Source organism: Humulus lupulus, chromosome 5 (genome assembly GCF_963169125.1).
Source record: "Humulus lupulus chromosome 5, drHumLupu1.1, whole genome shotgun sequence".
NCBI lineage: Eukaryota > Viridiplantae > Streptophyta > Magnoliopsida > Rosales > Cannabaceae > Humulus > Humulus lupulus.
Window position 1 is genome coordinate 145837831 of NC_084797.1, and position 144179 is coordinate 145982009.

Sequence of the window (144179 nt, forward strand, 5' to 3'; positions counted from 1 at the left end):
GATGAGTTAAAGCCCGCACACTTACACTAACCCACCAAAAACCACCTAAGCTAGCTCAAGTGACTAAAACATTGAGATGGATACAAACTGAATAATAAATGATTCACAAAAGATCCAATAGGCAAAAGAAGACCTTTTTCATTCTCACAAAGATTATTGTCGAAATTCCTTAAAGCAGTGGTAAACGGACTGTGGGGTGCTAGATCAGTCTGCAGATACAGATATAATTGCCTAAGTAACTTTAACTTATAAAGTACACAACCCAAATTGAAAGAGTTATATGCTCTCTGCACACAAATGAAGCTATTGATATCTACTTTGCTTTTACAATGTGTAGGAAAGCTGTCGAATGCACATTGAACACAGCCGATATGGTTAAACATGTTACAAAAGTTGATGACCACATATGCTTTTCAACTTATTAAAGTTAATTAGTGTTTTCTTTTCATCAATAGTGCATCTGTACAAGGCATTGACAACCAGCTAAGAACACAGTTCAGAGGTACAGCAGGATAGAGAGAGAGAGAGAGAGAGAACCATTTGCTTAAATTTTGCTGCAGAAATGAAAGAATAGCATCATCAAAACTTACCTTGGATGAAGTTGGATTGATACCAGCATCAGTATCTGCAACATAACATTGTTTAATTTAACCAAGAATATGAGAACACTTACCATTCTCTCCATAACCAACTGTTACTTTCAAGACCGAGCCACCCACCCCCTCCGTGAGACCGAGCCACCCACCCCCTCTATGAGACCGAGCCACCCACCCCCTCCACGAGACCGAGCCACCCACGACGCTGAGCCCGTCGTTTTCACAAGACCCACGAACCCCTGTCATTTGCGCCGTTTGCCGATGATAGGGAAGGTCGGGCTCCATAAAGACAGGTGAGAGAGAAAGAGGGAAGGAGAAAGGTGTGGTGGGAGAAAGAGATCCGAGAGAGAGGAGATGTGCCTCTTCTCAGGATTTTTCTTCCGTGAAGGGGAGTGAGAGACCGAGAGAGATAGGTCTACGTGAAATGGGTCAAAGGGAAATGGGAAATGGGTCAAAGTGAAATTGGCGCTATTTTATTTTATTTGCCGCCTCAAAATTTGATAATATACCATAACTCTTTTTAAATAGTATTATAATGATGTGTTATGGTAATGGGTGTTTGGTGTAGTGCGAAAATTAAGTTGGTTGTAGTCCTTGTTGATCCCTCCGCCATGGCGGTCGAGCAGCTACAAATGTACACACCGCCCATAAGGCTCTCCAACTCACGGCTGGTTCAGCTTTCCCTTTCCCTTACTTGCACCACATAGCACCTGTGAGCCAATGCCCAACAAGAAAACTTAAATCACAAACACAAATGAACAACAATATATAAATATTAGACTCAGATCATTCAATTCAAACAATAGCAAGACATAAGAAATGAGCTAGATAGTAATAATATGCTCAATCCAACACATAATTCAATCTCAACATTCAATACAGTTAGTTAAGTGCAAACGACACTTCTATTTATTTTAGTGATGTTAAGGCTCGGTGCCCTTAGGCCGAGTCCTCTAGTCATATAGCTGACCCTGGCACGCTTAGGCTGGACTGTGTTCCATACGCTTACCCCAGCTATGAATTGTGACCCTGAATCGCTCCCTACTCCAATCCCAGCTTCAATCCACAAATTTTCAAGCTTCTTCCTTCCCAAAGATCAAAACCAACCAAGGCACCAAGAAGAGAAGAGAGAAACAAGAGAGAGAGAGAGAGAGAATGAGAGAGAGGGAGAGAAAGAGTAACTGAGAGAATGCCTTTTACTTATGCTTGTTTCTCAGGATTACCTAAGTCTATCCTAAGCTTAGAGAGTGACCAAAATGCCCCTAGACTTATCCTTAGCCCTTTAATGCCTCCAAGGGCAAACCCGTCATTTACCACATTTCCCGCTAATCCTCAAGTAGTCCTATAAATTCTCAATTAATCCCGACGTGCCCAAATAATCACAAAATAACTACCCGTTACCCGATAAATCCCAAATATGAACTAAGTTCTCGAAATACCCCTAGGCTCACCCCGAGCCGGGTATTTAACCCCATTGTGACTATTCCGCTAATTCGCTCACTAAAATCGGCTTGAGCCAATAATCGCAATTATACCCTCAATGGGTCAAAATTACTAATATGCCCTCATTAACAGGAATGAGCCCACATGCATATTTAATACATATAAACATGCACATATATTCATATTACCATATAAATCATGATGCACGTAGTCACACATTTATTCAATTAATTCCACATATATAAATCCAATTATGCCCATTTAGCACACTAATCAAGGCACTAAGCCTTATAAGTAGATCGGGACGTTACACTTAAAGCATACATAAATCGCTTTAAAGAAGAAGTCGCGAGGACCAAGTGGATCAATGATGGCCAATAGTTGATGGCCTTAAAATTTGGTATCTGACCAAGTTCTCCACTACGGGATGGCCTGCAAAGGTGCAGATGCCACATGCTCGATGACTTTATTCGTCGAGCCCAAGAATATATCCATTAGGAGAATGCACAAATTGGAGCTTTCAAAGGACCAATTTCCTTTTCAGCTCCTACACTCCATGCTGCCACAGTTCTAGGTCCCCAATTCTCGCCATACACTCTAGTGCAAATGAGTGTAATGAGTGCCCCACAGTATAGTCCAGCTATCTCACAAGCTGGCCATAGTACCACGCCTGTCGGATACGAAACAACTCCCACTAGATTCAGTGCTTTTCAGCTTGCTTTTTGTGTTGGAATAGTTTTTCCTGCCCAGTTAGTTGCACCTAGCGAGGGCCCGAGTAGATGTAAACCCATTAGAAAAGGCAAGGGAAGTAAGAAACCAAAGAGAATTGGCGCTCCCGAGGAGAAATACACTCCTTAATATTCTGAGTACACAAACCTGGTTGATACTCGAGAAAATATTTTCACAGCCACAGAACAGCTAGTTCACCACATGAGGGCCTAGCCCATTCAGAGAGAAAGGGAATGAAGAAATTCAATGGTGTTATGCAGGTTTCACAATGATGTTGGACATCATACCAACGCGTGTAAGAAACTTCGCGATGAGATAGAGAATCTCATCAAACTAGGGCATCTCCACCAACATGCTAGGGCTGGAGCATGACCCGCTCAGGCTCCTGCCGAAGTTCAGCCCCCACCTCAAAAGGTGGCACATCCGCAAGCTCAAAGCCAAGTGCTAGTAGCTCTGCAGGAAATGGCCCACGAACCTCCTTTGATCAACAGACGAGTAGGGACCATTTATGGAGGATCCCACCTAGGGGCACATGGAGAGGCTCGAAGAACAGGTATGCGCGGGCCCTCAATGATGACGATGAAGTGCTAGCACTGGCCCAAATCCCGGCACAAATTCCCTGGAAGATAGACCGAATAATAACTTTTTCCAAGGATGATGCTCGAAGAGTACATTTCCACCACCACAATCTGTTAGTAATCGAGAGCGAGATTTCCAACAAGATGGTTGCTAGGAACTTGGTGGATAATGGGAGTTCAGTGAACATCCTGTTGAAGACAGCCATCGAGAAGATCGGGTTGATGACAAGTGATATGTCCCCGTGCACCTCAACATTTTATGGGTTCTCGGGCGAAGGCTTAATTCCCATGAGACAGATCAAACTGCCAGTGACACTTGGAGAAGTACGTCATCGAGCCTCTAAATATTGAACCTTCGTGGGGGTGGACTATTTGTCCACTTATAATGCCATGTTGGGCCATTTGTGCCCTGGTGGAGTTTGGAGAATCCACCTCTATTCGCCATTTGTGCATGAAGTTCCCCATAAAGGCGAGGATAGGTGTAGTCCGCGGGGACCAGAAAGAGGCCCGCCAATGCTACAATGTGTCACTCAAGCACCTAGTAATGACGATTGAAGCAGCAATTGCCGAGCAGCCTCCTCTTAAGGAGATGGAGGTCCAAGCTATTCTCGAAGAACGAGAGCCCAATGATTTGGACCCCACGGTTGGAGAAGATAGGGCTATCAAGCCCATGGAAGAAGTTGAAGAAGTCATCCTCGATGAAGCAAACCCAGACAAGAAGACAAAGGTTGGGAAGAACCTCAAAGATGGGTTCAAGAAGCTTTGGTAAGTTTTTTCGTGAGAACCAGGACGTCTTCGTCTGGTATCATGCAGACATGATGGGAATCGATCCCAACATCATCTGCCATGCCTTAAACATAGATCCCAATGTTGCCCTGATGCAATAAAAAATGATAATGGACCCAACAAGGGCAGAGGAATTGAAGGCGAATGTTGATAAGCTCCCCAGGAACGGGTTCATTCGTGAGGCCCAATACCCTAAGTGTTTGGAAAACCCAATTTTGGTCCCAAAGCCTAACGAGACCTGGAGTACTTGAATTGATTTTACTGACCTCAACAAGGCCAGCCCAAATGATTATTTTCCCTTATCGAAGATCGACTAAATGGTGGATGCCACCTCCGGGTATGAGCTCCTCATGTTCATGGATGCATATTCACGATACAACCAGATCTCCACGCATGTCGCTGAGCAACAGCACACCAACTTGCAAACAGACAAAGGCGTCTATTTCTATAAAGTAATGCATTTTGGTTTGAAGAATGATGGGGCCACGTACCAAAGGTTAGTGTAATGTACCAAATTACCTAATAAGGCTTAGGGCCGTAATTAGGGGGCCAAGATGACAAATTATGGAAATGACATGTTTATGTGTTTTTTATGCGTGTAATGATGTGATTATGTGAGTTATATTATTTATGACTTGATATGCATGTTTAGGTGTATTTATTAAACATGTGAGCATGTTTCTTATTAGAAGGGCAATTTTTGTAATTTGGCCCGTTATGGGTATATTTGGCATACATATGATATATGTGTGGGACCACATTATTATGTAGATATATTTGGGTTACTTGGCACGAGGTGACCCTAGGGAGCAAGCTAGTGGGAAAGTCACAACGAGATCAATATTTGCCTCGGTGTGAGTTAAGGGGTATATTGGGTATTTAGTACATTACCGGGTTATTGGGTAATGGGAATGAATATTTGATGATATATTGGGAGTTAGTGAGATCAGAAGGAAAATCTGGGAATTTTGACTATTTTACCCTCAGGGGCGTTTTTGGGACCTCGAGCATTAGGATTTACTTGTGGTTACTTAAGCTCGAAGTAACTTGTCAAAAAGAAAAATACGTTCAAAATAATTTTTCTCTCTCTCCCTTTATCCCTTTTTACTGTTCGTTGCATTTTTGAAGGAAACTCGAGTTTTAAGGCTCGGATTCAAGCAAGGATCGAGTCATAGCGATTCTAGGAAAGATTAGAAGCTTATTAACTAGAGGATTTAGCAAGAAACATCATAATCAAAGGTAATTTACGCTTTGAATTTCTGAGTTTCTGTTTCCTAAAGTTTCTTAAGTTTTGAGGTTGGAATCTATATTTTGATGAGTTTTTAAGTTATTTGAAGGTCGGGCTTTGATGGTTTTGGCTGGGTTCCAATTCAGGCCGCGACCCAAGCTTGACAAAGAAGAGGACCTGGCTGATGGGAAATTAGGGCCGCAGCGCCTGATAGGCGCATCGCAGCGCGAGACGCAGGCAAAATGGGGTAAGGGCCTCTGTTTGGAGGCGGGCCGTAGCTCAGGGGTGTGGGGCTATGGTGCTTAAGGGAAAAGTTGGCCTTACGGAGGTTTTGGGTGGGGGAACTCAAACCTAAGGGCGCGGGGTTGATTCTACTACCCAATTTAGTAGGATTCAACGTCTCGGAGGCCAACCCTTGGTCTGGAATCCTTTATTTAGTCATTATTGGTGGGATTTTATACTTGGTTGTGACTAGGTTATTGCTAGGAGCTCGGGATCAGGATTGTGGTCGAGGGTCGTTCTTATTTTTCATTATACTCGGACCTGAGGTAAGAAAACTGCACCCATTATGTGACATAGACGATTAGGGCTTGGCCCGGATGTTGAATATGGTTTTGATTGGGATTGGCCCCTGTAAATGCGCATGATTATGATTATGCATGTGATTATAGATGAAGCATGTTGAGTGCTCCATATATGGATGTTGGTTATATGATGAATGCGTGTTAGTATTATTTACTTGAGAAAATCATTGACTTATTAGTGAAGGACGGCAATAGCACTGAGCGTTGGTCGTAAAGCATTGACTTATTAGTTAGGGACGACAATAGAGTTGAGTGAAGGGCGGCTATAGCGCGCTGAGCACTAGTCGATATGATTTGATCTAATCAGAAGTACATTACACGCTTGTTCGACCCAATGGTCGTAGAAAACTGAAGTGCAAAGTACACTAAACCAACTTTAAGGCTGGTTATATAAAGGATAGGGAAATGGGCCCCATGGTGACTTATTAGTCCCAGATCCTAGGGCACTGAGACCCCAGTGTGACTTACTAGTCATGTGCTTGAGCAATGGGTCCTCATATGATTCAGTTAATAATTTATTTACGGCATTTTGGCCCATATGACACTGTAGTCATTTATATGATTAGTATGCATGCATGAGTAAGGTTATTGCTGCTGGGTGTGCTAGATATACATCTGAATCTGTATACATTGTTCATGCACCTGCATTAAGTTTTCTTGCTGGGCCTTGGCTCATAGGTGCTACGTGGTGCAGGTAAAGGGAAAGGAAAGCTGGACCAACCATGAGTTGGAGAGCTTAGGTGGTGATGTGTACATATGAGGCTGCTTGACCACCACGACCAAGGTTTCTTGGAGGAACTAGGGTTAAACCCTATTGTGGCCGCTTAGGTCAGCAGGTTATAACTTTTGGATTATAACAGACTTTTTGGAACTATAAACAACTTTGTAAATGTTATTATGGGATCCCATATACAATTTAATGTTTTAATGAAAAATCCATTTCTTTTAATCGAAATTTTTAACCCTGGACAAGTAATCACACTTAGATGCACGTTTATGGCTTAATTACTCGCTTAGTGAGTTAAGCACTATTTAAAATACACAGTGTAATAGTCTTAGTTAACCAGGGCATTACAACTTGGTATCAGAGCATGCCAAGGCTAAGGGTTCCTGTAGATAGGTTGGGCATGTACACTCGCAACTAAAGACAAGCTCGACTCAGGGTTCGGTAACTATTTATTATGTTATGTGCTAAACTGCTTAAATAGGATATAAATGCTTTATCTACATGTCTTATTGGGTAGCATGAGATATACAAATAGGGCTTGGCCCTTGATTACTGCATGATTTATATAGAATTTTCTTATTGGCAATGATATTGGTTGTAAATGCTAAAGAACTTCTTATTAGCGTTGTTATATGGACATGTAAGTCAAGACACACTCATTAGCGCGGTCATAGATACATGTATGCCGGAAAATGCTTATTAGCATTGTTAATTATTATGAATATCAAGATGTGCTTATTAGCACCAGACATGAACATGAATCAACCTGCTTATTAGCATGACTGTTGAATGTGAATGGTTATATCCGTGATCTTGGACCGTGAGGCGACAAGAGGTTTAGTTATCATTACCCAACTGGCCAAATTGATTATTACAGCAAGGTATAAGCTTGGAAGTATGCTTCCAAGGCAGATTGAATCATCAATTGGCAAGAAAGGTTAGGGCCAAGATGACAGACAGGGTCAGGATAATGACCAGGGTCAAACTCCTCAGCCAGCTCCTGAGAACTGGCAGTAGTTGCTTGCTGGCTTGCAAGCCAGGGTATTGAGGCAGGAAGAAGAAATCCTACTGGTGAGACAACAACAGGTTCCTATAGGGAACATCTTGCCAGAGGCACCACCTATGATGGTGCCAACAGTTGAGCAGCCGCCAGAGGTTGGGAATAAATGGGAACCTCTTTATAAAAGATTTAGGAAATAACACCCTCCAGTCTTTGAGGGTAGTGCAGATTCGGCCAAGGCCGAACAGTGGATGAGTATGGTTACCACCATCCTAGATTTTATGAGGGTGTCTGGTAACGAGAGGATGGCATGTGCCACGTATATGTTTCGGGAGGATGCCCGAATTTGGTGGGAAGTGATATCCCAAACTAGAAATGTTAATGCCCTTGATTGGGAAGAGTTTCAAACTTTGTTTCATGAGAAGTATTATAATGATGCCATTAGGGCGGCAAAGGCTAAAGAGTTCAATAGGTTACTTCAGGAAAACTCATCAGTGACTGAATATGCCCTGAAATTTGATAGATTGGCAAAGTTTTTCGGGCAACTAGTGGCCACTGATGGGACCAAAAGGGAGAGGTTTCTCTAGGGGCTACAACCTATGATAGCCCGGGATGTTCGTATTACCACTGTGCCAGGAGTGACTACCTATGCACAGGTTTTTGAGACGGCGCTCACAGCTGAGAGCACAGAGAACAAAATCTGGCATGATAACACAACAAGAAGAGATACTAGAAGGGCAGGACCCCCATTTATGAGTTCAGGTAGGGGCGGGGTCCCCAGTGATCAGAAAAGGAAGGCTCCTGATGCCTTTCCAGCTCCAAGCCCTGATAGGATACCTCGTGGTATTTCAACAGGCCGCCAGGGCAGCAGTGAGGGCTGGAGGACTTTTCCATAGTGCACCAAATGCAAAGGCCTGCTTTTTATGCGGGGTAGTGGGACACCTAAAGAAAGTTTCCCCGAAGGAAAGAAAGGAAGAACCACGAAAGGCGGGCAACTTGACTCTAGTTCAAGTGTCTGCGTTGACTCAAGCAGAAGCTGAGGCTTATCCCTCAGTAGTCATAGGTTAGCATTTTAGTGCAGGAACCCCTCATACTGTTTTGATTTATTCTGGTGCTACACATTCTTTTGTTGCTAGTAGAGTTATTGATAGATTGTGCAGACCATGTGATTATTATGCTGTGGGGTTTGGGAAGTTATTACCCACTGGAGAGTTAGTAGTATCCATGAGATGGGTCAGATCATTGCCAGTGAGTGTGGAGGGCTGAGAGTTGACAGTTGATTTGATAGAGTTGGTTATGATCGACTTTGACATGATTCTGGGCATGGATTGGTTGGTGAAGTATGGGGCAACCATAGATTGCAGTAGGAAAATGGTAACCTTTGAGCCTGAAGGTGAGGATCCTTTGGTAGTTGTGGCACTGTGCATAGAACCCATGTACCGATGATATATGTATAGATGGCTAGAGATCTATTGCAAGGTGGTTGCATAGGATTCTTAGCTAGTGTGGCAGATACCACTCAGGTCGTGGCAATGGGACAAGAGGAGACCAGATTAGTCTGTGAGTTTCTGGATGTATTTCCAAAGGATTTACCAAGGTTGCCACCACACAGAGAGATTGAAGTGGCACCATGGACGGAGCTAGTGTCTAGGGTGTTAGAGAATATATATTATTGCTTAATGGAATTATGGAAAAACCAAATACAACTCTATGCAAAATACAATGGACAAGATAATATTGATTAAATAAGTATTACAACTCAATTGCTCAAAATACAAGTAAGTAAAAAGATGTAGAAGAAGAAGATTACAAACTCAATACTATAACAATACAAGTAAATAAGAAGAACAAAAGAATGAAAACACAAACTCTCACACAACCAAAGTGTAGAGTAGTGGGGATCACCAACTTGAACAAGGTTCAAGACCTTTGTCCAAAAGCTTTTTTCCCCTATTCTCTAAGCACTAAGGGATCTCTCTAGGAAATAGCTCTCTGGAATTATCAAGCCTCAAGGTGTATTTTTTCAGCTAAGTGCTTTGTGGATGAAAATGGTGTGTCATACAAGTGAGCATTAGGCTCCTATTTATAGAGTTTGAGATACCCCTTTGAATTTCAAATTCCACCAACCCCCATGGTTGTTACCAATGATGAATTGGATGTTTTATGGAATTAAAATAGAGATTTGGGAGTTACTTGGCTGTTGGAAACGTTCAAAATTGGATAAAACTGAAATTCAAAGAAGATGTCAGCCACCAGGGCCGCGGCGCATGTTCCAGGCGCCGCGGCGCTCAGTCAAGTTCAGCCACTAGGGCCGCTGCACTTGTTCTAGGCACCGCGACGCTCAGTCAAGTTCAGCAACAAATTTTTTCCAAAACGTTCCAATTTATTCCCACTTGATTTTGTAACTTCCATACACAATATGGGAGTTAAAATCACATCTCTATCAGCCATTTCTCATATGGCTTTATGAAATCCAATCTCAAATGTGTAACATATATTATACACATTATTGGGTAATATTTGGGAGTTACAAATTTGTAACTCCAAAATATGTGACATTTGGACACACACATGTGTCCAATTTTGTGACTCTCAATAATATGTTACAAGGTGTGGAAAATCACATTTTGTCACATTATTTAATCTAATATTATATTATATGAAATAATATAACATAGGGTACCTTAGAGAATGGCCCCAATAGAATTGAAGGAACTAAAGGTACATCTGCAAGAGCTTTTAGACTTGGGTTTTATTAGACCCAAATTCTCACCATGGGGTGCACCGATCCTATTTGTAAAGAAGAAAGATGGTTCTCTGAGGATGTGTATTGACTACAAGGAACTGAACAAGTTAACAATAAAGAACAAGTATCCTCTGCCAAGGATAGATGATCTGTTTGACCAGTTGCAGGGTAAGATGGTATTCTCAAAGATAGATCTTCGATTTGATTATCACTAGCTGAGGATCAAGGAGGGAGATATACCGAAGACTTCCTTTCGTACCAGATATGGGCATTATGAGTTCTTAGTTATGTCTTTTGGGTTGACTAATGCCCCAGCTGCTTTTATGGATCCGATGAACAAAGTGTTCAAGGTTTACCTGGACCAGTATTTTATTGTTTTCATCGACGATATTCTGGTTTATTCTCAGTCAGAGTTAGAACATGAGCAACACCTAAGGTTGGTCGTAAAGCATTGACTTATTCGTCGAGGAACACAATAAAACAGAGCGTTGTTCGTAAAGCATTGACTTATGAGTCAAGGGCAGAAATAGCGCGTTGAGCGCTGGTCGATATGATTTGATATAATCAGGAGCGCATTACATGCTTGCTCGACCCAATGGTCATAGAAAACTGAAGTGCCAAGTACACTAGACCAGCTTCAAGGCTGGTTATATTGAGGATAGGGCAATGGGCCCCATGGTGACTTATTAGTCCCAGATCCTAGGGCACTGAGACCCCAGTGTGACTTATTGGTCATGTGCATGAGAAATGGGTCCCGATATGATTCAGTTAATGATTCATTTAGGAAATTCGGTCCCATATGACACTGTAGTCATTTATATGATAGGTATGCATGCATGAGTAGGGTTATTACTATTGGGTGTTCTAGATATACATCTAAATCTGTATACATTGTTCATGCACTTGCATTAAGTTTTCTTGCTGGGCCTTGCCTCACAAGTGCAGGTAAAGGGAAAGGAACGTTGGACCATCCATGAGTTGGAGAGCTTAGGTGGCGATGTGTACATATGCAACCGCTTGACCACCACGGCCAAGGTTTCTCGGAGGAACTATGATTAAACCCTATCTTTGCCGCTTAGTTCGGCGGATTGTAACATTTGGATTATAACGACCTTTTTGGAACTGTAAACAACTTTGTAAATGTTATTATGGGATCCCATGTACAGTTTAATGTTTTTAATGAAATATCCATTCCTTTTAACTGAAAATTTTAACCTTGGACCAGTAATCACACTTAGATGCACGTTTATGGCCTAATTACTCGCTTAGTGAGTTAAGCACTATTTAAAATACACAGTGTAACAGTCTTGGCTAACCAGGGTATTACAACTAGTGAACAAAATGTTTAATAACCAACTTGGTCAGAACATGAAAGTATACTTGGATGACATGCTGGTAAAATCTAGGACAACCCCGAACCACATGAAGGATTTAGCGGAAGCATTCTCACTCCTTTGCAAGTTTGGGATGAAGTTGAATCCCTAAAAGTGCACATATGGGGTAGCCTTCGTGAGATTATTGGGGTTTATTGTGAGCGCCCGAGGAATTGAGCAAACCTCAAGAAGATCAAAGTCTTGATCGAGACCTCAAGGAAGCACAAAGTTGTGCAAGGCATGACTGGTCGTATAGCAGCTCTCAGCTGCTCTGTATCCAAGGCTTCCAACAAGTGAATCCCATTCTTCAACACCATTCGAGGATTGTGAATAGGATTTCCAATAGCTCAAAGTGCACATGGAGAATCCTCCAATATTGGCCAAGCCCATAGACAGAGAACCCCTTCTCCTCTACATGCCTGTCACAAAAAATGTCACTAGTGCAACCCTGGGGCGCGAGGATGGTTGCACCAAACATCCCATCTATTATTTGAGTAAGAGACTCCTTGGAGCAGAGTCCAGATACCCACTCATAGAGTAGTTGACATTCTATTTGATGATACCTTCTCGGAAGCTCAGGCTGTACTTACAAGCACATCCCATCAAAGTCCTCACCAACCAGCCTTTTAAGGCAAGTCCTCCAAAAGCTGGAATCTTCCAGGAGACTCCTTAAATTCACAATTGAACTTAGTCAGTTTGATATCACTTACTATTCGAGGACTACCATAATGGGACAAGCACTAGCGGACTTTATCGTGGAATGAATGGGAACTCACGAAAGTTTTGAAGAGGCCCAACTTGTTGGGTTCATATGGAAGCTATTTGTGGACGTGTTCTCCAACGAGAACGAGGCTGGAGCAGATTTGATTTGGTGTCCCTCGAGTGGCATAGGAGTCACAGTGCCCTAAGATTCAGATTTCACTCCTCAAGCAACGAAGCTGAGTATGAGGCCTTGATGGTCGGACTGTGAGTTGTCCTAGAGGATGGCCTATGGAATTCAGATAGATGAGCCTATACAAGCGCCCTATAGTAAACCTAGTGTCACAAGGCTTGTAGGAACAAAACCCAAATCACCTAAGGGTGGATAGCTAAAGTTACTTCTCGAGGTCCAAGTGCCCGCGAAGCAAACTAAGTACCCGAGCTAAAAAATGGTAAATGGTCTATGACTCAAGTTTTCTAGACTCAGGCACAAGTCTTAAGTCGTTTGAACTTAAGCAAACAAGACTCAAGTCTCCTAGACTCAAACACAAGTCTCAAGTTCCCTAAACTTGGACACAAAAGACCTAAGTCTCTTAGACTGGGCACACAAAGTAAAGAACTCAAAGTTACTTCCCAAGGACCAAGCACTCGCAAAGCAACACTAAGTTCCTAATAGCCAAAAATATTGTGGGCTTTTAGGACACGAGTCACCAAGACTCAGCCACAAGTCCCTAGTGTCATGAACTCGGGCACACAAGGCTTGAGTCTCCTAGACTTAGGCCCACACATGGAGGACAAAAAAAGGCGAAATGGATCAATTTTTTCATGATGCTACATTATGTTACAAATTTGAGAATAACCTTATGTATTTTTAAGTCCAATTTACATTATTACTAAACGCTTAAAACGTGTTTAAGTGAAAAGCAAAAAAGAAAATAACGCAGAAAAGCCATTCAACAAATTATGTACAATTGTACTTGGGGGCTCGGACATTTAATTTGTTTGTGCCCCAACAAAAGATGGCTCGTAGGCCTAATTACTAAAATATAAAATAAAAAAAGACAGCCTAACCTCTCCGAGAGGAATCTCTTCGATAATATAAATGATCGGGTAGTCCTCCGTGTTGGGATTTATGCCCTTAAAGTGTATTTATGTATGAACGATTACTGTTAATTAAATAAAGTTAATATTTTGCACTCATATTTGTATTTAATTATACATGTCATTTATCATGAAGATCCAATATTATTGATGTGGTCTTGAATTAAGTATATGTATAATGATATATATATACAAGAGGATTTAATTCAAGATAATAATATAAAAATTGTCTGTAATCGCTAAATAAAGTGGGAGATTTATTTTATAAAGATTGTGAGTACAGTCTATCTTATGTTTAAGATAGAGTAATTTATCGAGACTGTTAAGTGTAGTGACGCAAATAGATAGATGTACCGTATACAATATAGATTGTATTGGACTGGGACACGATGAAAGAAAGAACTTTTGATAATCTACGTTAAAGTATAGAAGTTCAACATTCTTTAATTGATGGTCATTTGAGAATTGACCTCAATCCTGAAGTGAGTAGTGAACTCCTATTTGTGCTTTTATGACTGTTGACGTATCCGGTAAGGTTCAATATTCCTACGACCGAATTCCTCATATCTTAGAGTCATATAACTACAAGTGGGTGTAAACATACTTCACAGATATTGAATCTACTCCTTACTTAAATGAAAGCATATTATTTGTTCCTTTTAATGTTGATTTAGGGGTTGAACATTGAGCACTCAATTTCTGTTAGAGAACCGAAATTTCATTCTATAATTGAATTTCTAGAATAATGTTCATTAGAGAATCAATGAAACTAATTGATAAAGACATAATTAGAGATATTAACAGACATTAAGACCTAGCTTTAATTATGAATAACTAGTAGAGGGTCATAACTCATCCAATGACTAAATCAAGAACGACTTTATAGTTATATCTTCTAATAATATAAGACTATAGTTTTTAGAGTTCAACTATGAATTTCTAGTAGAATAATTCATAGTTAATAAATTAATTAATGGAACTAAGAGATAGTGAAATTAATTAAATTATTGGAGCTTAGAACTATGGGTCCATATTGTCCCCGTGCTAGCTCAATAACATAGAGATAGGATTTTGGTATTAAAATGAATTAATTAAAAATAATAAAATATTATTTTTAATCTCACAAAATAATATTATTTATGAAATAATATTTAATGGCAAATAAAATTATATTGATAATTTTGTGAAATTAATTTTATCATATTTAATTTTGTGGTATAATTGTATACTGCATAAAATAAATAACATTTTATAGAGATAATATATAACAGGGCTCACAACCCTGCAATTTGTGCCAACCACAGTCCAAATGGGTTGTAGCCCACACAGAGGCCCAATAAGATTAGGGTTAGGTCTTCTTTTGATTGTTATATTAATATAACATAACATCATCAGAAAAAGACAACATATGCATTTTTAAACGTTATTTGCAAATAGAGAAAAATATAGCACTTTTTTCTGTCTGAATTGTGAGAAGAACACTCTCTCATGTATTGAGATTCAAAAGTATATTCTTGAGTATCCTACCAAATCCCCATTTTTTATCTGGTCACGGGTCGATCAATCCTTCATTAATGACCTGTCATATGCCTTCCATGTGTCCCATTCTTGTGCCACGTCACCACACTAATTTTTAGGGAAACATTTGCCCCCTAAAATTTATTATGATGTGACCGACATTAAATAAGCTTATTCGACCAGTATTCCCTGACCTGTCAAATCCATTGTACTTTTATTTCCATGAAAAATTAAATAATAGTGATTTTACAGGTTCCAAGAAGGAACTGATGGCTCTGTGCTTCCCAATGCTTCCAAAACCTCTTTCTTAATGGTGGCCTTTCACCTACTCTACGTAGTATAAATAACCTTTACCCTTATTCTCATTTTTTACTTTTGCATTCTCTTTCCTCAAGAACACCCAAAGTGTCTTCAAGCACTTTCCATGTAATGTCTCGAATTCCCTAATGTGGCTTAATATCTGGATTAGGGGGTCGGGAGGACCTTAATTGATTTATTATGCAATTATGTGATTAAATGCATGATTATATGATGATAATTGCATGCATGTGGGTTAACTTATCATTAGAAGGACATTTTCGTAATTTGGCCCGTTGAAGGCATATATGTATATTTATGTGCATATTTATGATTTATGGATGAGACCACATTATAATGTGGATTTTTTCGAGCTATTCGAAATGAGACGATCTTAGAATGTAAATTAGCGGTTTGGTCATAACGAGAATAATTTTCAGGCTCGGGGTAAGTCTAGGGGTAATTTGATGTTTAGTACATTACCAGGAATGAACGAGTATGATTTAGTTGTTACTTGAGAATATTGGGAATAACGGGAATAGTAGGACATTAATTATATTTAACGGGATAGTTGAGAAATGACACTTTTTTCCTTGGGTGGCTGTTAAGGAATTAAAAAACATAGGGACATTTTGGTCTTTTGACCAAGGGATATAATTTAAACTAGGATGGCTGGTTGTAGAAGGAATTATGTAACGACCCAAATTTACTAATAGGGCTTAGGGCCTTGATTAGCGTGCCTGGAGGGCAATAAATGATTTAATATGTTAATATGTGAATTTATGTGAATATGTGATAGAAATGCATGTTTAGTTGAATTAAATATGCATGTGGGCCCCGTTTGGATATTATGGGTATGTTTGTGATTTTAGCCGCTGAGGGCATAAATGTGATAAATATGGTATGTATGTGATATATATATGTGTAGCACGATCCGGGACAGTTCTAGAGAGTGGTTAGCCAGAAAGTCACAATGGGGTTGAGAATCCGACTCAGGGCGAGTTGAGGGGTATTTTGGGTATTAGATGTATTATGGGGTTATCGGGTTATGGAAATAAATATTTGGAGATATATTTGAGGTTAGAATTTCTAGGAGGGAATATTGGGGAAATTTACCATTTTGCCCTCGGGGACGTTTTTGGCACCCCGAGCCTTGAGGTAACCTTAAAGCTTAAGTTAAATAAAACAAAGCCTAGGAAGATTTTAGAAACTTAGAAGTCGACATTTAATTTTCCTTCTCACTTCCATTCTCTCTCACCTTTACTCTCTAAGACAACTCAAGGAAATAAGCTAGGAAAAGAAAACAGTCAAGAACTAAGAATTGGAGCAGAGCTTGGGAGACTCTAACCAGAAAAGCAGGGCTTGGAGCTTGAGGAAATAAAGTTGGGAATTTAGGGGATCAACTCTGAATCATAACTCAGCAAGGGTAAGCACTAACTTTGAGAATTATGGTTGATTTCTACTGTTTTCTTAGGAAATGCATGTGAGTAGAATTTGATCTTTTCATGGGTGTTTAGCTGAGTTTTTGGAGAAGATTTTTGATAAGTTTTGATGTTGAAACTGGGCTAGAACCTTTGTGATGATTACCTGGAATTGTTAGCTTGATTTTGGGTATAATTGGATTGATTTTTGAGGTAAAAACAGGGTGTTTTCTGGGTTCGAGGGGTAGGGTCGCAGCTTTGTTCTTGCTGAGCTGCAGCACCTTAGAACTTGGGGCGTCAGAAATTGGAGGCGCGCCGCGGCGTGTCACGGGCCGGCTATTTGGGGATTCCAACTAGACGGAACGTGCGGCACTTGCAGACTCTTCAAGCTAGCAAGTCAGCCTACAACACACACCTACAGGCAAACAAACTCAGCGGTTAGCCACATACACATCTCGGACATGCAACGGGCAATAACGAAGTATGAGCAAGCACAAAGCAAGTCATTCCTAGGAACGTCCACACAACACAAAGCACACAACAAGGCAAGTGGCACACAAAGGCCCAACGAAGGTAACAAACAAGTAACACATAAGCAACAAGGAAGTACACAGGGGCAAGTATGGATAAATGTTATTTCATTAATATATAGCCTTGATAGGGCAAGGGAGTACACAGCTTTGGCCCCTATCTGCTGATGGCCATGGTGCTTCCCTAAGTCACCAGGTCACCTCCCCCTAAGGAGCCTTCTAGGGAAATAAAGTCTTCCCAGGAACATATATGATTTTTGTCTGGGAGACATATGCAATATTACAAAACTGCCACTACCCTATCCCATGAGGTTGCTTGGTGCAAGACTTGACTAATGATCAAGCACCAAGGCATGCTCATTACAAAATGGCCCCATGTGGGTGTGCCAAAGGGGCAGCACGCCACACGGCGCGTGTGGGCTATCTTGAGGCAAGGCCTCGGGTTGAGCTGGGGGCCGCGACGCTTAAGGTACTTTTGGGTTCTAGAGGGGTTTTAGGCTCGGGAACTCAATAGTTTAGGCTCGAGATGGATTTTATCACCCGGATTGATAAAATTCAAAGCCCCAGAGATTATAATTATGGTTTGAGACTAATTAATGGATTAGAACTTGATGGAAGAATATTGTTAATGCATTGTGACTAGGGTTTCGGCGAGGCTCAAGTTAGGGGACTGTGCTCGGGATATCGGTGCTCGGAGAGCTCAGGACGCAGGTAAGAAAACCACTGTTCCCATAGAGCTTGTATGTAGGGCAGAGCCCCTTATGTTTGAATTGCGGGGTGTAGCCCTTGGATTGAATTTATTAATGTTTAGTATATATTTTATGATGCTATGAATGCAATTGTGTAAATGTTCGGCGAGAGCCGGGAACGGCGCAGGCCGAGGTCGGCAAGGGCCAGGAACGGCAAGGGGCCAGGAACGGTGTTAGGCACGTGGAGTGCTAGGCCAAGTGCGGCAAGGGGCCGGGAGCAGCGTTGAGCACGTGGAGGGCAAGTTGCCAGGGTGAGACCCTATGGGATACCCGAGATATCTTCACGATGTGGACCGTAAACCCAGGGCTTGGTAAAGCGCCTGGGATGGCGTGGCCGTATGTGTTTAGCCTATTGATGGCCTGTTTATATGATAGTGTTTGTTATGCATATGTTTTCTGCTTGTGAGGGTTTTCTTGCTGGGCTTCGGCTCACGGGTGCTCTGTGGTGCAGGTAAGGGCAAGGGGAAAATTGACCAACCATGAGTACGGAGAGCGTGAAGCGGCGCGTACATGTTTGGCCTGCCTGGCTGCCATAGCCAGTGGTTTGAGAGATGATTGTATAATAACCTAGATTTTGTCGTCTAGTCGACTTGGTTTGTACTTATATGTTGTAAATATTTCTAAACAGTATTTTGGGATCCCAAGTGTCAAACACTTTATGATTTTCAGTAAATGGAATTATTTTCAATGTTTATAACTCTGTTTATAGTTTAATTACACTTTTTGACCTAAAACCTTGATTAGTGAGTTGAATGCACATTTTAAACTCACTTAGTAACAACTCTAAGGAAGTAGGGCGTTACAAATTAAGTAGCCAAAACAGAGACTATTTTCCTTCTCTCTCTTGATCATCCCTTTTCTTCTTCTTGGCTTGAATTTTGAAGCTTACTTTGAGGATTCAAACTTGGGAATCAAAGCTTGAGGTATTAGGCTAATGATCAACTATTAAAGGGGATTCAAACCTGTGATTAAGGTAAGGTTTCAGCCATGTTTTCTAGTTTCTTGCTCTATTTTTAAGTTAGTTCTTGAGCTTGAGGTTTGATATTTGAAGTGGTTATTTGGTGTGGTTATTTCGTGTGGTTTTGAGTGGGTTAAAGCTTGGGTTTCGCTAATAAACTAGTATATGTATTATGGTATTGGTTGGTTATGATTTCTGGGTTGATTTGATGAAGGATTGGGCTGGTTTAAATTGAGAAATGGGCAGGGGAGCTGGGTTCGCTAGGTCTAGTCGCGACCTGGACCCAAGTCAGAGCCTCCCGTGGGCTCTGTGAAGCAGGTGCGCTGCAACTTGCTTGGCTAAGTCGCGACCCACCCCTGGTACCCTAGAAAGATTGATCTCTATCTTGGGGGTGCACAGTGACTCACTAGGCCAAGTCGCGACTCACCCCTTCCTTTTGTGCCAGAGAGGATTTTTTCAAGGTTTAGGCTCGGGGTTTCATTTCCTAAGGCTCGAGATCGAATCTACTGACCATTTTAGTATGATTCAAGGCTCCGGGAGTGAGATTTTAGATTATAAACCCTTTTATTATTTATTTATATTGATGGGATTTCATATTGGTTATGACTAGGTGACTGCTAAGGAACTTAAGGACTGATCGTTCTCAAAGGTCATTCTTTTATTATTTCTCGCTCAAACTAGAGGTATAAAAACTGCACCCAATATGTGACATGCATGGTTATTGATGAAGCATGTTGAGTGCTCTATATATTGACATTGATTGCATAGTAAATGCATAGCAGCTTTGCTTATCTGTGTATGGAAATGACTTATTAGTCAGTGAACAGCAATGGTGTTTAGTATTGATCCTGAAGCTGTGACTTATCTATCAAATTCAGCGGTGATACTGAGCACTGGTTGTATAGTATTGGCTTAAGAGTCAAGAACTGCATTAATGTGTTTAAAACATGCCAAAATGATTAGATCTAATCACCATGAGCATGAAATGCTTGACTGACCCTAAGTTCGATGAAATCTAAAAGCGCTTGTCTAGTCTAAAGGCTAGTTACATAGAGCAAGGGCCAAAAAGGCTCAGGTGACTGAATGTCACATGGCTTAGGGTGCAGAGCCCTAGAGATAGACTTATTAGTCATCTATTAAGAGATAGAATTATTTGTCATCTATCTAGAGTGTAACGCCCTACTACCTTAGAGCCGTTACTAAGTGAGTTTAAAATGTGCAATTAACTCGCTAAACGAGGTTTTTAGAACAAAAGTGTGACTAAGCAAAAGTTAAGGCTGTAATCTTTGAAAATACTCTATTTCATTGAAAATTTCAAGTGTCTTACATTTGGGATCCCAAAATAAGGTTTACAAAATATTTACAACTCAAAATCGGTTTACAGTTAATTAACTATCAAAATCACAGTTTATTACAGCCATTTCTCAAAATGCCCTCAACCAAAGCAGTCGAGCAGGCCAAACATGTATGTGCCGCTTCATGCTCTTTGTACTCATGGCTAGTTGACTTTTCTTTGCCCTTACCTGCAACACAGAGCACCCGTGAGCCGAAGCCCAGCAAGAAAACTCATAAAGCACATAACATATGCATATTATATAATCAACATATCAGATAATTCACAGATAAGCATATAGTCCATCAGACTAAACAAATACGGCCATGCCGTCCCAGAGGCGTTACCAAAGCTTGGGGTCTCGGCTCTCACCGTAAGGATATCCCATGTATCCATTGGGGTCTCACCCTATCAATAAGCACTTCATGTGCTAAGTGTTATACCCGGCCCCACTGCCGTTCTCGGCTCCTTGCTGTTCATTCTACTATAATCACATATAGCATAACTCAAACAAAATTCAAGCATATAATAATTCAATCAAGGCTACACCCTAACATGTAATACAATCTAGGGACGTGCCCTGCAACAACACTATGGGCCCATGCCCTGCTCTACGGGTACTACAGTTTTCTTACATGTATCCCGAGCTTCACAATTCACCAAAGTCACGAGCACGGTCCTCTAACCCGAGCCTCTCCGAAAACCTAGTCACAACACATAAAAAACACTCTTTAATACTAACCAATTAAAAACCACTTCCCGAGACCAATCCCGTACTCTCGGGACCTCCAATTTCCCAAAAAAATGTAACAGAAACATTCCCCGAGCCAAAACACCTCCAATCCAACCCAAACACAAACCTAAACCCCAAAATCAATTTAAAACCCCAAATGAACCATTTAACAACCTATAAATACTATCAACAAGGTCAAACACACAATCACACCCATAATCCACACTTTGGTTTCAAATTTCAGAAACTTAAACCATAACTTTTAAAACTTAAATCAAGACTTGAAAATTGTAAACCATGCTTCCAAATTCTTAAACCTCATCAGATACAAATATTCAAAGATGTTTAAAACTCTTACCTCAGTCAAGAATTCAACTTGGAGCTGCTTTCCCAATCAAATTCCAAGCTCAATCACAAACTCAAGCTGAACCTAACCTCAATTCATCCCAAGAATTCACCAAACAAAACACACAACTCAATTCTCAATTCCATGATATTCTTAACTGAATTCTACAACATATACACAGAATTTCCTTACCTCAATATGCTGAATAATCCTCTAAGTTTCCTAGCTTTAATCCCCTTCTTGATCCCAAGAGACTTGCCCTTCCTCCCTTCCTTCTTGCCCTTAGTTTTCCCTTTTCTCCTCTAGGTTTTCTTCCAATTTCAGCAAAATCAGAATATGACTAAGTATAAAACGTGAATCATCTTTTCCCTCAGCTGAAGGTTTCTATATTCTGCCAAAAGACCACTTTACCCCTCCATGTAATTCCTTTCCTAACTAAACCTCAAGGGCATTTTTGCCATTTCACCTTTCCTACAATTCTACCATTTTTGTCATCTAAAATTGTTACTCTCAATAGTTACCAATGGTCACTCAAGTTACTCAATTACCATTAACCATTAACTCACAAACTCAAATTATAAAATTCCCAAAATACCCCTAGGCTCCTCCCGAGCCGGGTATTTAATCCCGTTGTGACTTTTAAAGTAATTAGCTCCCGAGGACCGTCTCGGCACGCACATCACAATAATATCACCACTCACACATGGTATTAATCATATAACATAATTATTACATTTATGCCCTCAGCAGACTAAGATTAACAATTTACCCCTAACAAACAAACGGGGCCCACATGCATATTTATTCCACCTAAACATGCATTATAATCACATATTCATTTAAACTCATATATTAACATGTTAATTCATTTATTTCCCTCCAGGCACGCTAATCAAGGTCCTAAACCTTATTAGCAAATTGGGGTGTTACACAGAGATAGACTTATTAGTCATCTATTCAGAGTATGACTTAATAGTCACTTATCTGATTAGGGTGCGGAGCCCAAAGTGTGACATGCTATCTGATTAGGGCTGCAAGCCCCAGAATGATTACCATAATCATTTATTGATATTACATACATGCAGTAATAAGTTTTCTTGTTGAGCCTTGGCTCACTGGTGCTATGTGGGTCAAGTAAAGGGAAAGAAAAGCTCACCCACCTTGAGTGGAGAGCTGAGGTGGCGATGTGTACATATGCGGCCGCTTGACTACCACGGCCAAGGTGTTTCTCAGAGGAACTAGGGGTTAACCCTATTTTTGCCGCTTAGGTGGGCAGGTTGTAATTTTTACATTGTAATGACCATTTTGGATTGTAAATAACTTTGTAAACACTTTTATGGGCCCATGTACAATTTTATGTTTAAAATAAAATATATCCATTCCTTTTGAATCGAGATTTTTCACCTTAGCCTATTAATAACACCTAGATGCACGTTTATAACCAAATGACTCGTTTAGTGAGTTAAGCACTGTTTAAAGTCGATAGTAACGGTCTTGGAGTAACCAAGGCGTTACATTCCAACAATTCGAGACAATTTCCAGGCATTTCCAAGGAGTTTCCATACTATTTCTTCAGTAATCTTCACTTCAGATGAAGGATAGATGAGGGTATAACATATTATTTTGGGTCTAAAATTGAAGTAAAATTTCGAGTTTGGCATTTCAGAAAAATTTGGTTTTTCCACTTCTTTTGTAGGTGAATTCATTTTTGCTTTTAGATCTTTTTTCCTCCTCTGATTGTAGATTTCAATCTGTTTATCCTCGAGCAATATTAATTACCTTCTTAGTCTTGCGTGTTCTATTGGTCGTAAATTCTTACTTCCCCTTATTCTACTCTGATTTTCATGCATGATCTATGGGGAGGTGAGAGGCCAATAGACGAAGAACTCCTAGCTTTGTTGTTCGTAGACGCCGAGCAGCCTGTCTTGCCTATATCCCCGATTCCTGGACAACCAATTCCATCGACCTGTTACCCAAGATCAACTCCTTCTCCTAGGAGACCCAAAAACAGACCACAAAGATCCAAACCATCCATGGCCCGAGTAAAGCAGGTTGCCCAGAAAAAGAAAAAGACTCGTGATCCTCACATTGGTCGACATGCGGCCAATGCTGAGGGTCCATCAACCAAGTCCTAGGCTGAAACCACAGAGCAACCTTCTAAGTTGCTCCTTACCCATTCCCTTGTAAAATATGGCATATATAAAAATAATGTGCCCTAGTACATTGCCCCTCCAAGCGTCATATCAATTATGATGGTAGCGAAGTATCCCAAGAAGTACGGCCTTCTTGGGATTACTTTGTACAAAACTACACCTGACCAATAGGCAAACATTCTTGGTGGCACTTATAGTGCCTAGTCGGGTACCACATTGAGGCAGGGGCAATCTTGTCCCTACACGACTATTTATGAGGGATGGCGAACTACTTTCATATCGCCCATTTCCAAATTACCCCAAATGAATATAGAGTGTTATCCGCACTCTTTATCCTTTATCACCACAAACAGTGGCTTGAACCTACTCCCCACGAGATCAATTATCTATTTGATCTTAAGTAAAACCCCAACCAGAAAAATACGGGGTTCTTCCACTTCTACCACTAGGAGTCTAGTCGCACATTTCTAACTGATATGACCTAAAATCCAACGTAGGGAAATACTTCCAGGAGTATTTTCTAACGACTGACCTGGTCGTGGAAAACTTGTCCTTCACTTAGGGAGCTAAGCGCTTCTCTTAATGATCGTTTTCCATTTATTAGTTGCTTCTTTCTATTTGTGTCTTAGTCTGTTTCTACAATTTAGGCCCATGGTATCCACTAGATTCTACTCAAGCAATGATGGAAAGAGCCACCGCCTTGGCCTGCATGACCTCTATGGAGAAGAGTGTCAAGGAGCTGGTCAGAAAATAATTTAAGGCTGGTCGACCTTTTGGAGCCCCACTAATATGTGAGGGAGTCGACCGCCAGAAGTACCACTGGGAAGGCACTGGGGAGCGATCCCTCCAACAATCCTCAAGACATCTCCCAATCCCCAAGGAGTCTACCAATTGGGGTTTCCATTAGGGAACCTAACTCCATTCCCCAATCAGCACATATTCCCCCTTCCCACAAGAAGGGAAAAAAAGTTGCTCGTAAACGACTAGTCTGAGGACGAAAATGGTATAGACCTTTTAACTCTTTTAAACATGTTGCCTATTCCAAATAGTGTGTTCGATAGGGATGGAAACTATATTTCCTCGACCAGTAGCTTTAATTCATCATTCTTCGTGGTCGATAATGTTTGTAGCAGTGGTAGCTTATAAAATGTAGCGACCGGTAAATTTAGTTCGAGTATATAACTTTGAATTTTTCCATTTGTTTTTCCTTATTGTTGTGAATATTTGACTAACAGTTCCATCATTTTCCAGTCATGCAGGCTAACAACACCTTCAACCTCTACACCTCAAGTTACCATGTTGTTGGATAAAAAAGGTCGAGTAGAAAATAGGCTGAAGGCATAGGTGGGGCTCCCCCAAGCAAAAAGTCTCAACCAACAATGACCCCCTACCTAAGGAGATGACTCCCGTTCCTTCGAAGATGAAAACTCCTCCACCTTCTCCTCAGCCAGAGTCTTCCACCGAGCAGGTGGGAGAACCTTTGGTGAATGAAATGCTGATCAATGCCTCCAACTCTACAATCGACAAGTTGCAGAAGGTGGAAAAACATTGTCTCAGCAAACATGCATTTGCCTCTCTCCCCTCATTGAGAACTAACTAGATCATTGGTCGCGGTTTCAATGAGATTTCTGGCATAAGTTCTCTTAACTTTACTTTCTCTGCTTGATGCTTATTATTTTCCACCATACAGACATGATTTTCAAATTTATATGATGATTGTTGTCTATCCTCACTCTCAACAACGAGAGCACTGTGTCGAGGAGGACATCTCCAAATTTGCTGAGGGGCAGATATTTTTTTCCAGGGAGAAGCAAGTTGCAGAAGAGGCCAATAAAACCCTTGGTGAGGAGTTGAAGAGAGCGAAGGAGGATTTGGACAAAGCTCTTAAGTCAAGGGAAAAATACAAAAACTGCACTGTGTCCAAGGCGAACCATACTGAGGTGGTCAACATACAGGATGACCTGGTCGCAAGTCAAAATGAGGCCAATTAACTGGAAGAAAAGGTGAACTAACTTGAGGAGACTAATGCGAGCAACCTTGAGATATTCCAAGGTGCAACCTTTACTTGCTTTTATATGTTCTGGAAGCATAATGAAAATGATAATTTGGATTATCTTCCTGAACAGATAAAGGATACAAAAATTGCCAAATGCATTGTTCATTAGAACTTGTAATAAATTTTATAATATAGCAAAAAAAACACACTAAATAGCAAATACTTGTATAAAAAATACAATAATTGGCAAGAATAACTGGCTGCGCACAATTCCTTTTATTATATCGTAAAAAAAATGGACAAATTTTTTTGTCTGTACGAGTGATCAAATGATCTTACACTTATAAGCGACCATCCAATATTTGACCAGCCTTTGTCAAAACTTGTAAAAATAAATTGTAAATACAAGCCAATTCTATAAAAAGAAATGTTCATTGATAATACTTACGTTGGTGTTCCCCATTCCAATAATGAGAAATGAGATCATTTTTTAAACGAGAAATTTTGTATGTTCCTGGTCGGAAAACTTCTTCAACTTGATACAGACCTTCCCAATTCGGTCCAAGGACTCTAGCAGCCTGTTCGTGAGTATTGAGAAAAACCCTTCTAGGTACTAATTCACCAACAATAAACTTCCTTTCGCATACTTTAGAGTTGAAATATCGAGCGACCTTTTGTTGATGAGCTGCTACTCATAGTTGAGCCTTTTCTCGTTGATCTTCTATCAAGTCTAATGACTCCATCAACAACTAGTGATTGATATCTTGGTTGTATGTTAGCCTTCTATGTGAAGGTGGATTTAACTCAACTGGAAGCATGACTTCATACCCATATGCTAGAGAAAATGATCTATGGTCTGTTGTTGTTCGATGTGTTGTTCTATATGACCAGAGGACTTTGGGTAGTACTTCTAGCTAGGCTCCCTTTTCTTCCTCGAGTCTTTTCTTCAGGGTGTGTTTTATAGTTTTATTCATGACTTCAAGTGGTCCATTTGCTTACGGATGGGCTACAGAGGAGAAGCTTTTAGTAATGTCATGTCGCTCACAGAAATTAGTGAATAGGTCGCTGTCAAATTGTGTGCCATTATCAGACACTATCGTCTTTGGCAGTCCATATCGACACACTACATTCTTGATTACAAAATCTAGAACTTTCTTGGTAGTGATTGTTGTGAGTGGTTCAGCCTTAACCCATTTGGTGAAGTATTCGGCAGCTACTACTGCATATTATACACCCCATTTTCTTGTTGGCAAAGATTCGATCAAGTCTATTCCCCGTATAGCAAATGGCTAAGGACTTTGCATTTGTTTTAACTCATTTGGAGTTGCTTGAGGAATTTTTGAGAATCGTTTGCACTTATCACATTTTTCACACAAATTCTATAGCATCCTCATTCATAGTGGGCCAGAAGTACCCTTGTCGCAGGATTTTCTTTGATAGGCTCTGCCCCCCAGCATGGTCCTTGCAGAAACCTTGATGTACCTCTTGTATCAGTTCTTTAGCTTTTTCTTGGGGAATGCAATGTAGTAACGACATAGAATATCCCTTTTGATTCAAAATCCAATCTATCAGCATAAATCGAGCAGATTGCCTTTGTAGTTTCTTCGATTCATTCCTCTCAAGTGGTAATAATCCCTGCTCGAGGTACTTAATAATTGGAGTCATCCAAGTATTGGCTGTGTTTATGACAATGGTGGAGTCTTTTGCTTGAATGTGTAATGACCCAACTATTTTCTAAGACCTTGGACCATTAAATCTACTAGACATAGCTACTATTTTGATACAAACATAAGAAATAACATATCTTTATTGAAAACCCAAAATATTGTATCAAGTACAAGATAATATAAAAAAAATGTGATAGATAAGGTATGGGATCCCATTGTTTATAAAACATAAAACATAAACTTTAATTCGATTGTTCAAAAGCTAAGTGCAGAATTACAAAAGAAGCATAATTCAAAAGACTAAATAACGTCATCCTCGATCGAAACGCAGTCCATTCATTCCATTCATCCTTAACACACAAGCCAAGCTGCCAAGAATCCTTCCGCCTTTCCATAATCATTTTCCTGCATCAAGCTAAAAATAAAGGAGTGAGCCTAATGCCCAGTAAGGAAAATCTACTAAAAACATACATCATAAATCATAAACATAAGACTATAAAAACATATATCATATAGGACTACAAAATTAATGGCCATTAACTCATTAACATGGCATGTGATAAACCATCTAGGTCCTCAGTCTACTAATCGAGGTAAGTTAGATCACATGGTAGTATATGATAACCCATATAGGTCCTCTACTAGTCGAGGTAGGGTAAATTATTACTCTAAACCATGAAAATGATAAATAATATTGGGGTTTGCTATCTAAGCAACTATAAGCCCCAAGCGACATGAAAACATTGGGGTTTGCTAGCTAAGCAACTATAAGCCCCAAGAAACATAAAAACATTGGGGTTTGCAAGCTAAACAACTATAAGCCCCAAAGACTACAAGACATATTCATACATAAATATACATATCGTAACATAAAACATATAAGCACATAAAATCTATCCTATTTTCCTTACGAAAAGCGGGTATATTTGGGAACAAGAACAGGATTAGAACACTCCTACCAACCAACAGTAAAAATGGTGAGTATCTCTAAAGAATAAAGATGAAATGAGAACTAAACCATCAAGAAGAAACTTACCAAGAAGAACCTTAAGTTTCAAGAAACTTAAATAACTAATCAAGAATCATAAACAAGAGTTAGGATCTGATTAAAAGAAAACTAAAGAAAACTGTAGAATCATAAAGAACTGAACTTAGGGATAAGAATACCTTGATTGATCTTATGGATTGATCTAAACCTCAATACCGAAATTTCACTATATCTCCTTTCCCAGGTGTTTAGAAAAACTTAGAATGATAAAGTTTTTAACCCAAAATCCAAGTGTTTCTCTATATAGTAACACTAGCAACTTGGAGGGTCTGAAGACTGCTTGAAGAATGAAGAAAATGGCTAAGTACTAGGTCCTATTTATAAAGTCCAAGGAGTGAAACTAACCCCTTTTAATTTGAATAAATAAATGAATATAAAATGAAAAAGATTTGAATTTTCGTTCAACAAACGCCCAGAACTCGGTCAAATTCGTTCAAAGGCAAGTCCAAGTGGTTAAGGGTATTTTTAAATTTAAAAATCATCAACATTCATAAATATATCACCAGGGGCAATATATCACCTACCCTGGGCGATATATCGGCTCCATCATAATCCCAAGCCCCTTTTGTGTGAAGTCAACATGTTTTCTGTATCTTCCGTAGGCGATATATCGGCCCCTATAGCTGCGATATATCGGCATACGTTGATATATCAAACACATATTTGCACTTTTTTAGCATATTTTGAATTGGATAAACAACTTTGACTGAGTCTAAACGTGATCCTAACATTTTTTGGAAGGTTCTAGATCTTTCTTTTATTAAAACTATTCATCAAAATACTTTCCCTAATAAACTTGATTATGAAAAGTGTCACACTCTTAATGGTTCTATCTAAACCTTAGGTTATACTAAACAATATATCTAGGACCAACAATATTAATCAAACCTTATGTTATAATTAATATTCTTAAACTATAGGCTAAACTTATAAAATCCATAACTGTTGCTACGAGTTTCCAACTAATTCCAGGCTTGAACCAAAATCCCCAGAAACTATCATACTACAAACTAATACTAACTACTACTACTATCTAGCTAGCTAAGTAAATATTATGGGACACTACAGAATACTAGGAGTTGGCAAATGCTCGACCGATAATATATTCAGCGTATCAACATCTTTGGCCCTTGCAAGCTTGGCCAATGTGTCTCCATTTGAGTTATGGTCACGAGGTACTTATTGCAAAGTGTATTTTTCGTGTGCCAAAAAGTCTTTTGCTTTGTTAAGATAAGTGTCCATTTTTAAACCCCTGACCTGATATTCTCCTTGGATTTGATTAACGACCAGATGTGAGACATTGTATATCTCTAGTGATTTAACATTTACGTCCTTGGCTAGTCTTAATCCTGCAAGTATTGCTTCATATTAAGCTTCATTGTTAGGGGTAGTAAATCCAAATCTAAGTGCATAGTGAAATCAATCTCCCTCTGGAGTAATAAGAATTAATCCTGCCCCGGAGTTGTACTCGTTAGAAGACTCGTCAATGAACAACTTCCAAGATGGGATTTCCACTTGCACTTGTGCTTCTGGTGCCTACTCGCTTGCCGGGAGGCCAGTGAATTTTTCTACAAAGTCTACCAATGCTTGGCCATTTATTTCTACTCGTAGTAAATAAGAAATGTCGAACTACCCTAATTCTATAACCCACTTTAATAATTGACTAGCAGCTTCTGGTTTTTGCAAAACTGGCAATAATGGCTAGTTAGTAAGTACCGTTATCGGGTGAGCCTGAAAATAGGGTCGGAACTTTTGTGATGCCAAAACAAGGCAGTAGGCTAACTTCTCAATAATGGATGGGTATCGTGATTCTGCTTCGACCAGCCATTTACTTATATAATATACTGGTTTTTGGACGTTATCTTCTACTTTTACCAAGACAACACTAGCAGCATATTCTGTTATTACTAAATAGATGTATAAGGTTTCTCCTTCAACTGGTTTGGATAGAACAGAGGGTTGAGCCATATTATGCTTAAGAGCTTGGAAAGGCTACTCACACTCTTCTGTCCATTCAAACTTCTTGTTTCCCCTGAGCAGATTAAAAAATGGAACACACTTGTCTGTAGATTTTAAGATAAATCTACTAAGAGGATTAAGCTTCATCTAATATTTTTTCAACATGTGAAAGCATTCGTGTAAGTCTTTGACATGCTCACCAGCTCTTTTTGACTTAACCAACATGTCGTCAACTTATACCTCCATGTTGTTACTAATCTGGTCTTTGGACATGTGATTTACTAGTCATTGGTAAGTCGCACCAGCATTTTTCAAACTGAAGGGAATTACTTTGTAGCAGTATAGCACGGTATCTGTTAAAAAGCTGGCGTGCTCCTTGTGTGGTGGGCGAATGCTTATCTGGTTGTTGCCGGGGTATGCATCCATAAAAGATAGTGTCTTATACCTTGATGTGGCATCAACCAGCTCGTCGATCCTTGGTAGTGGAAAATAATCTTTCACGCAAGTCCTCCACTTATCATTTGGTTTCATGACTAATACGGGATTGGAGACCGAAGATGGATAAAATACTACCCGGATGAACCCATTTTCCTTGAGCCTTTCTACTTCTTCCTTCAGTGCCTTAGACCTATCTTTGTCGAGGAACCTTCTTTTTTCCGGCACTAGTGGGTGGTTCTTGTCGATGTTTAGGACATGGGTAATAACTAATGGGTTGATCCCTACGATATCTTTATACAACCAAGCGAACGCTTCTTGATTCTTTCTCAAAAATTCCACTAGTTCTTTCTTAGTTGTTGTTTCTAAGTTTTCACCGTCTTTCACAACTCTGATTGATTTTTTTTTATATTTGGATCTCCTCAAAATCCTCCACAGATCCAACTTCCTCTTCAAAATCTCTAAAGCGAGGATCTATGTCTCTATCCTCACTTTGGGTAACACCCTATTTGGTGACTTATTCACAAAACTGGGCATTTATCTTGTTGACTCCTTGCAATCATTTTTTTTTATCCGTTAGAGCTGCTCATGCAATGAATCCACTCCCCCCACCATGCATCTTTGCCTTTATAATAGAGGAGTTATAGCATTCGCTAACTTCTCTTTGGTTTCTAAATATGCACCCAATTCCCGAGTCTGTTGGTAATTTCATGGCTAGGTGCCACATAGAGGTTATTACTCTTAACTCTACTAAGATGGGTCTTCCAATCACATCATTATAGGCAGAAGGGCAATCAACTACTATAAAAATAGTGAGTATTGTCTTGTTCGTAGATGGAGTTACTGGTGTGACTGGAAGCTTGATCGACCTTGTTGGCAAGAGTCCTTCACCAAATAAATCATAAATGGTTTGGTTGCAGAGTTCCAAGTCTTATACCGACAACTTCATTCGTTCCAAGGACAATTTGTATAGTATGTTTACTGAACTTCTTGATTCCAGCAACACTCTCTTCACCATCATGTTGGCTATTTGTACATCTATGACCAGAGGATTAGTGTAGGGGAACCTAACATGTTGTGCGTCTTGTTCTGAGAAGGATATACAATCTTCCCCTACTCAAGCTTTTTCGGGAGTTCGCTCCTCGACTATTAGCATTTCAATGTCTTGTTTATGGCACAGGGTCCTGGCATATATTTTCCTTGCCTTACCACTGTCACTAGTTCAAATAAGGGATATAGCACAATTAAGGGTTTTAAGCTCGAGAACTCAAATCTTAAGGCTCGGGAAGGATCCTACTACCCTGTTTAGTAGAATTTGAGGTCACGGAGGCTAGTATTCTATTCCAAAGGATTTTATTGATTTAGATCGTGATGGATATTTATCATTACATTGTGGCTAGGTTTTTCCGCTCAGGCTCGGGTTTAGGCATCGTGTTCGGGATCGCTTTGGGTTGTCAGCTCGAGACAGAAGGTAAGAAAACTGCCGGTGCCCCTAGAACTATATTGTGCTTGGTATTGTATGTATGAATTGCAACTATTACATCATATGTTTGTGTGTGTGATGGAATCAGTGAAGGCCGAAATTGGAAAGGGTCAGAGACGACATAGGCCGGGATTGGCAAGGGTCAGAGACGGCATAAGCTGAAATCGGTAAAGGTCGGAGACGGCATAGGTCGGGAACATCAAATTCTGGGATCAACATTAAGCATGTTAAATGCAAGCCGCCAGGGCGAGAGCCTCAAATGGTGTTGTACTCACCCGCTCGATTAGGATCGTTGACTTGGTGCCTAGTAACGCACCCGGATCGGCGAAGGTCAATGTTGTGCTTATGTGTTGTCGTGCTGCTATGCCTATTATGTTGATGTGCTATTATGTTGTTGTGCTTATCGTGTTGTTATGTTTTTGTGCTTGTTGTGTCGTTATGAATTTAGATAGGAACTTGTAGATTATTTGACATGTCTAATTGATTATGCATTTGTTAAAGTAAATTATTTTATGTTGTGCCGTGAGGTTTTCTTGCTGGGTCTCAGCTTATGGGTGCTCTGTGGTGTAGGTAAGGGAAAGGAAAGGGTCGATCAAACATGAGTTGGAGGGCATGAAGCGGTGCATACATGTTTGGCCTACCTGGCCGCCACGACTGGGGTTGTTTGAGGAACACATTGTAAACATTCAATTTTGTCGCTTAGTACGACTGTGCCACATCTTTGGATTATAAATGTATTTCAACACAATATTTTTGGGATCCAATGTAACATTTTTACAATTTTAATGAATTTCAAACACTTTTGACCTAATTTTCACTAAACGGGTCTTTATTTTGATTTAATCACATTTTTTAGCTTAATACCTCAATTAGCGAGCTAATGGCACCCTTTTCAAATCACTTGGTAACAGCTCTAGGGTAGTAGGGAATTACAACTTGGTATCAGAGCATGCCAATTTTTATGGTTCCTGGAGATTAACTGAACATGTACGCTCACTGCGAGAGACAAGCTCGACTCAGGGTTGGTTGGTATTAAATGCAATATTTGCTTAACTACTTACTTGAGTGGCCTTATCTGCTAGAATAGGGAGCATGATGGATATGTATGTGTTTTGTGGGATTGAGGTTTTATGAGTGATGCATGAGCATTTTGGATTTGTGTCCTAGTATGTGTATTATATGGATATTATGTTGTTTGGCCTTGCTATGGTATAGTGCTGGATAAGAGTATCAGGGCTGGTAGGCCAGGTTTTTAGCTGTAGATAGATTTGGAAGTTTTGTATCCAAGGCAGTCAACTAGATCAGGCAGTGTTAATGATGGCAGCTAAGGCTAGAATCATCCGCCGGCCCTGGGATTGGCGGCAGGTGATTGCTGGCATGCCAGCACGATTGCAAAGGCAAGAGGAAGAGATTAGGTGGTTGAGACAACAGGTTCTGTCAGGGAACGTTGTCCTGTGTGTGTTGGCAACAATGGCTAGTTCGAGTGATCGTCTCGATATGGTTAGAGCACGAGGCTAGCCCCTCGGAGGTGACCAGTTGGCTTTCTAGTTCTTGTTCCTTTTTATAAATTGAACTGATTGAGTTTGGTGCTACGTACCTCTTAGGAGAGACATTGATATGTGGCACATGCTATATGGTTGTCACGCCATGGGGCTTGAGATTTTAGCATCTACCTGGGAAAAATTGGTAATACTTGATTGAGCTGGTTCTATGAGGAATTCGAGGTGATCCTGAGTGTGGATTTGTCTGTCAAATAAGGGACAACCTGTTGGGGTTTTATGCCCTAATTAAAACCCAAATTCTTTGTAATCTCATTTTATTATCAATAAAAGAATAGAAATCATTTTTTGACTTGGTCAATCACTTTGCTCACATATTTTATTTTCATGATTATTTGTTTAATATAAACTTCTATTAAATCCCGAGCATATAGCTAATCTTATTTATAGTGACGTAATCACAGTGGAATATAAATATGATTATATGTTCAAAATAAGTTAGTCCTAAGATTAGTCAGTGCACCGGATTTACACTGACTTGCCAATCTACGATATGATCTACTTACACATTACAGTGTTATGTTCTTTCCAGAACATTAGCAAAGTAGATAAGATCGAATGTATTTGTTACATCGGACAGGACCGATATTGACAGTTGATAAGATAAGTAAACATACAGTTATTATCTATTCTAGTCATATCATATAGTTGACCATAGGTCAATTCAATCTCAATTCTGAGTGGTTAGTATTCTAACTGATTGTATTATTTGAGTTCTTTGACTTGTTCGTTACCAGCTTACCCTACGGACTAGCCCATACTTACATCTTGGGAACTCGGTAGTATAATTGAGTGGGAGTGTTAATCATAGATATGAACATCTATAGCTTCTGATGAAGAAGTGAAACGATGGTTTCCTTTTAGTTTGGTTCAAGGTGTTAAATGATAGAGATCTCATTTCAGTAATTAAATTAGTTTACTAAAATATCATTTACAAGGAACTAAGTGTTTTAAGGATAAAATACAATGAGGGGTAAAACGGTATTTTAGTCCTATCTCATTGTAGACCGTCTATAGAGGATTGAGTGACAATTATGGTTGTAACAATGAATAATTAATAGCGTATCTATATTTTTTATAGATCGTTCTATGAATTCAAGAGTGCAATTCCAAGTCTATAGTGGAGTCACGAGGAATTAATAAGTTAGTAAATTTATTTGTTAGATTTATGATAACTTATTGGAGCTTGATTTCATAGGCCCATGGTCCCCATTGTACCTTGGATAAAATCATCTAGATAGTCTCAATTAATTGATTTAATCATCAATTAGAATTATCAAAGTTGACCATGTCAATTTTGGATAGTTTCACAGAGTTGTGTAATTTTGAGAAGAAAAGAGAAATTATGGCAGATTTATTAATTAAGATAAATTGGTATCTAAATTAATAAATAAATTTAAATCAAGGTTCAAATTATAAATAATTAATTTGATAAATGATTTAAATAATTATTTAATTAATTAAATCAATAGAAAATAATACAAGCCTTGATTTTAAGTCCAATGGACTTATAATCAAATGGGAAATTTCACGGGCCTATAGCCCATGATAATTTCGACCTAGGGCTTCAAAATGGCTATTATTTTATTGATTTTTTAATTAAATTAAATAGCCTAATTGAGTCTATAAAAGGAGTGCTTAGAGAGAAGTCAAAAGAAGAAGTTTGATAAGTCTCAAGTCAGATTTTCTGATAGTTTTAGATTCTCTCTAAACACAAGTCCTTTTTTAAGCCTCTTTGTTATTTTCTCTTCTTCTCTCTATATCTATCTCAGGTGTTGAGAATTTCCCACACTAGTCTAGGTGGTTCTAAGGATACATTGGAAGATCGTGAAGAAAATAGAAGATCGGTTCAGTTTCTTGATAATACTCTGCGACAGAGAGGATGCAAGAGTTAGAGAAACTGAAGGAAGGACTCTTTAATTCCGCTGCGTATACTGTAAGTATTCTATTCTTTGTTTCTCTTTGAATTCAATTTTACAAACATGTTTTAGGCTATCTCGTATTAATTTGTTTAATATTAGATATACATGAAAATAAATAAAGATCTTGTATAAGCTTTTTCCAACACAACCATGGACTGTAAGATAATATGGTGATTTATGAGGTTAGAAGGAAAGGACCCAGTTGCAGTTATAGGGTGCCTAGATATTGAGGAAGATACCACTAACGTTATATCAGTTAGACCAGATGAAAACTAGATCAGCCAGTGAAGTTTCAGACGGGTTATGAGGATTCGGGGGGATTGCTGTCTCGACAAGGGAATGAGTGTGTATTTCTAGTCGAGGGTCAAGGAAAGAGATATTTCAAGAATTCCTTCTTGTACCAAGTAGGATGTAACATATTATCAGTGAATACTCTTAAACTGACCAATGCTCCTGCAGCCCAGGTAAGTTCGGCAAGCAAGGTTACAAGTAATATTCCACAAGGGAAAAGTTCCCATTTCTCCAGAGGATACTCAAGGTCACATTATGGGAAGTAATGGGATCATGAATGAGGTAATTAAGATGGAAATCGCAAGGAGATTGCTAAAGGAATGCCTTAGGGGCGAAAAGCACAGTGAAACTAGTGGGACGCATCGGCTATTACTTGAAGCATCTTCGAGGACATCCATATATTGACTAAAGTGACGTAAGAACCTAAAGTTTATTTGAATGGATAGTTGCGTACCATATTTTTATAAATTAGAATAAAGATTAGTTAGCACGTCATGGTATTAGAGTATGCATGTGATGGACTGATACAGGAGGACGACATGATGGACACCGTCCTTACTTAAAGTATGGGATTATAATGCAGTACATTATGAGTTGGGGTGCACCCGCATGTAGAATGAAAGCGGAGGTTTTTCGTGCTTCATGGTGGAAATAAGAATAAGAACATAGATTCTCTGAATGGGACTTAGATGTTATACCTAGGATGTCGAGTTGACAGTAATGCCGATTAGTCACAGTTAGACTGGAGTAATGACCGGGACTAGTTTGGAACCTGTGATTCATAATTGGCAGATATATTTCTATAAATAAACAATGAAACACAGAAAGAAAATCTTGTAGGAATGGTTAAGATTCATACCACTTTAGTATAGATATGTTAAGATATGCAGATCAGATTAGTGATCCGAAGGATGCTGGCATATAGGGGAAGATGTGGGAAAAACCTAAGGACCCCTTACGATTATTGTATCCAGGAAGTTTGAATGGGTGTTAAGACTACAATTTGTATATCGAGAGGCGTACGACCTAATCGTTTAGTAAATGAGAGATGATAATCAGAAGCCAGAAGGGCTATTATGACTCCAATGTATCCTAAAGATAGTATGGGGGGATATAATTATGGGTCCTATGGGTGGATCATCTCAGACTGCAGACGAGGTGAGTGGATGCAAAAAGTTGTGATTTGACCTATTGGATTGACACACCATGGTTAGTGTGAGTGAGATATCAAAAGAGGGAGTGGGTACAAAAGGAGACTGTGTGTCTCCACTGGACACCAAAGTCGATAGTGTCAGATTGAGACCCATGGACTCCCAAGTTCTCAAAAAAGGGCCATAGAGTGACTCTGAGTAGGATATTGTGAGATAGGGAACGATTAGTGCTTATTTCGGAAAATGAACCTAGGGACAGGAAGTATCCTGGTTCAGAAATGGTTCAGAAGACTAGTGAAATTATTAAGGATTGTTAGGGCAGGAGTGTCTGCGTTATTAGAAGGACATGAGAGTTCGCAAATCCAACATACGGAATTCCATTGTTATTTACATAAAAACATTAAAGAAATCATAAACCTATAATTATTTGTTCAAATACTAAATGCGAAAAATAAATAAATTAAAAATATTCAAAAATATAAACTTCATTTTCAATCTTCCAGCAGTCCATCCCCAATACACATGCCAAAGCTGCCATGTATCCATCCCACCTTCCATGTTTATTTTCCTGCACCATCTAAAATAAAAGGAATGAGCCTAATGCCCAGGAAGGAAAATCTACTAAGAACATAACATAAATCATAAGACTAAAAACATATACAATAAAACATATAACGTAAAAACGTATATCATATAAACATAGGACTACAATATTAATGGCCATTAACTCATTACCGTAGTATGTGATAAAACCATCTAGGTCCTCAATCTACTAATCGAGGTTGGTTAGATCACAAAATAGTATCTGATAAACCATCTAGGTCCTCTGTCTACTAATCAAGGTAGGTTTAATCATAACTCTAATCTACGGAAATGATAAACGTCTTGGGATTCATTTGCTATCTAAGCAACTATATTTCCCAAGTGACTACAACATAAAACATATTCATATATACATATTCATCACATATACGTAACATAGAATATAAACATAACATAACACATATAATCTAGCATATTTTCCTAACCAAAAACTGGAATATTGGAGACAAGAACGCAATTGGTAAACTCTTAAAACCAACAATAAGAATGATAAGTTTCTAAAGAAATGGAGATGAAAAAGAAACTCTAAACCATCAAGATCGTAACTTTCCGCAAACCTTAAGTTTCAAGAAACTTAAACACCTTACCAAAAGCCATAATAACAATTTAGGATCTAGAAGAAAATGAAAGAAAATAAAAGAACTATAATGAATTGAACCTGAGGAAAAGAATACCTTGGATGGTCTAGAACTTCGATCTACACCTCAATACTGAAATATCACTCTATCTTACTTCCCAAGTATTTAAAAAAGCTTAGATTGGAAAGCTTACAATTCCAAAACCCTAGTGTTTTCTCTCTAGAATAAACATAGCAGCTTGGAGGCTCTTGAAGAATGCTTGAATGATGAATGAAATGGCTGAGTGAAAGGTCCTATTTATAGAGTTGAAGGAGAGAAACTAACCTCTTTTAAAAAGAATAAATAAATGAATATTAATTGAATAAATTTTGAATTTTCATTCAACAGATGCTCAAACTTGGTCGAAAACATTCAAGAGCAAGTCCAAGTTGTTGAGGGCTATTTTAAGCTCGAATTCCACAAAGTTTCAAAAAATGCCACCAAGGGCTGATATATCGCCCCCCATAGGCGATATATCACCTACCCCTATGCCCCGAGCCTTCGTGGTTTCACTCGTGCGAAGTCGATGTGTTTTCCGTATCAACCTTAGGCGACATATCGACCCCTATAGCTGTGATATATCGAAATACGCTGATATTTTAAACACATTTTTGCACACTTTCAGTACACGTGAAGTTTGTTAAAACAACCTTGACTGAGTAAAACGTGATCCTAACAGCTGCTGGAAGGTTCTAGAGCTTCTAGACCTATCTTTTATTAATTTATTCGTCCAAAATACTTAAATCCTTAATAAACATACATGTGACAAGTTTCACACTCTTAATTATTCTGTCTAAACCTTAGGTTATAATAAATATAATTTATAGGACCAGCTATATTAATCAAACTTTATATTAAAATTAATATTTCTAAACTATAGGTTAAATTTATAAAATCCATAGCTAATTCTATGAGTTTCTAACTAAATCTCGGCTTGAACCAATAATCATGAAAACTAAAATACTACTACTACTACTAACACTACTAATACTACTGTTGCTGCTGCTGCTGCTGACTGCTACTACTGCTACTACTATTGCTATTGCTGCTCCTGCTGCTATTACTGCTACTTCTGCTGCTCCTACTGCTGTAACTCCAACTCCTACTACTACTACTGCTACTACTGCTATTACTGCTCCTACTACTGCTCCTACTACTCCTACTACTGTTACTATTACTACTCCTACTCCTACTGCTACTACTACTACTAGTACTCATACTGCTCCTATTGCTACTCCTACTACACCTACTCCTGTTACTACTACTACTGCTGCTCCTACTACTCCTACTGTAGCTTCTGCGGCTGCAGTCTTACTCCTGATGCTCCTCCTACTACTGTTACTACAACTACTAATATCGCTGCTCCTACTGCTACACCTACAGCTCCAATTACTACTATTGCTAAAGCTCCTATTTCTGCTCTTACTACTCCTACTCCTGTTACTACTACTACTACTGTTGTTCCTACTACTCCTACTGCTGCATCTGCTACTACTAATGCTGCTGCTCTTCCTACTGCTCCTACTGCTGCTACCCTTATTACTACTACTGTTGTTGCTACTACAGCTACTGCCCCTACTGATGCTCCTACTACTACTATTACTACTAAGACTACTGCCACTACTACTATTGTTGTTGCTGCTGTTACTGCTGCTACAGTTCCTACTGCTGCTGCTCCTACTTCAGCTACTGCTGCTACTTCTGCTACTACTGCTGTTGCAACTGCTACTGCTGCTGCTAATCTTGCTACTACTACTGCTCTTACTACTACTAATACTGTTGTTACTGCTGCTGCTCATACTGCTGCGGCTGTAGTCCTGCTCCTGCTGCTCCTACTACTACTGCTACTACTACTACTAATATCGCTGCTTCTACTGCTACACCTACTACTCCAACTGCTGCTCCTCTTGCTACTGCTGTTGTTCCTACCCCTGCTCCTACTACTACTATTACTACTAAGACTACTGCCACTGTTGCTGGTGCTGCAGATGCTGCTACCACTACTGCTGATTCAGGACCTACTGCTACAACTACTCCTACTGCTCCTACTTCTGCAACTGCTACAACTACTACTGCTCCTACTACTACTGCAATTACTACTGCTACTCCAACTACTACTATTACAAGTAAGACTATTGCTACTACTGCTATTGCTGCAGATGTTGCTGCTACTGCTACTACTGATACTGTTGCTACAGATCCTACGGCAGCAACTGCTGCTGTTGCTGCTCCTACTTCTGCTACTGCTGCTACTACTGCTACTAGAGCTATTGCTACTGGTACTGCTGCTCCTTCTATTGTTGCTGCTACTACTACTAGACTACTCCTACTACTTCAACTTCTACTGCTGCGACTACTACTCCTGCTGCTGCTACAGATCCTACTGCTGAAACTACTGTTGCTCCTACTTCTCCTACTTCTGCTACTACTATTGTTGCTACTGCTACTGCTGCTCCTACTGCTTCTGCTACTACTGCTCTTGCTATAGCTACTACTATTGCTACTCCTCCTGCTACTACTGCTCCTGCTCCTACTGCTACTACTACTGTTGTTGCGGCTGTTGCTGCTGGTGCTGCTACAGTTATTGCTGCTTCTCCTCTTACTACTGCTACTACTACTAAAAATATTGCTCCTGCTACTACTCCTACTAATACTACTGCTACTACTCCTGCTCCTACTACTACTATTACAACTACTACTACTACTATTGTGGCTACTGCTGCTACTGCTATGAATACTGCTCCTACTGCTCCTGCTACTACTGATGCTTCTTCTACTGCTACTACCGCTACTACTTCTCCTAATTCTAATGCTGCTTCTGCTGCTGCTACTACTGGTACTACTGCTCCTACTACTACTGCTATTGTTGCTACTTCTACTGCTGCAACTATTGTAACTAATGCTACTGCTACTGCTACTGCTGCTACTACTACTGTTGCTATTGCTGTTGCTGCTCCAGCTGCTATTGCTAATGTTGCTGCTCCTACTCCTACTCTACTATAATTATTACAACGACTATTACTTTAACTGTTGTTGCTGTTGCTAATGCTACGACTATTTCTCCTACTCCTCCTACTACAACTACAGTTGTTGCTGCTGCTACTACTGCTACTACTGTTGCTGCTCTTGCTACCACTACTATTGGTGCTACTGGTCCTACTGCTACTGCTCCTACTGTTGTTGCAACTCCTACTTCTACTACGGCTGCAACAACTACTACTGCTATTACTGCTGCTCCTGCTACTTCTGCTATTGCTCCTACTACTACTACTGCAACTGCTGCTGCTGCATCTGCTGTTCCAACTGCTACTGCTGCTTCTACTGCTCCTACTGCTTCTACTACTACTGCTGCTGCTACTACGGCTGCTCTTGCTACTTCTGCTGTTGCTGCTGCTACTACTTTTGCTACTGTTGTTTCTGCTTCTGCTGTTCCTACTGCTCCTACTATTGTTGCAGCTGCTTCTGCTACTGTTTTTGCTATTCCTACTGCTCCTACTGCTGCTGCTGCTTCTGCTACTCCTACTGCTCCTACTATTGCTGCTACTGCTGTGCTGCTGTTCCTACAGCTCCTAGAGTAGCTACTCCTACACAACCTACTACTACTATTGGAACTACTGCTCCTACTACTACTTCTACTACTACTACTGCTGCTCCTGCTACTTCTGTTGTTGCTCCTACTGCTACTTTTTCTACTACTGATGTTGCTGCTTCTGCTATTCCTATTGCTCCTACTGCTATTGTTGTTGCTTTTGCTGTTACTGCTTCTGCTGTTCCTACTTCTCCTACTGCTACTGTTGTTGCTGCTACTCCTACTGCTCCTACTACTGCTGCTACTGCTGTGCTGCTGCTCCTATTACTCCAATAGCTGCTACTCCTACTGGAACTACTACTACTCCTACTGCTGCTACTACTACTATGGCTATTGCTGCTACTACTACAATGGCTACTACTGCTGCTCCAACTGCTCTTACTTCTGCTGCAGCTCCTACTGCTGCTGCTGCTACTACTGCGGCTACTTCTACGACTACTACTCCTACTGCTCCTACTACTGCTTCTACTGTTACTGCTACTGTTGCTACTACTACTGTTGCTGCTACTGCTGCTACTATTGCTACTGCTGTCGCTGCTACTGCTGCTTCCGCTACTGCTACTACTGCTGATGCTACTACTCCTACTATTATTGCTCATACTGGTATTTCTGTTGCTACTGCTACTGTTGCAGCTACTCCTGCTGCTACTACTGCTACTGCAGCTCCTTCGGCTGCTACTACTGCTACTACAGCTGCTACTGCTCCTCCGGCTGCTACTACTACTACTGCTGCTCCTGCTACTTCTACTACTACTCTTACTCTTGCTGCAGCTACTGCTGCTACTAATGCTCAAACTGCTGTTGCTGCTGCTGTTACTACTACTCCTACCACTCATACTACTTCTTCTATTGCTACTCCTGCTACTATAACTACTACTACTGCTGCTCCCACTACTACTATTACTACAACTATTGCTGCTACTGCTGCGACTACTGCTCATACTACAACTGATGTTGCTGCTGCTACTACTGCTCTTACTGCTCCTTCTTCTACTGCTGCTGCCGCTTCTGTTGCTGCCACTACTTCTCCTACTTTTCCTACAACTACGGCTGCTACTGCTGCTTCTGCTTCTACTACTACTGCTATTACTGCTACTTCTAATGTTACTGCTGCTGCTACAACTGTTGTTGTTGTTGCTGCTGCTGCTTTTGTTGCTGCTACTGCTACAGCTGCTGCTGCTGCTCCTACTCTATTCTACTACTACTATTACAACTTCTACTACTGCAACTGTTGCTACTACTGCTGCTACTGCTACGACTATTGCTCCTACTCCTCCTACTACTTCTGCTATTACTACTGCTGCTACTACTGCTACTTCAGCTGGTCCTACTGCTACTGCAGCTGCTGCTGCTGCTTCTGTTGTTACTGCTCCTACTTCTACTACTTCTGCTACAGCTGCAACTGATGCTCCTACTGCTACTACTGCTTCTCCTGCTAATTCTGTTGTTGCTCCTACTGCTACTACTACTACTGCTATTGTTGCTTCTGCTTTTCCTACATCTCCTACTGTTGTTGCTGCTTCTACTGTTCCTACTGCTCCTACTATTGCTGCTTCTTCAACTAATGTGCAGCACAGCTCCAACTGCTCCTACAGCTGCTACTCCTACTCCAACTACAACCACTACTAGTACTACTTCTCCTAGTGTTGCTACTACTACTGCTGCTGCTACTGCTCGTACTGCTCCTACTGCTCATACTTCTTCTATTGATGTACTGCTTCTCCTACTGCTCCTGCTGCTGATACTCCTAGTCCAACTACTACTACTACTGCTACTACTACTACTGCTACTACTGCTACTACTACTACTGCTACTGTTGCTACTACTACTACTGCAGCTACTGATGCTGTTGCTGCTCTTGCTGCAGCTCCTACATCTACTCCTCCTACTCCTACTCCTACTATTACTATTACTACTACTGCTTCCACTGCTACTGCGGCTACTTCTACGACTACTTTTCCTACTTCTACAATTGTTGTTGCTGCTTCTACTTCTACTTCTGATGCTGCTAGTTCTACGGCTCCTACTGCTACTACTGGTGTTGCTGATGCTACTGCTCCTACTACTGTTTCTACTACTGCTGCAGATGCTACTACTCCTACTGTTGTTTCTGGTGCTCCTACTACTATTGCTGCTAATGCTATTGCTCAAATTGTTGTTGCTCATACTAGTACTGCCGCTCCTACTGCTACTGCTGCTGCTACTATTGTTTATGTTGCTCCTACTGCTGTTGCTCCTGATGTTATTGCTCCTACTGTTGTTGCTCATGTTGGTACTGCTGCTGCTGCTCCTGCTGCTACTACTGTTGTTTCTACTGCTACTGCTCTTACTGCTTCTACTACTGTTGCTGCTGCTGCTAATGCTACTATTTCTCCTGCTACTGCAGCTATTGCTCCTACTGCTGCTACTCCTACCACTACTGCTACTACTGATCCTGCTACTACTACTGCTACTAATGTTGCTACTCCTGCTACAACTACTGCTTCTGCAGTTGTTGCTTCTGCTACTACAGCTGCTGCGGCTACTGCTACTACTGCTGCTACTACTGCTACTACTACTATTATTGCTACTCCTCCTACTACTGCTACTGCTCTTGCAATTACTACTACTACTGCTAATGCTGCTCCTACTTCTGCTCCTACTACTACTCCTTCTACTGCGTCTACTTCAGCTACTGCTACGACCACTGCTTATACTACTACTGCTGTTGCTGCTGCTGCTACTACTCTTACTACTGCTCATACTGCTCCTACTACTACTATTACTACTACTACTACTACTACTACTACTACTACTACTACTACTACTACCACTGCTACAGTTGCTGCTGCTGCAACTGCGGCTACTTCTACGACTACTTCTCCTACTGCTTCTGATACTTAGCTACTTCTGCTTCTACTGCTGCTGCTACTTTTACTGCTCCTACTTCTACTACTACTTCTACTGCTACTTCTGTTGATGCTGCTGCTGATGCTACTACCCCTACTGTTGTTTCTGGTGCTCCTACTACTCCTACTGCTATTTCTGGTGCTCCTACTGCTGATACTACTGCTCCTAATGCTGTTTCTGCTACTGCTGCTGATGCTACTACTCCTACTGCTGTTTATGGTGCTTCTACTGCTACTGCTACTTCTACTGCTGTTAATGCTATTGCTCCAATTTTTGTTGCTCATATTGGTACTATTGCTGCTATTGCTGCTTCTACTGCTTTTACTACTACTGCTCCTACAGCTATTTCTGCTGCTCTCACTGCTACTGCTGCCGATGTTGATGTTATTTCTCCTACTGTTGTTGCTCATAATGGCACTACTGCTGCAGCTCGTACTGCTACTACTGTTGCTTCTACTGCTATTGCTCCTCCGGCGGCTTCTACTACTACTGCTGCTGCTGCTGGTCCTGCTACTGCGTCTATTGTTGTTGCTGCTGTTGCTGCTCCTACTGCTACTGCTACTATTGATCCTGCTACTGCTACTGCTACTAATGTTGCTACTCCTGCAACAGTTACTGCTCATGCTGCTGCTGCTTCTACTACTGCTACTACTACTGATACTGCTCTTGTTGTTACTACTACTACTGCTAATGCTTCTCCTACTCCTGCTCCTACTACTACTATTACTACTACTACTCCTTCTACTGAGTCTACTACTGCTACTGCTACGACCACTGCTCATACTACTACTGTTGTTGCTGCTACTACTACTCCTACTATTGCTCCTACTGCTCCTACTACTACTATTACTACTACTGCTGCTACCACTGCTACAGCTGCTGCTGCTGCAACTGCGACTACTTCTACGACTACTTCTCATACTGCTCCTGATAATGTTACAGCTGCTTCTGCTGCTTCTGCTGCTGCTTCTATTGCTCCTACTTCTACTACTGCTGTTGCTGATGCTACAGCTCCTACTGTTGCTGCTACTGCTACTGCTGTTGATGCTGCTGCTGATGCTACTACTCCTATTGTTGTTTTTGGTGCTCCTACTACTCCTACTGTTGTTTCTGGTGCTCCTACTGCTGATGCTACTGCTCCTAATGCTGTTTCTACTACTACTGCTGATGGTACTACTGATGCTACTACTCCTACTGCTGTTTCTGGTGCTTCTACTGCTACTGATACTATTGTTAATGCTATTGCTCCAATTGTTGTTGCTCATACTGGTACTGCTGCTGTTGCTGCTTCTACTGCTTCTACTACTGCTACTGCTCCTACTGCTATTTCTGCTGCTCTTACTGCTACTGCTACCGCTGCTGATGCTATTGCTCCTACTGTTGCTCATAATGGTACTGCTGCTACTACTGCTACTACAACTACTACCACTACTACTACTACTACTGCTGCTGTTGCTGCAACTGTTGCTACTACTACTACTGCTCCTACTGCTCTTACTGCTACTGATGCTGTTGCTGCTCCTGCTACAGCTCCTACAGCTACTTCTCCTACTCTTACTCTAACTACTACTATTACTACTGCTACTGCTACTGCAACTGCGCCTACCTCTACGACTACTTCTCCTACTATTGCTGCTGCTGCTGCTTCTGCTTCTGCTTCTACTTCTGCTACTGCTGCTGCTTCTGCTGCTGCTGCACCAACTGCTATTGCAGTTACTGCTCCTGCTGTTTCTACTACTGCTACTGCTGCTGATGCTACTACTGATGCAACTACTCCTACTGCTGTTTCTGGTGCTTCTACTACTACTGCTACTGCTGTTAATGCTATTGCTCAAATTGTTGTTGCTCATACTGGTACTGCTGCTGCAATTGCTGCTTCTACTGCTGCTACTGCAATTTCTGCTGCTCTTACCGCTGATGCTACCTATGCTGATGCTATTGCTCCTATTGTTGTTTCTCATAATGGTACTTCTGCTGCAGCTCCACCTGCTACTACTGTTGTTTCTACTGCCACTTCTCCTCCGACAACTTCTACTACTACTACTGCTACTACTATTGCTACTGCAGCTATTGTTGCTACTGCTGCTACTATTGATCTTGCTACTGCTACTGCTACTACTGATGCCATCGTTGTTACTACTACTAATGTTCCTACTGCTCTTACTACTGCTACTGCTGCTGTTGCTGCTCCTGCTATAGCTCCTATAGCTACTCCTCTTACTCGTACTCCTACTACTACTATTCCTACTACTACTACTGCTACCACTGCTACTGCTTTTCCTACTGCACCTACTTCTACGACTACTACTCCTACTGATGCTACCGTCGCTGCTGCTGCTTCTGCGGCTATTGCTGCTACTGCTCCTACTACTATTTCTGCTACTCCTACTACTGCTGATGCTACTACTGATGCAACTACTCCTACTGCTGTTTCTGGTGCCCCTACTGCTACTGTTACTACTACTAATGCTATTGCTCCAATTGTTGTTGCTCATACTAGTACTGGTGCTGCTGCTCCGACTACTACTACTACTGCTAATGTTATTGCTCATACTGTTACTTCTGTTGCTTCTCCTGCTACTTCTACTATTGCTTCTACTACTACTGCTCCTCCGAAGGCTTCTACTACAACTGCTGCTACTGCTCCTCCGGCTGCTACTCTTATTACTACTTCTGCTACTACTGCTCCTGCTATTGCTGCTACTACTGCACCTGCTACAGGTACTAATGCTGCTACTCCAGCTACTACTACTGCTTCTACTGCTGCTGCTGCTGCTCCTTCTGCTGCTCCCGCTACCGCAACTATTGTTGCTGCTGCTACTGGTACGACTATTGCTCCTACACCTTTTACTACTTCTGCTGCTGCTTCTTCTGGTCCTACTGCTACTGCTACTACTGCTGCGGCTACTGCTCCTACTTCTACTACGACTGCAACTGATGCTCCTACTCCTACTACTGCTGCTCATGCTACTTCTCCTGTTGCTCCTACTGCTACTACAGCTACTGCTGCTACTCCTGCTACAGTTGCTTCTCCTGTACCTACTTCTCCTACTGTTGTTGCTGCTTCTTCTGCTTCTTCTATTCCTACTACTCCTACTACTACTATGCTGCAGCTCCAACTGCTCCTACTGCTGCTTCTCCTACTCCAACTACTACTACTACTGCTATTACTGCTCCTACTACTGCTGCTGCTGCTGCACCTTCTGTTGCTCCTGCTACTGCAACTATTGTTGCTGCTGCTACTGGTATGACTATTGCTCCTACACCTCTTACTACTTCTGCTACTGCTTCTGCTGCTGCTGCTTCTTCTGGTCCTATTGCTACTGCTGCTGCGGCTACTGCTCCTACTTCTACTACTTCTGCTACGACTGCAACTGATGCTCCTACTGCTGCTCATGCTACTTCTCCTGTTGCTCCTACTGCTACTACAACTACTACTGCTGCTCCTGCTACTGTTGCTTCTCCTGTACCTACTTCTCCTACTGCTGTTGCTGCTTCTTCTGCTTCTGCTATTCCTACTGCTCCTACTACTGCTGTGCTGCAGCTCCAATTGCTCCTACAGCTGCTACTCCTACTCCAACTACTACTACTACTGCTACTACTACTCCTAGTGCTGCTACTACTACTGCTGCTACTGCTGCTACTAGTACTACTGCTCCTACTGCTCTTACTGCTGTTACTGCTGTGCTACTGCTCCTAGTGCTCCTACAGCTGCTACTCCTACTCCAACTACTACTACTGCTGCTACTACTACTCCTAATGCTACTACTACTACTGTCGCTGCTACTGTTGCTGCTCCTACTGCTCTTACTGCTACTACTGCTGCAGTTGCTACTCCTGCTGCTGCTCCTATTGCTCCCACAGCTGCTACTCCTACCCCAACTACTACTACTGCTACTACTACTCCTACTGCTACTACTATTACTATTGTTGCTACTGTTGCTACTACTACTCCTACTGCTTTACTACTGCTACTGCTGCTGTTGTTGCTCCTGCTGCAGCTCCTACAGCTATTCCTCCTACTCCTACTACTAATATTACTACTACTACTACTGCTAACACTGTTACTACTGCTGCTACTATGGCTACTTTTACGACTACTTCTCCTACTGCTCCTACTGCTGTTTCTGCTACTTCTACTACTGCTGATGCTACTACTGATGCCACTACTCCTACTGCTGTTTCTGGTGCTCTTACTGCTACTGCTGCTAATGTTATTGCTCCAATTGTTGTTGCTCATGCTTGTACTACTGCTGCTCCGACTGCTGTTTCTGCTGCTCTTATTGCTACTGCTACTGCTGCTGATGTTATTGCCCCTACTGTTGTTGCTCATACTAGTACTGATGCGGCTACTCCTTCTGCTACTATTGTTGCTTCTACTGCTACTGCTCCTCCGGCGGCTTCTACTACTACTGCTGCTACTACTCCTCCAGCTGCTACTCTTATTACTACTACTACTACAGCTCCTACTATTGCTACTACTACTGCACCAGCTACTGTTACTAATGCTGCTACTCCTCCTACTACAGCTCCTACTGCTCTTAGTGCTGCTACTATTGCTGCTGCTTCTGCTGGTCCTACTGCTACTGTTGCTGCTACTGCTCCTACTTCTGCTACGGCTACAACTGATGCTCCTACTACTACTACTGCGGATCCTGCTACTTCTGCTGTTGCTCCTACTGCTAATGGTGCTACTGCTGCTGCTCCTGCTACTGCTGCTTCTTCTTTTCCTGCTTCTCCTACTTCTGCTGCTGCTACTTTTACTTCTGCCGTTCCTACTGCTCCTACTACTACTACTTCTGCTACTGCTGTGCAGCAGCTCCAAATACTACTACTGCTACTACTGCTCCTAGTGCTACTACTGCTCCTACTGCTCTTACTGCTGCTACTGCTTCTGCTTCTGCTGCTCCTGCTTCTGCTGCTTCTACTGCTACTATTGATGTTATTTCTCCTACTGCTGATTCTGCTACTGCTACAGCTACTGTTGCCGATGCTACTACTCCTACTGTTGTTTCTGGTGCTCCTACTGCTACTGCTGCTAATGTTATTGCTCCAATTGTTGTTGCTCATACTGGTACTGTCGCTGCTGCTGCTGCTGCTCTAATACTATCACTGCTGCTACAGCTCTTACTGCAGTTTCTACTGCTCCTACTGCTTCTGCTACTGCTGCTGGTGTTATTGGTCCTACTCTTGTTGCTCATACTGGAACTGCTGCTGCTACTACTGTTGATTCTACTGCTACTGCTCCTTCGGAGGCTTCTACTACTACTGCTGCTACTACTCCTCCGGCTGCTACTCTTATTAATACTACTGCTACTACAACTCATGCAATTGTGGCTACTACTGCACCTGCTACAAGTATTAATGGTGCTACTCTAGCTACTACTACTGCTCTTACTACTCCTACTAATGTTGTTGCTGCTGCTGCTCCTGCTACCACAACTGTTGTTGCTGCTGCTACTGCTACGACTATAGCTCTTACTCCTCCTACTACTTCTACTATTGTTGCTACTGCTTCTGCTGTGGCTACTACTGATGTTGCTTCTGCTGGTCCTACTGCTACTGCTGCTGCTGCTACTGCTCCTACTTCTACTATTTCTGCTATGGCTGCCACTGATGCTCATACTGCTACTATTGCTGCTCCTGCTACTTCTGCTGTTGCTCCTACTGCTACTACTACTACTGCTGCTACTCTTGTTACTGCTGCTTCTGCTATTCCTACTTCTCCTACTGCTTCTGCTGCTTCTACTATTCCTACTGCTCCTACTACTCCTGCTTCTGCAACTTCTGTGCTGCAGCTCCAACTGCTCCTACAACTGCTACTCCTACTCCAACTACTACTACTACAGCTACTACTGCTCCTAGTGCTGCTACTACTACTACTTCTGCTACTACTGCTACTACTACTACTGCTCCTACTGCTCTTACTGCTACTACTGCTGTGCTGCTGCTCCTACAGCTGCTACTCCTACCCCAACTATTATTACTACTGCTGCTACTGCTCCTAATGCTACTCTTATTACTACTGCTGCTACTGTTGCTACTACTACTGCTACTCCTACTGCTTATACTGCTGTTGTTGCTATTTCTACAGCTACTCCTCCTACTCCTACTCCTACTACTAATATTACTACTACTACTACTGCTAACACTACTACTACTGCTGCTACTGTGGCTACTTCTATGACTACTTCTCCTACTACTCCTACTACTACTGTAACTGCTTCTGCTTCTACTACTCCTACTGCTACTGCTGCTGCTTCTAATGGTACTGCTCCTACTCTTGTTTCTGCTACTGCTGATGCTACTACTCCTACAACTGTTTCTAGTGCTCCTACTGATACTGCTGCTAATGCTATTACTCCAATTGCTGGTGCTCATACTGGTACTACTGCTGCTGCTGCTCCTACTTCTACCACTGCTCATACTGCAGCTATTGTTGTACTGCTGCTCGTAGTGCTCCTACAGCTGCTACTCCTACTCCAACAACTACTACTACTTCTACTACTGCTCCTACTGCTACTACTACTGCTACTACTGCTGCTGCTGTTGCTACTACTACTACTGCTCCTACTGCTCTTACTACTGCTACTGCTACTACTGCTCCTACAGCTACTAATACTACTACTACTACTGCTACTACTGTTGCTACTACTACTAATACTCCTACTACTCTTACTGCTTCTACTGATGTGCTGCTGCTCCTACTACTCCTACAACTGCTACTCCTACTCCAACTACTATTACTACTGTTACTACTTCTCCAACTTCTACTACTACTACTACTGCTGCTACTGTTGCTACTACTACTACTGCTCCTACTACTCTTACTGCTGCTACTTCTGTTGTGGTTGCTCCCGCTGTAGCTCCTACAGCTACTCCTCCTACTCCTACTACTAATATTACTAATACTACTTCTGCTACGACTGCTACTGCGACTACTTCTACGACTACTTCTTCTACTTCTACTACTGCTGCTACTGCTTCTGCTTCTATCGTTGCAGCTTCTGCTGCTCCTACTGCTAATGCTGCGGATGCTACTACTCTTACTACTGTTTCTGCTACTGCTACGGCTACTGCTGCTGATGCTACTACTGCTACTGCAGTTTCTAGCGCTCCTACTGCTACTGCCTCTGTTGCTAATGATATTGCTCCAATTGTTGTTGCTCATATTGGTTCTGCTGCTGCTCCTACTGCTACTACTATTGCTACTGCAATTTTTGCTGCTCTTACTGCAACTGCTGCTGCTCCTACTGCTAGTGCTGCTGCTTCTACTGCTACTCCTCCTCCGGCGGCTTTTACTACTGCTGCTACTACTGCTCCTCTAGCTGCTACTCTTATTACTACTACTGCTACTACAGCTCCTGCTATTGCTGCTACTACTGCACCTGTTACTGGTACTAATGTTGTTACTCCAGCTACTACTACTGCTCCTACTTCTGCTACTATTGTTGCTGCTTCTACTGCTCTTACTGCTGCTGCTCTTGCTATTGCTGCTGCTGCTGCTCCTCCTCCTGCTGCAGCTACTTCTCTTATTGATGCTACTGCTACTACAACTAGTGTTGCTCCTACTGCTGCTCTTGCTGCTACTGGTATTGTTGCTCCTACTCCTACTCCTACTATTATTATTACTACTACTACTCCTACTACTCCGGCTGCTGCTGCTACTGCTACGACTACTGCTCCTACTACTACTAATGCTACTGCTGCTAATACTGCTACTACTGTTGTTGGTTCAGCTACAGCTACTACTACTGCTGCTCCTACTGCTGCTGCTACTACTGCTCCAGCAACTGCTACTAATGTTGCTACTCCCGCTACAACTACTGCTCCTGCTGCTTCTGCTACTATTGCTGCTGCTGCTACTACTACTATTGGTGCTACTCCTACTACTACTGTTGCTACTCTTGCTGCTACTACTACTACTGATAATGCTGCTCATACTCCAACTCCTACTACTACTATTACTACTACTTCTACTACTCCTGCTACTGCGTCTACTACTGCTACTGCTACGACTACTGCTCTAACTACTACTGTTGTTGCTTATTCTACTACTGCCACTACTGCTACTACTGCTCCTATTGCTTCTACTACTACTACTGCTGCTACTGCTGCTACTGTTGCTACTACTACTACTGCTCTTACTCCTGTTACTGTTGTGTTGTTGCTCCTACTTCTCCTACAGGTCTACTCCTACTCCAACTACTACTACTGCTACTACTGCTTCTACTGCTACTACTACTACTACTACTACTACTACTACTACTACTACTACTACTACTACTACTACTACTACTACTACTACTACTACTACTACTACTACTACTACTACTACTACTACTACTACTACTACAGCTGCTGCTACTATTGCTACTACTACTACTGCTCCTACTGCTCTTACAGCTGCTACTGCTCCTGTTACTGCTCTTGATACAGCTCCTACAGCTACTCCTCCAACTCCTACTCCTACTACTACTATTACTACTACTACTGCTACCACTGCTACTACTGCTGCTACTGCGGCTACTTCCACGATTACTTCTCCTACTGCTCATACTGCTATTGCTGCTGCTTCTTCTATTGCTACTGCTTCTGCTGAAGCTACTTCTCCTTCTACTGTTTCTGCGACTGCTACTGTAACTGCTGCTGATGCTACTACTCTTATTGTTGTTTCTGGTGCTCCTACTGCTAATGCTAATTCTCCAATTGTTGTTGCTCATACTGGTTATTCTGCTGCTGCTCCTACTGCTATTACTGCTCCTACTTCTATTTCTGTTGGCCCTACTGCTACTGATTCTATTGCACCTACTGTTGTTGCTCATACTGGTACTGCTGCTGATGCTCTTGCCGTTACTATGGATGCTTCTATTGCTACTGCTCCTCCGGCAGCTTCTACTACTACTGCTGCTACTGCTCCTCCGGCTGCTACTCTTACTACTACTTCTACTACAACAGCTCCTGTTATTGCTGCTACTACTGCACCTGCTACTGCTACTAATGCTGCTACTCCTACTACAACTACTGCTCTTACTACTGTTGCTTCTGCTACTACTACTACTACTCCTGCTACTTAGGCTGCTGCTGCTACTGTTACGACTGCTGCTCATACTACTATTGTTGTTGTTGCTGCTACTACTGCTACTATTACTCTTACTTCTGCTGCTGCTGCTTGTGCTGCTGCCACTACTTCTCCTACTACTACTCCTACTATTACGGCTGCTGCTGCAGCTTTTGCTTCAGCTACTACTGGTCCTACTGGTACTTCTACTTTTACTGCTGCTGCTACAACTGCTGTTGTTGGTGCTCCTGCTGCTACTGCTTCTGTTGCTCCAACTGCTACTGCAACTACTGCGGCTCCTACTCCTACTGCACTACTTTTATTACAACTACTACTACTGCAACTGTTGCTCCTACTGCTACTGCTACAACTATTGCTCATACTCCTCCTACTACTACTACTATTGCCGCTGCAGCTTCTACTATTGCTATTGTTGCTGCTACTTTTGCTGCTCCTATTGCTACTGTTGCTGCTGCTGGTGTTGCTGCTACTGCTGCTACTGCTCCTGCTGCTGCTACCCCTGCTGCTACTGCTCCTACTTCTACTACTTCTGCTACGGCTGCAACTGTTGCTCCTTCTACTACTGCTATTGCTCCTGCTGCTTCTAACGCTGCTACTACTACTACTTCACCTACTCTTGCTACTGCTACTACTAATGCTCATGCTGGTGTTGCTGCTGCTACTACTGATACTACTACTAATGCGGCTCCTTCTACGATTACTACTCCTACTGCTCCTACTACTGTTGTTTCTACTGCTACTACTGCTGCTACGGAAACTGTTGCTACTTCTACTACTCCTTCTTCTACTGCTGCTGCTGCTGATGCTACTGCTCCTACTGCTGTTTATGCTACTGCTGCTCTTACTCCTCCTTCTACTACTACTATTCCTGTTACTGCTACAACTATTGTACCAACAGCTACTACTACTGTTGATGCTACTGCTTCTACTGCTGCTACTACTGCTCCTACTGTTGTTTCTCCTACTTCTACTCTTCCTACTGCTCCAACTACAGCTTCTGCTGCGTCTTCTAGTCCTACAGCTTGTACTACTGTTGCTACTACTATCGATGTGCTGCTGCTTCTACTGCTCCTACACCTACTACTCCTACTCCAACGACTACTACTACTGGTACTACTACTCCTACTGCTGCTACTACTACTACTGCTGCTACTTCTGCTACTACTACTACTGCTCTCACTGCTGCCACTACTGTTATTGTTGCTGCTGCTGCCACTCCAACTGCTGCTCCAACTACTACTATTACTACAACTACTGCTGCTACTACTGCCACTACTGCTGCTGCTACTACTGCGGCTACTTCTACGACTACTACTCCTACTGCTCCTACTATTGCTGCTGCTTCCGGTGCTACTCCTACTTCAACTACTACTACTATTTGTACTACTGCTCAAACTTCTGCTACTACTACTACTGCTCCTACAGCTCTTACTGCTACCGCTACTGCTGCTCTTGCTGCAGCTGCTATAGCTCCTACTGCTGCTGCTCCTACTCCTGCTCCTACTACTACTATTACTACTACTACTACTACTGTTGTCGCTGCTACTTCTGCTTCTCCTACTGCTACTTCTTCTTTTGTTGCTCCTACTGCTGCTATTGTTGTTCCTACTGCTCCGACTGTTGTTGTTGCTGTTTCTGTTGTTCCTACTGCTCCTACTATAGCTGCTGCTGCTTTTGCTAGCCCTACAGCTCCTACTAATTCTGGTACCACTACTGATGTGTTGCTGCTCCTACTGCTGCTACTCTAACTCTAACTCCTACTACTACTAGTGCTACTACTCCTACTGCTGCTACTACTACTGCTACTTCTACTACTACTACTGCTGCTCCTACTACTCTCACTGTTGCCGCTACTACTGCTGCTCCTACTACTGCACCTACTACTACTATTACTACTACTACTACTGCTACTACTTCTACTGCTGCTGCTGCTACTGCGGCTACTTTTACAACTACTACTCCTACTGCACCAGCTGCTGCTTCTGGTGATACTTCTACCCCAACTATTGCTACTATTGGTACTACTGCAACTACTACTATTGCTCATACTGCTCCTACTGCTGCGGCTGCGGCTGCTGCAGCTCCTACTGCGTCTCCTACTCTTGCTCCTACTACTATTATTACTACTACAACCACTACTACTACTGCTGCTGCTCCTGCTACTGCTCCCCCGGAAGCAACTACTACTACTATTGCTCCTGCTACTACTACTAATACTCAAGCTGATGTTGCTGCTGCTGCTACTACTACTCCTACTGCTCTTACTACTTCTACTACAGCTACTCCTACTAGTACAACTACTACTAGCAGGAGGTGAACCTTGCGGGAGGTGACTGAATGGATCATGGTTGATACACTTGGAACGTTAAATCGACAGTTGTGCATGGCATAAGGTAGTTGAGTGTTGGGCATTAGTAAGAAGGTTAACGTTGAGACCCAAATGTGGTGAAAAATAGCGGACGGGCGATCAGTGTTTATAATCCTCGATTGAACGAGGGGAGATATAATTGGAGGCGGAACTCCTAACTAAGAGGCGTGCGGTAGTCAATGAATAAGGCCATCGATTGTAATGGAGTGGACAAGGCAACGACTGAGGTTTGCATAACGGTAGTAGGTATGATTAGCTGGTGAGTGTCACTGAGCTATGGAAATCCAAAGAGTGGACTTTGGTTGAAGCAGGGAAGAACCCTGCCAAGGCGGTACAAGTCAAGATACCAGGATCGAGTGAAGGATCCAATTAGAATTTGGTTTATGAATGAGAATTCTGAATGGATATCATTCCACCTCCTAGGGTACGTTGTACCTGGAGGGTTGAGCGGGTGACAGAATTTAGAGTTTTCTTTGGGACATTGACGTGTTAAGTGATGTGGTAGTGTATCATGGGAATAGACCACTTTAGACCTTAAGTAAGGTGTTTGGACATGAAAAGTTTTAACTCAGTTGATGGAGTTAATGTGGTTAGGTCAAGTGAACTGGTTTCAGGGTAGAACGTCAATGATACTGAATTGAGACCCTATAGTATGTTAAATTTTGGAAGGGATCTAGAGAACAAAGAGAACAGAGTGGGAATCTGGAACTATCAGTTGATTGTAAGTGGAATAGCAGTCTAAAAGTTTATCAGATATCTTAAAGAATTAAGCGTTGACTATGCGAATACTTAAGGTATTAAGGGAAGTGTAATCCCTGATAAGTTAGTTGTGGTGGCAAATGCTGACGTCTTGTTAAAGTAACACGACATAGGACATGGTAAGAGGCGAAGGATAGTGAATACTACGATTTGGCATTGGTTCAGAGAGAAAGCCAAAGAGGTTGTTGGAACTCTTAAGGCAGGAGTGTCTGCCTATTTGAAAGAATAAAAGAACTTGTAAATTGTTAAATTTTGGGAAAATAAAGTTCCGGAAGGAAAGATTTGTATCTCTACGTAATAACAGACGAGGATTTGTATGGTGTTCAGAGAAAGAAGGGAGAGTTCTGACTCTTGATTCAACATAAAATCCTGAAGTTGTACCAAGGGTTAGGCCAGTGGGGCCTACAAGTTGATCCCACCTGGTAGGGGTGATGACTTATGAGTATCTCTGGAAATGGGATTTAGGCAGCGAGGTAATCATTGTAATTTAAGCAGACTCTGAAGTTTCAGCAGGGTTGCGGTGTAAACAAGAAGCTAACAAAGGTATGGCTATTAAACAAAATCCTGTGGGGCAAGATTGTTACTCTTGAAAGAGTGTTGTTGAAAAGTAAAGTAAAGGCAGTGGACCTTGGAAATCATGGTCAGAGTTGCGGGTTTACTGACTGATGTGTTTGGGTAAATTTCGAGGACGGAATTTTTATGAGGAGGGGATAGTTGTAACGACCCAAAGTCGCTAATAAGGCTTAAGGGCCTTGATTAGTGTGCCAGGAGGGCATGTTGGGATTTATGTGTGATTTTTTTTATGAGTTAAATGCATGGTTATGATTTAAAGCGTGTTATATGACTATTTGACTATTTGAGATGCATGACTATGTGTATTAGTATGCATGTAGGCCCTGATTGTGTTAGAAGGGCATAATTGTAAATTTGGCCATTTTGGGCATAACTGTATTGATATCTGATGATTGTTGAGACCACAGTGGTATGTGGGTGTATCCGTGATTTGTGACTCGAGACGATCCCAGAGAGCAGGTTAGCAGAAAAGTCATGGCGGGAATTTATACCCAGCTTGGGGCGAGCCTGGGGGTATAAGCAGGAATTTAGAGAATAGACTGAGATTAATTTTGATGATGGGGAATACTTATTTGGAGATTTATCAGGTGTTGGAAAGCAACGGGAAAATATTAGAGACACTTGAGGATTAGCGGGAATTGGGTAAAATGACTAAAATGGCCCTACTTGGGCAAAAAGGGTTTAGAATTAATAGGGAGGGAATTTTGGTCAATTGGCTTTTAGAGATTGATTTATGAGGCTTTATATACTTAGTGGGATTGGTAGAGAGAGTGAATGGCTGTGGAAAAGAAAGAAAAAGGAAGAAAAAAGAAAAGAGAGAAAAAGAGAGGGGTTTTGTTTCAAAGGATTGGTTTGGGTTTCTAGCACCATTTCTCTTCAAATTTCTTGGTGCAAAGCTCAGTGGAGAGCTATGATAGGCTGAGCATCAATGATCTTGAGTTAGACTTGAAGATTTGGCAAGGATTAGCAAGAACACATCAACTTTTGAGGTAAGTTCTTAGAGTTTTCAGTTTTAAGGGTTTGGCTGGTTTGAGCTGTGTTTTGGGCTGAGATGATAGGAATTTTAGGGAATTTCTGGGCAAGATTTGAGGAAGAGCAAGCTAAGGAGGTCTAGGAAATGAATCAAGGTCGAAATTGCATCAACGGTATGAATTCTAAGCCTTTAACTTTGTTGTTTGACTGAATTTCTGGGTTTAGGGTTGATCATGGTGAATTTTGAGATTTGGGTTGAATGTGCTTGGGTTTTGAGGATTTGGGATGCTTGGGATGAGTGGAGAGTGTTTATAAGCTTGATTTTGAGTTTGGTAAAGATTTGGGGAAGTTTGGGTTGAGATTGGCTCAAAGAAATCGCAGAAAAGGAATTTGGGTTTTGCATGCCTGCAACTAGCGCTACAGCGCTAGTCTTTGGGCGCTGTAGCGCTAGGCCCTGTTTCTGGGGATGCTGATTCTGCTTGTAGCGCTATATTGCCCCCTTTTGAGCGCTGTAGCGCAACCCTGTTCCCAGAAAGGGGTTTTTGGGTTATTTTTGAGGGATTTTGACCTAGGGTTCGGGGTTCAATTCCTCCATCTTGTTTTGTGGATCTAGGACTTCCCGGGGGCTCGGGAATGGCCCCGAGGCTAGGTTTTCGAACTTGGGGTTCGGTGTTGACTTTGACCTATGGCTGTGTTTAGGTGTGCGCTAAGGCTCGAGTGGGATCGTGCTCAAGGAGTCAAGTGTTGAAAGCTATCAAATTGACAGGTAAGAAAACTATAGCACCCGTAGGACAGGGCATGGGCCCATGATGTGATTGCAGGGCTCGGCCCTACATTGCATCCTGAGATGATTGCAGGGCACGGCCCTATATTGCATTACATGTTAGGGTGCAGACTTAATTGAATTGATATATGTTTGAATGCTACTTGAGTTATACTATTTGCATTTATAGTAGAATGAACGGCAAGGGCCGAGAACGGCAACGGCCGAGAACGGCAGTGGGGCCGGAAGTAACACTTAGCACGTGAAGTGCTTGTAGTCAGGGTGGGACCCCATGGATACATGTGATATCCTTTCGTTGGAGACCGAGACCCCAGGCTTTGGTAAGGCCTCTGGGACGGCATGGCCGTGTTTGTTTAGTTTAATGGAATACTTGGTTATCTGTGGATTATCTGATATGTTAACTGTATAAATCACATATGTTATGTACTGTATGAGTTTTCTTGCTGGGCTTCGGCTCACGGGTGCTCTGTGTTGCAGGTAAGGGCAAAGATTGAGTCAACCAGCCATGAGTACGGAGAGTGTGAAGCGACGCGTACATGTTTGGCCTGCCCGACTACTTTGGTTGGGGGTATTTTCGAGAAATGGCTGTAATAACCTGTGATTTTAATAACGGACCAACTGTAAACTTATTTTAAGTTGTAAATGGTTTTCAAACCTTATTTTGGGATCCCAAATGTTTAATACTAGAAGTTTTCAATAAAACAACGCATTTTCAAAGATTACAGCCTTAACTTTTGCTTAGTCACACTTTTGTTTTAAAAACCTCGGTTAGCGAGTTCATTGCACCTTTTTTCGTTTTAAAACTCACTTAGTAACGGCTCTAAGGAAGTAGGGCATTACATACTGCTTCTTTTGTTTCTCCTACTGCTACTTTTGTTGTTCCTACTGCTCCGACTATTGTTGTTGCTGCTTCTATTGTTCCTACTGGTCCTACTGTAGCTGCTGCTGCTTTTGCTAGCCCTACAGCTCCTACTATTGTTGGTACCACTACTGATGTGTTGCTGCTCCTACTACTCCTACAGCTGCTACTCCAACTCCAACTCCAACTCCTACTACTACTGGTACTACTACTCCTACTGCTGCTACTACTACTACTGTTACTTCTACTACTACTACTGCTCTCACTACTTCCGCTACTGCTGCTGCTGGTGCAGCTCCTACTACTGCACCTACTACTACTATTACTACTACTACTACTGCTACTACTTCTACTGCTGCTGCTGCTGCTGCGGCTACTTTTACAACTACTACTCCTACTGCACCTACTACTGTTGCTGCTGCTTCTGGTGCTACTCCTACCCCAACTACTACTACTATTGGTACTACTGCTCCAACTTCTGTTACTACTACTACTACTCCTACTGCTCCTACTGCTACCGCTACTGTGGCTGCTGCAGCTCCTACTGTGTCTCCTACTCCTGCTCCTACTACTATTATTACTACTACTACTACTACTACTACTATTACTACTATTGCTGCTTCTACTGCTACTGCTCCCCCGGCTGCAACTACTACTACTACTGCTCCTGCTACTACTACTAATACTCAAGCTGCTATTGTTGTTGCTGCTACTACTACTCCTACTGCTCTTACTACTTCCACTACAGCTACTCCTGCTACTACAACAACTACTACTGCTACTACTACTACTATTGTTGTTGCCGCTGCTGCTGCTACTACTACTACTACTACTACAGCTACTGCTGCTACTACTGCTCCTACTCATGGTACTACTACTACTGCTGCTGCTGCTCCTACTGCTACTACTACTGATGTTGCTGCTACTGCTGCTCATGCTCATACTCCTACTGCTGCTACTAGTACGGTTGCTTCTACTGCTGCTATTGCTACTGCTACTGCTACTACTGATCCTACTACTACTAATGTTGTTGCTCCTGCTCTTACTGCTACTACTGCGGCTGCTACTGCTTCTGCTCCTGCTGTTGCTGTTCCTACTGCTCTTACTGTTGTTGTTGCTGCTTCTGCTGCTCCTAATACTGCTGCTACTGCTACTGCTATGCTGCTACTCCTACTACCCCTACAGCTGGTACTCCTACTCCAACTACTACTACTGCTGCTGCTGCAACTGCTGTTACGACTCCTACTCCTTCTACTACTGCTACTACTGCTGCTGCTATTGCTACTATTGCTCCTACTTTTGCTGCTTCTGCTGCTCACACTGCTACTGCTGCTGCTCCTACTGTTGTTGCTCATACTCGTACTGCTGCTATTGCTTCTACTGTTCCTCCGACTGCTACTACTTCTACTGCTCGAGCTACTATTACTACTGCTCCTACTCTTGCTGCTATTGCTCCTACTACTACTCATTCTGCTGCTACTGCTACTACTACTACTACTACTCCTACCGCTCCTACTACTTCTACTATTGCTACTCGTTCTACTTCAACTACTATTACTGCTACTACTATTACTGCTGATGCTTCTGCTGCTGCTACTGCAACTCCTACACCAACTACTACTACTGCTGCTAATATTGCTACTACTGCTCCTACTGCTGCTTCTACTAATCCTACTGCTGCTACTATTACTACTCCTACTGCTGCTACTACTGCTCCTGCTCCTCCTGCTCCCACACCTGCTACTACTACAACTGCTGATGCTGTTGTTTCTGCTCCTACTGCTCCTGCTGCTTCTACTACTACTGCTACTACTGCTCTCATTACTACTGCTGATGTTGCTTCTGCTGCTGCTACTGCTATTGCTTCTGTTGCTCCTACGACTGTTGTTGTTGTTGCTTCTCCTGCTGCTGCTGCTACTGCTTATGCTACTGCTGCTGCTATTCCTACTCTACTAAAATTATTACAGCTACTACTACTGCAAGTGTTGCTGTTGCTGCTACTATTGCTACGACTATTTGTCCTACTCCTCTTACTAATACTTATGCTGTTGTTGCTACTTCTACTACTACTACTACTACTACTTGCTAAGAAGAATGCCCATGTTGTGGCAATTCCACCCAGAAGGTAATGGGGTACTCCTATTCCACGTCCTCGGACAATGCTCAAGGCTCTAGGCTGAGTAGCAGGAGCAACTTTTAATGTATTATGAGACCAAACGATGGATTCAATAAGTTCCTGCTAATAACCACGCCGGCTGAAGAGAAACATTAGACTAAAAGCCCATACAAAATGGGCATCTAGGAAAAAAAGGACGTATGCGGATAAAGAAGAACCATAGGACTGAATTACCTGGGATGCCTGTGCCCATAAGAAATCGCAAAGCCACCCATTAATAGTAGTGGAACTCTGCGCAAATAATGATTTTGCCCTTGGGGCCATCAAAGGATAGGGTTATCCTTAAGGGGCATGTTGGTCTTTTACCGAAGGGGATAAACTCAGCTAAGTTGGAAGACCCTAGAAACTAAAAGAAACTGGTACAGCACTCTCTCTCACATTTCCTTCTCTCTCCCCCTCTAAGTTTCTCTCAAAGCTTAGAAGTGTAGAATTTGGGGCTCTCAACTTGGTGATGATCTGAATTGGACATAGGGTGTGACTAAAGATTGGAGGTATCTAGGAGTACCAATGGATAAGGGGAGGGAACTTGAATTCTGTTGGGATTCAAAGGTATGGATTAGAACTTTGAATTATTTAAGAGTTACTAGTGAGTTTTGGATTTTGATGTTTAGGAATATTATTAAAGCTATAGGTTGTTAATTATCATGTATCTGAGTTGCTGGATGTAGCGTCTCATAATTTTACTTAGCTAGATAGTAGTAGCAGTAGCTTATTATTTTAGTTTTCATGGTTAATGGTTCAAACCGGAATTCAGTTGGAAACTCAAGATATAGTTATGGATTTTATAGGTTTAGCCTATAGTTTAGAAATATTAATTTTAACATAATGTTTGATTAATATAGCTAGCCCTAGAAATGATATTTATTATAACCTAAGGTTTAGATAGAATAATTAAGAATGTGACAATTGCCACATGTATGATTATTAAGGATTTAAGGATTTTAGATGAATAAATTAATAAAGGATAAACTTAGGAAGCCTAGAACCTTCCCCCAGTTGTTAGGATTACGTTTTACTGAGTCAAAGTTGTTTAAACAAAATTCAAGTGTGCTGAAAGTGTGCAAATAAATGTTTGATATATCAACGTATGCCAATATATCGCAGCTATATGGGCCGATATATCACCTATGGGTGATACGGAAAACATGTCGACTTCGCACAAATGAAAGCACAGGGGCTCGGGATATAGGGGCAGGCGATATATCGCCTATAGAGGCGATATATCAGCTCCCTTTGGAATTATTGAAAATCCATGGAATCCGAGCTAGAAACAGCCCTTAATAACTTAGACTTGCTCTTGAACGTTTTTGATCGAGTTCTAGGCATCTGTTGAGAAGAAATTCAATTTTTATTCAATTATTTATTCATTTTAAAAGGAGTTAGTTTCACTCATTGATCTCTATAAAATAGGACCTTTCACTCAGCCATTTGCTTCATCATTCAAGCATTATTCAGAGCCTCCATGCTGCTAAGTTCGTTCTAGAGAGAAACATTAAGGTTTTTATAACACCCCAATTTGCTAATAAGGTTTAGGACCTTGATTAGCATGCCTGGAGGGCAATAAATGAATTAACATGTTAATATATGAGTTTAAATTAATATGTGATTAGAATGCATGTTTAGGTGGAATAAATATGCATGTGGGCCCCATTTGTATGTTAGGGGTAAAATGGTAATTTTAGCCCGCTGAGGGCATAAATGTGATAATTGTATTATATGATTAGTACCACGTGTGGGTGGTGATATTATCGTGATGCACGTGCCGAGGCGGTCCTAGGGAGCTAATTAGTTTAAAAGTCACAACGAGATTAAATACCCGGCTCGGGAGGAGCCTAGGGGTATTTTGGGAATTTTATAATTTGATTTTATGAGTTAATGGTTAATGGTAATTGAGTAACTTGAGTGACCATTGGTAACTATTGAGAGTAACAACTTTAGATGAGAAAATGGTAGAATTGTAGGAAAGGTGAAATGGCAAAAATGCTCTTGAGGTTTAGTTAGGAAAGGAATTACATGGAGGGGTAAAATGGCCTTTTGTCAGAGGTTTAGATAGATTTAGCTGGGGGAAAAGAGGATTCACGTTCTAACACTTGGTCACATTTTTCCCTTGCTGAAATTGGAGGAGAAACTAGAAGGAAAAGGAAAACCAAGGGCAAGAAGAAGAAAAGAGGGGAGCTGAAATTGGGAACTTAGGAGGAGAATCAAGAGGCTTGAGGCAACTAAAATCAAGTATAGGCTAAGCTTGTTCAGAGGTAAGAGTTTATCCCCTGTTTTACTAAGTTTCAAGTTTGATTTTAGAAAGTAAGCATGAAAATTGAAAGATTGTTGTGGCTGGTTTTGTATGGGAATTCAGCTTGGTAATCAAGAGGATTTGGTTTGAAGTTGGGTTTGGAGAGGGCTCAAAGTTGAATTCTTGATTAAGGTAAGAGTTTTAAACATCTTTGAGTTTTCATATCTGATGTGGTTTAAGAATTTGGAAGCATGGTTTAAGTTTTTCAAGCTTTGGTTTAAGTTTTTGGCCTACTGGTTTAAGTTTCTGAAGTTTGAAACCAAAGGGTGGATTTTGGGTGTGATTGTGTGTTTGACCTTGTTGCTGGTGTTTATAGGTTGTTAGATGGTTCATTTGAGGTTTCAAATTGGTTTTTGGGGTTTAGGTATGTGTTTGGGTTGGATTGGAGGTGTTTTGGTTCTGGGAAAATGTAGGGGAAAACCCAAAATTCTGGGTTCGCGAAGGGGTGCCGCGGCCCTGTTCTTTGGTGCCGCGGCGCAAGGCTGCATCAGGCAGCAGAGAAGTTTCTGGGCGCCACGACCCTCCTTGTTGGGTGCCGCGGCGCTAGGCTATTTCTGGGCAGGGAGATTTTGCAATTTTGGGCATTTGCCCCGGGGGCTCGGGGGATGTTTCCATTACATTGTTTTGGGAAATTGGAAGTCCCGAGAGTACGGGATTGGTTCCAGGAAATGGTTTTGGATTGATTAGTATTAAAGAGTGTTTTATATGTGTTGTGACTAGGTTTTTGGAGAGGGTCGGGTTAGAGGACCGTGTCATGACTTTGGTGCATTGTGAAGCTCGGGATACAGGTAAGAAAATTGTAGTACCCGTAGAACAGGGCATGGGCCCATAGTGTTGTTGCAGGGCATGGCCCTAGATTGTATTACTGTTAGGATGTAGCCTTGATTGAATTATTATATGCGTGAATGCTGTTTGAGTTATGCTATATATGATTATAGTAGAATGAACGGCAAAGGAGCCGGGAACGGCAAGGGGCCGAGAATAACACTTAGCACATGGAGTGCTTATTGTTAGGGTGAGACCCCAATGGATACATGGGATATCCTTACGGTGAGAACCGAGATCCCAGGCTTTGGTAACGCTTCTGGGACGGCATGGCCGTATTTGTTTAGTCTGATAGACTATCTGTTTATCTGTAGATTATCTGTTATGTTCATTATGTTGGGGTTTTATGCCTTAATTAAAACCCAAATTCTTTGTAATCTCATTTTATTATCAATAAAAGAATAGAAATCATTTTTTGACTTGGTCAATCACTTTGCTCACATGTTTTATTTTCATGATTATTTGTTTAATATAAACTTCTATTAAATCCCGAGCATATAAGCTAATCTTATTTATAGTGACGTAATCACAGTGGAACATAAATATGATTATATGTTCAAAATAAGTTAGTCCTAAGATTAGTCAGTGCACCGGATTTACACTGACTTGCCAATCTACGATATGATCTACTTACACATTACAGTGTTATGTTCTTTCCAGAACATTAGCAAAGTAGATAAGATCGGATGTATATGTTACATCGGACAGGACCGATATTGACAGTTGATAAGATAAGTAAACATGCCGTTATTATCTATTCTAGTCATATCATATAGTTGACCATAGGTCAATTCAATCTCAATTCTGAGTGGTTAGTATTCTAACTGATTGTATTATTTGAGTTCTTTGACTTGTTCATTATCAGCTTACCCTACGGACTAGCCCATACTTACGTCTTGGGAGCTCGGTAGTATAATTGAGTGGGAGTGTTAATCATAGATATGAACATCTATAGCTTCTAATGAAGAAGTGAAACGATGGTTTCCTTTTAGTTTGGATGAAGGTGTTAAATGATAGAGATCTCATTTCAGTAATTAAATTAGTTTACTGAAATATTATTTACAAGGAACTAAGTGTTTTAAGGATAAAATACAATGAGGGGTAAAACGGTATTTTAGTCATATCTCATTGTAGACCGTCTATAGAGGATTGAGTGACAATTATGGTTGTAACAATGGATAATTAATAGCGTATCTATATTTGTTATAGAGCGTTCTATGAATTCAAGAGTGCAATTCTGAGTCTATAGTGGAGTCACGAGAAATTAATAAGTTAGTAAATTTATTTGTTAGATTTATGATAACTTATTGGAGCTTGATTTCATAGGCTCATGGTCCCCATTGTACCTTGGATAAAATCATCTAGATAGTCTCAATTAATTGATTTAATTATCAATTAGAATTATCAAAGTTGACCAGGTCAATTTTGGATAGTTTCACAGAGTTGTGTAATTTTAAGAAGAAAAGAGAAATTATGGCAGATTTATTAATTAAGATAAATTGGTATCTAAATTAATAAATAAATTTAAATCAAGGTTCAAATTATAAATAATTAATTTGATAAAGGATTTAAAAAATTATTTAATTAATTAAATCAATAGAAAATAATACAGGTCTTGATTTTAAGTCCAATGGGCTTATAATCAAATGGGAAATTTCACGGGCCTATAGCCCATGATAATTTCGACCTAGGGCTTCAAAATGGCTGTTATTTTATTGATTTTTTAATTAAATTAAATGGCCTAATTGAGTCTATAAAAGGAGTGCTTAGAGAGAAGATTTCAGAGACGACAGATAAGTCACAAGTCAGATTTTCTGATAGTTTTATATTCTCTCTAAACACAAGTCCTTTTCTAAGCCACTTTGTTATTTTCTCTTCTTCTCTCTATATCTATCTCATGTATTGAGAATTTCCCACACTAGTCTAGGTGGTTCTAAGGATACATTGGAAGATCGTGAAGAAAATAGAAAATCGGTTCAGTTTCTTGATAATACTCTGCGACAGAAAGGATACAAGAGTTAGAGAAACTGAAGGAAGGACTCTTAATTCCGATGCGTGTACTGTAAGTATTATATTATTTTTTTCTCTTTGAATTCAATTTTAGAAACATGTTTTAGGCTATCTCGTATTAATTTGTTTAATATTAGATATACATGAAAATAAATAAAGATCCTGTATAAGCTAATCCAACAGATTATATATTATGCATATGCTATGTGATGTATGAGTTTCTTGCTGGGCTTCGGCTCACAGGTGCTCTGTGTTGCAGGTAAGGGCAAAGAAAAAGTCAACCAGCCATGAGTACGAGAGCATGAAGCGGCGCGTACATGTTTGGCCTGCCCGACTACTTTGGTTGGGGGCATTTTTGAGAAATGGTTGTATTAGACTGTGATTTTGATGGTTAATTATCTACAAACCCATTTTGAGTTGTAAATATTTTATAAACTGTATTTTGGGATCCCAAATGTTAGACACTTGAGATTTTCAATGAAATAGAGTGTTTTCAAAGATTACAGCTTTGACTTTTGCTTAGTCACACTTTTGTTCTAAAAAATCCTCGTTTAGCGAGTTAATTGCACATTTTAAACTCACTTAGTAACGGCTCTAAGGTAGTAGGGCGTTACAGTTTTGGGGTTAAAAGATTTCAAATCTAAGCTTTTCTAAATACTTGGGAAGTAAGATAGAGTGATATTTAAGTATTGAGGTGTAGATCGAAGTTCTAATCTATCCAATGTATTCTTTATCCTCAGGTTTAGTTCATTATAGTTCCTCTTATTCTTTTCATTTTCTTCCAAATCCTAACTTTTTATAATGGCTTTTGGTTAGGTATTTGAGTTTCTTGAAGCTTAAGGTTGTCAGAAAGTTCTTATCATGACGGTTTAGATCTTCTTTTCATCATCATTTCTTTAGAAAACTTATGGATCTTACTATTTGGTTTTAGGAGTTTTAAATCTCGCTCTTGTCTTCAATATCCCAGTTTTTTGGTAAGGAAAATAGGTTAGATTTTATGTGTTATGATCATGTTTATGTGCTATATGTGTATGTAAGTATGTATGTATATGTTTTATGTTGTAGTCTCTTGGGAAATGTAGTTGCTTAGATAGCAAATAAGCAAATCCCAATATTTTTATCATTATCGTAGACTATAGTTATGATTTAACCTACCTCGAATAGTAGCAAGAGGAATTAGATGGTTTATCATATACTATATTGTGTTTAAACCTACCTCAAATAGTAGCAAGAGGACGTAGATGGTGTCTATCACATACTACGGTAATGAGTTAATGGCCATTAATATTGCAGTCCTATGTTTTATGATTTACGTTTTTACGCCATAAGTTTTATGATTTATGTTTTTAGACTTATGATTTATGATATTTTTTTAGTATATTTTCCTTGCTGGGCATTAGGCTCATTGCTTTTTATTTTATATGGTGAAGGACAATAAGCTTGGAAGGCGAGATGGATTCATGGCAGCTTTGGCATGTGTATTGGGCGAGGACTGAATGAATGGACAGATGGGAAAGATCGAGGATGATGTTTTGTTTCAAGTCTTTTTAATTATGTATATATGTTCTATTTCCCCCATTTAGTATTTGAACAATTAATTAAAGATTTTGGTTTCTTTGTGATTTTATGTAAAACAATGGGATCCCATATTTCAGATTTTTATAATAAAGTTCTATTATTTTATGTATGTATTCCAACATAGTAGTCAAGCTTAGTAGTTTTTAATGGTTTGAGGTCTATAAGTTAGTTGGGTCATTACAATTGGTATCAGAGACAAGGTTCATATGCATGAAGTTCTCCTTGATACACACGCAAAAGCTTCGGATCTAACTGCCAATGTAAGTGTTTATGTATGAATATTATGTTTATGTTAATAGCTAACGTTTTAGTCATTATGTTTTCAGTCAAAATGAATGGAGCTTTGACTTATCATGATATCCAAGCCATTAAGGCATTGAAAAGTATAGATAGCTAATGGACACAATAGGAGTGCTAGAAACAATCACTCAAAGATTGGTCATATTTCACAAGGAGATAATTCACCTTCAAATCGCTAAGCAAATCATGAGGAGAGCCATGGAACAATATGTCCTAGTAATTAGGCTTTTTGAGGATTTTCCTTTCGTAGTTTCAAAATTGGAAGAATTATGGGAGACTATGGATGATGAAGATGATTTACCGATAGCCATGAGATATTATTTTCTTATACTTAGGTTTACCTATAGGTTTGAGTTTCAATTCACTAATGAATAAAAGCATAACATCCTAATGAATATTCCCCGAGGTAGTTTCGAGGCTCATGATAATGATGATTATGAAGAAATAAATGATGATATGTTAGATAAAGGGTCAGATGTACAAGATCCTAATTTTTAGATTTACCCTACTTATTATTAGTGAAGTTTCTTTATTTTGAATTTATGATTGTAATAAGTGAAAATCTTTTTCCAAATGAATAAAGTTGTTATTTTTGAATGGCATGTATGAGTTTGATTTTTTTACAATCATAATAAATTTAGAATAATTTCAATAAATAATGACTGAGTTCGGTGAGGGTGGATACAAATCAATAAATCGGTAACTATATTGAGAGTTTAGGGGGCCATAGTAGTGGGAATGATTTTACTGATCCCAGCCCTCCCTCAATATAGATAACTTTGGAACATCGACGAGTTTTGAGCCTGAGAATTAAGTCATATAGGATGGTTAGAAACAGACTTAGAAAATAATAAAGATGGCTTAATATTCTAAATATAGAAACACACTCTAAATTAAAAAGAAGGCTTACATAATGTTTCATAAGAAATCATAACTGATAGGTCTGAGTTATGTTTGCTTAGACTAAGTTTTGCCTTAGAAACTATTAGGGTAAGTTCTAACGTGTTTTCTTGACTGTTAGAACTTTGTTGAAGATGTTGCTATGAATGTTTGCACGCACGAACGACAATGCTCATAGCACCACCAACGAGACTCACGAAGCCCCTCCAGTCCGAAGAAGGGGAACGCGTGCTACTACTACTGCTAATAGGAATGCAGTGCCACTAGTTGACAACACCGCTGAGGTTATCCAGCTACGAAAACAAGTGGAAGAACTACTGCAACAACAACGACAACAGCCTCAGCCGCAGGCTCAGCCAGCAGCTCAAGCACCTCAGCAAGGGCAAAATGTAGGATATCCGTATGGGGGATGGCCGGTGGCAAACTATGCGTCTCATCCAGCTGAGTACATAGAGCCAATCTATGAGTGTTTCTATAAGCAGCACGCTCCAAACTTTGAAGGGACAACCGACCCCTTTGAGGCTGAAGAATGGTTCATAAATGTAGAACCGATTCTAGCACACATGAAACTCGACAATGCGGATCGCATATCCTGCGTTTCATCTTTACTAAAAAAGGATGCCAGAATCTGGTGAGATTTGATACAGCAAACTCATGATGTCACCACCATGACTTGGACTAGATTTTTGGAGCTGTTTGACAAAAAGTATTACAACTCGGCTGTCATCGCTACGAGGTAGAAGAATTCACCAGTCTGAAACAGGGCGATTTGTCGGTAGTTGAATATGCTAGGCAATTTGATCGTCTAGCTAAGTTTGAACCAGAGTTGGTCCCAACCGATTTCTTGAGGGTTACCAAGTTCACCAGGGGACTCAGACTCAAGATCGAGTTAGGTGTCAAGATGGAAAATCCTGGAACCACTTCTTACGCCGATGTTCTGGAAACGGCTATAGAGGTGGAAAGGCTCCAAGCAAATGTTAGTAAGGAGGAGGCTAGCAAGTCTGAACCCAAGTAGCAGAATCAGACTCAAAATGGTAGAAACCACAACAACAACTAGCATAACAATAATGGGAAGAAAAGAAAGCATTCTGATAATAAGCAAGTCAACGCTAACAAAAGAGCACGACCTAGCAACGGTAATAATAAGTCGAGTTATGTGGAATACCCTCAGTGCTCCAACTGCAAGAAAATACATCTTGGAGAGTGTCGTGCAAACACCAAGGGTTGTTTTAATTGTGGCGGGGAAGGTCATCGGAAAAAGGATTGTCCATAGTTCAAACAAGAAGAAAAGAAGGACAACAAGATGGTTCCAGCCAGAGTCTTTGCCTTGACCTAAGGAGAAGCCAAAACTAGTACCAAAGTGGTCACAGGTTAGCTTCCTATCCTCGATAATATACGTTCACTATTGTTTGATTTATAAGCAACACACTCACATATCTCGTTAGGAATGATATAAAAATTAGACAAACCTTGTGAAATATTTAGAACTAGGTTTGTTATGGAACTGCCTTCAGGCAAAGTAGTTCTATCATCATGAATAGTTAGAGGAGTGTTAATCAAAATTGAGAGCACAGAACTAGATGGAGACCTGATAGAGCTAGAGATCAAGGACTTCGACGTAATACTGGGTATGGACTGGCTTGCAAGGCATGGTGCAACCATCGACTGTAGACGCAGGCAAGTGACATTCGAAACTCCTGACGGTCAGAAACTATGTTTTATAGGAAAGGTTTCAGGACTACGGACATCGCTTATCTCATCTCTCAAAGCTCAGGAGATGATAGAGAAAGGATGTCACACATTCTTAGCAAGCATCATTGATGTGGCACAGGAAACACCATTAAAGGTTGGAGACATCCGCATTATAAAGGAATTTCCAGAGATATTTCCTGATGACTTACCAGGGTTAACCCTACTTGGGAAATTAACTTCACTATTGAACTAGTACCGGGAACCTAGCCTATCTCAAAGGCACCATACCGGATGGCACCTACCGAACTCAAGGAGTTGAAAACACAGTTACAAGAACTCTTAGACTTGGGTTTCATTGGGATAAGGTAGGAGAAAGGCACTTATAGAGTCCTCCTACAATAATAGCTACCAGGCAACGATCGGTATGGCGCCCTATGAGTTACTTTATGGAAGGAAGTGTCGGTCATTGTTATATTGGGATGAGGTAGGAGAAAAACAACTTCTTGGACCCAAGGCTGTTAGAGAGCCTCAAGACGGAGTGGGGTTGATTAGAAAGCGTTGCTCGCTGCTCAGAGTTGACAAAAGATTTATGCGGATGCCAAGTGGCAAGATGTGGAATTCAAAGTCGGAGATTAAGTATTTTTAATAATATCTCTTATGAAAGGAGTGAAGCATTTTGGGAAGAAAGGAAAACTTAGTTCCCGGTTTATAGATCATTTTGAGATATTGGACAAGGTGGGACCAATAGCATATATATTAGCCCTACAGTCAGCTCTAGCAGATAGCCACAATGTGTTTCACATCTCGATGTTGTGTAGATATGTGTCAGACCCATCTCACGTTCTCAAATATGATACGTTAGCACTGCAGAAATACCTGAGTTACGTGGAATGACCGGTTAGCATCCTAGAGAAGGGGATGAAGGAATTATGGTCTAAGAATATTCTGATAGTCAAGTTTTTATGGAGTAATAGTACAGAACGGGAGGAAACGTGGGAGTTGGGGGAAGACATTCGAGCACGGTATCCGGAATTGTTTGGTAAGTAAATTTCGGGGAAGAAATTCTTTTAAGTAGGGGAGAATTGTAGCGTCTCAGAATTTTACTTTGCTAGATAGTAGTAGTAGTAGTAGCTTAGTATTTTAGTTTTCATGGTTATTAGTTCAAGCCAAGATTTAGTTGGAAACTCATAGAGATAATTATGGATTATATAAGTTTAGCCTATAGTTTAGAAATATTAATTTTAACATAATGTTTGATTATTATAGCTGATCCTAGAAATGATATTTATTATAACCTAAGGTTTAGATAGAATAATTAAGAACGTGACACTTGTCACATGTATGATTATTAAGGATTTAAGGATTTTAGATGAATAAATTAATAAATGATAAACTTAGGAAGTCTAGAACCTTCCCTCAGCTGTTAGGATTACGTTTTACTGAGTCAAAGTTGTTTAAACAAAATTCAAGTGTGTTGAAAGTGTGCAAAAATGTGTTTGATATATCAGTGTACGTCGATATATCGCGTGTGGGTGAAACAGAAAACACGTCAACTTCGCACGAACGAAACCATGGAGGCTCAGAATATAGGAGCAGGCGATATATCAGCTCCCTTTGGTATTTTTGAAAATCCGTGGAATCCGAGCTAGAAACAACCCTCAACAACATGGACTTGCTCTTGAACATTTTTGACCGATTTCTGGGCATCTGTTGAGCAGAAATTCCAATTTTTTCAAAATTTATTCAATTATTTATTCATTTTAAAAGGAGTTAGTTTCACTCATTGATCTCTATAAAATAGGACCTTTCACTCAGCCATTTGCTTCATCATTCAAGCATTCTTCAGAGCCTTTATGCTGCTAAGTTCGTTCTAGAGAGAAACACTAAGGTTTTGGGGTTAAAAGATTTCAAATCTAATCTTTTCTAAATACTTGGGAAGTAAGATAGAGTGATATTTAAGTATTGAGGTGTAGATCAAAGTTCTAATCTATCCAATGTATTCTTTATCCTCAGGTTTATTTCATTATAGTTCCTTTTATTCTTTTCATTTTCTTCCAAATCCTAACTTGTTATGATGGCTTTTAGTTGGGTGTTTGAGTTTCTTGAAACATAAGGTTTTCGGTAAGTTCTTATCACGATGGTTTAGATCTTCTTTTCATCCTCATTTCTTTAGAAACTTATGGATCTTACTGTTTGGTTTTAGGAGTTTTCAATCCCACTCTTGTCTCCAATATCCCAGTTTTTGGTAAGGAAAATAGGTTAGATTTTATGAGTTATGGTCATGTTTATGTGCTATATGTGTATGTAAGTATGTATGTATATGTTTTATGTTGTAGTCATTTGGGAAATGTAGCTGCTTAGATAGAAAATAAGCAAATCCCAAGATTTTTATCATTATCGTAGACTATAGTTATGATTTAACTTACCGCAAATAGTAGCAAGAGGATCTAGATGGTTTATCATATACTATATTGTGTTTAAACCTACCTCGAATAGTAGCAAGAGGACCTAGATGGTTTATCATATACTATATTGTGTTTAAACCTACCTCGAATAGTAGCAAGAGGACCTAGATGGTTTCTATCACATACTACGGTAATGAGTTAATGGCCAATAATATTGTACTCTTATGTTTTATGATTTACGTTTTCACGTCATACGTTTTATGATTTATGTTTTTAGACTTATGATTTATGATATGTTTTTAGTAGATTTTCCTTGGTGGGCATTAGGCTCATTCCTTTTTATTTTAGATAGTGCAGGAAAATAAGCTTGGAAGGCGGGATAGATTGATGGTAGCTTTGGCATGTGTATTGGGTGAGGAATGAATGAATGGACTGATGGGAAAGATCGAGGATGACTTTTTGTTTCAAGTATTTTTAATTATGTATTTATGTTTTATTTCCCCATTTAGTATTTGAAAAATTAATTAAAGGTTTTGTTTTCTTTATGGTTTTATGTAAAACAATGGATCCTGTATTATGGATTATTATAATAAAGTTCTATTATTTTATGTATGTATTCCAAAATAATTGTTAAGCTTAGTAGTTTTTAATTGTCTGAGGTCTGTAAGTTAGTCGGGTCATTACACTGGAATGATTTGGGTAATTTATTTACGATAAAACTTAGTTTGGAACGATTTTGGGGAGTTTAAGAATTTGAAAATGTTGGGAAAAACTTGGTTCGCAAGTCCGAGTCGCTACCCTGTTCTTCAGGTGCTGCAGCCCGCATGAATCCTGGAGTCGTGAGAGCCTCTAAATTAGTCCAGGCACCATGGCCCGTGTCCCTAGAAGAGAGCCTCGGGGCCCTCTGACTTGTAGCACGTCGCGACCCTAAGGGGGTGGGTCGCGGCTCAAATAGGGGATATTGAACAATGAAGGGTTTTAAGCTCGGGAACTCAAATATTAAGTCTCAGGAAGGATCCTACTACCCGATTTAATAGAATTTGAGGTCCTAGAGGCTAGTATGCTATTCCAAAGGCTTTTATTGATTTAGATCGTGATGGATATTTATCATTACATTGTGGATAGGTTTTTTCACTCAGGTACGGGTTTAGGGACCGTGCTCGGGATCGCTTTGGGTTGTCAGCTCAGGACACAAGGTAAGAAAACTATCTGTGCCCGTAGAGCTATATTGTGCTTAGTATTGTATGTATGATTTGCAACTATTACGTCATATGTGTGTGTGTGACGGAATCGACGAAGGACAGAATCGGCAAGGGTCGGAGACGGCATAGGCCGGGATTGACAAAGGCCGGAATAGGCAAAGGATCAGGATTGGCAAGGGTCGAAGACGGCATAGGCTGGAATCGGCAAAGGGCTGGGATCTACAAGGTTCGGAGATGGCATAGGCCAGAATTGGCAAAGGGTCGGGATCAGCGAAGGTCGGAGACGACATAGGCTGGGAACGACAAAGGCCGGGAGACGGCATAGGCCAAGAATGGTAAAGGTCGGGATAGGCATTAAGCATGATGCATGCAGTCCACCAAGGCGAGACCCTCAAAGGGTGTTGTACTCACTCGCTCAGTTAAGACCATGGATTTGATGTATGGTAACGCACCCTGATCGGCAAAGGTCGTTGTTGTGCTTATGTGTTGTCGTGCTGATGTGCCTATTGTGCTAATGTGCTATTATGTTGTTGCGCTTATCGTGTTGTTATGCTGTTGTGCTCTTATGAATTCAGATAAGAACTTGTAGATTATTTGACATGTCTAATTAATTATGAATTTGTTAAATTAAATTATTATATGTTGTGTTGTGAGGTTTTCTTGCTGGGCCTCGGCTCACGGGTGCTTTGTGGTGTACGTAAGGGCAAGGAAAGGGTCGATCAACCATGTGTTGGAGGGCATGAAGTGGTGTGTACATGTTTGACCTACCTAGCCGCCACAGCTAGGGTTATTTGAGGAACACGTTGTAAACATTCAATTTTCTTGCTTAGGTTGATTGTACCACATCTTTGTATTACAAATGTATTTAAAAACAATATTTTTGGGATCCCAATGTAATATTTTTACGATTTTAATGAATGAACAACCCTTTATACCTAATTTTCACTAAAGGAGTCTTTATTTTGATTTAATCACTTTTTCCAGCTTAATACCTCGATTAGCGAGCTAACGACACCCTTTTAAAATCACATGGTAATGGCTCTAGGGTAGTAGGGTGTTACATTGATGACTACTTGAGATACAGTTACATATACCTGATGTAAAAGAAAATCAAAAACCTTTGAAAAGTTCAAAGAATTATGACCTGAAGCGGAAAATCAGTTAGGAAAAACCCTTAAAATGCTACAATTAGATCGAAGTGGGGAATACATTGACAAGGAATTCGAAGATTTCTTTATAGGGCATGGAATTGATTCACAACTCACTGCACCAGGTACTCTGCAACAAAAGGATGTTGCAGAAATGAGGAATAAGACTTTGCTGGATATGATGAGATCAATGTTCATTTACTCATCGTTACCCCTATCATTGTGGGGATATGTTTTACAAACATCTACATATATCTTAAACCTAGTTCCATCTAAGTCTATAGCATGTGTGTATATGGGGATGTAAAGCACATGTGCTAAAAGCTAAGACCGAGAAGTTGGACTTTAATTCTGAAGTATGTTTATTTGTTGGATACCCTATAGGCACTAGAGGATATTACTTCTATAGTCCGACAAAAAACAAAATATTTGTATCGACAAATGCTACTTTTTAGGAAGAAGACTATATGAGAGACTTTAAACCTTGAAGTAAGGTTGTACTCGAAGAGTTACTTCGTGATAAGTTCACACCACAACTGACTTTAAAAGTTGGAACAGTATAGATCACAATTCCAAACTAGGACACTACAGTAGTCTGTCGTAGTGTGAGAGTTGTAAGACAACCTGTTTGTTACACTGGATTTGGAGAAGCAAAAGTTGCAATGTCTGATGACAATGTTGACAACCCGTTGACTTTTGGTCAAGCAATGAATGATTATGATAAGGAACAATGGCTTTAATCTATGAAACTCGAGATGGAATCGATGTACTCCAACTCAATCTGGGAACTTCTAGATCCGCCTCAAGATGTAAAGCCCATTGGATGCTAATGGATATACAAGAGAAAAAGAGGAGTTGATGGGAAAGTAGAGACTTTCAAAGCGAGGCTAGTAGCTAAAGGCTGCACACAAAAAGAAGGTGTGGATTATGAAGAAATACATTCTTCAGATCCTCTTATCCATTGCCAATCATTTTGACTATGAGATTTGGCAAATGAATGTCAAAATGGCTTTTCTAAATGGCCACCATGATGAAAGTGTCTTTATGGTACAACCAGAGGGTTTTATAGAACAAGGCAAAGAGCAAAAGGTTTGCAAACTGCAAAGGTCCATTTATGGACTTAAGTAAGCATCCAGATCATGGAACATAAGATTTGACCAAGTTGTTAAATCTTATGGTTTTGATCAAAATGTCGATGAGCCTTCTGTATACAAGCAAATTGATAAGGACAAATTGGTCTTTCTAGTTTTATACGTAGATGATATATTACTCATTAGGAATGATGTGAATAAATTATCTAATGTAAATTTCTGGCTAGCAACCAATTCCAAATGAAAGATTTGGGAGAGGCAAGCTACATTCTTGGGAAATGATTAATTCATGACCGTAAGAAGAAGTTGTTGGCACTGTCTCAAGGATCTTATATAGATAAAAATACTTGCAAAGTATGCGATGCAAAACTCCAAGAAGGGAAACCTCCCATCTCATCATGGGGTTCACCTCTCCAAGAACCAATGTCCTAAGACACCCCAAGAGGAACAAGAAATGCGATAGATATCATATGCCTCCACAATAGGAAGCTTAATGTATGCAATGTTATGTACCAATCCTAACATTTGCTATGATGTGGGGATAGTCAGTAGGTGCCAGTCAAATCCATGATTCGATCACTCGACAACAGTTAAACACATTCTCAAGTATCTTAGGAGAACGAGAGACTATATGCTAGTATATTCTAAAGAGATTTTGATTCTAATCAGATTTACAGATTTTGACTTACAATCTGACAAAGATTCTTGAAAATCTACATCTGGATCTATTTTCACACTTGGGGGCGAAGCAATTATAGGGAGGAGTATAAATGATGCTTGCATTGCTAACTCAACCATGAAAGCAAAATACGTAGCTGCAAGAGAAGAAACTAAGGAGGTTGTATGGCTTAGGAAGTTTTTGGGTGATCTGGAAATTGTTCTAGATATGGATAAACCAATCGTACTCCACTGTGACAACTGCGAAGTTGTTGCCAACTCAAAAGAACAGAGAAGCCATAAGAGAGCAAAGCATATAGAGTGTAAGTACCATCTCATAAGAGAGATAGTACACGGAGGGGATGTAATCGTTCAGAAGATTGAATCAGCGAACTACCATGTTGATCCCTTTACAAAGACGCTACATGCTATAAGTTTTGATAGTCTTTGTATGGATTTAGGATTACGCGACATGTCTCATTTGCTTTAAGGCAAGTGGGAGATATTTGGGATTTGTGCACTTAAAGCATATTTATGTATGAACGGTTACTGTTAATTAAATAAAGTTAATGTTTTGCAATCATATTTGTACTTAATTATACATGTCATTTATCATGAAGATCCAATATCATTGATGTGGTCTTAAATTAAGTATATGTATAATGATATATATACAAGAGGATTTAATTGTACATAATAATATAAAAAAATTCTATAATCACTAAATAAAGTGAGAGCTTCATTTAATAAAGATTATGAGAATGGTCTATCTTTTGTTTAAGACAGAATAGTTTATCCAGACTGTTAAGTGTAGTGACACAAAAAGATAGAGGTACCATATACAATATAGATTGTATTGGATTGGGACACGATGAAAGAAAGAACTTCTGATAATCTCTGTTAGAATATAGAAGTTCAACATTCATCAATTGATGGTCGTTTGAGACTTGACCTCAATCCTGAAGTGATTAATGAACTCTTATTTATACTTCTATGACTTTTGACTTATCGGGTAAGGTTCAATATTCATAAGACAAAATTCCTAATATCTTGGAGTCATAGAACTACAAGTGGCTAGGAACATACTACACATATATGGAATCTGCTCCTTACTTAAATGAAGGCAGATTAGTTGTTCCTTTTAGTGTTGATTTGGGGCTTGAACATGGAGCGCTCAATTTCTGTTAGTGAACAAAATTTTCATTCTATAGTTAAATTTATAGAATATTGTTCATTAGAGGATCAATGAAACTAATTGATAAAAAAATAATTAGATTGGTTAGCGGACATTAAGACCTAGCTTTAATTATGAACAACTAGCAGAGGGTCATAATTCATGCAATGACTAAATCAAAGGACGACTTTATAGTTATAGTTTCTAATAAATTAATTAATGGAACTAAGAGTTAGTAAAATTAATTAAATTATTGGAGCTTACAACTACAGGTTCATACTGTCCTTGTACTAGCTCGATAACACAGAGGTAGAATTTTGGCATTAAAAGGAAATAATTAAAAAAAAATAAAGTATTGTTTTTAATCTCACAAATTAATATTATTTGTGAAATAATATTTTCTGGCAAATAAAGTTATATTAATAATTTTGTGAAATTAATTTTTATTAAAATTAATTTAATCATATTTAATTGTGTGGTATAGTTTTATACTGAATAAAATAATATGATAAATGTCCAACAAATAAAATTTTATAGAATTAAAATACAATAGGGCCCAAAGCCCTGTAGTTGGCACCAACCACAGTCCAAATGGATTATGGCTCATGAATAGGCCCAATGAGATTAGGGCTAGGTCTTATTTCTATTTTTATATTAATAGAATATAAAATCAAGAAAATGAGAAGAAGACATCAAATGCATTTCACGTTATTTTCCATGAGAGAAAAATAGAGAACTTTGTTTTCTCTGAATTATGAGAAGAACACTCTCTCATGTGTTGCGATTCAAAAATGTGTTCTTGTGTATCCTACCAAATAGATAGAGATCCACGTGTCTCCTTCTCTTTGTGTGAGTCGTAGTATGGAAGATGGTGGTTAGGAGGCTAAGACGTTATTTGATTTACTCGTATTCTACATATACGAAAATGTATTTGTAGGTTTCTATTTTATTCAGATTCATGTCGTATGAGAAAGATCTTATTCTAGTTATTGTTCCTAGAGTGATTCATTATTATGCTTTAATAATTGTTATTATTGCATTTGAATTTATCTCACGCTTTCACTACACTGTGAATCACATGATCAAAAACCTATAATTGGTACTAAAGTCATGGTTGAGATTATGTGTCATGAATCTGATTAATGTTTATTTTAAATATATGAACACATAGAGCACATGTTTTATGGGTGGCTTAAGGGTTGTTCTTATTTCTATTATGTTTTGAATATGTTGAATGGATGTGTTGAATGAGGTTGATCATTCACTATATGATTCTCTTTTTTGTTTTGTTTTTTATCTTATTTTTTGAATTAGATTAAATGTAAACCCATATTGTTTTGTTTGGAATAGGATATATGTAATTCTTGTAGTTCTCGAGAGCAGACATTCTCATCCTCCAATGCCTTTTTGAGTTTCTCCAGCTCCTCTGGAGGGATGCTCTATCAGGCCCTCAACATGGCCAGCTCCTTCTGGGTCTACTTCAGTTCGAAGGACCGTTTTGTCATAACGTCCCCCAGACGTTGACACATCACATCTGTCTGAAAACAAAAACACAGTTTAAATAAAAAAAAATGGGAGTTTTCCTCCAAGACTATGGAAAAAGAACGAGTACTTTTCCTGGGGGTGGAGTATCAGTAGGTGGCGAGGAGAGCAGCCTTAATATCGCTCCCAAGCTGCGCGAAGCTGCGAGAAGTCATCTCGTACATGGTGGAGCTTATCCTTTAAAGATGATTCGCCGCCAATGGGGCAACAAGGTCACCCAGCTTCTTCGCAAAGAGACTTTCCAATTCATCCTTGCCAATTGGGGGCACTGGAGGTCTACCCTTTGGTGGTTTATACTTGTATGTTCTTGGCCAGTGACTGGAAAGTCTGGTCGCCCTCCTACAAGCGGGCATTGAAGTGCTCCACCATGGCCTGGTACCTGGCAAGATCCTCCCCCTCGTAGTGCTCCGCATATATCAATAATCATGGGATCTTGACTTTTGGGTTCTCCGCCACATAGAGAACTCTAGAATTTTTGGGAAATTCACCTACCCATAAACCCTTCTCTAGCGGTGAGGGATCCACCCAAGAGGTTAATAATGGGTGAATCCACCACCTGGGGCCCTTCAACATGGACCGCAAGCCCCATAACTCGAGCCATGGGCACCTCGACGGAGGTCGTAGGCACAGTAACTTGAGCTATGGGCACCTCAGCTTGGTCTAGACTTTCCAACTGCCGCCTCTTGGCATGGATTGCCTCAGACAATCTCATTTGGTCTACAAAAAGAAAAGGCAGATCTTAGCATTTGTAAAAGACAAGGAAAATAATGTTAGATAAAACATAAATAACAGTAGTTTCGAGAGCACGTGGGATTCTTGTTAAGCCCCATCACTAGATGGCTCCTCCAGGTGAAGCATTGAATGCGTGAACTTTTGTACGAGCCTCTTCATCTCCTGAGTGGTATTAGTGTCGTACTGACAAAACCGATGCGCATGGAAGGACTTCTTGTCATCCAAAGGCACAAAACCTTGAGGAGGCAGCCATCTTTTTGGGTGGTGGAGATAAATATCAATCATGTATTGGTAATCTTGGTACTTAACCTAAGTCCAGGGGCGGTCCGAAGTGAGGCCGCATCAAAGAAATGATGGAGAAGCCACACGTGCTTAGGAATTACCCCATCCTCTATAGACTTAGCATTATAAACTATAATAAGGGATTTACCTTGGTCTTGTGAGGATGATTCTATCTCCGTTGTTGCTTCTCCTCGAGCTCCTGGTCCAACTGATCCTCTTGGGCTGCTTGAGGAGCCTGAGCGTTCTCCATTCACTCCTCCAATAGTCGCTGGTTAAACTGGGAGTGGGCCATTCCATCGATGTAGTGGATGTGGCATGAGGCTAATTCACAGGACCTGTTGGATTTCCTATACTGAGTAAGGTCCAAGTTTTTGATGTGTTGTCCCCTCTACAGAAGACCCAAAACAACCATGTTCTCCTCTGTTACCAGCTGGTTCAGCACCAACTTCATGTCTGAGAGAGCATTCATCGCTAGCAAGCGATCTTTGAAAGTCTGGACATAGGGAGACGGCGAAAATGACCTTACAAAAGGAAACTACTAAGTAACGAAACATGACCGAATTTGGAGAACAGAAACTTAGAAGAAGATGAGAGACTTACCAACCTTGGAGAGTTCTAGGATGAGAGTTTTGCTGGCCTTTCCGTCACTGGAGCAACTTCTCTAACCACCAACACCTAGGCCAGCTTCCGTCTCTCCTCCAATTGAAGACCACCTTCTCGAGCCATTGTAAGCAATTCCCTGTCAAACACGTGGAAGCCGTGCTGGAGCCATTCACGAAGCTTTTCAGACATTAGAAACAAAAACCAAGTAGTTAGCGCTTTGACCCAAGGAGAACGGCCAAAACACAATAATACCCTAAGACAACTACTCGGGGAGTGTAAATGACGAATTATTTTATAAGAAAAATGAGTATCCCCAAAACCCTAGATTGGCTCCCAGAGACACCACCAGAGACTCAAGAACATCACCAAAATTTGGAAATTATCCAAAAACCGCTTGAATGTAAAAAGAAATGTAAGACAAGCACCAAAAAAATGCAAATGGTCACTTATAGTTGGTTTCGACACCAGCAAGGACCCAAAATAATGATAAAAGAGGTAAAGATAATCTCTAAATCCTAACCATTCCACTAGCCTAAATAGAAGCCTGAAAAATCAAAAGAACAAACACCAACATAGAAAAGGTTAATGGGAACTTACTTAAGATGTAGTGCCTGTATGTGCTTAATCAAGTCTAAACATAAAAATATTGAGTCTGATTAGCCCAGACGTATCACGATTCCCTCCAACCTTCCAAGATCACGATGAGAGGATGCTAGGATTGATGAACAAGTTCTTTGTGAAAATGGAGGTCTTCTGAGCTTTGGAAATGAAAGAGTTTTGAAGGAAAAAGTGAAACGCGAGGGAGGCAAATTTTTAATATATACAAGAAGGCGTAGGCGGAAAGCAATTCAACCCCAGCTGTTGATCACATAGAGAGTAGGTACTCTAGCGTGATCCAATGGTCACACTTATCAAGGCACATATCATGATAAAAAAAGGTGAAAAGATGCCTCGAGTACAGAATAGACGTCTTGGGCACGGAAAATAATCTTCATTAAATGGAATCGAGTAATGGACCCAACCATAGGGAGTCAACACGTGGCGTCAACATTTTAGTGGTGTCAGGCCTTAAGGATGCCCAATCGTCTCAACCTGAGTACATCACCAAAAATTAATCTTCTCAATAAAAGTCTCCACTATCCGAGGACGAGTGAAGACTTGGGGTGTAATGCCCTACTACCTTAGAGTCGTTACTATGTGAGTTATAAATGTGCCATTAGCTTGCTAATCGAGGTTTTAGATTAAAAATGTTACTAAATTGAAATAAAACTTGTTTAATGACGTAAATTATAAAGATTTAGACAATTCATTGAAATCAAAAAAAGATATATAGTTGGGATCCCAAAATACTCTTTGGAAATTATATTAAAACTCAAAAATATAATTACGGTCGACCTAGGCAACAAAACAGTTCATTACAGTACATTTCCCAAAATAACCCTGGCTGTGGCAGCCATGTAGGCCGAACATGTACTTGTCGCTCCATGCTCTCTGTACTCATGGTTGGTCGACCTTTCCTTTGCCCTTACCTACACCATAGAGCACCCGTGAGCCGAAGCCCAGCAAGAAAACTCAACATATAACATATCAAATATCAATCCAACCATATACAACAAAACAATAAATAGACTAAACACATAGTGGCTTACACCGACCCAGGTGCTTTACCAGGCCTTGGGTTCACAGTCTTCACCGAGCGGGTGGATACAGCATCATAGGAGGGTCTCACCCTAGTGACCTGCACTCAGGGTGCTCAACGCCGATCCCGACCCCTTGTCGTTCTCAGCCTTCGCTGTTCCTGGACTTTGCCGTTCATTCATAAACATACATAACATTCACAGACATTTACACGTATATTAAACATAAAAAATAGGGTCACGCCCTATAATACAAACAATAGGGCCATGTCTTACTCTATAGGTACAACAATTTTCTTACCCGTGTCCTGAGCTGTCTGAGTACTGCGATCCCGAGCACAGTCCTCTAACCTGAGCCTCGTTGAAAACCTAGTCACAACACATTCATAATAATCATCCAACAAGCCTTAAACCAATAAATAACTTCAGAATATTAATCTAGCCTCCGAGACCTTCGATTCTGCTAAACCGGGTAGTAGAATTCTAATCTATGCTTGTTGAATTTAGTTTTCTTGCTGAGCCTTGGCTCACAAGTGTTACATGGTGCAGGTAATGGCAAGGAAAAGCTGGACCAGCCATGATTTTGAGAGCTTTGGGGGCAGTGTGTACATTGGCAGTTGCTTGATTGCCACGACCAAGGAATTTAAAGGGATGAGAGCCAAAATATGTATTTTTCCATTTAGGCTAGTTGTAGTTGTATTTACTTTTGAGGGTTGTAATCGCCATGTAAACATTATATTTGGGATCCCATGTATCAAACTCTTATTTTAGAGAAAGTCAACAATTTTATGATAAAAATCTTTTAACCCTAACCTGTCAGTTGACTTTAGAAGCACATTTATGTTCAAACGACTTGATTAGCAAGTCTTGCACTATTTTAAACATCCAGTGTAACGGTCTTGGTTACTCAGGGCGTTACAACTTGGTATCATAACAGTCTAGGTTTAAGGGTTCCTGAAGACTGGCTGGGCATGTACACTCGTCGCTAAAGACAAGCTCGACTTAGGGTTCAGTAACCATATATGTGATTATATGTTTGAGTGTTTAAATGAAATATAAATTCCTTATTTGCATGTTTATTAAGGAGCATGAGATATACAGATAGAGCGTGGCCCTTGACTGCTATGTGAATATGATAAGGCGTGCTTATTAGCATTGTTACTGTATGTGAATCATTGTTTAAATGCATGTTTTCATTATGATTGTGTGTTGTTGGTTGAGTTTTGGCGTTGTCCCATGGGATGATTAAAAGCATGTTATCATTGCCTGACCAGTCGAGTCGTTGATTGCAGAAAAACTTGGAGAGTTATGCCTCCAAGGTGATAAATTCGACTAGCCGGCATCGAGGTTGAGGTTAAAGATGATGAGCAAGGCCAGAATCCTCCGCCAGTTCTTGAGAACTTGCAACATTTGCTTGCTGACATGCAAGATAGACTTCAGAGTCAGGAGGAAGAGATTCGCCTACTAAAGCAGCAGGCTCTACCAGGGAGTGTTGCACATAACTTGCCACATGTTGTGACACCAGTTGTACTACCACCTGAGATTGGGAACAGGTGGGATCCACTTTACAATAGATTTAGGAAGAAGCATCCTCCAACTTTTGAGGGAGGACTGAATCCACTTAAGGCTGAACAATGGATGAGTTTGATTACCTTCATCCTGGACTTCATGAGGGTGGAAGGTAACAACAGTGTGGCATGTGCCACCTATATGCTTCAATGATGCCCGTATCTGGTGTGAGGTAGCATCACAGACTCGAGATGTTTCTACTATGAGTTGGGATGGGTTTAGAGACTTGTTCAATTAGAAATATTGCAGTATTGTCGTCAGGGCGCAAAGGTGAATGATTTCACTGGGTTGGCATAGGGCAGCATGACAATTACAGATTATGCCTTGAAGTTTTATAGGCTAGCGAAATTTGCACCTGATCTAGTGCCTATAGATGAAGCTAGGCAGGATGCTATGATATCCTGAGATGTGAGGATCACATCAGTACCTGGGGAGACAACTTATGCCCAGGCGGTTGAGAAGACCCTCACTGCTGAGGAGGAAGAGAACAAGATTTGGAGGGAGAACGTTGCGAGACGGGATGTTCGCAGGGAAGTACCTTCACTTACAGGGTCTGGTAGGGGCAAAGGCCCCAGTGATCAGAAGATAAAGACCCCTGACACCTCGACCACTACTGGTTCTAATACGAGAGGTCGGGGTGTCAGGGTGGCTGCCAGGGAGGCGGTGAGACATGGAGGAGCTACCTAGAGTATGCTAGATGTAGGAAGCGCCATCTGGGTGAATGCTGGGCAAAGGCCTGCTACTTGTGCGGGGTGGTAGGGCACCTCAAGAAAGATTGCCCGACTTTGAAGAAAGAGGAACCAGGGAAGGCGGACAGCTTGACTCCAGCTCGAGTGTTCGCCTTGACACAGGTAGGGGCTAAGGCTAGTCCCTCGATAGTGACAGGTCAGCTTTCTAGCATTGGCTTTTCATATACTTTATTGATTGACTCTAGTGCTACACATTCATTTGCTTCTGGAAAAGTGATTGATAGATTGTGTAGGCCTAATGAGTTTTATACTGCGAGGTTTGGGAATATACTGCCTACAGGGGAACTGGTAGTTTCTGGGAGATGGATTAGACCATTGCCAGTGATGGTGGACAGTAGGGAGCTATCAGTAGATTTGATTGAGTTGGATATGGATGATTTTGACAGGATTTTGGGGATGGATTGGCTAGTCAGATATGGGGTCACTATAGATTTTAGGAAGAAGACGGTGATTTTTGAGCTAGAGGGTGAGGAACCCTTTGTTTTCGTGGGTACTATCCATGGACCCTGCATTCCTATGATATCAACGTTGAGGGTTAGGGACCTATTACAAGGAGGTTGTATAGCTTTTCTAGCCAGTGTGGTGGATACCACTAGAGTCATGTCGGTGGGGTCAGGAGATACGAGACTAGTATGTGAGTTTTTGGATGTTTTACCCAAGGACTTACTAGGACTGCCGCACAGGGAGATTAAGTTTATCATTGAGTTTGCATTGGGTACAAAACCAGTGTCGAGGGCCCCATACAAGATGGCACCGACAGAGGTAAGGGAGTTGAAGATAAAGTTGTAGGAGCTACTAGATTTGGGAATCATCAGACCTAGCTTCTCGCCATGGGGTGCTCCAGTTTTATTTGTGAAGAAGAAGGATGGGACTCTACGGATGTGTATAGACTACAGGGAGTTGAACAAGTTGACCATCAAGAACAAGTATCCACTACCGAGGATAGACGACCTATTAGATCAGTTGTAGAGTAAGACGGTATTCTCAAAGATTGATCTTCGATCTGGTTATCACCAGCTGAGGATCAAGGATGAGGATATTCCAAAGACGGCATTTCGTACGACGTACGGGCATTGTGAGTTCTTGGTCATGTCATATTGATTGACCAATGTCCCAGCAGCATTTATGGATCTAATGAACAGGGTGTTCAAGGATTTCTTAGATCAGTTTGTGATTGTCTTCATCGTCAACAACTTGGTTTACTCTTGCTTAGAGGTAGAGCATGAGCAGCATCTCCGATGGGTATTGTAGAGATTGAGGGAGCATCGGTTGTACACTAAATTTAAGAAGTGTGAGTTTTGGTTACCAGATGTAACATTCCTTGGACATATTGTCAATGGAGATGAGATTAAGGTGGATCTGGCCAAGGTAGAAGTAGTTAGGGATTGGGCGAGGCCAAGGAATGCCTCAGAGGTTAGGAGTTTCCTTGGATTAGCTAGATATTACATATGGTTCATGGAAGGGTTCTCGAAGATTGCCACATAATTGACTGAGCTGACATAGAAGAATTCGAAGTTCACATGGTCCGACAAATGCAAGGGTAGTTTCTAGGAATTGAAGCAACGATTGATTACTGCTCCGGTGTTGAGTCTTCCTTCAGATGGGGACAAGTTTGTAGTGTACTACGATGCATCGAGACTGGGATTGGGATGTGTGTTGATGCAAATTGGGATGCCTACGCATCGTGGCAGCTGAAGGAATATGAACAAGGGTACCCTACACAACAAGAGAAAAGGGCTTTTACTTCAATTTTTAAGCTAGATTTACTTCTGATTCGCTAAAATTCGCAATCGCAGTAGTTCGGAGCGAAGTAAAAAGTAGTTAAAACCGAAGTGAAAAATAGGCTTTCTACTTCGGTTATTATGTAAAAAGCGAAGTAGAAAGTGGGGATTCTACTTTGGTTTTTACATAATAACCGGAGTAGAAAGTGGGGTACGCTTCATTGGTGGGCACTTTCTACTCCAGTTATTATGTAAAAACCGAAGTAGAATCCCCACTTTCTACTTCGGTTTTTACATAATAACCGAAGTAGAAAGCCTCCCCTCCCCCCCCCCCCCCTTTTAATAATTATTTCGAATTATTTTTAAATTGCCCAATTCTATTTTTATATATTTTTTTTTGCCCTAATTTTTTTATATAGTCTAATTATATGAATTTATAGTTATATATATTTTTACAATTGGAATTGGTTTATTTTCATTTAATTTATAACAGAAATAAAAATCACAAAATTTATACACTTAGAATTAAAATTCTTATAAAAAAAATATTTATACATTCACATAATTGTTACGTAGAATAACCTAATCATTCATATATACATTCACATAATTGTAATTAAGTAAAATAGCCTAAAAAAATTTATATACATTCACATAAAACTAAAGGTATGTATAAACAAAATAGCCTTACTAATAAATTTAAGTCATCAACCGGCTTAACTATTCTTGTTGGATTGGCAAGATGTCCTCCCGACCCTTGGCGAAAATTTGGCTACTAATAACTTTGTCATTTAGTTCATTCTACGAAACAAAACCAATGATAGATTAAGCGAGTAACTTGTAACAACCCTAAAAAAAATTCCTACTTTGCTTTAAAACACTTACAACTCTTTCTTCAATTTTTTTGTCCAAATTATCTTCGACAAGAGTCTTCTTCGTTTCTCGCGCTCTTATCCAAATTTCATATCCCTCTCCATCTTCCACTCCTAGTTCTTTTTTCTAGGATATCCAACATAATTGAAGTTTAATTATTAAATTTCCTAAGTCTAACAAAATTTCGGCAGCATAACAACTGCATTTTAACATCTCCAAAAATTTAAAAATCTGTAAATAACACACAAAATATCTCGACATAGTGTGCGAATTGAAAAAGGAAAACAATTAATAAAATCTATAAAAAATTGGCAGATTTTACTTTGTTTTTGTAGCATATCCCAATTTTATAATTATATATAAATTCAACACAAACAAACACAAAATCAACACACATAATTCCATCCTTATATCACCACCAACAACAAATTTCCCAGAACCTACTTCACTATAGTAAATATGCATGATTTAACTCTAATTTTATAAATAAATATTGCAATAGTAATAAATAAAATTTAAAGATTACCCACCTCCAATATTACTCTTGAAGTCACCCAAAATCAATAACAAATTGGCAACTAAATCAACAACCCTACTAAAAAACTTAAATAAAAATCAATTACATAATTGATTAAACTAGTTATATAATCATCAAACAACATATCAAGCTAGCTAGTTATAGAAAATAAAAAACAAATGTCACTAATAATCCAAACATTTGAAGTTCTAACATTGGCAACAATATTACCTATTGAAGCTATGTTTAGAAATTTAAATGGCAAGTCACAACAATTTTTAAATTTTACTAATATATATATATATATATATAATTAATAACATTATATAAAATAACAAAAAAAATAAAAAAAAATCTAACACAAATATACTAAAAAATGAGTATTAAATTCGGAATAATATAAAAGAAAATAACACAAACAAAGTTTTAAGGTAACAAACCTTCTTTGATGCTCAAAATAACCTCTAAATCAATATTAGCAACTCTAAAACCTATATATAATAAACACATTATATCTATAAGAAAAAAAATCTGGAAATAATATAGAAAATAAAAAAAAATCATACAAACAAAGATTTAGTGATTCATACCTTTTTTGAAGCTCAAGAACACATTTTAATGTAAGAAAAGCAGCCAAAGTCCAATAACAATACCCATTTTCGAACCCTAAAATTACCCACACCCAAAGTCTTTATTTTCTCCCTCAAAAATTAAAATGGAACTAATATTTCTGTTTTTAAGTAAGAAAAATGGTTTCAAATGGTAAAAAAAACATAAAAAATGGTATATTTAGTGAAACCCTTATGGGAGTACGACAAAATGGAGGTTTTCTGGGTTTGGCGTTTGGGATTTTTGCTTCAGAGAGACGAATGAGGCAAGAGCTATATGTTAAGGGTATTAAAACTCTTTTACTTCAGTTCTTATATAAAAACCGAAGTAAAAAGTACCATTTCTACTTCGGTTTTTATATAAGAACCAAAGTAAAAGCCTTCAGGGCCGCGTTTGGTTTGCTCCACTTTTCACTTCGGTTTTTTCATAAAAACCAAAGTGAAAAGCTCCAATATAGTGTGCAAACCAAACATGGCCCTTGCTCATTTTCTATTTTAACTTTGTTTTTTTAAGAAACCGAAGTAATAGCCTATTTTTATGTTCTACCATTCCCAAAAGCGAAGTAAAAACCCATTGAAAGGTTTTTACTTCAGTTTTTTTATATTCTATGTGTAAAAAATGAAGTAAAAGCCTATATTTCTAGTAGTGTACCCATGATTTGGAGCTAGCAACGGTGGTATTCGCACTAAAAGTATGGTGACATTATTTTTATGGAGAGAAGTGCGAGATATACACTGATCATAAGAGTTTAAAGTATTTCTTCACTCAGAAGGACCTAAATATGAGATAGAGACGTTGGCTAGATTTGGTGAAGGATTATGATTGTGACATCCTTTATCACCCAAGAAAAGCAAATGTAGTGGCAGATGCTTTGAGCCAGAGGGGCCCAAGACAGTTTTTTAGCTCGAAGCAGATATCGAAGGAATTGGCAGAGGAAATGACTAGAGCGAGGATAGAATTGGTAGTGGGCTAGTTGACAGTCTAACCTCATGGAGAGGATAAGAGAGAACCAGATGAGTGATACACATTTACAGGAGGTTAGAGGGAATGTCCTAGTTGGAGTGGCTAAGGATTATTCCATTTCAAAGACGGGTTTTCTAAATTATAAGGATTGGATCTGTGTTCTGATGGATATGGGTATTAGACGAGAGATTCTTGATGAATCTCATACTACACCATACTCACTCCATCTAGGCACCATAAAGATGTATTAGGATCTACGCACTTTGTATTGGTGGTCAGGGATGAAGAAGGACGTGGAAGAGTACGTAGCCAAGTGTTTAACCTGTCAGCAAGTAAAGGCTGAACACCAGCAATCAGCAGGGTTGTTATAGCCTTTGGGTATTCCTGAGTGGAAGTGGGAAGATATTACCATGGATTTTGTAGTAGGTCTACCCAGGACAGTGGGGTAACATGACTCGGTGTGGGTGATAGTAGAAAGGTACACCAAGTCAACTCACTTTCTGCCAGTGAGGACAACGTATACTGTGGATCAGTATGCATAGCTGTATGTGAGGGAGATTGTACGGACTGGGATCCCATATTCACCTCTAAGTTTTGGAGTGGTTTATAGAAGGTTATGGGAACTCAGATGAAGTTCAATATATCCTTTCATCCTCAGACAGACAGGCAGTCTGAGAGGACAGTTCAGATATTGGAGGACATGCTTAGAGCATGTGTGCTAGACTTCAAGGGGTCTTGGAGTAAGTACCTCTCGTTGATTGAGTTTTCGTACAACAATAGTTATCAATTAACGATTGGAGTAGCTCTATACGAGATGTTGTATGGAAGGAAGTGTAGATCGCCCATTCATTGGGATGAGATGGGGGGGAGGAAGTAAATGGGACCAGAGATGGTTCAAAAAACTAATGAAGTTATTGAGAATATCGGAGCTCGAATGCTCGCTTCGCAAAGTAGACAGAAAAGCTACGCTGACCCCAAGCGTAGGGACGTGGATTTCTAGGTAGGGGACCACGTATTTCTGCAAGTTTCACCATTGCGAGGGGTAAGGAGCTTTGGGAAAAAGGGCAAGTTAAGCCCTAGATTCGTAGAACCTTTTGAAATCCTCGAGAGGATTGGGCAGGTAGCTTACAGATTGGCTCTGCCGTCGTCATTAGCAAGAGTTCACGATGTGTTCCACATCTCAATGCTTCAGAAGTACATCTCAGATATGATCCATGTGTTGGGGTATGAGGATCTGGAACTATAGACAGATTTTTCGTATGAGGTGCGACCAGTTCAGATCCTAGACAGAAAGGATAATCATTTGAGGAACAAGATGATTCCTCTAGTCAAAGTCTTATGGAGGAATAGCAAGGTTGAGGAAGGTACCAAGGTGCTAGAGTCGGCTATGCAGGATCAATATCCCGAGTTATTCAGGTAAATTTCAAAGATGAAATTTTTAGTAGGACGGGATAGTTGTAACGTCCCAAAAATGCTAATAAGGTTTAGTGTCTTGATTAGCATGTCGAGAGGGCATAATTGGATATATGTGTGATTAATTGATTAAATGCGTGACTACGTGGCATGCATGATTTGTATGATAATATAATTATATTTATATGCATGTTTATGAGTATTATATATGCATGTGGGCCCATTCTTGTTTATAAGGGCATATTTGTAAATCTATCCCATTGTAGGCATTAATGTGATTATATGCGTTAAATGATTGAGACAACATTATCATGTGGATATATTTGTAGTATTCGGCTCGAGACGATCCTAGTGAGCGGATTAGCGGAATAGTCACAGCGGGGTTTAATACCCGGCTTGGAGTGATCGTAGGGGTATTCTGGGAACTTAGTGAATATTTTGAGATTTATCGAGTAACGGGTAAGTATTTGGTGATTAGTTGGGCATGTAGGGATTAATTGGGAATTTGTAGGACGACTCAAGGAATTAGCGGGAAACGGGGCAAATGACTGTTTTACCCTTAAGGGAAGTTAAGGGGCTGAGTTAATACCAGGGGTATTTTGGTCTTTCGTAGGGGGATAAGTTTGAAAGACCTTAGGAAATGACTAGAACCTAACAGAAAAATCTCATCTCTCTTTCTTACACTCACTTTCACGTTCTCTCTCTCCCCCTCTCTTTGGGTGCTTACAACTTGCTGAGATTTGAGGACTTGAGGCTAAGGAACCAAGGATAAAGGCTTGTTGTGTTTGGGAATCAGCTCAGGGAGTGGAGATATTAAAGAGTTAAGGTTTTAGCTGTGCATTAATGGTAGAACTTTGTTGTTAGTTTAAGTGTTTGTAGGCTTCTAAGTTTCAAAGGGAATTTTGATGAATTTTGGGTTCTTAGAAGGATTTCGGTTAGAATTTTATGAGTTTGTGTTGCTATGGGTAGACTAGTAAGGTTTAGTGGTTCAATTTATGATTTTGGGTGGATGTTGGATGAGATTTTGACGAACTGGGTTGGGAGAAATCGTAGGAAAAGCCCAAGGATTTCTGGGTTCACAAGGGCGCGCCGTGACCCGGTTCATGGGTGTCGCAGCTCGCATGATCCCCAGAAGCCCTTGGGGCTTGCTGATTCATAAGTGCACCGCGACCCTAAAGGGGCAAATCATGTCCTGCATGCCTATAGGAGTTGGGGCTGGCACGTCTGACTTGGGGGCACGCCGCGACCCTTAGGGCCAAGGATTTTGGTGGTTCAATTTATGAATTTGGGTGCATGTTGGATGAGATTTTGATAAACTGGGTTGGGAGAAATCGTAGGAAAAGCCCAAGGATTTCTGGGTTCACCGGGGTGCGCCGCGACCAGGTTCATGGGTGTCGCAGCCCGCATGACCCCAGAAGCCCTTGGGGTTTGCTGATTCATAAGTGCACCGCGACCCTAAAGGGGCAAATCATGTCCCACATGCCTGTAGGAGTTGGGGCTGGCACCTCTAACTTGGGGGCACGCCGCGACCCTTAGGGCCAGGTCGCGGTCCGCTTAGGCAACCATAGCCAAAATAGATTTTTGGGCTCGGGGACTTAAACCAAGCGCTCGGGACGAATTCTACCACTTGAATTAGTGGAAGTCGAGGTCCCAGAGGCTAGTATTTTATTCCAAAGCATTTAATTGGGTTGGATTTTAATAATTATCCATCTTCGCTTGTGACTAGTGTTACCATTAATGCTCGGAATTGAGGATTGTGCTCGGGACCACTATATATCTTCAGCTCGGGAGCCTAGGTAAGAAAACTATACCCGAGTTATGATTGGGGCTCAGTTCCCCTGTAATTGAAAATATGTGAAATTATAAAAGTATTGGTGAATTGAAATACCTAGATAGACAGGTTAGCTCATGCTACTCTCAATTGTATGCTTCACCACTTGTATGTTTGCTATGTTTGATGTGACAGTACGACCTAAGGGAGTCAAGGCTGATGTTATGCGTACTGAACGCAGCTCGACCTAAGTGAGCCGGGATCAGCTAAATAACTAGAAGGCTCGGCCTAAGGGTGTCGACATCTAATCAATTGAATTATATGTTTGGATTAAACTGTTATTATTGCCTAGCTTAGTAATTGTATCTTGCTATTGATTTAACTGGTTGATCTAAAGTTTACTATGTACACTTTATCGTTATCTATGCTTGTTGAATTTAGTTTTCTTGTTGAGTCTTGGCTCACGGGTGCTACGTGGTGCAGGTAAAGGCAGGGGAAAGTTGGACCAGCCATGAGTTGGAAAGCTTTGGGGGCATTGTGTACATCGGCAGCTGCTCGACCGCCATGGCCGAGGAATTTACAAGGACAAGAGCCAAAATTTATATTTTTCCATTTAGGCTAGCTGTAGTTGTATTTCTTTTGAGGTTTGTAACTGCCATGTATGCATTATTTTTGGGATCCCATGTATCAAACTCTTATTTTAGTGAAAGTCAACCATTTTAAGAACAAAATCTTTTAACCTTAACTTGTCAGTTGACTTTAGAAACACATTTATGTTCAAATGACGGTATTAGCAAGTCTTGTACTATTTTAAACACACAGTGTAACGGTCTTGGTTACCTAGAGCGTTACAACGTTCCAGGATAATGCTCCAGGTCTTATTACAAGAATGTCTCTTCAACTCACATCCTCCCAGTCTGGTAGAATCATCCTCCAAACTTGGAATAGATCTATCAGGTGTCAAGCACAGTGACCTTGGACAACAAGCAGCCAGCTGGCAGTCACTATTACACAGATCGTCGTGTCGATTCCTGTTGAGGCTCAAAACTCCACGCCCTCGAAAGATCAAAGGCGCGCACTAAGGTCCCATAAGCACTTAATTATTAGATGGAGCCGCGATGCCCTCGGGCTCCCATTGTCCCGCACCAACCACGTACCTAGCGAAACCACGCCTTAGATGCACCTGACGGCCTCGTTGGTGGAGCGCCTCGCTGGGCGTAGTGGCCTCGTTGGTGGAGCGCCTCGTTGGGCGTGGTGGCCTCGCTGGTGGGGCGCCTCGCTGGGCGTAGTGCCCTCGCTGGTGGAGCGCCTCGCTGGGCGTGGTGGACTCGCTGGTGGAGCGCATCGCTGGAAGTGGTGGCCTCGCTGGTGGAGCGCCTCGCTGCACATGATGGCCACGCTGATGGAGCGCCTCGCTGGGGGTGGTGGCCTCGCTGGTGGAGCGCCTCGCGGCACCTAATGGCCTTGCCAAGAAGGGCCTCGCCACGCATGGCCTCGCAAAGAAGGGCCTCGCCAAGAGGGGCCTCGCTAAGTCTCGCCACGCATGGCCTCGCCAAGAAGAGCCTCGCCACGCATGGCCTCGCCAAGAGGGGCCTCGCCACGCATGGCCTCGCCAAGAGGAGCCTCGCCACGCATGGCCTCACCAAGAGGGGCCTCGCCAAGAGGGGCCCCACCAAGCATGGCCTCGCCAAGAGGGGCCTCGCCACGCATGGCCTCGCCAACAGTTTCCCTCACCAAGCATGGCCTCGCCAAGAGGGGCCTCACCACGCATGGCCTCGCGAACAGTTTCCCTCACCAAGCATGGCCTCGCCAAGAGGGGCCTCGCCACACATGGCCTCTCCAAGAAGGACCTCGCCACACATCTTTAGACGTCCACCAAGGCCATATGCCTATCGCCCAGACTTGTGAGTGACCTTGGGAGACTTCAGGCATCTCATGTCAAGGACACAAGATCTCCACCTCACACCAAAGGTCCCATTCCTTACACCTTGAGACCCCTATGCTTAGGGGCCACAGTACGAGTCGAATGGGACATGCTTGTACGATCTAGTACTGAGTACGGATACCAGTGCCAGTGAGACTGCTGGAGTAAGAGTCATGGCCCGTACGTATACGGCCATAGGTCAGAGCCGACACCACTACCTCCTGCGCCACAACGCCTGTCACCACACATCAGACATGGGTACAGACAAGTAGTGGAGACATCCTCCTGACACCTGCTTTTGTACAGGATGTACGACCACAACCTCTGAAGCCACTCCCCTGACACCGTACATATGTACCACTTGGTCTCCTGGACCACTATGTACCTAAGGCCATTAGAGCCTACTATAAAATGAACTCTAAGACCGCCTGAGAGGGGGTTGGAAATTTTACTGTAGCAGAGGCTTAAGTGTGAATGAAAGACTGAATTCTCCATTATTGTTCTATCATTGTTCTTGAGTTATTGTTCAAATTTTTACAGCTTTCCGATTAGTGATCTTGATTTGATAATTTTTCCAACTCAACTTCGTTGACGAGTTCTCACTGTCAACAGTTTGGCGCCGTCTGTGGGAACGTTAGTTTCAAGCTACTGTTCCACCATTGTTTCCGGCAAGAAGAAGATGCCAAGACGCTTGAAGCGACTGAGGGAGCCGCGGGAGGTAGAGGTTCACCTGAACGGAGTCTAGCTGAAGGCCTCCATGAACGACGCTCCTCCAACCAGAGACGTGGAGCCCCCGAAAGACCCTGAAGTTCACGGAGGTGATAGGGTGGCCTCATCACCAGCCGCTCCACCTGGAGGAAGTCCTCCAAGAACCCCACCGGTAAATGCTGATGAGTTCCCTCCTCCAAAACCGCCGCAGGCACCGAACTCCGGCCGGCAAGACCCGGGCCCTTCTGCCCGTAGGCATGATAAGCACCCCCGGGTCCACTCTGTGAGCTCGAGTTCGAAATCCCAGTTTTACAAAGAGGAAATACGTGAGCTCCATCGTAAGAACCAAAGGTTGGAAACCACCTTGGAAAACATGCAAGAGGTCCTTAATGGCCTGCTGCAGGGTAAGTCAAGCGTAACTTTGCCTAAGAGGAAGGAGAAGGGAAAGGATGGGGTGGAGACCACTGTACCGGTAGATGATGGGAGAACCTGACATTCAACCAGTAACACCCCCCTGACGAAACAACGTAATCACCCCGAACCGCCTAAGCAGGCCCAGAAGCCAGCGCCGAGGACCAACGCTGCCCCTCGCAATGAGGATGAGGTCACCTCCAAAAGAGCACCCTCAAACTTGCTAGAGGAGCTCAATAAGAAGAGGGCGGGCAAAGGGACCACGCCCCCTGTGGCGCCTCGAGAAGGCAAGGGAAAGGCGGATCCTAGCCCGTCCGCTTTGAGGGACACTCTCAGCAAGAGGAGGCAGGACCTAGACACGGAGATGAGGAGCCTGCGGAGCAAGATCGTCACTGCGTCAGGCGGCCAGACCTTTGAGGAGGACTTCGACCATGAGTCACCCTTTGTGAGAAAAATTCAGGCAATCCGGCTCCCTGCCAATTTTAAGGAGCCCAATATGACTCCTTACGAAGGGAACACGGATCCGAAATACCACCTGGATGCGTTTAATGATCTGATGAAATTGAGGGGGATTGGAAGTGGTGCCAGGTGCCATTGCTTCGCTGTTACTCTGAAAGGACCCGCCTACAAATGGTTCAAAAAACTAAGGCCGGGGTCCATCAGGTCATGGCAGCAGTTTTCTGACGAATTCCTCCAACAGCACCATGCCGTGCGGGACTACACGATGCCAGGTACCAGCCTGGCAAACGTGAAGCAAGGGGAGAATGAAAGCCTGAAGAGCTACATTCACCGGTTCAATATGGAGGCCGCAAAAGTGGGGAGCCTAATGCGCCAAGAGTTAAAAATGGCCATTACCGCTGGAGTGCTCCCAGGAAGCAAGTTGTGGGACAACATGTTGAAGAGAGAAGTCACCGACTTAGATGACTTCTATGAGAGAGCGCAGAAGTACATCCGTGTGGAGGATGGCCACGCAAACCTAAAGGCGGGGAAGGAGGAGCCCCACGCGAAGCCCCCAACTAACGACGGATCGAATGTAGCGAAGAAGAAAAGAACGTACGATGGGCCAAGAGATGATCAGCAGAGGAAAACCAAACGAGGGGGTGATCATAGGCAAACGGCTTATACTTACTATACGAACCTCATGGACACCAGGGAGCATATTTACATCACCAACGAAGATCGAGTGCCCTTCAAAAAGCCACCACCAATGAGAAAGGATCGGTCCAAAAGGGACCCCAGTAGATACTGCCAATACCACAAGGACATCGGACACACCACGGCAGAGTGTATCCATCTGAAGGAGGAAATTGAGGAGCTCATCCGCCGGGGGCACTTGGGCCGCTATGTCAGGAGAGAAAGGCAGAGGCCAGAGGACGAGCCCACAGCACCCCAGGCACAAGAGCGAGCCCCAGAAATACAGGGGGAGGTCCGAACCATTTTTGGAGGTCCAGGATTTGGGGGAGACTCTAGGAAGGGGCGAGATAGATATGCAAGAGAGGCTCGGCGAAGTCCGCCTCCCTGCGTCATGAGTTTAGAACAACGACCCCCGAAGAGTTTCAAGGGGGAAAACGACTCGATAACATTCACTGAGGAGGACGCACGGGGGGTACACTTTCCCCACAATGATCCGCTGGTGTTGACAGTTCAATTGGAAAATATGCGTGTGCATCGAGTCCTAGTGGACAACGGGAGCTCGGTGGACATCCTATATCGCCTTGCTTTGGAAAAGATGGGACTGGGCATTCGTCACCTGAAGCCCTGCCAGTCGTCCCTATACAGATTCATAGGGGACTCAGTGCAACCCCTTGGAATGATCGAATTGACACTTACCATGGGGGAGCAACCCCGGCAGACTACAGTCATGTCTAACTTTGTTGTAGTAGATTGTGCATCAGCTTTCAACGCGGTATTGGGGAGACCCTCCCTAAGAGAATTGAAAGCCATAACTTCAATATATCACTTGGTTGTCAAGTTCCCGACTCCAGGAGGGGTCGCTAGTATGAAGGGAGAACAGAAGGAGGCGAGGGAGTGTTACAACACCTCACTCCGCATGCCTGCAAAACTGCGTGAGCCAATGGCCATGGTGGTACATGAGGCGCTATGTATGCCCACGGGAGGTCCGTAGGAGCTGGACCCTCGAGTCGTGGATGAGTCAAGAGCAGAACCAATAGAAGAAGTAGAGGAGGTTACGGTGACGGAGGAACCCCTAAGGAAATTGAAGATAGGGAGAAGCCTGCAAGGTGACGTGAAGGAAGAATTGATGAAATTTTTGAAAGATAATCTAGACGTGTTTGCATGGAGTCATGAGGACATGGTGGGCATAGAACCCAGTGTGATGTGCCACCACCTGAACATCTCCCCAGAAGCAAGGCCCGTCCGGAAAAAGAGGCGGGCACTAGACCCAACAAGATACGCAGCATTAAAGGAGGAGGTTGACAAGTTGAAGGCCAACGGGTTCATTCGTGAGTCTTTCTACCCTGTGTGGGTGTCGAACCCAGTACTCGTGCCGAAGCCGAATGGGAAGTGGAGAACTTGCGTCGATTTCACGAACTTGAATAAAGCTTGTCCTAAGGACAGCTTCCCACTTCCCAGGATAGATCAGCTAGTAGATGCGACAGCAGGACATGAGTTACTAAGTTTCATGGATGCCTACTCAGGATACAACCAAATCCCAATGAACCCGGCAGATGAAGAGCACACGTCATTCATTACAGACAAAGGGCTCTACTGTTACAAGGTGATGCCCTTCGGGCTCAAAAACGCGGGAGCCACCTATCAGAGGCTGGTGAATAAAATGTTCGCCAATCAGATAGGAAGGAATATGGAGGTGTATGTGGATGACATGTTAATGAAGACCAAAGAAGCAGCAGAGCTCAACAAAGACCTTGGTGAGATGTTTGACACGCTCAGGAAGTACCGGATGAAGTTGAACCCAGTCAAGTGCACCTTCGGGGTATCCTCAGGAAAATTCTTGGGCTTCATGGTCAATTCCAGAGGCATCGAAGCCAATCCTAACAAGATAAAGGCACTAATAGAGATGAGCCCACCAAAGAATAAGAAGGAGGTGCAGTGCCTAACGGGAAGGGTGGCGGCCCTTAATAGGTTTATCTCAAGGTCCACCGACAAGTGCCTCCCATTCTTTGACATCCTCAAAGGGAGCAAAAAGTTCGCTTGGGATGAAAGATGTGAGGAAGCATTTGTCAAGCTGAAAGAGCACCTGGGGAAGCCACCCCTGTTGGCAAAGCCAGAGAAGGGCGAGAAGCTGTACCTGTACTTGGCAGTGTCTGAGCATGCCATCAGCGCAGCCCTGGTTAAGGGAGAGAAGAAGCAGCAATAGCCCGTATACTATATCAGCAAACGTTTGGTGGATGCAGAGAACCGGTATCCAGAGATCGAAAAATTGGCCTATGCGCTAGTGGTGGCCTCGAGGAAGTTGAGGCCTTACTTCCATGCACATACAATTGAAGTCCTAACAGACAGTCCTTTGAGACAGGTCTTACATAAGCCTGAGACTTCAGGAAGACTAATGAAATGGTCGATCGAGCTAAGTCAATTTGATATTGTATACACTCCAAGGGCTTCCATCAATGGACAGGTGCTGGAAGATTTTATAGTAGAGCTCACCCATCAGCCGAATGAAGGAAGGAATGAAGAAGGGGAGCAGCCTGTTACGGAGGAAGAGCTAGGAGGTTTAGAGGAGTGGAGTTTGCATGTTGATGGGGCGTCAAATGAAGGAGGATAAGGAGCGGGCATCATGATGACTGGGCCCGAGGGACACAGAATGTATTGCGCAATCCGATTTGGGTTTGAGGCCTCCAATAATGAAGCAGAGTACGAGGCGCTCTTAGCTGGCCTGCATTTAGCCCAGGAACTGAGAGTGACGCGCCTTCAAATCTTCAGTGACTCTCAATTGGTAGTATGCCAAGTAAAGGGGGAGTACCAGGCGAGGGGACCCAAGATGGCAGCCTACCTGGAGAAGGTGAGGGGCTATCTAGGACGGTTGGTGGCATATACTATAGAGCAAATCCCCAGAGAAAAGAACACCCATGCCGATGCACTCGCAAAGCTGGCATCTACCAAAGATGGCGATATCTTGGAATCAATACCCATGGAGTACTTACCAAAGCCCAGCATCGAAGGTGCAGATGTGCACATGATTAGTGTCCCAAGGGAATCATGGACCGAGCCAATCAAGAGGTACCTGGAAGAAGGAACCTTGCCTGCGGATAAAAACGAATCCCGGAGGTTGGTGTACAAGGCCGCAAGATACACCCTGGTAGATGGGGTCCTTTACAAAAGAGGATTCTCAATGCCACTCCTGCGGTGTGTAGAAGAGGAGGAGGCGCTGAAAGTGTTACAGGAGATACATGAGGGAGAGTGCGGCAACCATGAGAGCAGACCCTCCACGGCTAGGAAGGCCATGAGACAAGGATACTACTGGCCCTCCATGGAGAAAGATGCACATGACTTTGCCACGAAATGCGACAAATGCCAGAGGCACGCCAACTACCCTCGGAAACCCCCAAGCGAACTGACCAGCATGACCAGCCCCTGGCCCTTTGCTATCTGAGGGATAGACTTAATCGGCGCTCTTCCTACAGGCAGGGGTGGAGCGAAGTACGCGGTGGTGGCAGTGGATTATTTCACTAAGTGGGTAGAAGCAGAACCCCTTGTGAAGATAACCGCCAAGCACATCACCTCTTTCGTCAACAAATTCATTGTGTGTCGATATGGAGTACCCTACAAGATTATTTCCGACAATGGTACCCAGTTCGAGGGGGGATCTTTTGATGAATATTGTAGGGAAAGGGGCATAAGGAGGAGTTTCTCTGCGGTTGTGCACCCCCAGGCCAATGGGCAAGTGGAGGCCATAAACAGGGTCCTTAAGAAGAACCTGAAGACAAAGCTAGAAAAGATGAAGGGAGCCTGGGTAGATGAGCTACCAAATGTACTGTGGGCTTACAGAACCACCCCACGCACGACTACTGGGGAGTCCCCATTCTCCTTGGCCTATGGGTGCGAGGTCGTGCTCCCAGTCGAGATGCAAGTCGAGTCCCACAGGGTACAGGCATATGGAGACGAAGCCAACCGCGTAGCCCTGGCCGAAAGCTTAGACATGCTTGAGGAGAAGAGAGAAAAAGCGCAAATGAGGGTGGCGGTATACCAGCAGCGCGCCGCAAGGTACTACAATTCGAGGGTGCGAGAGAGAACTTTCAGAGTTGGCGACCTGGTGCTAAGGAAGGTACTCCCTAACACACGAGACCCAGGCGCAGGAGTGCTGGGGGCGAATTGGGAGGGGCCCTACCAGGTTGCAAAGTGCGTCCCCCCGAACACTTACAAGCTAGCGCGCATGGACGACACCATCATACCCCGAGCATGGAACGCAGAGCACCTGAGGAAGTACTACCAGTAAGGCGCCCATGTCCGATGGTAAAAGGGCAAGTGTTGCACGCTGTCTTAATATGATAGGGAGAAATCAAAGAGGTTACTTGGATAGCCTCCTAAGTAGGTGTGAGTCTTTTTATTTTTGTTTTATATGAAAACCTCATATGTACCGTTGCAACTATTTGTATGAGACTGTTTATTATGAATGTAATGAATGGAACTGCATGTTATGGGTGAAACTGTTCGCAACCTCATGTATTATTTTCCTTCGCTACGTGGGCATCAGCCAAAGTGCCTGCCGAAATAAATTTCACCAGACACTTGGGGGGCAGGATAGGAGGCGACAGCAGGCGGCTAGCAAAGGGAACCTAAAAAGGGCCCTATAACGAAGGATCCTAAAAAGGGACCCCTTGCCCTCCTAAAAACGAGGCCCCTAAAAGGGACCCTCTACCAAGAGGACCCCTAGCCCTCCTAAAAAGGAGGCCCCTAAAAAATAAAAAAGAGGACCCTCTACCAAGAGTATCCTAAAAAGGGCCCTCTATCAAGAGGAAGTGACCCAAAACCAAAGGGACCCCCTATACTAGGGCCTTAAACGAAGTCCTTACAAGGTATCCCTTGGGATCGCAAGGATTACCTACCCTTATGAACACCAAGGGAGGCCATAGGGACTTACAAAAAATGTATGGTGACGACAATAATAATAAGCCTAGAGCGGCCACCAAGCCACCTAGCCAAAAAGGGTCCCAAAGGAGACCCTTGCAAAAATAGTACTATGAATAACGACGAGAAGGACGCTTCTCGCAAAGAAATAATAAGCGCGCGCAAGAAAAACATAAAAGGATAACTAAGACCCAAGGGGTCAAAATATCCTTATAGAAGCAACCAAGAGGCACCAAAAGAGGTCCTAGTGAACCCTCTCGCATGGGCTCCAAAGGACCTCCAGCCTGATAGATAAAAAAAAAAGGGGAACCAACCAAACCCCATCATACAGGCTTAAAAGGGCCTCAAATGCAATAGAACAAGAAATAAACAGCAACATATGTATTTATACATTAAAAAAAAAAGAAGAGTTCTTGAAATATTACAAGAGTTACCTAAAGAAAAGTAGCACTGATAATGATATTACAAAGTAAAAAGAAACAAAAAAGGAGCAAGACTATTTCAAGGCCTCCTACAGTGGGCGCTCCACCAGGCCGCTCGGGCAACGGCCTGTTCACCAAAAGAGGAGAAGTCGAAGTTGGGATCCTGCCTCCACACATTGTAAAGAGCACGATCTATAGACCTGCGCTCGGTGGTGATCCTCTCCGCCTCCAAAGAAGCCCTCTCCGCCTCCAAGGAAGCGTTCTTCTCCAGAGCCGACTATAGTTCGGCCCTAAGGGCCTCAACTTCGGTCTCCAGTTGAGTAACCCTCTCCTGCGACGCAGCCGCAGCGGCCTTGGCCCCCTGGAGCTCGCGCTCCAAGCGTCTAGCCTTGCCCTTTAGTTCCTTGATCTTGGCCTTCGCCTTCTCCCTCTTCGAGAACAAGTTGGCAGACTTAGTCCGGGCCTTTGACAACTGGACCTTGGTTTCGCTAAGCTCATTTTCGAGCTCCTGGACCCGGGCCATGAGGCAGTCCCTCTCAGCAGTAGATGCGGAGAGGACGCCGGACGTGTCAGCATGCCGAAGAGACACGATGTAGATCTGAACAAGAAAGTCAACGGCGTCAGCGATAAGTAACAAAAAGAAAAACACATGTACATCTATACATAATACTAATCGACGCAAGGTGCAAGACTTCACCCAGGCCGCGGCACGCCTTAGGGTTTCCCCAAGGTCTGGTTGAGTCACATTCCCTAGACCTCTCCAGTCGGAGACAGGGAGGCCTGAGGCAATCTGAATGAAACGCTGCGCATAGGCGGAGGCCATCCTAGTCACCCAAGGCTCCGCCTCCGCGCTAGGGGCATCTTGTTGGACAGGAACGGACAACCCGCTCACCGAAGCAGGAGGAGGCGCAGGGAAGGAGAAAAACTGAGACCCTGGTACATTAGATGGGGGCTCCGCGAGGTCGACGAAATCAGCATCCGGAAAGCCAATATCATGAGGGACCTGAGGGAAGGCGTCACAGCCATCAAGGCCAGGGGGAGCGTAACATCCCGCTGCGGCCTGCGGGTCCAGAGACTGAAAGGCCATGTCCTGGTCATGGGAGCCATAGGGAGGGCATCCCCCGGGGGACAGGGGGCGCTGATGAGATCCCCCACATTCGAGGGGGGCATCCTCCATCTCCTCCTCGTCCTCACCGTCGTGTAGGGACGGCCCAGCCGGCATAGCCATAGCCTTCTTAGACCCAGTAACTGACCACAGGAACCTGGGGTCAGAGACCGGGGACAGCTGGTGGCGGTTGAGGTTCGCCACAGTAAATAGGACCGCCGCCTTCTTCAGGGCGGAGTCTGCAGTAATGAGGTTGTTTATGGCCTCCGCCTCCGGCCCGATGACCGAGGGATCAGCAAATTGCCCTGCAAAGATCCACGCCAATGTCAGTACAAGCAAGAATGCAAAACAGTAAGTTCTAATAAGAAGAAGAGAAAGACCAGGATACTTACTAGGGCCGGCGCGAAAGCCCTCACGAACCGAGAGAGGCCCCTCTACCCAGAAAAAGTCTTGTTTCCAAGGCCCTGTGTTGGACACTGAGCCCTCTATTAAGGGAAGCTCATTGTTGGCCTTCTGCAGGTAGTAGAAGCCCTTGGACTTGTGCACTCCCATAAGGTTATACAGGGAATGCACCTCCTGCGCCGTCGGGGCGCGTTTGACGTTTCCCTTGAACCAAATGAAAAGGCAACTTAAAGTCAACCAACTGTTGGGCGACAGTTGAAGAGGGGCCAAATCGAAGTAGTTGAGAACCGCCACAAAAAATGGGTGCAGAGGAATGGTGCCACCCGCCTTCAAAATCTGCTCACTCAAAGCCACAAAGCCCTTCTCAGGGCGGTTGGCCCGGCAGGCCTCCTGAGGAGCATGTAGGGCGTATTCTGGAGCAATGTGGTAGTGCTTCATGATCACCTTCAATTTGTTCAGAGACACGTGTGACACTAGACTGGACGCCAGTAGGGGGGCGTCGTCCTCTTCCTGGACGGACACCTGTCTGCGTGTTTTCGACATATCTGCAAAATCAAAAGAAAGATGTGAGGAAGAGGCAAAACACTTAACCCTCCATTTCTTCTTCCTAGCAAGAGTTTTCCATTGAGGGAGCGATGGCGGGAGCACTAAGTTAGGATAAACTGAGACTAGGGGCTGGGGAGAGGAGCTAGCAGCCCCATGACTGTCATCAGGCGAAGAGGGAGTGGGAGGTTCTGGCGGAATGTGTCCCTCCATAAATTCTAACTCCCACCGCAATTCAAAAAGGGTCGTCCTAAGACGCGCTATATGGTCACTAAGGCCCAGGGGTGAAGGTCCTCCATCTCCTCTCGACACCGAGTCAATTTCGCTCTCCACCACCCAAATTTTACGCCTAAGTTCGGCCATGCACTCAAGGTGGCGGATGCGGGCTTGCCTTAAGGAGTCATAGTCCTGGTGAGGGTTGCCCTCAGGGGACTCTAAGTCTGAGGACAGGTCAATAAATCAGCCCTCGGGGTATGTCGGACGGGCCGTCACTGGCCATGAAACCACGTCCCAATAGCAAAAAGGGGCTCATGTATAAACGAGGGGAAGGCTACAAAACACAAAGGAATAGGCTTAATACCTCTAGATGCAAACCCCCTAAATGGCCTACTACAGGGTATTAAAAAAAAAAAAACAAAGAGGAGGGGCGTGCATATGGTCAAACTCACTACAAGCTCAGACTAATGTACCCCATCCCAAGTACTGCTAGTTTGGACCCAATAAAAAAAAATATATAAATAAATAAAAGGGAGAAGGAAAGAAAATATACCTCGAGCGATTAAAAGAGCGAGGTTGGGGTCCAAAGGAGGTCGGGGAGCGAAAAGCACCAAAGAGTCGAAAGTTCGCGTCTGCAAGAATGAACCAGAAAGATGTGTTAGTCATAAAATAGACACACCAAGAAATTAGCTCATATGTAAAAAAAAAAAAATGAAACTATGGAAAAAATGGGGTGGTGGAGGATTGAACCTCTTACCTCTTGAAAAAAGAAGGATTCTCCAAACCACTAAGCCAAGGGAGCAAGGTGAAAATATTAGGCCAAGCATGAAGGCCTATTTATAGGAATCAAAGTGAATAGTCTACAAGAGCACCTAAAGGTCCTCTCCTAGACTGGGGGGCAAGTGTTGAGGCTCAAAACTCCACGCCCTCGAAAGATCAAAGGCGCGCACTAAGGTCCCATAAGCACTTAATTACTAGATGGAGCCGCGATGCCCTCGGGCTCCCATTGCCCCGCACCAACCACGTACCTAGCGAAACCACGCCTTAGATGCACCTGACGGCCTCGCTAGTGGAGCGCCTCGCTGGGCGTAGTGGCCTCGCTGGTGGAGCGCCTCGCTGCACATGATGGCCACACTGATGGAGCGCCTCGCTGGGGGTGGTGGCCTCGCTGGTGGAGCGCCTCGCTGAAGGTGGTGGCCATGCTGGTGGAGCGCCTCGCGGCACCTAATGGCCTCGCCAAGAAGGGCCTCGCCACGCATGGCCTCGCCAAGAGGGGCCTCGCTAAGTCTCGCCACGCATGGCCTCGCCAAGAAGAGCCTCGCCACGCATGGCCTCGCCAAGAGGGGCCTCGCCACGCATGGCCTCACCAAGAGGGGCCTCGCCAAGAATGGCCTCGCAAAGAGGGGCCCCGCCAAGCATGGCCTCGCCAAGAGGGGCCTCGCCACGCATGGCCTCGCCAACAGTTTCCCTCACCAAGCATGGCCTCGCCAAGAGGGGCCTCGCCATGCATGGCCTCGCCAACAGTTTCCCTCACCAAGAATGGCCTCGCCAAGAGGGGCCTCGCCACGCATGGCCTCGCCAAGAAGGGCCTCGCCACACATCTTTAGACGTCCACCAAGGCCATATGCCTATCGCCCAGACTCGTGAGTGACCTTGGGAGACTTCAGGCATCTCATGTCAAGGACACAAGATCTCCACCTCACACCAAAGGTCTCATTCCTTACACCTTGAGACCCCTATGCTTAGGGGCCACAGTACGAGTCGAATGGGACATGCTTGTACGACCTAGTACTGAGTACGGATACCAGTGCCAGTGAGACTGCTGGAGTAAGAGTCATGGCCCGTACGTATACGGCCATAGGTCAGAGCCGACACCACTACCTCCTGCGCCACAACGCCTGTCACCACACATCAGACATGGGTACAGACAAGTAGTGGAGACATCCTCCTGACACCTGCTCCTGTACGGGATGTACGACCACAACCTCTGAAGCCACTCCCCTGACACCGTACATATGTACCACTTGGTCTCCTGGACCACTATGTACCTAAGGCCATTAGAGCCTACTATAAAATGAACTCTAAGACCACCTGAGAGGGGGTTGGAAATTTTACTGTAGCAGAGGCTTAAGTGTGAATGAAAGACTGAATTCTCCATTATTTTTCTATCATTGTTCTTGAGTTATTGTTCAAATTTTTACAGCTTTCCGATTAGTGATCTTGATTTGATAATTTTTCCAACTCAACTTCGTTGACGAGTTCTCACTGTCAACAATTCCGTACAAGCGACAAGCAAGATGTCTCACAACACCATCTGACATGGGAAAATGCGTCGCTACCTTCCTGACACTGTCAGGAGCACGTTGATCAATAAAGTAGTGGGTTGATACCTCGTATTCGGCCCACTAAGATATGCATGGGCCCAACAGTGCTTTAACTAAAGGAATTTATCATTTATTGTACATTTAAGTCCTCAGTAAGGGAGGATAATTTAATTAGCCCTCATTAGGGAACTAATTGCCATTAGTCATCTGTAAATAGGGCTAAGGGCACTCTGTAAAGGATCCCTTAATTCATTTTCTTGTTTTTAGAGCATTGTCAAAACACTGCCTGAAAACCTCCATAGAAGCTTGACATTTGCATGCTTTTAACATCCTAAATACAAGTGACTCGTGGACTAGGATTAATTCATAACCTGAACCACGTAAAATCCCGTGTCTCAATCACTATTTCTTTAAGCTTTGTTTAATTAGTTGTTAGCAAAATTGCTAGTCAACAAAACCAAAACATTCTTTATGGCTCATTCTAATTTCTTATTTGGTTACACAGTCATACTATATGTACACACATGATACTTACATATAATGTATTTATTATGTATTATATATTATTATAATAATAAAATTTGATAACATTTGAACTTATATTAACATAATTATTTAATATCTAGTTTTGTATTAAATATTATTATAATAATAAAAATATAATATAATATTTAAATTTATATTAATATAATTACTAAATATTTATTATACCAAAATTTTATAAAAATTGGGATTATAAATGATATGTTATATATTATTATAATAATAATATTTTATAACATTTGAATTTATATTAATATAGTTATTAAATATCTAGTCTTTTATTATATATCATTACTATAATTATAATAATATTTTATAACATGTGAATTTATATTAATATAATTAATAAATATCTAGTATTGTATTAAATATTATTATACTAATAATATTTTTTAATTTATATGAATATAATTAATAAATATTTATTTTTAATTAGTCTTAAAAGTATATTCTCTTAAATATTTAGAATATTCTGTTAAAGTTAATAAAAGATACCGTTTAAACCAAGACAAATCGTTAAATACACATTATTTATATAGAAGAGATATAAAGAAAAAATAAAGTTGTAATATATTTTTCTTGTGCGGATAATTTTTGACCGAATATATTTTGTGATAACTCATATTAATGTAGAAGTTTTGATTGGAAATTTGTCTTAAAAAAAATTAATTGGAAAATAGTATTTCCCTAAAAAAATTTGAAAATAGTAGACAGTAAAATATATAGCCTAAAAATTTCACGAAAGAAAATAAATAAATAATATTAATAAAATTGAAAAAAAAAACGGTTACAATAAGTGAAACATTACAAATTAGTTAAAGCTTTTATATATATATATATATATATATATATATATTGACATGAGCAAATACTCATTAATAATAAAAATGGAGTACATTGGTCATACTACAAGGTGGAATCAAGTCCAACCACGTATCCTCATTTTTATATGTAGTGACTATCTTACAAAAGTACATATACCCAGAAATACACATAAAAAGGAAGGATACATTCCACCTCCTTTCATATGTAATTAGATCATTCACCTTCAATGGTGTATTCAATCTACACACAATTGGTTGAAAATTATGGGGTCTAGGGATTCATAGGGTATTCATAACATCAACAAAAGCACCATCTCCAATTTTCCATTGAATTCCTTTTTGTAGTATTTGTCGACCCCAAATTATTGATCTCCATGTTTGTGAAGGGGAATATCAAATCGGTGCATCATGAAAAGTACTTCTAGGATAGTATTGAGCTTTATATACTCGTGTAATTAACAAATTGGGATCGATCAGTAATCTCCGGGCCTGTTTAGCTAATAGGGCTTGATTAAAACATATAAGACATCAAAAAACCGTACCACCCGGATCTTTTTAAATACACATTTTACTCCAACATAGTCAATGGATTTACTTTTTCCTTGAACTTATTCCCCACTCTGAATGACTACCTTTAATAAAATTTCATTTCTGCCAAAAGAAAATAATTTTCCATTCCAATGTGATAGGCGGTCCCTAAATTTATCCTTAATAAAAGCAAACATATCTTTTTTCAACTGACCACTAAAACTTGGGAGTCCAAGATAGCTCTCGTGACACTTGCCTATACTTACACCCAAATGTTGTCAAAAGTAATGTTGAATAGTTGGATCCGAATTTGGTGAAAAGGTAAGTGTAGATTTGTCAAAATTTACCTTCTAACCTGAAGCTTCCTCATAAGATAATAAAATCTTACCAATGGTATCATTATAGGACTGAGTAGCTTCACAAATTAGAAGAGAGTCATCAACAAAGAGTAGATGAGAAGTTGAGGGTGCATATCGATTTAATGCAAAACCTTTTAGTGTGTGTTGTTCTTTTGCATGTTGTAATAAGTGTGATAAACCTTCAGTGATACTAAGGAATAAAAAAAGGGGATAATGGATCACCTTAGTGTAGTCATCGGTGCGAGATAATCAATCCTGTAAGTGACCATTCAATTATAATTTGTAAGAGACCGTAGTCACACATTTCATACCCAAGTGGGATTCAAGCCCAACTTCACTAGCATAGCTTGTAAAAAAGCACACTCCACATGATCATAGGCCTTCCACATATCTAGTTTCATGATGGCATAACCTTTTTCCAATTGTTTTGTGTTGCAAAGCATAGATTGATTCAAAAACAACCAAAATATTATCAGTGATGAGCCTGTTTGTAACAAAAGCACTTATGGAGAGATAAGAATTTAGAAGAAACTTTTCATCCTTTGTAAAATTACCTTTTGAAATTATTTTATATAGCACATTGCATTGACTTATAGGCTACAACTGAAAAGGTAAAGTTGGTTGTGGAATCTTCGTAATCAAGGTAACCAAAGTAGAATTAACTCAGGCGATCTGTGTTGGATCATTGAGCATAGACAAAGCTGCCTATATCACTGATTGACCAACTATATTCCAATTTTGTTTATAGAACATGCCTGGACTTTTCTCTGATGCTATTGAATTCAAAGGTTAGTTGATATCCATTGTCGTAAACAAAGCCAACAAAGCATCATACATAACTCTAGTAATAAAAATAGGAACATGATCAAGAATCTTTGCAATTTTATCGTCAGTGGGATGTATGGAAGTGAATAATTCTTGGAAAAAGATCGTAAAAATATTGGAGATCTTATCGAAATTCGTTTGCCAATTTCCTCGATCATCAATTAACCTGCTTATCTTATTGTCTTTCTTTCTTGCAGATGCCTTTTGATGATATTTTTTTTTGTTGTTATCCCCTTCTTGTTACCATTGCACATGATTGCGTTGTTTCTAAAAAACCTATTCTTTAGCTAATAATTTATCTAAAGATTTCTCTAGATTAGCAATAAACTATCGTGAATTAGTTGTTGGATTCTCTTGAACTTTAGAAAATTTTCGTTTTGTATTTCAAATTTTCTTGTTAAATTGACCATATTTGGTATGATGCCATTGTGATATTGCAGAAGTGCATTAAATCTATTAAAGTATACCAAATAAAAATATTTAAACTATCAAAATAATGAGCCAAAAATATATTAAATAAAAATTAGTTAACTAATAACTATTCACTTATAACTAAGAAAAATAGTTACTATAAAGATTTTGTTCCCTCTTTTCTCTCTCTTGTTTAATGGTGACGTTGGGTAATCGGAGTTGGTTTTGCAGCTGGTCTTAGTATTTTTCAATGGATGTTGAAGATCTCGCAGTTTTGTGTGATTCCATCAACATTGATGATGACGAGGATGATGTTATTCAAGTAGAATTCAATGCAAACTTGCAGTAGGTAGGTGCTGAAAGTATTGCGAAATTTCTAGTTGGTTGTGTTGTTACGACAAAAGTAGTCCCAAGGGATCTCCTTATCACATTTTTACGTACCATCTGGAAAACGAGGGGTGGTTATGAGGTTGAATTCCTTGGGGATAACCTTTTCCTATTTCATTTTGCTTGTGATGTTGATTGCCAACAGAGTTTTTTGGGAGGTCCATGGATATTTGAGAATATCTTGTTGCTATTAAAAGAACCAGATGGTGCTGGTAATTATACTAAGATCTTGTTCCACTCAGCTGCCCTTTGGATACAATTCCATAACCTTCCAATTTTTTGTATGTAAAAAAATTGAGTCAGAAGCTTGTTGGCATAATAGGAGAGGTCTTGGAGGTGGACACCAATGCCTCAGGAGACTGTCTTGGTAGATATATCTGAGTTCAGGCAAAAATGGATATCACAAAGCCACCGTCGAAGGCTTTGAAAGAAAATCTAATGGAAGGCCATGATGCAAATCTCATTGTAGTTCGGTATATGAGATTGTCAGATCTATGCTATAACTGTGGCATCTTAGGACACCCCTACATGAGTGCACTACAAAAAAAAATTAAGGAGGGTTTCTAAAAGTTCAAGTATGGTGATTGGATTAGAGCCCTTGGTACAAAGAAGCAATCCTCTAAACACTTGGTGGCTAATAAGCAGAGTGGATCTAGTTTGTCTCTGGAACATGCTGGAGGTTCACAGCCTACATTGGTCATATCGATGATCGTACCCACCGTGGCTGAACCCGTTTGGATGAAGAAAGCACTGCCGTTGACTATGAAGTTACCCTTGGGGGATGGAAAAAAGGAAAGTTACTTGGAATTGGCAAAAGCAGTAGCGTTTCCAACCATGGTATCCCTTCGGGTAAGGAAACTACAATCAAGTAAGGATTGCTACCATACTCTGATGGAAAGGGAAACAATATTGAACTTAATTTTACAACTCATAATCCTCTTTTAGACCCAAGTAGATTGTAGCGTCTCAAAACACATAATAATGTTGTATACCTTGATTAGCGTGTTAGGAGTAAATATGAGGTAAATATGTGAATTATATTATTATATAATTGAGTATGCATGATTATGTACATTAAATGTGTTTAAAGATCCACTTTTGTTAAAAAAAAATTTGTAATTTTGACCCGTTGAGAGTATATTTGTAATTAGTGTGTGTATGTGAGAATATATTTGTAATTAGTGTGTGTATGTGCATTGAGAACACATTATTATGTGGATATATATATATATATGTGTGTGTGATTTTCAGCATGAGTGGATCGTTTCGAGCAGTTTTAGGAGAAAAGTTACAATAGGAATAAATACCCGACTCGAGTTAAGCCTATGGGCATTTTGAGAATTTCAATAATTTGGGATAATTGGTAAAATAAAATTAATTGGTGGAATAGTTATGTTGGATGAATTAGTTGATAAATTTAGAGAATAGGGATGTAATTAGAACTTTAATCTGAATGGCCATAATGTCGTGAGGTTTGCTAAGAGATTCATTAGAGGTAAGGGTAAAATGGTCTTTTGACCCGGTTAAAAATTGTTGCTATTGAGCAACGACGATAATCGGCTAACTGTTGCATTTGTCTATGTCAGCATTAGGGTAGATACGCCGACAGTTAAAAACTGTTACTATTGCTGGCAATGCCAACAATTAAAAACTGTCGTTATTGCTCTCTACAGCAACAATTTATCATTGAAAATCACACCAAAAATTAAAAAAAATAATAAAAAATTTTGCTTAAAATGCCAGTCCCCACACCATTAAGCACTAAACACAACTACAAGAATATATCAAAACAAAATATAAAGAACAAAATAAACCAAATCCAAAATATATTTGGCTCATTCTTTCATTTTAAATAAATGTACACAAACACATCATACAAAATTGATTTACATTTTATTCAAACAAAAAAAGAGAACACAAATACAAACGGAGAAAAGAAAGACAAAGCAACAACGCAAATGAATCTTGCAGAAAGCCTTCCTCAATCAGTAGGGAACATAGATGACGACAGCCTTGCGGTTTCAAGAGAAATCTACTTCGCTGTAACATTAGGTGCCTCCGTAATAGAAACATTCCCATAAAAATATATATAAGACAATAGAACCTCAAGAAGATTCATCATGCATAATAGTTCTATACATACATAGCTGCGGTAATGTAGAGATCTTTCAAAATTGCTTTTCAGTTCCTGGTTGGTATTCTTTAAATCAAACAGGTTCTGCAACACATCAAGATGGATTTTATTTTAGTATTTTGAACAGTAAAAAATGTTTTAAAAATATAAATACACTAATCATATATATATATATATATATTCGTGCATTACATAATATAAAGTCAAACAAAAATAATTTTACATGCGTGTGTCACCGCCCAACATCAAAGAAGAATCAGAGTAACATCCTATAATAATAAAATATATGTATTATGAAATTTAAAACACACAAATCACATTAAATAGAATGAAGCACCTACTTAATGAAGTTTCAGTAAGGAAAAAAATAAAACTCATTCGGAGAAATTAGAAAGGCAAGCCATTATGATATACCTAAACTCTAATATATTTTCTAGCCAAATTTAGCTCCATAAATGTATTTTAATTTAAGTACTAACTAAACTTAACAAATTATCTACACCTTAATTAATCATTCGCTCTCTTTCATGTGTGCATGTGTTATTCTTGCACATGTGTATATATATAAAAAAAATCTTTGGTGCTCATAAGTATTTAATGTCAAAGGCAAAGGAATCATACATGCGATAAAAGTACTGATAATAGGTAACTTCTACTATATACTTTATACTACACACATCTTAATTGCAATTATATATAATGAACCACATGTCTGATTAACTAAAGTTTTATGACCATTCTCTACTACAAATCATAACTTTCTCTGTGAATGCACTAAAAATCAATGAGAAATATACAAGAGATGAAAATATATATATATATATATATTGAAGTTTATAACATAGGGACTTTTATATATATATATATATATATAAACCTGCACAATTACCATGGAATCTCAGCTTTCTTTTCTGCGCTATAAGGGAGGGACAGAGAGACATTATCTTCTCTAATCTTTTCCATTCTCTCTGTTGGGTTTAAGCCAAATTTATATCTCTAATCACTGCATATATGCGCAGAACAAGTTGGGATACACAAACCCAATTATCCAATATTAAATTAAAACAAAAATATAAAAAATTACTGATACTTGCATTCATGAATGAAAGGATCCGAAATTTAAGAGCTAAACCAACAATCAAACTCACTCTCATCCTCCATTCTCCCTTTAACTCTCTTTAGTGTGGTGGTCCTTTCTCACTCACATCTACACAATCAAACTCACCACTCTCATTCTCTGTGCACATATATAAACCATCAGAACATACTAATTATAAAAAATATATAATACATAAAAATATCAATATTGACCCATTAAAGTTCTCAATCTATAAATCCTCATCCCAGAACATCTAAATGTAAAATGCGTTAGCAAACCACTTTTGATGAGCCAACATACTATTAATGAATCAAAAATTAAAAAAAAAAATAATAAGCTAAAGTGTCAAACCAAAGAGCTAAATAAAGCCAAAATAGTCAAATACAATTTGCCATGTAATTCTCAGAAAATTTTTGGTTTAACAAGCTTTACCAAGAAAAATTTATGCAACTACATATTAATCTCTGCAATTAAAAAACAATTTCTGCAATTTATCAAATAGGTTTAAGTTTAACCTTACAAAAACAATCTTTGCAACTTAAAAAAAAAATAGATGATGAAACCATTCCCGTACCACTCCGAGAGATGCAGCCCCAACCTTGCGCCCATCATCAACCCAGCTCCGCCTTCTCTGCAAGCCACCGCACGCCTCCGCTGTGAGCAATGTCAGGCCTTCGCAAGCCTCTTCGTGCTTTGCTTCGCGCATGCTCACCCCCACGGGCTTGGCTGTGGTCTTCCATGGATTTGCGAGAGGAAGAGATACAGAGAAAGAGAGAAGGCATGGAGTTCAAGAGAGAAATAGGGAATTTGGGGAGAGGCAAACAAGAAAGAGAGTGGGTATTTTGATAAAAGGGTTTCATTATTAATTATAGACAACATATATTTTTTTTTTGACAAAATAGATAACACATATTTATTTTTAATTTTAGTTTAAAAAAACACTTATTATTTTAACTTTTTATCTCAATATGTATTATTAATATAATATATAATAATTAATTAAAAGTACAATATAATAAAAAAAACAATTAATAATATATTAAAAAATGAATTATTTAAATTACTCATTTTCAACTAAACTACTATTGTATATAATGTTACAAATTAATAATAAATATTTATTAACTTATTTAGAAGATATAAATTTTAATTAATAATAAAATTTAAAATAATACATTTTCAATTAATATTAATTTTATAAATATGTTAAACAAATTTAACTATTATTCTTTGTATCATAATTTAAATTTAATTATAAAAACATATAAATACAAAAGTGAATAATATTAAAAAAAATGTAGAAAAAAAATATACTTTTGATAGTTGTTAATGAATACATATTTTTATAAAAATATTTAGATAATTTAGTTTATTTTTAAATTATAATTTTATAAATATCTTTTAGGTTTTATTATTTGGATTTTGGCGACAGTTTATAACTGTCGATATTGGGCTTATATTAATTGTCGGCGTTAGAGTCAATAGCTACAATTTATAATTGTGGGCATTGGTCTTAAATTAACTATTGACATTGTGGTCAATAGCGACAATTTTTAACTGTCAAAAGCAATGACGACAGTTATTAACTGTTGGCATTGGTCCATATGCCTATAGTTCTTAACTGTTGGCGTAGAGTTGCGCTGAGCAATTACGAAAGTTAATAGAGTTGGTGGTCGTGGTTGGGTGTCGGGAAAGCCCAGTTTTGTAGTAGTGACCCCAAAACTAGGAAAAAATCTGCTAAGTGATGGAACTCTATTCTCATTCACGTTCAAACACTCTTCTAAGTTCTAGATAGCCCATCCTTCCTCTTCACCTATGTTCATCAAGCTTGGAGGTCAATTCACGAGATTGTGAGGATTTTGGGAAGGGATTTTGCAACAAGAAGGAGTTTGGAACTGATAAGATCACTATTAGTGCAAGGATTTCAAAAAATCAGAGGAGGTATAGAATTTTTTCCTTGTTCTTCATTTTCTTTGAGGTGTTCTAGATAAATTTGGGGTTTTGGGTTGGATTTCGAAATTGGGGATTCTAGACTAATTGTGTATGTATATTGATGTTAGAAATAAGTTGAATGACTGTTTTAATTACTTGAATCCCCATTGAAACAAGAACTTTGCTTGATTTTGGTTGAATTTCGTAATTCGGGAAAAATGGATTTTTGAACCGTAGAATTGCAATTCTTGATTAAAATTTGAAATTGGATGTTTATATGGTGCCTAAGTGATGTAGTTGGTATTGTATATCTGTTTTGAGGTCAAATTTATGCTTGGATTTGGCTAGAAACAAGTTTGGATCAAAATTTGGTAAGTTTTGGATTCTGGAAAAATGCAGAGTTTGCTCTCCGTATAGAGTCGGTCGACTGTCCTTGAGCAACCAGTCGACCGTCCTGCGTGTTAGGCTGATATGGCCATTTTCGGTTAGCTGGTCGACCGACATGCCCAATGCTGGCAGCTTAGTTTCAAGATTGTTTTCAATGGATTTTGATGGCACTACACCAAAAATCACTTTCCACAACACATGAATATAATACTATTGAAAAAGTATTATCTTAGCATAAGAAGCGGCAAAGGTTCCCGCCTCTTCTCTCACTAAAAAAAAAATGAGCCCCAATTTTCTCATTTCCCTTCTCAATACCCCAAAACCGAAACTCATTTCTCTCATTTCCCCCAAATCCCTAAAACTCATTTTCCCCCAAATTACTCTGCTGCCTCATGCACGAAAGTTAGGGGAATGAATGTTGTTGGTCCGATTTTGGTCGCCACAATGCAGGAAAGTTAGGGGAATGAATGTTGTTGTTCCGATTCCAGAAGAGCTATGGACTTTGACCTTCTTAAACTATCTGTGTGTGTTTATTTTGGACCTTTCATGGTTTTCGTGTCCTCTTCACAACTTTAAGAATAACATGGTGCATCATATATACTTGGTTTATTTCATTTGTTGTAGGAATTTGGGCTACAATTTCTTGACAGGCTCTCTTTCTCCATCAATTGGAAACCTTATTAACATGAAATCCTTGTAAGCTTACCTAAAGTTTGAGCTTGGAATTAACAAGATTAGTATGATATGTTAAAAATATTTCTATCCACTTGATCATTATTTTTTGGCAATTACTAGGGCCTTAAGCGCAAATGAACTGTCAGGAGAGGTACCAAAGGAATTGGGACTACTTACTGACCTATCTTTTTTGTAAGTTATAGGCATTTTTTCATTTTAATGGTGTTATACCCAGATTTCGAGCTATGTTAAATGTAACCTCGAAAGTTGGATTCACAAACGAATGGACTCGTAAGGTTTAGAGTATGCTCCAGGACTAAATATCGAGCCTGCAAGACTGAGACGACCTCGAATATGGTGACCTCGAAGTGTTCACGATCTCGAAAGGTAGCTCCGGAGACGCATCTATCCTCAGGGATGACCTCGGATCAGGGGTTCCGAGCTCGACGCACATATGATCTCGAAAGACGTGTGACCTCGAGAGATGTCATTAGCTCGAAAGCTGATGAGAAACCTGGGAGGCTAAGGCCTTGGAGATATATGATAAAAATCGTGAATATCTATAAGTGTTGTCCATAAGAGACGAAATCTTCATTTATTACTGTAAATCCCCTAAAGTCGTGGGATATTATTTGGTTAGTTATATGCTCCCTGGTCTTCAGGGGACGTTTCCTTTTATATCTGATTATAGGCATTTAAAGCCATTTATTTTATTTACACAAAAAGAGTAACTACCCAAAATATGTGGGATAGTATTATGCAACCTTCTCTATAAATAGAGAGGTCATGCACCATTGTAAAGGACCGAAATTCTGAACCTTGAGAGAAAACTCTGAAGAATTCATGCTTAAGAATTTTCAGAGATAATCTTGAGTTTAATAACAGAGACTCGTGGACTAGGCAGATTTAACTACTGAACCACGTAAAAATCGTGTTTTGTGTTGTTATTTTTTAATTGGTCATTACTAGTAATTGTTTACGTGCTCTTCTTTCACTGTTGACGAAAAACGGCGTCAACAGTTTGGTGCTTTCATTGAGAGCCTTAAGCATTCATCCTTGAAAAAGTTATGGCCACAAACAATCAGAACACACCTGAGGAAAATTACCCAAGACGTCCTGGAAAACAACCAATGGAGAACCCGGATGTTGAAGAGAGAAGTGGGTCTTCTGATTCCCGGGGACCACCTCCTCCACCAAGGGATGAGGATATGTACTACAATCCGGAGCGGTACGTTCCTATTGTAGAACTTGAAAACCGGCAATTGAAGCAGCTGTTGGCAGAGGCCAACAAACGGAATGAGGAGTTGACAAGGATAGCCGCAGAGGCGCAGGTGGCTCAGCCCCCGCCTCCGCGCGAAAACCAAGTCCCCCCTCCAAGGGACGTGCATGTTCCTCCCCGGAGACCCCGTGGGCGTCCACGAAAAGATGCTGCCACAAGGAGGCCGACTCAACCTCCGACACCAGCAGAGCCATCCGCTCCACCTAGGCCCCAGAGGAGTACTCGGGCTCGGGCCCCGGCTAACCCGCCTGTGGAAGTGCCTGCGGGATCTGAGAATAACCGAACCCCTGCAGAGGCTCGGACTCAGGTACCTGGGAGCGCACCAAATGCGACCGACCCATCTCGGGAAAATTCTGGACCCTCTAGGCCACGACAAGGGTGGCAGCCACCGTCGCCTATACGGTTCCCTCCGTCACCCATAAGATATCCTTCGCCCCCCCGCAGGAACGCTCAGCCCGTTCGAGATCAGAATGAAGGGCGTGCGGGGGAAAGACAAGGAAACAGGGAGACTTTCCAGGAGCGGAGAGGCGCCCCATCTGAGAAAAGTCAAACGTCTCAGTCTCGCACGGCGGAGACGAGGCGACGTGGGAAGAATCCATCACGAAATAACCGAGCAATGAGTTTCACCAGTGATGAGTCCGGAGATACCAGGTCCGTCAGTAAACATGACCGAGGTCGTAATAATACTGGAAGCCGCAAGAATCGTCCCGACCTGCGAAATCATCTGAACCAGAGTCGGGGTAATGGAGATCAAACAAATCCGGACCTGAGGGATCGCCTGAATAGGCGTAGAGATCCCTCACGGAGACGCGAGCCTAGAATCACGATCAATGACAATCAATTCCAGACAGTACCTCCTACTGACCCAGTCCAAGGAAGAATTGATCAGCTCGAAAAAGCCTTTAGGCTTTTGAAGAATGAACGAGGAAATGGTCGATATGAGGACTCTGACGAGGAGCTCGAGCCATTTTCTCCCCATATTTCCAACACTCAATTTCCTCAAGGGTTTCAGATTCCTCACGTCCCAATGTTTGAAGGAAAGACCGACCCGTGTAGTCACCTGAGCACGTTCAACACTATCATGAGAGCCAGTAACGTGGGTTACGAGCTCAGGTGCATGTTGTTTCTGACATCATTGGCAGGACCTGCCAAAAGTTGGTTCGAAAAATATAAGAGACACTCAATAACTTCTTGGGAGCAATTGTCTAAAGACTTTAAGAAGCAGTTCAGAGCAATGATGGGGGTCAGACTAGAGGCATCCACCTTAACTAACGTCCGACAGCAGCCGGGCGAAACACTAAAAAGTTACCTAACAAGATTTAATCTGGAAGTCGCCTGGGCTCGGGACGTGGATGATAGTGGACACCTGATGGCTATCCGAGCTGGTGTATTACCGGGAAGTGCCCTTTGGGACGACATGCAAGGGAAACCGGTAAGGTCAATAACCGAGTTTAACAGATGAGCGCAGAGATTTGTCAATGTAGAGGAAGCGAGGTCGACGCTCAATGCGACTTCCCAGCCCGAAACTACAACGATAAACATCAACTCTGCCTCAACCTCGGCGGACCCAGCAGCTCCAAAGCCTGCCATGGAGAACCCCTCCAAGAGGAAAAAGAATGAAGGAAGTAACCCCGAAGCCGAGGGAGGAAAGAAGAAGAAAGGGGAGAGGTATTTCTCCGTGTATAGAGTATACACCGAGCTCAATGAGTCTCGGGAGAACATATACCTGGCTAATGAAAACCAGGTCCCCTTTAGGCGTCCGGACCCGATGAGAAATCAAAAGTCCAAGAGAGATTCCAGTAAGTATTGTCGGTTCCACAGAGACACCGGGCATACAACCGATGAATGTCGACAATTGAAGGACGAGATCGAAGGGTTGATCTCGAGAGGTTACTTCCGACAGTATGTCAAAAACCAGAGTACGGGTCAGACGGCCGCGAGCCAGAGAGTAGCCGCGCCTCCGACGACGCAAAACAATAATTCCCGAGCTCGGGAAGAAGACAGGGCCCCGCCGATAGATGGAGAGGATGTAATAACCATCTCGGGAGGGCCTCATCTCGCAGGAATGGGCAGGAATGCCCAAAAGAGATATGTTAACGAACTGAAGACTGGAGATGGATCTCCTTATGAACCCGAACCTAGGGCTCCCAAAAGTCAGAGGATTGAGACACAACCAATAACATTCACTGAGGAAGATGCATCCCATGTCCAGTTTCCTCACCATGACCCGCTGGTCATTACTCTTCAGCTGGCCAACAAAAGGGTCCCCCGAGTTCTCATAGATAATGGGAGCTCAGTCCACATACTTTACAAAACAACCCTCGAGAAGATGGGACTCTCCCTTCGCGACCTGAAAGTGTGTGCAACTACGTTGTACGATTTTTCAGGAGAAGGAACCGCCTGCATGGGATCCATCGAGCTCCCCATGACCTTGGGAGATTATCCAGTCTCGGCAACCAAGATGATGGAGTTCGTGGTAGTAGACTTACCATCAGCCTACAATGTGCTGCTCGGGAGACCTGCCCTGGTCGAGCTGGGGGCAGTTTCATCAGTGAGGCATCTGGCCCTTAAGTTCCCAACCCCTAGCGGAGTCGGGACATTTAAAGGAGACCAGTTAGCAGGAAGGGAGTGCTACAACATCTCCTTGAGAGGAAAGAAACAGACGAGCGCACAAGCACTCGTCATCATACAAAACAAAGACAGAACGGTCTTAGAGATTGACGAAGAGATTGATCCAAGAATTGAGGAGAAAGCTGACCTCGAACCTTTAGAGGAGCTCGAAGAAGTTCAGCTCGAGGAAGCTGATCCTTCGAAAAAGGTGAAGGTCGGAAAACACCTCCCAGATGAGACAAAATAGCAATTAATTTGCTTTTTGAAGAAAAACCAGGAAGTCTTCGCATGGTCACACTCAGACATGGTGGGGATAAGCCCGAATATAGCAAGCCACGGACTGAACATAGACAAAAGCTTTCCCCCGAAGCAACAAAGCGAAGATAGCTGGACGAAGACAAAAAGAAAGCACTGAAGGAGGAGGTTGACAGGTTAAAGGCAAACTGATTCATTAGGGATGCCTTTTACCCTGACTGGGTAGCCAATCCGGTGTTGGTCCCAAAGCCCAATGGGACGTGGAGAGCCTGTATTGACTATTCAGATCTCAACAAAGCTTGCCCAAAAGACTGTTTTTCGTTACCGAGGATTGACCAGCTCGTGGATGCCACGGCGGGGCACGGCCTGATGTCGTTCATGGATGCCTATTTTGGATATAACCAGATTCCCATGCACGCCCCCGACCAAGAACATACGAGCTTTATAATGGATAAAGGGCTATACTGCTATAATGTCATGCCATTCGGGCTCAAGAATGCTGGAGCCACATACCAGCGGCTCGTAAACATGATGTTTTCACAACAAATAGGGAACAACATGGAGGTTTATGTTGATGACATGCTTGTCAAGTCTCGACTTAACAAGAACCATGTTGATGACCTCGAAGAGTGCTTCAGCGTGCTCAGGAAGTATAACATGAAGCTAAATCCTCAGAAGTGCACTTTCGGGGTGTCTTCAGGAAAATTCCTGGGCTTTATTGTGAACTCTCGTGGAATCGAGGCTAACCCCGACAAGATCAAGGCCCTGATTGACATGCCCTCACCTCGAAGGCACAAAGATGTCCAAAGTTTGACTGGCAGGATGGCAGCCCTAAGCAGATTCATCTCGAAGTCTACGGATCGTGGCCTTCCATTTTTCAACTTATTGAGAGGAGGTAAGAAGTTTTAATGGACGGAGGAATGCGAGCTGGCCTTTCAGGAGCTCAAAAAGCACCTTGCAGAGCCACCCATCCTGTCGAAACCTGAAACGGGGGAAATACTGTACCTATACCTTTCAACCACCGAACACGCGATAAGCGATGTGCTCCTTCGAGAAGAAGAGAAGGTGCAAAGACCCGTCTACTACATCAGTAAAAGATTACTGGGGGCAGAGTCAAGATACCCATTGATGGAGAAACTCGCGCTCAGTTTAATTCATTCATCTCGTAAACTCCGCCCCTACTTTCAGGCGCATCCCATCCATGTACTGACTGATCAACCGCTTAGGCAAGTCCTGTCTAAACCAGAAGCTTCAGGTCGACTTCTTAAATGGGCTGTTGAGCTCGGATAATTTGAGATCACCTACCACCTGAGAACGACCATTAAGGCACAGGCGTTGGCGGACTTCATAGTGGAATATGCTGGTATAGCCGACGACGAGGTAATAACCACGACCCACGAGCTGTGGAAACTTTACGTCGATGGCTCATCAAATGAAAATGGAGCGGGGGCAGGGGTTATTCTGGTCACCCCCGCAGGGAGTAGATTCCATTCTGCCTTAAGATTTGGCTTTAAAGCATCGAATAATGAGGCCGAATACGAGGCTCTACTCGCGGGACTTCGTATAGCAAAGGAGCTCAAAGCTAAAGCTATACATTGCTACAGTGACTCCCAGCTCGTGGTTAATCAAATCCTAGGAGAATACCAGGCTCGTGGCACAAGAATGGCAGCTTATCTGGAGAAGGCAAAATCCGCATTGGAGTATTTCGAGTTTTTTGCAATCGAACAGGTTCCCCGAGAACAGAAATCAAATGCAGATGCCTTAGCTCGACTCACCACATCCACCGAAAATGAAGAGCTGAATGTTGTACCCATAGAACACTTATCAACACCTAGCATTAACGAGCCAGAAGAGGAAGATGTGTGTATGATCGAAACAGAGCCGACCTGGATGACCCCGATCGTTGATTATCTCGAAAATGGAGTTCTTCCAAAAGATCGGAACCAGGCTCGAAAGTTGATGTATCAACTTCCCCGTTACACCATTTTGGATGGAAAGCTATACAGAAGGGGATATTCCATGCCGTTACTTAGGTGCGTAACCCCTCCCGAAGCTAAAAAAATCATCGAAGAAATTCATGAAGGGTTCTGCGGAGATCACACCGGGGGGCATAGCCTGTCCAAGAAGATCATACGCCAAGGATACTTCTGGCCAACCATCAAAACGGATTCTTTCGAATACGTGAAAAAATGCGACAAATGCCAGAGATTCGCCACAATACCCCGAGCTCCACCATCCGAGCTGACCATGCTGACTTCCCCATGGCCTTTCGCGGTATGGGGCATCGACCTCATAGGCTCTCTCCCGACTGGTAAGGGCGGAGTAAAATATGCTGTGGTCGCCGTGGATTACTTCACAAAGTGGACGGAGGCTGAACCGTTGGCGACCTTCAAAAAAGATCCTTGATTTCGTGGTAAAAAGCATCGTGTGCCGCTATGGGGTACCAAGGAAGATCGTATCCGACAATGGAACCCAGTTCGATTGCGACTTGTTCACCAACTTTTGTGAAAAGAACGACATAATAAAGAGTTTTTCATCAGTAGCTCACCCTCAAGCGAATGGCCAGGTCGAAGCCGTGAACAAAACTCTCAAAAGTTCTTTAAAGAAAAAGTTGGAGGAAGCAAAGGGACGGTGGCCCGAAGAATTGCCCCAAGTCCTTTGGGGATACAGGACCACAGCTCGAACCTCCACAGGACATACCCCGTTCTCTCTAGCATACGGCTGCGAGGCAATGTTGCCCATCGAGGTCGAAATTACAACGATCCGAACTCAGATTTACGATCAAAGTTCAAACCACACTCAGATCGAGGAAACCCTAGACTTGATTGAAGAAAAGAGAGAAGAGGCTCAGCTGAGAAACGCTGCTTACCAGCAACGAACTATCAGGTATTTTAACAAGAGGGTTCGAGATCGAAAGTTCAGAATGGGAGATCTGGTGTTGAGACGCGTATTCTTGACAACGTGAGATCCAGCAGCTGGGGTGCTCGGGTCGAATTGGGAAGGACCATACCAGATAGAGTCAATCATCCGTCCCGGTGTGTACAAACTTGCGAGATTGGACGGGAGCATGGTACCACGAGCATGGAATGGTGAACACCTTAGACCTTACTATCAGTAGTGTAGGAAAAGTGTTGCCTATAACCATGAGTTTCTATTTGTATTAGTTTGTTTGCTTTTTGAATTCCATCAAATAAAGATTTATTTCGATCAGTATATTATCTCTTTTTATTTTTTATTTTTGCAATCTCTCTTAATTTAATAACCTATGGTCGTACTCATAGGATATTAAGGGGGCATCATTGGTATATATACCATCAGCTTAAAAAATAAAAAAATAAAAAATATACATAAAGTATTTGGATATAACCAGATACGCGAGCTTAGATAGTTCGGACATAACCGAATTATAAAAAACATAAAGTATTTGGATATAACCAGATACGCGAGCTTAGATAGTTCGGACATAACCGAATTATCAAAAACATAAAGTATTTGGATATAACCAGATACGCGAGCTTAGATAATTCGGACATAACCGAATTATCAAAAACAGAAAATGTTTGGAGTTAACCAGATGTGCAAACTTAATAGGTTTGGAACAAACCAGCCAAAAAAAAAAAAACTAATCGACGATAAGTAAGAACCTAAACCTACTTCGAGATAAATCGAGATCGAGGCTGGAGTGTCTTAAAGAAAAAAAGTTTCGAACTCTTAACCTTGGAGCAAAGACCGAGGATGAGGAAAAGTGACTAAGCAAAAAAGATAACCAAATCACTCACATTACATACCATATAAGTACTTTCGGGTTCATGGTTAAAGTAATATCCGACTTTGAAAAATAACGAGGTCGGAAGCGGATAATTTGAACAAACTATGCATGAATGCATTGAGCTTCGAGCCTAAATCCACAATATGTTTGTATGAATAAATAAACATAAATGATTCATCCATATAAAGTGTGCAAAATATTTCAAGCCAAGAAATGTAAAGCATACATAAGTCAATATTTAAAGAAATTGTATCAGCCCCGTGGGCATAAATTAAAATAATTACAAAAATAAGGGGACGCAGCCCTAATAGATGGTTTCCCCGATATCATATTTAAGAAAGAGGAGTCTCCTTGGCCTTCTCAGCATCAGCAGCACCGGACTCCTCAGGACGAATAGCATGGCTATCCTCCTGAGCTCCCTCTAAAACGGCCTCCCGAGCAGCCTCTTCCTTCTCGAGCCGAGCATTCCACCTGTCAAGAAGTGTTGCCTCGTGAGGACCTAAGAAGCTGGTGTCCAGATCTTCATTGTTGGCCCACATTCGGTACATGGCCGAGTCAACCGCCTGATCCTTCTTCTCTTTGTACTCAGCAAGGAGACGAGCTTTTTCATCCTCCATGATATCAAAGGTGGCAGCCTTTTCCTCTTCAAGCTTCTTGTTGGTCTCCTGGAGCTGGGTGATCTCCTTCTTAAGACCCGCGAGCTCGGCATTCTCCTTCTTAAGCTCCTTGAGCTTAGCTTTCAGCTTCTCGAGCTCGGTGGCCATGCCTTCACGTTCCTTTGCTCCTGCCTCAAGCTTTTCATTCGCTGCCTTCAGATCATCGCTCGCTTTGAGGTGGAGATCCTTCGCCTCCTGAGCATGAGACCTGCTCGAGTGGATCTCGTTGTTCAACTTATAATTGAGCTGGGCAGTAAAAGCAAGAGACTGAAAAAGGAAAAAATCATCATTAACACCAGGTTAGTGTGATTATAACCAAGAAGAAGGACTATAGAAGGACACTTACCGCGGCAGCGAGCTCGATACTCTTCTCATAGAGGACAGTGCAGTCTTGGGTATCGTTCAAGCATTGCCATTGGGGAGCTTCGAGACTGCCAAAGCTCTGGCCGATCCGGGACATAACATCCGAGACCAGCGTAGACCCATGGGACCCAGCGGCATTGTCGACCACATATGCATCCATGTGGGTGGAAACTGATAGCTTCTGAGCTCGAGAAGCAGAAGGCTTTCTAGAAGGCGGACCCAAGGATGACTGAACCACCACAGGAGGTTGGGGCTCAACCATAATGGAGGGACCGACCAGCGAATTCGGCGCCACTGCAGAGGCGACGACCTGCGAGGACGGTGCCGCTGTGGAAGCGTCAGCCTGGGAAGTCACCGCAGCGATGGAGCTCGAAACTGGCAGAACAGGAGGAGGGGTTTTCTTGGACCTCTTGGGGCCCTTGCCCGACCGGTCAGTCTTCAGCGACCCCGCTCTAGGAAGCTTGCTCCTCTTGGCGCCACCACTTTCGATGATGTTGTCAAGGTCGGAATCCATCTTTCCTGCACAAGTCACAACACAGTGTGAGTCAGTAAAAGAGAAAAGCATATAAGTTGTTTCAGTATCACACAGACATATAAAGTGATGATAGAGGAAACCTAACTGGAACCTAACTGGGGACCATGAAATTCCCCCGTCTTCAGAGGAGGTGGGGGGAGTGCCTTCCCTATATGTGGGTGATAACCTCGAAAGGTCCCTATAATCGTTGGTCCCGTACTGAACAGCTATCCCGTTCCACACCTCGTCCGTAGTATACAAGGTGTCGTACTTCCCGAGCCCACTATCAAACCTATGGACACAGTCGTCTACCCAACTCCATATGTAGAAGTGGTATCTATCCTGTGGGCATGAGACTAACCTATTGGGCTTATGTTTTAGTAAGGTGGGGGACCACATTCTCGAGGTAGGGAGGGCTTTACCTTCATCCGAATCTGAGCTCGAGGCTTCATCATTAGCCTCATTCCCCGACAGCGGACTCCTTATGCGAACTGGAAGTGGCGGCCTCGCTTCTCTCCTCGGAGGGAGGGTGCATGTGGGCAAAGGCACCTGCTCCCAGTGTTCATACTTTTTATTGGACCAGTCAGAGGTGGACTGGCCCTCCCCCAAAAGTCCGCATTTTCAGAGCCTATCCTCGTGTAAAAGGTATAAGAGAGACCTCCTGCCATGGGGGAGTTGGAGCAGGGTCTCTCTGTGCCCCATCATTATCTCGTCAGGAGTGGGACGCTAAAAATTGGCTGAAAGACAAAACATATTTCAACTAAGTACGGATCTAAGAGCTAAAGTCCCGAGCACAGAAACAAAAATAACGAGAATACTTACGAATCCGCCTGAATGAGTAGTGTCGAGACGGGGACAGACCGTCTGTCCAGAAGAAGGACCTTTTGAAATCAGGCGGATGATTGGGAAGATCTTCAAAGACCTTCTTCTCTTTGGGATAGCTCGAAGGATAATAAAAGCCATCTCCTCCCCGAGCTCGGGAGGGGTTGCTTTTCAGACAAAAAAGATATAAAATCTCTTGAGGCGAAGGTCCTTCCCACGTCAGCTCGTGGTATAGCGACCTCAGGGCAGATAGCACCCTATAAGAATTGGTGTTAAGTTGGAATGGAGCCAACCCAACGAAATCCGTGAAGTCCTTGAAAAAAGACTTCAAGGGCAACAGTGCTCCCGCCCTCATGTGTTCCTGGCTCCATGCCGCGTATTTCACCTTGGCATTGCGGCCCCCAGGGGCGAAGCAGCTTCGTTCGTGGTCGGTCGGAGCTCGACACTTTAAAGAACCTAACAAGCTTAGGCCATGGAGGGCCAAGATGTCAGTCATCTGACTAGTCGAGGTAACCGAGCTCCAATAGTGATCGGCCTCGAACATTTCTTTCCTCGGCTGTGAGGAAGAAGGTTCCCCCATTAGTGAAAATTGGAGCTCTCCTGGATGGTATGTGACAGTGACCTTTAGTGCAGGGTCGAGGGGAATCGGCCTAGGTCCTGAATTGGATTTCGGATAAAGGGCCTCCCGAAGAATTCTCCTCTTCTTCTCAATTGTAACGACCTGGATTTTCAAGATTCGATAATGCGGAAATATAAATGTTTTCATTTAACAAAATGTCTCAAAAACCCATAGAAAAAAAACTTTTTAAAAAGTCGTATGGCCATACTTAACATTTAGTTACAAACATAATTTATAAAGAGTAGAGTGATCCTAGTTTAGGAAAATTACACAACATTTCCAAAAATAAAAAGGCTTCCCAAAAGGTCGGTCCACATGTACATTTGCAAGGAAGACTCCAGCGCTCACTGCTCTGCCTTGCCCTTGCTCTTACCTACAACATGAAACAACTAGGTAAGCGAAAACGCTTAGTAAGATCAACTTTCAAACAAAGCATGTAGAGAATTAGGGTTCCGGACCCATCCGGACCCTACACAATCAATTTCAAGAACGCTAAAGCGTCCTGGCAAACTTATGGTCATGCCTGATAACCAAGAATAAATTAATTCATAACTAGATAAAAATCCTGCACTCAGAAAAATCCCAGAACAAGCAGATATATTATATCACAACTATATCTTATCAACAATTATATCCCTGCACTCAGAAAATCCCAGAGCAAGCAGATATATTATATCACAATATAATTCGAGACCAACGCTCGACAATTTCCAACAATTCATGCGTAACGCGCCCTCCAACATAATTGCTAATCTGTAAAAGAGAACCGAGTCTCCACACTAAGATCTAGCCAATAAATATTCTCATCAAGGGTAACTATCGTGTTACCTAGGGCATCGCTACTTATTCAAGAGTGTAATCCAATTTACACGGTTTTACGGAGACTTCTATGTTAATCAGTGGTGCTGGTGAGCAGCTGCCCCTAGGGTGTTCAACCTCACTCAATCTTGGCAACCCCTAGTATCTCTAGGCACTCTCACGGAATGGCCAATATTCACGGCTGCTATCCGGGAATAACTTATCAGAGCACTTGCTCGGATTCTAACCATCCAATGATTAAGTAAGCATGAGGGCCCCTAGGTCCCATTTATCTTGGCGCCCCTAGGTTTAACCAGCTTATCCTCATCTCATGGCCACTCGTCGCGGTAATGAACCGGACATAAATAAAATCAAGCAGTGTGACGGGGATCAACCGTCTAGGATATGACGGAGTTCTACCGTTCATATTTTCTAAATCAGCACTCACTAGACTAACGTCTCTAAGCAACTTTCTATGATAGCCTATATATATGCATGTATCCCTATACTAACATACTAGACAATAATCATTTCATGTTGCAGCCATACAATATAAGTTGACTTACTTGGAGTCCTTAGCGCTCAGCAGGTTTTCACCCTCCAACGTTCAGTCCAGTTACGCTTAGCCAATACTGTAGTTATCCATATAGTATACTCGGATTAATTATGGCACTCATAATTCATTATTATTATTTTGGGCAGTTTGGTCATTTTAATAAAAGTCATTTGTAAGGATTTATAATCCTTATTTGGTTTTAAACCTATTAAGGAAAGTCATACAAAATATTCGAGACTAAACCCTAAGTCTCGGGGAGACCTATCCTAAGGTCTCGATACCTAGGCTCGGGTATCACAATGGTATTTCCCACAATCCGCTAAAAATCTTATTCTTTCAAGGTATCGCTATTAACCCGCACTTTCGACTAGTCGGTTAAAATATGTAAGATTTTAGCCGGTATTATATCAAGAAAATACAAATAAATTCCTTAATTATTTTTAAAGAAAATAAACTCTTTAAATTTTCCTTAAGGTTTTAATATCTAAAAACCGTTTTAAGAAAATTGTCTAATTTGTCTTAATTAGGAAAACCGTTATAAATTTCTCATCTTGACTAATTAATTTTCCAAAAGCAATTAATCAATTTTACTTACTAGGAAAATAATTTATTAAATTATTTTCTCAAAATATAGGGTTTTAAACCCACTTTTAATTTATTAACTATTAATAAATTAAATCTCTTATTTTTAGAAAGAATAAAAACTCTTTAATAAAAATAATTCATTTAAACTCAAAGGGTTAATTTTAGTGAAAATATGATTTCAAGACTTACCATTTTATATCTTGAAATAAACAAAATTTTACTTTTTACCTTATGTTCCAAAATCTCATTTTTACACTAAGTGTGAAAAACCTATTTTTCACATTTTTAACTACATACTTCGTTAGTTGATAACTTGAAATTTACTTACCCAATTGTTACCAAAAATTCCCAATTCCATTTTTGTTATGCCATTTAGGTCTTTGAAAAATCTTAGGTCAAAATGAGCATTTTTGATTGGTGAAATCATTTTCCAACAATGAGGTAAAAATGACCTTATTTTCAAGTCCTTATTTTTCCCAAACTTTGACAGTTAATAACTTTCAAACCGTTCAATATTTTCTTACCAAATTTTACAGTGGAATAATAGGTTATGCCAGTAATATGTCCACAAAATTTTAGAAAAAACTGGGTTCATTTACCCTATACAGTGGCTGTCCAAACTTGGTTCCGAAAATAAGAATACGAAAAAAACAGTTTTTTACCTAAACTTTGAAATAGCATAACTTACTCATTTCTAAACATTTTTTTGTGTTTCAAAAGCTCAATTTTATGTACTCAATCTCAACAACATCACAGTACAATTAAATTTTACAAAACCAATATACAGTGGATGCTTGACCCCTTGGAAGTCACAGCTCAAAACATGTTTTGTTTTAGGGTATCCTACAAAACCCTTGGGGGTTTTGGTTCCCATTTTCAAAAATCAATACACATGCATCATAAAAATTATTAAACAACTACCATAACCTTATTACATCATCAACAAGAAACTCTAAGCATTAGATATACAAAATAATGCTTAAAACTAAAAACCCTACAACAAAATCATCAAAAGTAAACTTTTTACCTCTTTGGTGTTCTTGCTTAAGGTTTGGACCTTCCTATAAGCTTTGACTCCTTAAAAACCTTTCAAAAACCCTAACAAACTTCCCCCAACAACATAGTCAATTAGCTATTTGAAACTCTATGCTTAAAACTTTACAAAAGCCTAGATTAGTGAAAGTTTACCTTAGGGAAAATACTTCCTAGACCAAGACTTAGCCTCAAAGTTTCCTTGGTGTTCTTGGGCTTGAAAAATGGAGAGAACACTTTGAGAGGTCTTCAAAAAAGATGATAGTGAATGAGAGATGGAGAGTGATCGGTTCTTAGTGTGGGAATTGCTCACAATACACTTCAAAATATCACAAGGTACTTGAGTGCTTTTCTACCCACTTGCCCACTTGACCTCTTAATTAAATGGCATTTAAATTTTATAAAATTTGGGTTCACACCACTCTAAAACACCACATGGCCGGCCACTCTTTGCTACATATATGATCATTTCATTTTTTTTTTTTTTAATAAAGGTTAAAAAAAGGTTTCATAAGAAGAAAAGTCCAAATTGGCTTTTGACACATTTTTCACTCTTATTAAGTTTTAATCACCAAACTTAACATTAATTAATCAAATTAAATGTCTCTCACATTTAATTTAATTAATCACATAATAAAATTTAACCTAAGGTCCATTCATGGAATAAAATTCCCCATTTCGGTAAAAATTAGGCATTTAACACAAAATGCTCTAAAATTTCCATTTTCTTTTAGGTTTATTATTTTTGACCAAACTTTAACTTTTATGAATGTATTTTATGCCCAAAATATAATTGCCATGATTTTTCATTTTATTTTCCGAGATTTTTACCCGATCAGGGTTTTTGTGTCGGTCCAGGACCGAAAGTCTTATCTTGACTTTTAAAATCACAAAATTCATATTTTGGCTAGCAATAACTCATGGACTACTTACAAACAAAATATAATATTATTTAAAATAATATTCTTAACCCGGGGGAAAAATCCCGACCCGAGTCGTTTAAAGGTACCCGAAAATGCAGGACGTTACATCAATAACCTCGACTATCTGACGGTGATAATGAGCTCGAATATCCTCCTGCTCGCGCGCAAGCTCGTACTCCCTTATCCGACGTTGATTCCGGGCGAACAACGATTCTGGGCTCGGGGTTTTTGGCTCGTAAGGGATTGCCAGCAACGACCCCCACCGTCTTTCCAGATTCTGTGACATCTAGCAAGAAAGAAAAAAATGGTGAGGGCCATGCATGCAAGAATTACGAGTTCGAAAAGACGAGCTCGGGGTTTAGGAACAAAACAAGCTATATATTAAGATCCTTATTAAAGAGTCAGGACGTGCGTTCCACGAGAAAGGAAGGAGAGTGGATAATTTTTTGAAAATCCCGAAAATCAGGGGAAAAAAGAGTGGCGGTTAACCAGAAAAGGCAACCTTGGGTTTCGTGCATTAGCCAAAGCCAAATTTTTTTACCCGAAATCTTGGTGTACAAGAAATGTCTCTTAAAATTTTAAAACCCAGGAAACAGGAATCTTGCTCAAACATCAAAACTGGGTATGAACCAGTGATGTAAATTCTGTGTTGGAAATCTAAAAAGCATAAGAGCCTATCGGATAGAAATCTCCTATCGTATTATGCTAAGAATGTAAACTAGTACATACAAAGACACAGCAAGAACAGCATGAGCAAAAACTGACAAAATGGAAAACAAAGATTGCATACTTACACAATAATGGCGATTGCAGAGAGATCGTTGAATGTAGGAGAGGTTGCAAATAAGAACTCACAGACTCGAACAAACTAGGGTTTCTTTGTTTCTTTGGCTGAGAAAACATGCACGGGATAGAAGCTTTATAGGAAGGTCTCTAGTTTCGTTTTTTTTTTCTTTTCTTGCTTCTAGTGAACGAAAATAAAAAAGAAGATGATGAGTGGGATCTCGTATATATAAATGGAAAAAGGGGGATTAATCTAGGGCGTTGAATGAAATCCTTGCTAGATCCAACGGATGGGGATCAATGACAAGATGGTGCTGAAAAGGTGGCAGGCGGATGATCGTGGGCAGGTTTCCAAGGTACTCAAGTACCAAAAATGAGCAATACCTAGCTGACGCGTGTCCATTTTCAAAAGTGTATGACGGTACGGTTCCCGAAGAAAGTAGTTCAAAAGTTTCCTTCTCTTAGGATTCGAACAAATACTTTTGAGGGGGCAAGATGTTATACCCAGATTTCGAGCTATGTTAAATGTAACCTCGAAAGTTGGATTCACAAACGAATGGACTCGTAAGGTTTAGAGTATGCTCCAGGACTAAATATCGAGCCTGCAAGACTGAGACGACCTCGAATATGGTGACCTCGAAGTGTTCACGATCTCGAAAGGTAGCTCCGGAGACGCATCTATCCTCAGGGATGACCTCGGATCAGGGGTTCCGAGCTCAACGCACATATGATCTCGAAAGACGTGTGACCTCGAGAGATGTCATTAGCTCGAAAGCTGATGAGAAAACTGGGAGGCTAAGGCCTTGGAGATATATGATAAAAACCGTGAATATCTATAAGTGTTGTCCATAAGAGACGAAATCTTCATTTATTACTGTAAATCCCCTAAAGTCGTGGGATATTATTTGGTTAGTTATACGTCCCCTGGTCTTCAGGGGACGTTTCCTTTTATATCTGATTATAGACATTTAAAGCCATTATTTTATTTACACAAAAAGAGTAACTACCCAAAATATGTGGGATATTATTATGCAACCTTCTCTATAAATAGAGAGGTCATGCACCATTGTAAAGGACCGAAATTCTGAACCTTGAGAGAAAACTCTGAAGAATTCATGCTTAAGAATTTTCAGAGATAATCTTGAGTTTAATAATAGAGACTCGTGGACTAGGCAGATTTAACTATTGAACCACGTAAAAATCGTGTTTTGTGTTGTTATTTTTTAATTGGTCATTACTAGTAATTGTTTACGTGCTCTTCTTTCACTGTTGACGAAAAACGGCGTCAACAAATGGTAACTATATCGTTTTTTCTCCTTTCTTTATGAATTTTCCATTGCCCATTTCAATCATATCATTGAAGACTATTTCATAGTTTATGATATTAATGACATTTATTCTTGGAAATAATTTTGTCTATAGGTACTTACCAATGAACAATTTCTCTGGTCAGCTATCGCCAGAACTAGGGAATTTAAACAAATTAAAAATAATGTATGCTTGTATTATTACGGGTCTTTCGTTTCATTTCTTTTTCTATTTATGATTGGGTTCATTTATTTATAGTCCATACAGGTATCGTGAAACCCATTGAGTATTACTATTCAACTTAATGATTGCAATAGTACATTGGTCCCATCCTGATTCCTTTGTTTTTCATTGTTTATATTTGATAGTAGTCTTTTCAGTTCTGGAGTTAGTGGCGAGATTCCTTCAACATTTGAAAATCTCCGAAGCTTGGAACAATTGTAAACTGTTTCTTTTACCTCTCATGATATAATAGGCATACTATTATATAAGAAATAAAAAAAGTTATAAGTTTTTCTTGTCTAATAACATCTTCAACTTGTAGGTGGGCATTAGATAATGAGCTTACAGGCAAGATTCCATATTTCATAGGAAGTTGGTCAAATCTTATTAACATGTAAGACAAGTTGAATAGATGCGTGTATTTTGATAACATTGCAACATCTATATATGTATATTAACAGAAAGTTAGCCACTTGCTTATGTTAATGCAGGGTATTACAAAGAAATTATTTTCAAGGGCCTATACCATCAACGTTTGTGAATCTGACTTCTGTAGTACAATTGTGAGTAACATCCTCAATACAAATCTATCTACAAATTTTTAAAGCTAATAATCTTAAGTGTGAACTATATACATATGTAGGCGGTTGAGTGATATATCTAATGCAAGTTCTCCCCTTGCATTTATCGCCAATATGAAGTCTCTAGTAATCTTGTAAGTAACATGTTTTCAACACATAATCATATAGCTCATGTATATAATTCATTTAATGTATTCTCTATTGGATTATATAATCATACAATTGATAACATAACCTGCAGAGAATTTATAGGGATTTGAGCTTCAACAAGTTAAATGGAGAGATTCCGGACTCTCTTTTCAACATGAATTCACTTTCAGCTTTGTAATATATCCTTGTCTCTCTTTTATTGCATTTTATCATATGCTTCATGATAGCAGCTATTATAGTATATATTAAAGCAAGTAATTCTGTTTCTTTGATAAGATTTCTTGGAAACAATAGCCTAAGTGGTACCTTGCCACAGAGGAAAAGTCCAAATCTTCTCACCATGTAAGTTAATATATTTTATATTTTAATACTTCGTAAAATAATTTATCCAGATGCATAAAAATTCTAATATGCGGAATAGACTGAATAAGATTGTCACAAAATAAAGACGATCGTTAGAGTATATAACTATTTTAGTATTTAAATTTTATCCATCACATTTTCTTTATTGTATTTTTTTTAATCTATATAAACTAAATTATAATTGCAGCACATACTATGTGCTTCCACCACACTTATATAAATATATGTAGGTGTGTTTAACGTAAAATATACATTTCAATTATTAAATATAAATGTATTGCTTGTAAAAAAAAATTAAATAATTTACTGTACATAGGAAGAATGAAATAGAAAAATATAAAACATTTCTTATATTATTAAACATGCAAGGATCACATAAGAAAGGATTAGTAGTCATTTACAAGTATTCCTATAGGATTAAAATATGATTAGTATAGTAATAGTAAAAAAAATCATAAATATATATATATATCATGATCATGAATTAAGTAGTAGTGTCAACTTCACTGGATGATGCATCTAAAAAATCATCAAGGGATGTAGTGGAAGCATCAAAAAACCCATTATGCTCATAAAAATTATCTTGATCTGTTGGAAGTTGATCCATTTTGCTTTCTTTTGTTGATACTGGCAAGATTGTAGACACAATATATTTGATGTTATCCCCATTACCATTACTATTACCAAGAGTAGATTTTATGGTTTTTAAATAGATGGCGAACTTTTTATCATTGTTTGATGAAAGATTGACTCGATGCAAATGGTCAACTGTTTCCTGTATGTTGGAATAATAAATATATTGTCAAAACCTCTCAATAAAGTAATATATATAAATAAATTTGAAAATTCTATTTTATAATTATTATAATACCTGCTCAGTATATTTCATGAGTTTGCTTGGAGAAGAACACAAGATAAATTCAGCATTTTTACCAAACACCATGGCCTCTAAATCTTCTGTTGGATCGTGAAGTTTGACAATGACTCGAGCTCTATAAATATGGAAAATATGTACAAGATTATTAAGATTAATAATTTATATTGATATAGTATATAAATTGTAAAAATAATTAAAAATTGGAAGAAGTTAAAAGAAAGAGGATCAACCTGGGTTCAGCGTTGGCATCTTTTTGTTTGCATTGGTTGCATTTGAATGATTCATTTGAATCAGTACCAGTGAATCTTTTACAGTTATTACAAATCACATACCAGAGTCGGTGTGTTTGATTTGTGATTTTAATTGATGCTATAATCCAATATGTTTTGTTATGCAATATTATTATTAATATTTATTAGTATAGATAATTTATATGTAAATAAAGAAAAAAATCAATATTAGAAAAATAAGTTACCTGTGTTGGTTCAATATTGCTTATGGTTGTCATAAGATTTAGTGGAGGGTCTATAGAATTGGATGCTGCTTGCTGCTTGTAAATATCACTACACCAAAAATCACTTTCCACAACACATGAATATAATACTATTGAAAAAGTATTATATTTTCTTAGCATAAGAAGCGGCAAAGGTTCCCGCCTCTTCTCTCACTAAAAATATTATAGTTTCTATACACGAGTTTGTATTTGAATTGATGTCTAGTGAGACTAAAAGCTCAAGTTTTTCTTTTTTCCAATTCATGAGGAGGGGGCAAACACATTGGTGGCTGTTCAGGTACAACTTCTTCCTATACTAGTTTTTTTTTTCCTTTTAATTTGCAAACACTAATATACTAGCCAAAACCCTCACTATATTATTTTTTTAGGAAAACTTTATTTTCTTTAGAAAACCTTTGGCCTTGTATGATAACAATTTTTTACTTTTATGTTTTGCCTTTTTTAAAAAAAAAAGAAAAAAAAGAAAGAAATATATTTAATTCATAAAAAAATATCCAAGCATGCCCATGAATGAGATCTCTCTACATTTTGACAATATGCACTTTGCTTAGGGAAAAAAAAGACTTTTGTGGCTGCTTATTTCCTATGCAGAAACTGTGAAGCTACACGGGAAAGGAGAACTTGAACCTTTGCTGGCAAAAATAAAAAATAAAAAGGCATAAAGCTAGCTTGCTAAGAAAATTTTTGTTTAAAGATTTCAATGGCCTTGCAATATGACTCTGAACTTGCACATTTGTAGCTTTATGTTTCATATAAGAACTTAGTAAGAACCTTATTGGCTTGATTTGTTCATGATTAATTGATAATCCAATTTGATTTGAGAAAATGTGTATTAGTATGCCTTTCCTCTTGCTGAGGTTAGTTTATGATTATGTGAATCTAACAGAAAGATGAAGCAGGTGAAATCTATTATTAGATAAGATTTGAATGGTGAACTTAATTTGTTATCATCATTGTTATCCAAAAAATAGGCATGAATGACATGACAAACGTTTAGTACACGTGGCTGACATCTGGCAAGAGTCTTGCTCGACCATCAACCAGAAAGATGTCTATGGCGCAACGCTCAATGGTTATATACGACCAGCTTGGTCGTATACTCGCTATATTTGGAGAAAATCTTAGGCAGTTATAACCATACCCGAAATTATCTCCCATGATTTCCTGAGTATCCGATTATTTAGGAAAGAATATCTGTAACAAATTAATGTAATCTTCCTTGAGCCTATAAATAGAGAAAGATAGCTTGAGGAAGGGGACTTTTTGGCTTTATAATTATCTAAGATTAGAGTTTTATGAGTGTATTAGAGCTATCATATTTGATATATTATTTTGTTCTTCGGAGGTTGGTGAAACTCATTGAACCCTAGTTCTTTGATCACTCCTTTGAGCTATTATATCAATAACAGTTCAAGTGGACGTAGGTTATTACCAGATTCTGGGGCTGAACCACTATAAATTCCTGTGTGTTTTATTATTTTTGTCATCATTCTCATTTCAACATATCTGTCAACATCAAGCATTTCTGACTCCGTGTCAGTTGACTAAAATCATGGTCAACATTCTGGTGCTTTTCGAAAACTACCAAGAAGACTGGACAGGCGGCTAGCGCTACACCATCTCACCCGCCTCCTCCTCCTCCAAACGTGACTGAAGATGAGCCACATTTGGAGTTTGATGAGGAAGAGCTAGATTTCGAGATGCTGAGGAATACCCTGGGGGTATTGCAGGATGAACTGGCCAATCTGAGGGCCAGCCAGGAAAGCGCTGCCGAGACTATGGCACGGTAACAACAAGAAATTGAGCGACAGCGCTTGAAACTGAGTGAAAGGCAGGCAGAGATGGACCGCCGTCAGAGGGAGGCCATGGTAGCCCTCGAAGCAGCCCTACAACTAGCTAGGAGTCAGGCTATGCCTGCATCGTAGCCTGATTAGCCTACAAATGGGCCGCCCCAAAGGGGTCCTAATCCTAGCCCGCCGATCCAGCCCTCGAGCCCCCAAAGGCCTGAGCAGCCACCGATGCCTCAAGACGATGTCCCACTGAGGGACCCTGAGGCACAGCCTCAATCCCAAGCTGTTCGTGGCAATTCCCCGCAACCAAGGCAGAATAGGGTCGGGCAGCCGCCTCGCAGTCCTAGACGCCATAGGGACGACGAGCCAAACCCTTTGAGCAGAGGACATCATCCTTCTGGCAACAGAAGGAACTCAGAGACAGGCTATGCGGTCTGATGCCCCCCACGGCATGATAATGCCGGGGACCTACCGACCAACGCAGGCTGCCCTCTAACGCTTGGGAGGTTCCAGCCCGGGAAGGCAACCGAGGGAACAGTCGATCCCATCATAGCCAGTCAAGATTCAGAGATGGCCATGATTATAATGAGGCCGACTCAGGCAGAGGGAATGCTAGTCGAAGAAACGAAGAAAGAGGTGGGGGCAGAAGCCTACCACCTTGGGATGACCAACCCGAAAGACGTGACACTGGGGGGCAGCCCAAACAAAATAACGTCTTTGACCGGCTCGGAGCTAGCGAGCGGCGGAGAAGAGACGAAGATTTAAGAGATGAACTCAACGATTGTCGGAACGACACGACGAGTACGTACCCACAGCACCAGAAGCCCCGCCGATTCCTGGCGCCGTGAAGGCCCAGATAGATGCCCTCAACCAGGCAGTGCAACAGCTGGTCGGGGGAAGAACATCTTATATCGATCACAATAGGAGAAAGGGCACTCCTTTCGTCCAGAGGATAGCTATGGTAAAAACTACTGGCAAGTTTAAGATGCCTACGCTTCCGAACTTTGACGGGTATTGTGACCCGGTATCTCACGTCAACAAATTTGAGATACAAATGGACATTCAGAAAGTGTCCGAAGACGCTCGGTGCAGGATCTTCCTTGCAACACTTTTTGATGCTGCACAGGAGTGGTTTTTCAAATTCCCTCCTACAAGTATAGTTTCCTGGGAGATGTTCGTGAAGGAATTTTACGGACAGTTCTATGCGGGTCGTGTGCACCCGACTGAGGCAAATCAGCTGGTCGAAATAATCCAGCAAGACGGAGAACCACTGAAAGACTACGTCCAGCGTTTCATGCGAGCAGCTGCTGGAGCAAAAACAGTGGGAGATGAAGGCAAGATGATGGCCATAACTGCAGGGGTTAGGTGCCGCACGCCTCTCTGGGACAGCCTCAGGAAGCATGGGGTCAGGACTACCCAGGAATTTTTGGATCGAGCTGATCGATATATCAAGCTCGAGGATGCCATCGCCAATGAGGGAAAGCCCCCAGGCAAAGATAAGGGGACTGCCGAGCCCGCCAAGGTCGCCAATGGGTCCAAACCCAACAGCAACGGGAACGGCAACGGCAATGGCAAGAATGGGGGGAAACGGCCGCACAATGAGCCTTCCACCTCTGACAATAAGCGCGCCAAGGGTAATCGTTATGAACCTCGGTTTACTAACTACACTGCCCTTATTGAGTCTCGGGGAGAGGTCTATCAGGCCACGAGCTCCAGTGTGCCTTATAAGAAACCTGCCCCCATTCAAAAGGATATTTCGAGAAGAGACACTACCAAGTTCTATCGTTATCATAACGACTACAGACATGATACCAATGAATGCAACCAGTTGAAGGATGAAATCGAGTTCCTTATTAGACAAGGACACTTGAGAAGATATATACGGGCCTCAAGAAATTCCCAACGAGAAGCTCCAGGTGGCAACGAGCGTGTGCCCACACGCCAACGCTCGCCACCTTTGCAGCCTGACCCCGTAGCTGGCACTTTACTCACCATCTGTGGAGGCCCGCACCTCGCGGGAAGTAGTGGAAAGGCGAGGGAACGATATGCTCGGACCCTACGTCACGACCAGGACATCGAGATGATGATTGTGAAGGACGAGGCATCAAAGAAGGCTCTATCAGAGGATGGTGAGATAACCTTCTCTGATAGCGATGCCCAGCATGTCCGGTTCCCACATTTCGATCCGCTGGTCATGGGCATTCAAGTCGCCAACATGATGGTGAAAAGAGTACTAGTTGATACAGGAAGTTCAGTGAACATCCTGTATAAATCTTCTCTGGAACGCATGAAGTTGTCCGTTAAGGACTTGGAGCCCTGCAACCAAACAATTTACGGCTTCTCTGGTGAGGGACTCGCCCCAACGGGGTCAATCAGACTTCCAGTGATAGCAGGTACAGCGCCCGCTACCAGGACATTACTCGTTACTTTTATAGTAGTCAATTGTCCTTCGACGTACAATGCCATCATTGGAAGGCCCATACTGGTTGACCTTTGGGCCGTCACTTCAGTATGGCACTTGGCCATGAAATTCCCGACAAACGCAGGGGTAGGACGCGTATTGGGAAATCAGAGGGAAGCCAGGGAGTGCTACAACGCCTGGAGCACTCCCCCAGATAGGTTACAAATGGCTATTGATACACAAGCCCAATCTGGTGATGGAGTCACCAAATAGGGTGTTGCCCAAAGTGAGGACAGGGATTTAGATCCTTGCTTTGGGGATTTTGAGGAAAATGTTGGACTCGTCGAGGACCTGGAAGAGGTCCAACTTGATGAAAAAGACCCAACCAGAGTTGTGATGGTCGGAAAAAATTAGAAGCAACCACGAAGCATGCACTAGTGGAACTTTTGCGGAAGAACCAGGAAGTCTTTGCCTGGTCCACAAAGACATGGCTGGGATAGATCCTGCAGTTATCAGCCATGTCCTGAACATAGACAAGAGTTTAACACCCGTGCAACAAAAAAGAAGGCTGTTCGATAAGGATAGATCGAAAGCCTTAAAAGAGGAAGTCGAAAGACTGAAGGAGAATGGATTCATCCGGGTGGCGTTTTATCCATCGTGGGTCTCTAATCCCATGCTGGTTCCCAAGCCTAACAGAAAATGGCGAACCTGTGTGGATTTCACAGACCTCAATAAAGCCTGCCCAAAGGATTGTTTCCCACTCCCAAGGATCGACCAGCTGGTCGATGCAACTGCATAATCAGATTAGTATGCATCCCCCTGACGAGGATCACACCAGCTTTCGGACCGATACGGGGTTGTACTGTTATAAAGTAATGCCCTTCGAACTGAAAAATGCAGGTGCGACTGGTTAACCACATGTTTAAGGAGTTGATAGGAGTAAACATGGAGGTGTATGTGGACGACATGCTGGTAAAGTCGAAAAAAGCAGAAGGACATGTGAAGGATTTACAAGAATGTTTCGATGTGTTGAACAAGTACCAAATGAAATTGAATCCTCTCAAATGTTCCTTCAGAGTCAGATTAGGAAAATTCTTGGGGTTCATTGTCAATTCAAGAGGAATCGAGGCCAACCCCGACAAGATAAGAGCCCTGATCAACATGAAATCGCCAGAGAAGATCAAGGATGTGCAAAGTTTAACTGGGAGAATTGCTGCACTAAGTAGATTCATTTCCAAGTCGATGGACAAATGCATCCCTTTCTTTAATCTACTTAGAGGCAACAAGAAGTTTGAATGGATAGGAGACTGCGAGCAGGCTTTCCAAACCCTAAAGGCCCATATGGCACAGCCTCCTATTTTATCAAAGCCTATCGAAGGAGAAACTCTGTTCATCTACTTGGCGATCACCGAAGTTGCTGCTAGTGCGGTACTGGTATAAGAAGAAGAAGGTGTACAAAAGGCGGTTTACTATGTAAGCAAGAGGCTAATCGGAGCAGAGTTGAGATATCCTCCCATCGAGAGATTAGCCTATTGATTAATC

General features: G+C 41.2%; 5 protein-coding genes and 2 long non-coding RNA genes across 15 annotated transcripts in view; 5 read left to right on the top strand and 2 right to left on the bottom strand.

Moving 5' to 3' along the window:
* The window catches only part of LOC133777725 (structural maintenance of chromosomes flexible hinge domain-containing protein GMI1-like), a 2276-nt gene extending 1524 nt beyond the window's left edge, over positions 1–752 (bottom strand). For all 4 annotated transcript variants that reach the window (XM_062217444.1, XM_062217445.1, XM_062217446.1 and 1 more), the window contains exons 1-2: positions 674–752; positions 134–209 (exon numbers count right to left, since the gene is read on the bottom strand). In XM_062217444.1, the coding sequence (XP_062073428.1) occupies positions 134–209; positions 674–685 (88 nt within the window). In that variant the 5' untranslated portion in view covers positions 686–752. The remainder of the gene's footprint in view (positions 1–133; positions 210–673) is intronic.
* A 3138-nt stretch (positions 753–3890) lies between these two features.
* Positions 3891–48872, top strand: LOC133779564 (uncharacterized). The gene is made up of 11 exons (XM_062219512.1): positions 3891–4111; positions 40175–40485; positions 43270–43545; positions 43786–44220; positions 44832–45341; positions 45714–46106; positions 46551–46837; positions 46905–46909; positions 47338–47890; positions 48382–48398; positions 48839–48872. The coding sequence occupies exons 1-11, from the start codon at positions 3891–3893 to the stop codon at positions 48870–48872; spliced, it is 3042 nt and encodes a 1013-aa protein (XP_062075496.1).
* Positions 48873–48918: 46 nt separating this feature from the next.
* LOC133779565 (cell wall protein DAN4-like) lies at positions 48919–50962 on the top strand. The gene is made up of 6 exons (XM_062219513.1): positions 48919–49174; positions 49367–49525; positions 49816–49911; positions 49962–50018; positions 50313–50631; positions 50932–50962. Exons 1-6 carry the CDS (start codon positions 48919–48921, stop codon positions 50960–50962), a joined length of 918 nt encoding a protein of 305 aa, XP_062075497.1.
* Positions 50963–51020: 58 nt separating this feature from the next.
* Positions 51021–112602, top strand: LOC133779566 (uncharacterized). The gene is made up of 9 exons (XM_062219514.1): positions 51021–51222; positions 51704–52429; positions 53442–53800; positions 54933–55376; positions 56957–57008; positions 61420–61616; positions 111614–111628; positions 111766–111805; positions 112517–112602. The coding sequence occupies exons 1-9, from the start codon at positions 51021–51023 to the stop codon at positions 112600–112602; spliced, it is 2121 nt and encodes a 706-aa protein (XP_062075498.1).
* A 1847-nt stretch (positions 112603–114449) lies between these two features.
* On the bottom strand, positions 114450–116727 carry LOC133777726 (uncharacterized). 6 transcript variants are annotated; one of them, XR_009868791.1, is made up of 5 exons: positions 116448–116727; positions 115923–116011; positions 115664–115777; positions 114784–114858; positions 114450–114680 (listed from the first exon to the last, which is right to left on the bottom strand). XR_009868791.1 is itself a non-coding variant. In XM_062217447.1 (3 exons), the coding sequence occupies exons 1-3, from the start codon at positions 116577–116579 to the stop codon at positions 114534–114536; spliced, it is 354 nt and encodes a 117-aa protein (XP_062073431.1). In that variant the 5' UTR covers positions 116580–116727; the 3' UTR covers positions 114450–114533. The 6 variants fall into 6 exon arrangements, 1 of the variants encoding a protein (XP_062073431.1); XR_009868789.1 differs by having other exon boundaries at positions 114450–114858; positions 115923–115981; XR_009868787.1 differs by having other exon boundaries at positions 114450–114858.
* Positions 116728–118661: 1934 nt separating this feature from the next.
* Positions 118662–119060, top strand: LOC133780652 (uncharacterized). Its single transcript, XR_009869478.1, has 3 exons — positions 118662–118714; positions 118817–118888; positions 118988–119060. It is a non-coding gene; the product is annotated as an uncharacterized LOC133780652 (long non-coding RNA).
* A 16935-nt stretch (positions 119061–135995) lies between these two features.
* Positions 135996–136668, top strand: LOC133780653 (uncharacterized). Its single transcript, XR_009869479.1, has 4 exons — positions 135996–136179; positions 136284–136355; positions 136453–136524; positions 136605–136668. It is a non-coding gene; the product is annotated as an uncharacterized LOC133780653 (long non-coding RNA).
* The last annotated feature ends 7511 nt before the right edge of the window (positions 136669–144179 follow it).

What these genes read in the sequence shown, in the direction of transcription:
- LOC133779564 (XM_062219512.1), top strand. Translation starts at nt 3,891, where the DNA reads ATGACGATTGAAGCAGCAATTGCCGAGCAGCCTCCTCTTAAGGAGATG. An exon ending in TCCAACTACTACTATTACAA is followed by an intron (nt 40,486 to 43,269) that starts GTAAGACTATTG and finishes CTGCTACTTCAG; the next exon opens with CTGGTCCTACTGCTACTGCA. An exon ending in TACTGTTGTTGCTCATGTTG is followed by an intron (nt 44,221 to 44,831) that starts GTACTGCTGCTG and finishes TCTGATACTTAG; the next exon opens with CTACTTCTGCTTCTACTGCT.
- LOC133779565 (XM_062219513.1), top strand. Translation starts at nt 48,919, where the DNA reads ATGGCTACTTTTACGACTACTTCTCCTACTGCTCCTACTGCTGTTTCT. An exon ending in TACTGTTGTTGCTCATACTA is followed by an intron (nt 49,175 to 49,366) that starts GTACTGATGCGG and finishes CTCCTACTACAG; the next exon opens with CTCCTACTGCTCTTAGTGCT. An exon ending in AATTGTTGTTGCTCATACTG is followed by an intron (nt 49,912 to 49,961) that starts GTACTGTCGCTG and finishes CTGCTGCTACAG; the next exon opens with CTCTTACTGCAGTTTCTACT.
- LOC133779566 (XM_062219514.1), top strand. Translation starts at nt 51,021, where the DNA reads ATGACTACTTCTCCTACTACTCCTACTACTACTGTAACTGCTTCTGCT. An exon ending in TGCTGCTCTTGCTGCTACTG is followed by an intron (nt 52,430 to 53,441) that starts GTATTGTTGCTC and finishes CTTCTGCTGAAG; the next exon opens with CTACTTCTCCTTCTACTGTT. An exon ending in CTTCTACTACAACAGCTCCT is followed by an intron (nt 53,801 to 54,932) that starts GTTATTGCTGCT and finishes TGCGTCTTCTAG; the next exon opens with TCCTACAGCTTGTACTACTG.
- LOC133777726 (XM_062217447.1), bottom strand. Translation starts at nt 116,579, where the DNA reads ATGCGCGAAGCAAAGCACGAAGAGGCTTGCGAAGGCCTGACATTGCTC. An exon ending in GGGCTGCATCTCTCGGAGTG is followed by an intron (nt 114,859 to 116,447) that starts GTACGGGAATGG and finishes GATGTGTTGCAG; the next exon opens with AACCTGTTTGATTTAAAGAA. An exon ending in CTCTACATTACCGCAGCTAT is followed by an intron (nt 114,681 to 114,783) that starts GTATGTATAGAA and finishes CTAATGTTACAG; the next exon opens with CGAAGTAGATTTCTCTTGAA.